Genomic DNA, 125,951 nt, shown 5'->3' with positions numbered 1-125,951 from the left:
CCCACCTACCCAACCCCCCCACCCCCACCCCACTTTCTGTGTTGGCAGCTGGCTAGCGCGAGGCTGCGGAGGGGCAGGGATCGCAGCGCGCAGGGTGCTCCGGCCGGCGGAGCGCTCCTCCGGGCTAGCGTTAATCCAGAGTCACTCTGCTTCTGTTCCGTGCATCGGATCCGGATTCGTTCCGAAGGTGGCCATCGCAGCGTCTTTACCCGGGACGTGCAAATCAGCTGGGCGTCCTACCTGTGTGCTCGGCACAAAGGGAAGTGACTCCGGATTAAAGCTGCAGGACTGTGTGGACGCTTAATTGGTAGTAGACTCCGCTGAAGCTCGGGGGGGGGGGCTTTTGATTCGGAAGCAAGCCTTCAGCTCAATGCAAAAGAATGGTGCCAATCCCCCGCCCCTACCCCCTCCAAGGGCCTTGTGTGGGAAAGGGAGTGACTCTGATTCTTGGAGTCAATTCGGATTTAGAAAATGCAGCGCGACGCCGTTCGTTCCCTCTCCGCTCGGTATTCAGTGATGGAGAGGAGTTTACTCTCGTGTGCGTCCATGTAATAAATCTCTCACCGGATCACCTTGCTTTTTGGCTTTCAAATCCAGTTTACAGGCTCATTTCGAGTCGATGTAAGCGGTGCAACGCTTTCTAAATATGTCTGCTCAGAAATTCCTCCCAATTGAATTCAGTGTGACTCCCTGCATGGAGCCCGGAATTGAACGGGTTTGGCTCGCGAAGCCCCCTCCAATTCAGCGACTCCACACCCAGACATAGTGGATCCAGATACAGTATATAGGATCGCAGCCTTTAAAACAGTTGCCTGGAGATGTTAAAACGGTTGTATAAATGCGCCCCCGTGTGATGAGAGAAAGCTCCAGCAGCCTTTTCATTGCATTTAAGCATATCCAGCGTCTGAAATGGGCTGTTTCTACACGCCAGGGATGCATAGTATGCAATGTTATGATATAATTTTGAATGCATTTATATATTTGCTTGATTTGAAGCACTTATTTGTTCCTCTTCAGCTAAAGATCTCCAAGTGGCTTACAATACAATAGGGTGATAAAATCTCTATACAGTGGTACCTTGGTTTACATATGCTTCAGGTTACAGACGCTTCAGGTTACAGACTCCACTAACCCAGAAATAGTACCTCGGGTTAAGAACTTTGCTTCAGGATGAGAACAGAAATCATGCAGCAGTGGCGCAGCAGCAGCAGGAGGCCCCATTAGCTAAAGTGGTGCTTCGGGTTAAGAACAGTTTCAGGTTAAGAACGGACATCCGGAACTAATTGAGTACTCAACCCGAGGTACCACTGTACATTCTTCTCCATCAATTGCTGCCCCCCACCCCTAAAAAACACGCCTGAAGTTAAGCGGGGGTGTAGCCTCCCCAGATGAACGCTGTAAATGGCTCTTCACCACAAGTGTCCACTCGTTAGGATGTTTGTCTTGTTTAAAATCCCAGCATCATAGAATTGTAGAGTTGGAAAAGATCCTAAGGATCATCTAGTCCAAGCATGGCTAAACTTGGCCCTCCAGCTGTTTTGGGACTACAACTCCCATCACCCCTAGCTAACAGGACCAGTGGTCAGGGATGATGGAAATTGTGGTCCCAAAACATCTGGAGGGCCAAGTTTGGCCATGCCTGATCTAGTCCAACCCCCTGCAATGTGGCTGTATTTGTCCTTTTTGAGGTTTTTTTTGCGGCAGGGCCTAAGCTATGGGTAGGCAAACTAAGGTCCGGGGGCCGGATCTGACCCAATCGCCTTCAAAATCCAGCCCGCGGACGGTCCAGGAATCAGCGTGTTTTTACATGAGTAGAATGTGTCCTTTTCTTTCAAATGCATCTCTGGGTTATTTGTGGGGCCTGCCTGGTGTTTTTACATGAGCGGAATGTGTGCTTTTATTTAAAATGCATCTCTGGGTTATTTGTGGGGCATGGGAATTCGTTCATTTCCCCCCCCCCCTTCAAAATATAATCCGGCCCTCCACAAGGTCTGAGGGACAGTGGACCGGCCCCCCGCTGTAAAAGTTTGCTGACCCCTGGGCCTAAACACTGGAACTCCCTGTCTATTTATTCATAACAGGCAGGCACCTTCCCTGCCCTCTTTCCAGCTCCTGTGGGCTTATTTAGATGAAAGAGGAGCATGCTAGTTGAAATAAGAATTTATCAATAAATATATGTACAAGATGCCTGAAAAGCTTGTGAAGGATTGTTTGTGGAAGAGTTGTTCTGGGTGTTTTAATGATTCCCAACCCCTGAGTCCAGTGCATCAGAGTCCAGACGCTGCAGATGTTTCATTCTGGAATACAGACAGGGGCATTGCTAAGTTTCCCATCCGAATAAAGGAAAAGGTAAAGGGACCCCTGACCATTAGGTCCAGTCATGACCGACTCTGGGGTTGCGGTGCTCATCTCGCTTTATTGACCGAAGGAGCCGGCGTACAGCTTCCGGGTCATGTGGCCAGCATGACTAAGCCGCTTCTGGCGAACCAGAGCAGCGCACGGAAACGCCGTTTACCTTCCCGCCGGAGCGGTACCTATTTATCTACTTGCACTTTGACGTGCTTTCGAACTGCTAGGTTGGCAGGATCCCATCCAAATAGACCCACTTAAATTAATGAGCGTGGCTAGCTTCAGTCTATTAATTTCAGCAAGTCCAATTCGTTGAAGACCACCAAAAGCACTTAAAAGATTCGGAACATGGGCCCACAGACAGAAATTTTCATGTGATTTTCATGTGCCCGGTTATACACGTAAGATGCAAATTCAGAATTAAAGTGGCGCAGAAGGCTCATTTCCCATCCAAATAACCCACAAATAAATGATTCACTGACTCCGCTGCAGATCACCCAAAGCAATTCCTCCTCTTTGGTTCTTTTATCCCACAAATTCCTGCACCATATAAATTGCTTCCCCTTTCAATTACCCCTATTAATTGCCTCCAAACAATCTCTAGATGAGGTCATTTTAAATTACGTTTTTCTTCAAAAATTAATATCCTTCCAGTAACCCAGGATCACCCCCCAATTTGTGCCTTATCCAGAAATTATTGGAATACTCAATAAAAGACTTTTGAGCAGCACTTTTGAGTAAGGAGCAGCGCAAACGTCTTCCTCTGATGTATATAGTATATATTTCAGAGAAGGGAAAGAACTGCCAATAAACAACATTTTCCCATTGTCCACCAGAGGGCATTGTTGGCTCACAATCAAGGTTCCTTGGGGAAAGCCAGTGGGTTGCCTTATTGGTTATTAAAACCAGAGAAAAGGGACCTGATCCAACAGTGTAGCTGAAATTCCATTGTAATGATTCCCTTTTCCACAACAGGAAGAAATGTACCAGTACTGAAGTGCAGCCTTTGCTAACCTGATGCCCTCCAGATGTGGTTGATGGAAGTTGTAACCCAAAAAACATCTGCAGGGCGTCATGTTGACAAAGGCAGCTGCAGTTTTGTCGTCCACTCATTTGATTTCCCCCCCGAACCAAGCAGGGATTAAGTCACAGTGTTTTTACATCTTCAAAATAATATTTTTCAGTCCTTTTCAATATATTTTCTTAAAAAGCCGGTACAGTATAAGCTTTTGCTCTAACGCAGCAACTTTTGTCAGATCACATTAATCCATACAACTCTCTATTGAGCTGTGTGTTAATATTTGCACAATCACGTTCTTGCACACCGTTTTTTAAATAATGTAATAAAAGGCTGCCATGTTGCCATTAAAGTATCTGAGTTTAGCATTCCTCTTTCTTAACGTTTGAATGATTACCTCTTTGCAGGAAACAATAAATGTTTCTAGCACACAACTGAAAGAGGGGTTTTGTAAAACCACAAATGTCAGTGGCACGCAGTTATCATGTTGCAACGCTCATTTAGTACATTCAGATTAATGGCCGTGATAAAATTAGGGAAAGATGGCAAAACTATTGAGCCATAGAGAACGGGGGGAAGTTTATCCAGTACAGTATTGCAAGAGAAGCAGTTTGTATGGAAATGTGGACTCACAGAGATTGCCCCTGTAAAAACAGAATTGATAAAACGTGCCCTTTCTCTAAAAGTTCCTTTTGTAAAAATCTTTTCTACTTGATTTTCTATATACATCCAAACTAAGTACCGTAACAGATGGACGTTTTATGTGAAATTGTATTACAGTCGTATATTTTAGCAGTGTATTATATTCATTTGTTCAAGTTGTATCCTGCCTTTTCACCAAACATTTGGGGTAGCTAACAGCAACTTTTGCAAATACAACCCAGTATAATGAAATTCAGTTAAGAACATCAACAATATGCAAAGTAAAAAAAAAACACACACACAACAAGGCATGTAAACATCCATTTTAGACATCCAGTTATTGTTACAGTGGAGAAGGGGAAAAAAGCTTTATAAGGACATTATTTTTAACCACCTACGTCAAATCTGAAAGCACAATGTACTCTTGTTTTAAAAACTGTTTGTTAAATGGGCATGGTGGACCGGAAGGTGCCAAAGAAGGATAGAACCTTGTTTATGTATGCAACCACTGCAGCTAGGATTCTTATCGCAAAGTTCTGGAAGACACCAGATTTACCCACACTGGAGGACTGGCAGACGCAGCTGATGGACTACATGGAGTTGGCAGAAATGACTGGCAGAATTCGAGATCTGAGCGAAGAAACAATGGAGGAGGACTGGAAAAAATTTAAGGATTATTTGCAAAAACATTATAAGTTGTTTGAATGTTAAGATTGCGCACGATTAAGATACGTTATGCTTCTGCAATTTATTTTATTTTAAGTAAATGATAAAGTAAGTATTGATGGAAAAGAAAAAAAATGAGACAAATTAGAAACAAAACATTATGTTTATTAAGAGTGTCAAAACTAAATTACAAATCTTTGAAATTGGTAACATAATGAATACAAAGGTATAATAAGTTGGGAAATAAGATAATAAATTGCTGAATTGGTTAGAAGGATGAACGCAATGCTGAGAGGATGTGAGGAGGTCCAAAAAGATGTCGAAAAATTTTTATAATGATTTTCTCTTTTTTCTCTGTTTTTCTTTATATATATAGAAAATGTTTCTTGTATATTGCTGTTTAAACAAATGTGTTCACCTATGGAAAGAAACGCAATAAAAAATTTTTATAAAAAACAAAACAAAAACTGTTTGTTAAAGAAATATTTTAAACCACCACCAGAGACTTATTGTAAGTTTGGAGTCTTTTTAAAAAAATGCTAAAATAAAGATTGTTTTAAAACCTAATTAATCTATTAGCCCAGTCTCCCTTGGCCGTTTTCCAGAGATGTTACAGGGAGAAGGAGGGGGGTTGCTTTCATTTTTTTGCCAAGGCATATCATTGCAGCTACAAATAAATATTGTTCACTGGTACAATCTTCTCTAACACATTCTCTAGCAAAATAATTCTCAGTTCTTACCTTCATGGATGCCTTCACGTGCCGGTCATTTTCTGCAGTATACTTCTCATCCCAGGGCTTGACTGATTTTTTACCCTTGAAACGTGGATACCTCTGACCAGGACTGGGGAATCTTTTTCATCCCGGGGGCCACATTCCCTTCAGGAAGACCTATCGAGGGCCACATCCCAGGGGTGGGCAGAGCCAAAGGAGAAAGTGAGTGGAGCAATGATTATAAATTGTACCTTTGCAAAGTAGGCCAGCTTCTACACACAAACCCCTCTCTATGGTCAAGACAGATGGATGGCAGTATCCCCTCTCTATCCCCCATCCAGACAAACAAATTACACTATCGGGATTCTACTCCAGCCAGGGGAAAAACACTCAAAAGGGAGCAAAACTGGGCCAGTGTGGGTCCAGATAGAGTTGGTTGGAGGGATAGATGTGGAACCCCGCACCTGTGGCTTCCCTTGCTGTTTTAAGCTGAAGGTAAAGGGACCCCTGACCACCAGGTCCAGTCATGGCTGACTCTGGGGTTGCAGCGCTCATCTCACTTTCTTGGCCGAGGGAGCCGGCATACAGCTTCCGGGTCATGTGGCCAGCATGACTAAGCCACTTCTGGCAAACCAGAGCAGTGCCCGGAAACACCGTTTACTTTCCCGCCGGAGCGGTACCTATTTATCTACTTGCACTGGTGTGCTTTCGAACTGCTAGGTGGGCAGGAGCAGGGACCGAACAATGGGAGCTCACCCCGGCGCAGGGATTTGACACGCCGACCTTCTGATCGGCAAGTCCTAGGCTCTTAGCGCCACCCACGTCCCCCTTGCCGTTTTAGCTGTTAACAAAAATGCAAAGGCAACACGCTGGCTAATAACTGTTAGTGAATATATCATCTGTTGTGATGTCATTCAAAATATACCAATAAGCCACCTCAAAATGATGTATATATCATACAACACATCTCACAAAATATACAAGTAACTACAAGTTGTTATATGTATCAGAGCCAATCAAAGAATCAAACAAATCAATGAATAGCGAGGAACGCCAGGCCGTCTCTCAAAGGAAGAGGTCTCACAAAAGTCTTGAAGGAAAACGTCTCTCCAAAGTCTCTCCGAAGTGAGCACTGATCCACTACCATGATCCCCACTAGTATGAATATTTCATTGATAATTATTCGCTGATGAAGACTTTACAGTGGTACCTCGGGTTAAGTACTTAATTCGTTCCGGAGGTCCGTACTTAACCTGAAACTGTTCTTAACCTGAAGCACCACTTTAGCTAATGGGGCCTCCCGCTGCTGCTGTGCCACCGAAGCACAATTTCTGTTCTCATCCTGAAGCAAAGTTCTTAACCTTAATTTTTGAATTAGCGGAGTCTGTAACTTGAAGCGTACATAACCCGAGGTACCACTGTATTCCGAAACAGTTGAACTATTCCGGATAGACTGTCCTTTTGAGACTTTGGAGAGACATCTTCCTTGTATATTTTGAGAGATGCATTGTATGATATACAGTGGTACCTTGGGTTACATACGCTTCAGGTTACATACGCTTCAGGTTACAGACTCCGCTAACCCAGAAATATTACCTTGAGTTAAGAACTTTGCTTCAGGATGAGAACAGAAATCGTGCAGTGGCGGCAGCAGGAGGCCCCATTAGCTAAAGTGGTGGTTCAGGTTAAGAACAGTTTCAGGTTAAGAACAGACCTCCAGAACGAATTAAGTTCTTAACCTGAGGTACCACTGTATACATAATTTTGGAGCGGCTTGTTCTTATATTTTGAATGACATCACAACCAAATATATATATATTCACTAACGATTATTAGCCAGCATGTTGCGTTCGCATTTTTGTAGGTTGTTACATTTTGCAACACAGGTGTTTGTGTTTGTTCATTTTTAATTGTTAAGGGACAATTCCTCTACGCTGTGATCCTGAGTAAGCACTCTCCGTGAACAGCCGAATGTTGCACCTTGTTGTAGCAAAACAGGTGTGAATCTGATCAGGTACCACTATCCCTGAGATGTGTTCGCTGCCGACACTCAAGCCCACAATCAACTTGTGAAAATAAGCTAGTCTGTCAAAAAATACAAAACTTTGCTAGAAGATCAGAGGCTGGTCCTGGTGAGCAGTGGCGTAGCGTGGGTTGTCAGCACCCGGGGCAAGGCAAGTAATTTGCGCCCCCTAACCCGTGGATTTGCGCCCCCTAACCCTAACCCCCAGATGTTGCGCCAGGTACGGCCAGCCCCCCCTGCACCCCCCACGCTACGCCACTGCTGGTGAGAAACCCTCCCAAGCTCTCGCCTTGAAGAATTAATCCTGTGCTGAAACCATCGTCTTAATCTGCCCCTCAGCTACATTGCGTTTTCCGTTTTTCTCCATCTGTGGAAGCCACAATAGAAGTGCCGGCTTTATGGGAATATCTTGCTGATGGATAAATCCCGTCCGTCCTCACCAGAGGGCAGCGAGGCAGACGGGTCCCCTCTTAACCTCATCACTTAACTAATGAGGTTGTTGAAAGAAAGCCCTTTAGCAGAAGTCAGCAGGCAGACCCAAGCAGGAGAGTGTGAGGCTAAACAATTGCTCCTTGGGGTGTACAGTAGCGGGATGAGAGGGAATTGGGGCGGTGAGAAAAAAATATATACACCTTTCCATGATCTGTGACAAAGTTGGAGAACCTGCGGGAGAGAAGAGGTTTCTTAACAGCTCAGAAGTTCCTATGCCCAGCCATCTTGTGACACCCTCAACGTTTCCTCAAGTGGTGTGGAGTTCCACAGGAGCTCTACCTCTGGATGAGACAACGTTGGAGAGATGCCCTTCAGGAGTTTTGGACCACAACTGCCATCCACCCAACTCAGTTTGCAACTTTTTAAAAAAGTCCTCATGAAAATTTGTCAGCATTTTAGTATGAATTTCTGTACTGTATGCAATATTGCTGGATGTGTCTCTTTTCTGCAAGCAATTTTTTCCCTCAGTATAATGCATTTTCCTACGCTGTTTTCACAGATACATTCAATGTGCTCTTTAATGGTGTGCGAATTTCAGCACGCAATTTTTGCGGGGGGGGGGACTGCACTGCAAAGCGACGCCATTTTGTACATTATGTTCACTGACATATACATCTGTGTGCGTACTTTGCTGGGATTTTTTGTGCACTCAGCTGGATAACTTCGTTGCAAAATCTGGAGAGGTGCAGATTTCCAAAGATGGCTGGCTCTCCTGCCGTTTCGGAAGTTGCAAATTACCGGTAGCTAGATTAATCTCTCAATGCTAACTGAACCCAGTTCCTTCCCATCCCTATGACTGCCACTGTACTCAGGACACCCCCCCCCCAAAAAAAAACAACATTTCAATCCATTTGCAAGCCTTTTCTCTGAGCCTCAAAATCCTTGGTGGGTTCCCCCCACCCCACATTTGGCTCAAGACCCTCATACAGGGACGGGAGGAAGAGAAACCTTAGCCTATTCCTCCAACCCCAAGCCTGGCAGCTGCCCCTCTCTCCTAATGGGGTATAGGGTTACCTTCCTCTCTGCCTTTTGTTACCAGAGTGGAGTCTGGGGAGGGGGAAACCAAGGCACAGCCATTTCATCTCCCCTCCTGCAGCACCCAGGAATAGGATGGGGATCCTGGGGTTGCTGGACTCCAAGTCCCATCAGCTGCAGGCAGCATAGCAAGCGATCGGGGTGATGGGAGTCATAGTCCAGCAACCTTGATGTAACAGACATGGCTAGAGAAATGTGGAGCCAGGTCGACATGTTTAGGCAAAATAAATCTCCCCGAGTTCCTAAGAACATAGGAAGCTGCCACACTAAGTCCATCTAGTTCAGTGTTGCCTACTCTAACCGGCAGTGCCTCTCTAGGGTTTCAGGCAGAGCAATATTTCCCAGCACTTCTTAGAGATGCTCTACGGCATGTGTAGGCAAACTAAGGCCCGGGGTCCGGATCCAGCCCAATCGCCTTTTCAATCTGGTCCGTGGATGGTCCGGGAATCTGCATGTTTTGACATGAGTAGAATGTGTCCTTTTATTTAAAATGCACGTCTGGGTGATTTGTGGGGCCTGCCTGATGTTTTGACATGAGTAGAATGTGTCCTTTTATTTAAAATGCACGTCTGGGTGATTTGTGGGGCCTGCCTGGTGTTTTGACATGAGTAGAATGTGTGCCCTTTTTAAAATGCATCTCTGGGTTTATTTGTGGGGCATAGAAATCCGTTCATTTCCCGCCCCTCCCCAAATCTAGTCCGGCCCCCCACAAGTTCCGAGGGACAGTGGACCGGCCCCCTGCTGAAAACGTTTGCTGACCTCTGCTCTAGGGATTGATTCAGAGAACTTCATTTGTCATGCGGCCCCCGGAAGGTTCCCAACAGGGCAATGCGGCCCTCGAACCGAAAAAAGGTTTCGTTCCAGGTAAATGTGTTTAGGATGGCAGCATTGGCGCCGCACTGAACTCCCAGAAGTAGCTTGCATTTGTGCATGGCAGTGCAAAGGGTCCCTTGCTCATTCGGAAGCCTCTGTTCTCATGCGTACACCAACCCTGTGGGGTTTTGAGAAAGCGTTGTGGGCGCCAGCAACAAAATGGCTGCCTCGGGGGCATGCGGCATTGCACAAAATGGCCTCCACGACCCTGGTATTCAATTTCCAACCCTGGTGTTTGGTGAAACGTGGACCTGTTCAAGGGGATGTGTTATCAGAGAGGCCTCGTTAGCAAACGAGGACTGAGGAGGAAGAGGCAAGCATTGTTTTTCAGAGGAAATGTACTGAGAACTTTGATGGGCGCCATAGGAGCCGCTTGCAGGGACGAGGGCAGCACATCGGCGATTCCTCCCGCATGATCATTCCCTTGCACTGATGCCAATCTCTCAAAAAAGAATAGAGACAGTCATTTGAGCTGCCTTTGATCCTTCCGCATATTTCATTCCTTTGTGTGGAGTTTCAACCGTGGGTGATGCAAAGAAATAAGAATAATAAAGCTCTGACGTTTCCAGAGCTCAGTCTATATTAAACTGAAAATGTGTTATGCGCCAGAAAGATAGGAAGGACTCGAGTGCCACATTAGTCTGGTATCTGTCTCTTGCAAAGAAACCGACTCTGAAACTTAAGAGGGCTCAGAAGATAACTGAAGAATTAGTCACGATATGTGGCTACCAGGCTCGGTAGCCATATTTCCCTCACAGAACTGCAACTCCCGGAGTTCCCTGTGGGTGTTAAAACACTCTGGGAACTGTAGCGCCATGAGGGGAATATGGGTGTGTGTGTGTCCTATCTACTCTCAGCACCCTTAAAGAACCACAGTTCCCATAAATATTTGGGTGAAGCCACTGCTGATTTAAATTGGTACTATTCTAAGACTACTTGCAGAAGCACTGTAAAATTAAGGAATGTTAAAATGATGTCTGATGGAAAATAAGGGGTATTGGTGCAAAAACTTTTAAGAATATGTAAATAGGGACTGACAATTGGAAAAATCATATGTATAATAGGCTAACATCTAGAGTAAGGATATGCTAGAGGGTAAGGACTTGCTGAATCAAATATCTGAACTGGAATACAAAAAGGGAGGTGTGAGGAGGTCAAGAAACTAGGGAATGAAGTACAAGATATGAAAATACTATTCTATTTTCTGTTTGTGGTTTTTTTTGTTTTTCTTTTTGTTCTTTTTTCTCTTCCCTTCTTTTGTTAACTGTTTTCTATTGTGTATTTTTTATGTGTTTTATTTTTGTATTTTTATATTTTTGTAGTTTTTCTTATGTTTAAATTCTGGAACTTCTTATTGTTTGTGAAACTTTAATAAACATTATTATTTAAAAAAAATAAAAATAAAAATGGTACCATTCTGCTCTGAATGTATGGCGTTTTCTGTGGCCCAAGGCACCAAAGTGAAAGAAAAGGGTTTAGGGTGGCAGGGGGAAAAAGAAGCAAACCTGCCAGCGCAAGATGCTTGAGGTAGCGAAACATGGAAGCTGTTGTGTCATGAGAAACTGACGCCAAATTATGGGAGTTCCTGGCCAGACTTAGGGGACATTTCTTGGGGTTTTTTGTCCCCCATGTTGAAGTGCAGGCAAGATGCTGGGACTCTGAAACAAGGCAAAAGGAAAGAAAAAGGGGGGGAAACACAACCCTGTGCGCTTTTATGTTGTAAACCGACCTCAGATCTATAGGTATAGGGCAGTATACAGACTGAATAAATAAGAATAAAATAAGAATAACTTATGAGGCCTCTAAGCCCAAGAGCTGACACCCAGTTACTGAATGTCCTCTTGAGGCCTCCTAGAATAAGTTGGAAATAACAATGATTTGCTCCACAAAAGGGCCATCGTTAACGTGGCACTTGAACGATAGGCCTGCCACACATCCTTAATTTCCTGGACGTATCCGGGATTTGTCCGCCGAAAATAACATCCAGGCAGAATTTTCAGAAATCGGTTAAAATGTCCAGGAAAATCCAGGTGTATGGTAGCACATATCGAAAGTGTTGGGTGTTTTGTTTTGTTTTTTGCAAATTTCCTTAAAAATACAACTCAAAAACTGTATATATTTTTTTTTTTGGCGATTTTGGAAAAGAAAAAAAAGCCCCATATCGGGGTTTGTTAGTTAGTTTGTTTGTGAATTTCCTCAAAAATACCTCAGAAACGAATTTTTATTAGCTCAACAACTTTTATTAGCTCAACAACAACTTTATTAGCTCAACAACTTTTATTAGCTCAACAATTTTTATTAGCTCAACAACTCAAAAAATACCTCAGAAACGAATTTTTATTAGCTCAACAACTTTATTAGCTCAACTGGATTTTCACTTTTGGAAATATGGCCACCCTATCTTAGCCCCAGCGGGTTCTGCCTTGTTTGCCAAATGGCTCCCACACGACACGTGAGAGAGAGACTTGACGCACAATAAGACAGCACTAGGCGCTGTGGCGGAATCGCCGCCCTCCATTTTGTGCCAGTAGTAGCGAAGAGAAAGGGCTTTGGGAGGCGGGCGTCAGGTGAAGAGGCCCGAAACCTTCGCCGATTCTGACAGGAATCTGATCCCGGCTGACGGGAGCCCGGCCATGTTTCCTCAGCTGCCCAGATGCTGAGAGACGGGAGCAGGAGGGCCGCCAAGTGCGGAAAGATGGCCGGGGCCTGACAGGAGCTGAAAGAAGCAGAAGGGCTGGCAGGACTTGACAAAGCGGCGCTTTTAATGGAAGTGAAAGGATCTGATGGTGACAACAACAGTGGGGGAAAGATGGCCAGTGAAGAAACTCAGGGGCTGGAATGGCGCGTCGTTCAACTCAAGGCCTGCGAAAGCCATATGGGGGCCTGAGGTGGTGACAAATCAAAATGGCGCCCACTGCCGCTCGCACTAATTCGTGCGGAGTTGTTGTTGAAGATAAGGCACATTCATGTTTGAGGGTCCTCTTCTGTGTAGTCTAGGCATTCATCCACACCGTTGTTTGTTGTGGACAGGGAACTTCCCGTGCTTCCATTATTTCTCTGCTGGCCATGTGGCATTCCCTTCCAAATTTTATTATTTATTATACTGAAATATACTCGGAGTCGAGGTGGATTTCATGCTCTTTATTCAGCTCACAGTGGTGAGGAGGAACGGAAGTTTCCCCACAATATCTGCTTTATATACCATATTTTTTGCTCTATAAGACTCACTTTTTCCCTCCTAAAAAGTAAGGGGAAATGTGTGTGCGTCTTATGGAGCGAATGAAGGCTGCGCAGCTATCCCAGAAGACAGAGCAGCGAGAGGGATTGCTGCTTTCACTGCGCAGCGATCCCTCTTGCTGTTCTGGCTTCTGAGATTCAGAATATTTTTTTTCTTGCTTTCTTGTTTTCCTCCTCCAAAAACTAGGTTTGTCTTGGGGTCTGGTACGTCTTATAGAGCGAAAAATACGGTACATTATTTACACAATGGGCCCCACGTGATTGGCTAATTCCGGAATTCTCCTGTAAGCCAATCAGGTTGCGGATTCACTTCCACATGGAGTTGGATTGGGTGGCTCCTGTGGACCAATCAGACTGCTGCATTCTGGATCCTATTGTTCTAGGACCAATCAGACCACTGCATTCTGAATCCTATTGTTCTAGGACCAATCAGACTGCTCATTTTGGATCCTATTCAACTCAGTACATAACATATACATTATTTATTATTTGTATACCATCCTCCATCGGTGGTTCAAAATATAAAAATGCAAGATAAAATCACACAAGGGGGGGTGGGGAATTAAGAAAAACAAGTACAAAACAAAGAAACCGTCTTCCCACAGCCTTTCCACACTTCCCTCACGCCGGATTTTCTCATGCCCTCTCATTTTCAGAGCATCTCTGGTATGGGAAAATCCGAATTGTGGGAGGAGAAGGTGTGAGGGATTTGGAGCAGAGCGTCATAAAGACGATGGAAAATTAGTGGAGGTAAAGGAAGCTTTGCCATTCACACGAAACAGCAAGACATAGATGAGCTTCCTATCAGGGTGGGCTGGGATCTACTTGGTAGAGTGATCTGAAGTCGATTGGCGAGGATTTCTGGTCCCCGGCTTTTTTAACAACAGCGATAACAAAACGACTCCCTTCTCTGCAAAACCATACTGTTGAAATGAAGATACAGGAATTGGTTTTTGTGTGGAAAGATTGTAAACTCCAGTTCAGTTCTGGTATTTGGAAATAATGCCCGGACGCAGGATTTGTTCAGTCTTAAGGGCATGTCCACAGTATTGCTATATACAGCTGAGATCCCATCACACGCCGGCAAATTCAGATCACACAATTGTAGTTGTCTAGTGCAACAAAGCTGCTTCGCTCAGATTTGCTTTTTGCAGTGAAGCAAACTGACGGTGGAATGCAAACTGTGAGATAACTCTTGCTTTGGCACAATGTCATCTAACCTCCCCGCAAACCAATCAGAGTAAATGCTCATTTAAACAACCATTTCCTTGCAATCAAATCATAATGAATGCCCAGTGTTTGGCCAGCAGGAATTGCTCTAAGGGTGTGTTTCCCCCCCCTGTTTGGACACAAATTGGCAGATCTTTTGGTGCTGCTAAAAAAACAAAGTAGATGCCGTAAGCCTGAGACTGTTATAACCTCCTGGTTATACACACGACAACAGAAAATGATACATACACAAAAACAGATCTTTAGGGAAGGGGGAACGGGAATATTAAGTCCTGAAACAAAGCTGCTTTCAAAAGCATCGTGTTTTTTCTTGCTCTAGATAGAAATGATAATTTTTTGTAAGTACGGTACTTGTTAGGGATGTGAAAATGTTGATAATAGCAGAACAGACCCCTTGCCTTGGGGGGGGGGGGTTCTTATCTCTTATTTCTCTGTTCTTAGGTTCCCAAGTTGACTAGCATCACAAAGACTGTAATAAAGACTTGTCTTGTGCATCTCACAAGAAGCTGAGAAGTTTGTTCTCGAGACCATTCAAACTGTGCTCTGCAACACAATCTAAAGTGTTGTAAATATTGTATTAAAGCTAGATCCATAGTATATGTGGCCAGCTATGCAAAATTCATTCCTATTCTTTATTCAGAACAATCTGCTTTTTAATTTCATTGTATACAGGTTGTACAATGACAATAAAGGTATTATTTCCTTATTAATTTGATGACATTTGTTTGTTTGTTCATTTAAATGAAATTATTTGTTTCCCTTTCAAGAGACACAGCTCCACTCTAGCACTTACAATCCCTTCCTCTTCTTTTTCAACACAGGAAAGAGCTAATTGCAAACCGTTATTTAATTTAAATTATATACTTCTGTCCCCTTCGAAGAATAACTGTCATTTAAAAAGGAAAAAAAAGTTTCAAGCAAATATTCAAACGGTAACTTTTATTAAAAACAATGTGGAAACAATTTTACGGGATTTGGATATTTGGTTATCCCTGCTGTTTCATTCCCTGATCAAACCTTTTAATAATGATTTTACAAGAGCTATTTAGGCAATTATTATTTGCAGGTTTCGGTGTTAACTTCATAGTGCTCCTGTCCCCTCCAGTTCTCTTAGATTGCGTCCAAACCCTACCTTTTGGTTCACTTTGATTGACAGTGGATGACATGGCATGACTAGGAGCTGAAGAGTGATGTGATTCAAGCCCAAACCTTTAACATGTTTATGTTGAACAAACTCCCATGCTGTAAACTGCTTTTAAAACACATTTTTCACGGGCTTCACCAATCCGGCTTGCAGGATCACGGTTCGGAGGACACAGGATCCGGACGTCTCCTTTAGCCCAACATAACAGGGTAGTTATTTAACTGCTGATCGTGTCCAGGTATGTGGAGATACTGGGAATGATTTTATCTGTAAAAAATAATCGGAGCAGAATTCATTGAAGACCTTTCGCCTGGTTATTTGTAGGAGTTTTGGTCTGTAATAAATTGCCAGCCACTATTTGTTTTTGTGTCTGTTCTTGATTTTATCGTCTTATCTTTTTGTAAACCGCTCTGAGGGTTTTTGTGTTTTTTGTTTGTTTTGTTTACAAATGAGTGGTGTATAAATATTATGAAATAAATTAATAATTTGTTGTAGGAAGAATAGTGACTATGAGATCATAGTGATGCAAAAATTACTATTCAAGACATTAAAGACTGAGGATGTTGTTAAAGCTGTTAAAGGAAAACCATCGGAATGTTAACAGGAGAAAAACCAGGCAAAAAATGGGAAAACATGAGGGTTGCTCATTAATTTGGGGGGAAATTATCAAGATTTTTAAAAGTTCAAAATTTATTTTGAAAGAACTAGAGTAAGCAGGGTGAATTATCAAGATTCTTTTTAAAAAAATCTAGATTTAAATAAATAAAATAAAATAAAATAAAAGTTTCTTTCATTGGACAAGGTTTAATGAAATGAATTATGGCTTACTGTCTGTGCAGTGGAATTTTGATTGCATGTAATTCACATTTTCTTACAAATAATACATTGTTTTAAGATATTAACAGGGGAATTTTTTTCCAGTGTCCATACGACATTGGTGTTATCAAGATATCAGCCTGTCATAGTATCAGTCCCCAAATTATATCTGGATATACCCTTTTTTAAAAATAAATCTTTCCAACAGTCCATTTGTGATATCACAACGACCCATTCACAGAATTAAGTCTCCATCAGAAAGCACCTTAGGAAAATGTTCTCATCCCAAATATTTGATGGAAATATTTAAAACACATTAAAAATCCACTGAGTAGCATTTAAACAAAAAACAAAAAACTCTGAATGCAATTAAATAGTTGGCTTTTCACAGAAATGCTCTAGTTCTAAAGTGCATATAAAATCAGAATGCTTTGGGGAAATAATCATAACTATTGTTTTAAAAAATGCTTTGGAAAAATAATTTATAACTACTGTTGTTTTTTGTTGTTGTTATTTACCCAACCTTCAACATAAGGGCGGACTACAACAAATTAAAATACAACATTAAAAACAGTGTAAAACAGCTGCACAGAGACCTGGTTTTGTTTAATTATGATGTAATATGGAAAATCTCACACGACCCGGGAAAACAGAGGACAGTGGGTGCATCTGAGTGTCACTATTTTTGGGAGGGATTAAAGTGCTTCCCATGAATTTAGACTTGTGCAATTAAAGTGGAGAAAATGTTCTGTTGACTCTCTGTAACAGACGCACTTTTTGTGGTCTGGAAACTGAAAGAAACGCATTGAAAAGTGGGATGAACAAATTAATAACAGAAGACGTGCAACCCCCAAAAGCAAATAGAGATTATTGCAGGATGAATGCTTGTTGTCGTATAACCACCCCGCAAACAAACTGTAACAAATGCTCCATAAAGAGCGAGTACAATTATTCCTGCATTACTGAATAATTGGCAATTACTATTGCAGATGCTCCTGTGCATTTTCAAATAATTTTAAAATAATTTGCATCTGCAGCTCTAAATGTGTTCTTCCAATGTTGTTTGATGGTCTGTTTTAGCTACACATTCTTTTATCTATTTTCATAGTTACCAACCAATTCGTGGAACGGCGGGTGGCATGATTCATGTGGCAGAAAAGGCAGACTAAAAGTGTGAAAATAAATACACGGATACGCAACATTATCGCATTTCAAAAGGCATAATTTAAAATATACAGGTTCATATTTCTTGAGAAAGCATAATCGTCGAATTTCAGGCAATTAATTATTCACTATGGTTTAAGCCCAGGACGGGGAGGGATTATTTTGCAAAATGGATTCAATCTGTCCCCTGGGAGATGGAAAGCAAATACTGTCAGACACTGTATTGTTTGGAGATATTTTTTAACTATGGGGAAATTATTATTCTCTCCCACCCCACCCGCTCTCCCCAAAGTATCTTAATAAAACACTGGAAGTGTTCTGTATCCTGGGTTTTATATCAAGCAATGCATTTAAGATTCATGCAAAGGAACTGTGCTATGTCAACACAGAAAATGGGGCAGGAATTTGCCACATCGCTGTCTGATCAATCAATAAGCAATTAACAGCAGCAAATAAGTACGCCAAACAATAATCAGTTGCTACTTCTATTGCTCTTTAAAATATAAGACACTAAGTCTGGGAAAGATGACAGTATCATGGATATTTCATAGAATCAAGTCAGGTGTCAGCAAACTTTTTCAGCAGGGGGCCGGTCCGCTGTCCCTCAGACCTTGTGGGGGGCCAGACTATATTTTTTTTCGGGGGGGGGGGGAATGAACGAATTCCTATGCCCCACAAATAACCCAGAGATGCATTTTAAATAAAAGCACACATTCTACTCATGTAATAACACACCGATTCCCGGACTGTCTGCAGGCCGGATTTAGAAGGCGATTGGGCCGGATCCGGCCCCCGGGCCTTAGTTTGCCCACCCGTGAATCAAGTGTTGTACTCCACATTAGTCCGAGCAGTTCTGTTTAAATTAATGGGCATTTACTAACTTCAGTGAGTCTACTCTGAGTATAACTTAGTTGAAGGCAGCCCATTCTCTTCCTCCCCTCCGTTTTATTATCACAACAACCCTGTGTGGTAGGTCAGGCTGAGAGAAAGTGCCTGGTCTAAGCCACCCAGTGAGCTCCATGACTTTGTGGAGAGATAAAAGATCAGGGCAAAGGCATCCTGTTCTCACCGTGGCCAAATAGCTACCCTGATGGGAAGCTTGCAAGAAGGTCCTGAGCAAAACAACTGTCACGGTCTGGTTCACGGGCGATCGAAGTCCCAGCAGGGGACGTCAGGACCGGGGGCAAGATGGCGGGGTGGGAGCAGGAACAGGCGTCCAGAAGCCAGGAAGCCAAGAGTTTGAAGGTCAGGAAGCAAGGAGACACGAAGTCAGGGGTCCAAGGATCAAGAAGCAAGGAGTCGTGAAGTCAGGGGTCCGAGGGTCAAGAAGCAAGGAGTCATGAAGGCAGGGGTCCGAGGGTCAAGAAGCAAGGAGTCACAAAGTCAGGGGTCCGAGGGTCAAGAAGCAAGGAGTTGCGAAGTCAGGGGTCCGAGGGTCAAGAAGCAAGGAGTCACGAAGTCAGGAGTCCGAGGGTCAGGAAGCAAGGAGTCACGAAGTCAGGAGTCCGAGGGTCAAGAAGCAAGGAGTCACAAAGACAAGGGTCCAAGGATCAAGAAGCAAGGAGTCGCGAAGTCAGGGGTCAGGGGTCCGAGGGTCAAGAAGCAAGGAGGCAAGAAGCCAAGGATCAGGAAGCAAGAACCCAAACACAACAAGGCAGGAAGCTTGTTGCTGTGGCAAAGAGCCGAAGGGAAATGCTGACCTTATATCCCTTCCCAGCTCTTGCCACCAGGTGCATTGAGTTACCGATCAGCCTCACCTGTGAGGCCACGCCTTGGCTCTCCAGAACAAACTTAGGAAGGCCCCAGTCCTGCAAAGTCCTATTGCTCACAGGCCCTGGCTCCTGCCTGCACACCTGACAACAACATTATCCCCAGTTCCGATTCCCAGCATCTGGCACCCAGAGACTTTGTTGACTCCGATACGGGAGGTAGGGAGCACCCATCACGGCCAGCCTTTTCATCTGTGAATTTGTCTAATCCCCTTTTAAAACCTTCCAGGGTTGGAGGCCATTACAATATCTTGTGGCGTTGAAACCCATAGCCCTGTGGCAGTGCATTCCATAGGCAGCAAATCTCAGTGTGTCTGTGTGTACACTTCTGGATTCCTTGAAGGAAAGATGGGGGAGCAGTGAATACCGTCATCATATTTATGTTAATCTGGGCAGGATAGTATATTTGCACTTCTTTGGGAGTCGAGAAATGAAATGTCATCATCACGGCTAAATCAACAGTGTGTTAGAGATGGCAGTTGACAGCAGTATGATTTTGAGATTTCAGTGATGGACTATTAAACGCTAATTTCCGCTTGGCCTCTGGACCAAATCAGTACTTTTCTTCCCGATGAACTTAACAAAGTGCACATTTCAGCAGAGTGTGTGTCAGTGGCCGACTTGGTAATCAAAGCCGGAGAACTGCAATCTTTCTTTCCGCTGCCGCCCACAAATGAATGAGGATTTGGAGAGGGTTTGGCCAGCAGCGTCACAAAGGTGGGATTGGCTAGAGAGCAAGAGGCCGGGCCACTTTGACGGGCTCAAAAAGAGAGGGAATTTGGTGGTGTCGATGGCAGTGGATGAGATGGGAGTGGCTCCTTTGCCTCCGGCGTTAAGCAAAACATCCAGTTGGTTTGCTGGCCAGGTTGACTGGGGCTGTTGGCCGGACCTGGGAAGGCCCCAGCAACGTCCACCTTCTCTGATGAGCGATGGAAGGGTTAAACACAAACAGCTGGGTCCTGAAATCTCCATTCAGCATCACTAACCTACTCCAAGATGTGGCCTCAAGCGGCGCTCCCAAGGGACCACTGTCATCACCGTTGTTGAGGGAAGACGAGAACGTCGTCGTAGCAGCAGCAGCAGCCGCCGGTGAGGAACGGCAGAGGTTGAGAAAAGAAGATCTTTCTGGCGAAAGGAGAGGAAAACACGAGAAGCCACCTTTCAGCTACAACGCCCTGATCATGATGGCCATCCGTCAGAGCCCAGAAAAGCGCCTCACTCTCAATGGCATCTACGAGTTCATCATGGGCAGCTTCCCGTACTACAAGGAGAACAAGCAAGGCTGGCAGAACTCCATCCGCCACAACCTCAGCCTCAACAAATGCTTCGTCAAGGTGCCCCGGCACTACGACGACCCTGGCAAGGGCAACTACTGGATGCTGGACCCTTCAAGCGAGGATGTCTTCATCGGAGGCGCCACCGGAAAGCTGCGCAGGAGGCCGTCAACTTCCCGGACCAAGCTGGCCTTCAGGAGAGGAGCTCGGCTGGCTTCGGCCGGAGTGACCCTGGCCGGATCTCTCTACTGGCCTCTGCCTCCTCTTTACAGTGCCTCCTCAGCCTACCTGAGCCATCCCCCTGGCACCTTCTCTTCCATTTTCTCCCACCAGGCTATTTCTCCTCCAACGGGGCACAGACAGGTGGAAGTAGATGGCTCCTACAGCAACCACCAGCAGATTGCCACAGCGATGTTGGCCTCAGCTATCCCTTGCAGCCTCTCCTCACCCGACTGCCTGGACTCCTGCTCTGTTAACTTCCTGGCCGGACCGGCAAATTACATCTTCTCTCAGAGACATCACACCCTGCCAATGAGCCCTCAGGCTGTCGTCCCATCCAAAGCCACCAGAGATCTCCTCGGAAGAGGTCCTCCAGCTTTCCCCGGGCGGCTTTCTCCTGAGCTTCCAAGCTACTTTGCTTTTCAGAATCAGGGCGTTCTTTTTCATCCAAGCCTGCCTTGACTGTATACCCTACAAGCCTCTTCTTCCCTGAAAGAAACATTATTTTTTTTAATTCCTGCCTGCTAATATTTGAACCCAGTCAGCTTCCTGTTGTGCTGCGTGCTGCATTGGTTTTCCACCCGTGGTCCGTGAAAAACTACGGAGAAATGTTGACTTTTCACCCCATGTGTTTCCTTCTGACCCTTCACTGGTGAAAGCGAGGACCTCTATCAACGTTTACCAACATGAACTAATTTCTTCGAATGCCTCTCGCTAACCTGAACTATGAGAAAATCTTTGAGGGCTAAGGCAAGTCAGCAAGCTTCCTGTGTAGATCCGAGCTCGGCTTTGCTGCCGATATTTGGCCTCAAGACTGGCACTCTGAACGCCAAGCGAGACAGAATTGCCCCAGCGGGTGCCAGTCGGTTTTGATGCCCATAAATTCTGCACATTTCCCCTTGCCTTGACTCCACTTCTACCCTCCCAATGCCTTTGATCAACGTACTGAATAATAGAACGGACTTTTGAACAGGCACAAATGAACAGCGGTAGCTGCCTGCTTCTTTGCAGAGCATGAAATAAGGCATGCCTTATCCTTCACCCAGCAAAGTTCTAACTTAGCTGGGCTGCTATGATTCAGCCATTAAGCCTCTCCTGCGATTACGACCTTTGAACTGTGTGATCCTACAGGGCACATTGGTTTAGGAGCCATTGCAATCAGCAAGACTTCTGTTGTGCTAAATATATTTAAGGCTGAAGAGCCCATGGGTCTCAGACATCTTTGTGTGGCAGGTTCGGGGGTTGCTTTTTTTATTGATAATTCATAAGCAGCGTCAACGTGCATGGCATTTTCTGAGGTGTGTGTGTGTGTGTGTGTGTGTGTGTGTGTGTGTGGACCCACCAGACCCCTATCCCCCCAAGGAGCTTTGACTCTAAATTTCATCAGTGCAGTAAGCTAATAGCAGAGGGTGGGAATGGAAGATAGAGTTTGGTTGCGCTTAGTGTCAAGCCTTCTCATCTGCAGCTGTAGCGCATGGTCTGGAAGAAAGAAGAATTCCAGGGCAAGGCAGGTATGTCGTCGTCACCTCCACCTGAGCACCTCTGCAGGCAGTGCAGGGAGCCGGCAGGTAGAATACACAACTTGCAGTGGTTCACGCAACTCACTGGAATCATCACAGGGCAAAGTGCCCCATGTTTCTGGACCTGGGAGATTACCAGTGCAATAATGCCTTTATGAATTGGGTCCAAAGGCCCTCCTAGTCTAGTGTCATGTCTTCAGCAGAAATGGCTAGCCTCAGACGCTGAAAGAAAACTCACCCTCTGTGGATTTGTCCCTATAGCATCTTGGAATCTGTGGCGCACTGCTTTTAAACATGGACATGTAATGTATAATTATCAATGGCTGGTGGACCTTCATAGACTTGTCTTCTTTGGAAATGTAACTTTGAAAACCCCCAAAAAACTAGCAAATTCACTGTCTGGCCATCACCACAGCTTGCGTCAACAAACTGCTAAAGTTAATTATGTGAAGCATTTCATTTGTGCGTAAGCTGCCAATCGGCTTAATTGGGAGAGACTAAAAATCTGCCGTTTTGACAGAGATGGAGGGTAATTGCTTGATGCTTGCTTGCTGTCTCTGAGCAGCACATCCAATCCTTAGAATTTGAGGTACTGGAGAAAATGCAGTAAGGTTGCAGTTCTAAGCGTTTGATGGAAAATCCTACTATAAATGTGCTCAGTAGAATTTGCACAAAAGAGTGTGTCAGAATGTGCAAATTCTGGATTAAATTGCTTTGTGAATCGGGCTCCAGTATCCCCCGATTTCTGCTGGACTTAATTCTAAGTAATTGATTGTGCTTTTAATTGCCGCTTGATAATTGATACCCCAGCCCTGAACACATTTACACAAGGGATCGAAACAATCAAGTCCCATTGATTTAAGGGTTGTGGTTTTAGGCTCTGTGGGTTTGGAAGTGAATTTAGAGACAATCAATTTCTATAGCGTATTTATTCCAAAGTTTTTGCAGTGATTGTAATAGTACTATTATTAATTAGTTCCTACAGTGTGTGTGTGTGTGTTTAATTATCCTTTATTCATGTGTGTTTGTGTGTTTTATGACTCTTCATTCAGAGAAAACACAAACTCTTAATGCGCGGCAAGAACTTTAGCTTGGAAACATCACACCCTGAGGGAGCCAAGAGCAATTTATATCATTCACCTATTCTGATTTTTTCTTTCATGTGCATGTCTGTTTAAGATTTGGCTGAGAACCGACAAATGGAAAAGCTCAAATGTGCAGGCTGAGGCTAATTTTTAGGGTGCTTTGCTTGCTTAGCTACATTATTTCCAAACTGTGCGCTAGTTTGAATTGGGATGGGAGGGAGAGAGAGGATGAAATCCATCAAGCATGTCTTATGTCCATAAAGCCGATAAACATGCGATATGCACAACAACTGTGTGATCAGTAGACCTGTAAGTTTGTTGAAATTAATTGCGTTTGCATGGGAGAGAGAAGCTCCGTGGAATGCACCTTAGAACGTCCGATATCGCGAACCACAAGTGAGTTTTACCTGCGTGAAACAAGCCCACAATAAAGATACATACTGATCCATTCATTTCCCAAACCCGACGGCCGTGTTTGATTGTGAACTTTTGTGTCGTTTCATTTTGGTCATTTCATTTCATTTTGGTCATTTCATTTCACAAGGATCAAGGAATCGAGATGCAGGGATCATTAGGAAAGGAACCCAAAATCAAACTGCCAATGCGAATGAATGAATGAATTTTATTATTACGGTCGCAGACCAGTTCCGGCTCACTTACAATATCAGGAAAATCATAAAACACAACAGGAATACATTGAATTGCAATTGGGTATAACAGAGACAATTCAGATGTAGCGGCAGTTAAAAATATATATTAAATCTTAGGGAACAAGCTGTGCTACCAAAATGATGGTTTTAAATGACAATTTTAGGTTGTATTTTAATGATCAAGATTTAATAAGCTGCCAATGTAATCGTGCCATTATACAAATCTGTGCTGCAACCACATTTGGAATACTATGTATTTTAAAAATTATTATTATTATTAGTATTAGTATTATTAGTATTATTATTATTAAAAGTGGACAGAGAAAAGTTTTTCTCCCTCTTTCATAATACTAGAGCTCAGGGGATTCCAATGAAGCTGATTGCTGGAAGATTTGGGACAGATAAAATGAAGCCCTTCTTCACACAGCCCATGGAACTCCCTGCCACCGGAGACAGGGATGGGTGGCTTTAAATAGATTATTAGACAGATTCGTGGAGCATAGGGCTACTGATGGCTACTAGCCACGACGGCTATATTTTGCCTTCACATTTGGAGGCAGTGATGCTTCTGAATGTCAGTTGCTGGAAACTGCGGCAGAGAGGAGAGGGATCTCACCCTCGGATCCTGTTTGCAAGTTTTCCATGGGTATCTAGTTGGCCACTGTGAAAACAGGACGCTTGGCCAGATGGGCCACTGGCCTGATTCAGGAGGGTCTTCTTATGTTCTTCAGACTGACCGGCCTCACGAAACTGCGCATTTCATTAATACATACACAAATGGCTCTATTTGGATAGCAGATGACCTCTTTATTGAGCCTTCCATATTTCTACTTACAGGTAGGTAGCCGCGTTGGTCTGCCGTAGTCGAAACAAAATAAAAAAAAAGTTCCTTCCAGTAGCACCTTAGAGACCAATAACAAACTTAGTTGGTCTCTAAGGTGCTACTGGAAGGAACTTGTTTATTGAGCATTAATCCTGATTTGCTTGCACAAGGTTTACAGAGAGGTTAGATTATATCTGGTCTTTAATAGGTTTATGTCTATATGTTGTTGTTGTTATGCCCTTCCCATCTGATTAGGTTACCCCAGCCACTCTGGGCGGCTTCCAACAGATACAAAAACATAATAAAGCATCAAACATTAAAAATTTCCCTATACAGGGCTGCCTTCAGGTGTCTTCTAAAAGGCAGACAGTTGGAGATGTTTAAACCATTATCTTTTATATGTTTCTTTTAGCTTTCTGGACTTTTATCTGTGTTGCTTTAATTTGTTTAAGCTGTCCTCGAGTCGTAGTCTGGGAAGAAGGCAGGAAATAAAATAACAACAGGAACAATTTATTGAGCATTGATTCTGATCTGTTTGTAGGGCAGTGAGCACTCATCTCACTTTGCTTGTGGTATGTTTATACATCTTCCCATTAATCAATTGTTCACCTCACACTTTCCAGGGGAGCATCCCCATCACTCTCTTAACCACGACAAGTTTGCGTGGGGTTTTTAAAAGTGGATTTGTTACACTGGAGCAACAAAGTGGATTTGTTTCCTGCTTGGCAGGGGGTTGGACTCGATGGCCCTTGTGGTCTCTTCCAGCTCTATGATTCTATGATTCTATTCTAAAGCGCTTTAACCCACTTTGATTGCACAAGCCTACATTTTTTGGTGTGTGCTTGAATCCCCTCCTCAGAAATAGTGACCATTTAGAGGAGCTTTATATATCCAACAAGTTGAAACGTAAAGGCAGCATAAAACAGAAATAAAAAATCTTTATAACCTCAAAGTATAAAATGCAGTCACCTTCACACAAACCCTGAGAAGTCGTTGCTTTTTAATGTGTTTTAATGTGTTTCTATGTATGTAGAAAGGAGGAAAACAACATGTGCACAACAAAATAAAATAAAGAACACAAATTGAATCCCAACTCTTTCAGCTGCTGACATGTAAGATTGTATGTCCGGTGTAGCAGTATATAAAATAAAGCTCTACCATACGGCACTGAACTCTAGAGGCTTCTTGCTGCCTTGTACTAGGAGTATATATAGTTTTGAATAACTTGGGTTTTATAAACAAGGACCATAGGAATAATAAATTGATACAAATAAATAGACCATGTCATTTGTATATCACAAAAATTACTAGGAGTATATTACGAATGATTTCCCCCACAAATGCAGTGATTGACCAAAATTTACTATACCAAGCTTGGATGATTAAATGGTCTAAGACAGTGGTTCTCAAGCTTTTTTCTCTTTATTTCAGAATAAAAATTTGCTTCTGCCACACTGAATTTTTGATTGATAAGAAATACATTGGAAAGCAAAAAGAAGCAACTGGCAGTGCTTGGATTTTAACCTAGAACACAGCTAATTTATAATATGAACATGGGACACCCAGAAAGTATAAAATAATACAGGGATGTCAGAACATGAATCATTCCCAAAATATAATTATAAACGAGCCTCTTACATATCTACCTTAAGTACATATGAGAGGTGTGAGATTGCTTCTGCCAGGTAATCTCATATATATTAGGTCTGTTTTCAGACAAACTCTCATCTCATCCACACAAATAAGCCTTTTTTCTTTTCTAATCTTTCATATTTGTCGGAGTTGAAAATCCCTGTTTGTGGAGAACTATAGAATAGCCAATGCTCTTCAAGAGAGAGACGTGAATACTATTTCTGCTTGCATAGATACAGATAGTGATAGAGATCATAGGGGTAGAGAGATACTACACCGAAATGTTACCGTAATTTTTTTGTTTTTGTTTTTTTTAAATAACTTTTATTAGTATTTTCCACACAACAACAACACAAAAGATATCAAAAAATAACAATACACAACACACAAAAATCAACATTCGAAAACTAAAGAAAGCAACAACAATAACAGCAACAAACAAATCCATATCTTACAAGTCAATATTATATTATAAACAACAGGAAGAAGACATTGACTTCCACCAATCTCACAGCACCTCCTTTATCTCTCATTGTGTCTTCCTGTTGTCCTGATCATCTCTATCCTAACATCTAGATATAAATCCTTATTTCATATTTATTTGATTGCCCTTGAATATTCCCACCATACTTGCCATGTTCTCCTGCCTCACCCTTTGAGAACCACTGGTCTGAGAACGGAAAATCAAGATGACAGACGATGCCAAAATAGCAAAACTAACTAGGAAGCTCAGAAATCAAGAAGACAAGAATTTTTTAAAAAGAATGGGAAAAGTTTATAATTTATATACGAGACCACTGCAAGCAGGTTAAAACAATGGCAGGATTTTAATCACGCTTGTAAAGTAACGGAAACTATGGACAATTTAGAAGGGAAAATATTTGGATAAATATTGACATGCAGTTGTAATTATTTTTACTAGGACCCAGGGAAGGGATGGGGGGAAGTCAGGAGATTCAGAGTACAGTGGTACCTCGGGTTACAGATGCTTCAGGTTACAGACACTTCAGGTTACAGACTCCACGAACCCAGAAATAGTACCTTGGGTTAAGAACTTTGCTTCAGGATGAGAACAGAAATCGCGCAGCGGGAGACCCCATTAGCTAAAGTGGTACCTCAGATTAAGAACAGTTTCAGGTTATAATAATAATAATAATAATAATTTATTATTTATACCCCGCCCATCTGGCTGGGCCTCCCCAGCCACTCTGGGCGGCTTCCATAAAAACCAAAAATACAGTAAAATGTCACACGTTAAAAACTTCCCTGAACAGGGCTGCCTTAAGATGTCTCCTGAATGTCAGGTAGTTGTTTATCGCTTTGACATCTGCTGGAAGGGCGTTCCACAGGGCGGGCGCCACTACCGAGAAGGCCCTCTGCCTGGTTCCCTGTAGCTTTGCTTCTCGCAGTGAGGGAACCGCCAGAAGGCCCTCGGCGCTGGACCTCAGCGTCCGGGCAGACTGATGGGGGTGGAGACGCTCCTTCAGGTATACTGGACCGAGGCCGTTTAGGGCTTTAAAGGTCAGCACCAACACTTTGAATTGTGCTCGGAAACGTACTGGGAGCCAATGCAGGTCTTTCAAGACCGGTGTTATATGGTCTCGGCGGCCGCTCCCAGTCACCAGTCTAGCTGCCGCATTCTGGATTAGTTGTAGTTTCCGCGTCACCTTCAAAGGTAGCCCCACGTAGAGCGCATTGCAGTAGTCCAAGCGGGAGATAACCAGAGCATGCACCACTCTGGCGAGACAGTCCGCAGGCAGATAGGGTCTCAGCCTACGTACCAGATGGAGCTGGTAAACAGCTGCCCTGGACACGGATTTGACCTGTGCCTCCATGGACAGCTGTGAGTCCAAAATGACTCCCAGGCTGCGCACCTGGTCCTTCAGGGGCACAGTTACCCCATTCAGGACCAGGGAATCCTCCACACCTGCCCGCCTCCTGTCCCCCAAAAACAGTACTTCTGTCTTGTCAGGATTCAACCTCAATCTGTTAGCCGCCATCCATCCTCCAACCGCCTCCAGACACTCACACAGGACCTTCACCGCCTTCACTGGTTCTGATTTAAAGGAGAGGTAGAGCTGGGTGTCGTCCGCATACTGATGAACACCCAGCCCAAACCTCCTGATGATCTCTCCCAGCGGCCGCATGTAGATGTTAAAAAGCATGGGGGAGAGGACAGAACCCTGAGGCACCCCACAAGTGAGGGCCCAAGGGTCTGAACACTCATCCCCCACCACCACTTTCTGAACACGGCCCAGGAGGAAGGAGCGGAACCACTGTATAACAGTGCCCCCAGCTCCCAGCCCCTCAAGACGGTCCAGAAGGATGCTATGGTCGATGGTATCAAACGCCGCTGAGAGATCCAGCAGAACTAGGAAACAGCTCTCACCTTTGTCCCTAGCCCGCCGGAGATCATCAACCAGTGCAACCAAGGCAGTTTCAGTCCCATGATGAGGCCTGAATCCCGACTGGAAGGGATCCAAATGGTCCGCTTCTTCCAGGCGTGCCTGGAGTTGTTCAGCAACCACTCGCTCAATCACCTTGCCCAGGAATGGAAGATTTGAGACTGGGCGATAGTTGGCCATCGTGGCCGCATCTAAAGATGGTTTTTTAAGAAGCGGTTTAATAACCGCCTCTTTCAGCGGGTCTGGGAAGGCTCCCTCACGGAGGGAAGCATTCACCACCCCACGAAGCCCATCGCCCAGTCCTTCCCGGCTAGCTTTTATAAGCCAGGATGGGCAAGGATCCAGGAGACAGGTGGTTGGTTTCACTCGTCCAAGCAGCCTGTCCACATCCTCGGAGGTAACAGATTGAAATTGATCCCACTCAACTTGACTAGACAGAACTCTAGCACTCTCCCGCCCCGGCCCTGCTCCCACGGTGGAGTCTACTTCTTCCCGAATCTGGGCGATTTTATCTGCAAAAAACTTTGCAAAATCATTGCAGGAGAACATGTGGCCCGTACTGGGCCCCGATGTTGCAGGTGGTTCCGCTAAATTGTGAACCACCTGAAAAAGTCTCCTGCTGCTGTTTTCTGCAGATGCAATAGAGGCGGTGAAGAAATTCTTCTTCGCCGTCGCTATCGCCACTTGGTAGGCTCGACGTTGAGCTCTAACCTGTGTCCGGTCAGATTCGGAATGAGTTATCCGCCACCGGCGCTCTAGCCGTCTCAACGATTGTTTCATTGCCCTCAGATCCGTGGAAAACCACGGGGCTGTCCGGGCTCCATGCAATCGGAGAGGGCGCTTCGGAGCCAAACAGTCAATAGCCCTGGTTAACTCCACATTCCAGCGGGCCACCAGGGAATCGGCTGAAAGGCCATCAACATGGGATAAAGCATCCCCTACCACTCTCTGGAAACCATTTGGATCCATTAAGTGGCGGGGGCGGACCATCCGAATTGGTCCCACCTCCCTGCAGAGGGGATGGGTCGCAGAGAAGTCCAGTTGCACCAGGAAGTGATCTGACCATGGCACTTCTTTCATTTCGCTTTTACTTAGTGTCAGATCACCAACATCCATAGAGGTAAACACCAGGTCCAAGGCATGTCCACGGCTATGGGTTGGGCCAGACTTATTCAGGGACAGCCCCATGGAGGCCATGCTTTCCACGAAGTCCCGAGCGGCCCCTTGTAAGGTCGTGTCGGCATGGATGTTAAAATCCCCTAGGACGACCAGGCTAGGTGTCTCCAGGAGAACATCCGCCACGACCTGAAGCAGCTCGGGCAGGGAATCCTTGGTGCAGCGGGGAGGTCGGTACACCAAAAGGAATCCTGTACTGCCCCTATTGCCCAACTTCCAGAACATGCACTCAGAAAACTGGGTCTTCCCAATAGGACGCCTGGTGCAAACTAATGACTTCCTAAAAATCACTGCAACCCCCCCTCCCCGCCCACGTGACCTGGGTTGCTGTGCGTAAGAGAAACCTGGTGGACAAGCAGCGGCAAGGACAGGCCCATCTGCTTCATCCAACCAAGTCTCTGTTACACATGCCAGGTCGAATCCTCCATCCATGATCAAGTCATGGATGGCAGTGGTCTTACGAATCATTGACCTGGCATTGCACAGCAGCACCTTCAGGTCACGTGGGTATCCCTTGCTGATTCTAGTATCCATCCGGACAGGACCAGACCCGGAGGCAGGGATAGTCCTCAGACAACGACTAAACCTGCCTCCTCTGTAATGACATGGTCTGGTCTTAGCGTAACTCCTCCTCCTACCCGTGATCACTGAGATCGGTTGTCCCAGTGCATCCCCCCCTGTGGAACATGCCCCAGCCATTTTGTGGGCTGGGGCCCACTCCCCGGCAGCCCTGAACCCTCCCCCTAAAAACAAAATAACACCTTAAACAAACAAACAAAACCAATAAAACAATACAAACAAAAAAATGTAAAAATTACAAAAACATCAAAATAAAAAAAATAATAATTCCCCAAGCCCAACCAAACATCCATCCCACCCCCACCCCCCACATACAAAAAACCCAAAGAAAATTTTTTAAAAACATTTTAAAAACACTCTGTGCCTCTCCGGCAGTAACAACTGTCCTAGTGAGGCCTGTCAGGCCCCGCCCCGGGCCAGGTGGTAAGTGGCAGGGAGGAGCAGGGCCCTCAGGCACTCACTCAGGGGACTCCTCCTGGGCAGCAGGCAGCACGCAGCACACAGTCCTTGTGAGGTTTCAGGCCCCGCCCCAAGCCAGATGGCAAGTGGCAAAAGCAGGGCCCTCAAGCACTCACTCAGGGGAGTCCTCCTGGGCAGCAGGCAGCAAGCAGCACGCAGTCCTTATGAGTCTTCAGGCCCCGCCCCAAGCCAGATGGTAAGTGGCAAAGGCAGGGCCCACAGGCACTCACTCAGGGAGTCTTCCTGGGCAGCAGGCAGCAAGCAGCACGCAGTCCTTGTGAGGCCCCAGGCCCCGCCCCAAGCCAGATGGTAGGTGGCAAGAGCAGGGCCCTCAAGCACTCACTCAGGGAGTCTTCCTGGGCAGCACGCAGACCTCCAAACGAATTAAGACCTCCAAACGAATTAAGTTCTTAACCTCAGGTACCCCTGTAATAGCAGTATTTGGTTTTGAATTGATGTTTGTTGTGTGTTTATATATATTTTTAATCAAATAAAATATTTTTTTTAAAAAAGAGAACCACTGAGGGCACCCACAGCCATTATTGATATAATTTTACATAAAGTATTTTAGATGAATGCCCATTTCTTTATCCAGCTAGACCATGGGTAGTGTGAGGGTTTGATTAGCTGCTTGTGCGTGAAAACGTGCTCCCTCAGAGTTTGTGCGCCCCCACAAACCTCCGTGTGTGACGGAGCTCCTCAGACATGTCTGCTCTAGTCACTAGTAGAGTCCGACAGTGGCTGTCTGCGGAAGCGTTTCCAGCAAAGAAGTTCCTTAACGGAAACGCGTCTCCTGGACTCACGGCGTGACAGTTTCCTGCGAGGTATGGGTCTCCCTATGGGAGACTCCGATACCTCCCCACTGTTCTCGCTGGAAGCCTCCCTGAGCCCTCCCTCCTGCTCGCATTCCCTCAGAGACCCACTCCTCCCCCTGCTGGTCCCTGCTTCAGCAGTTGAGTCTCTTTCATCCTGCCTGAGTCCCTCCACCACCTGATGCTCTGATGGCAGTTCCCTGACATCCACCTCCCCTCCAGGGCCCCCCTCACCCCCTCCCAATTCCTCCCCCCTGGGAGGTGAAGGGCTAAAACCCCGAAACGAATCTTCCTCATCTTCTGACGTCTCGAACAATTCTCTCCATCGATCGTCGTCCTGGCTAGCTGAATCCTCCTCCTCTTCAGAATCTGGGAACCCCTCCAACTCCTCTTCCTCGTCGGTGGTGGCAAAGTATTCCCTTCGGAACCTCGCTACAGGCTGAGGTTTACGTGGGAACCTCTGATGAAAAGTCTCTATTAAAACCTCGTCATTGACATCCTCTGCCCTAACCCAGGTGTTTTCCGACTCCGGTTCCCCTTCCCACATTACCAAATACTCTACTTGATCTCCCTTCCACCTGGAATCGAGGATCTCCGCTACATGGTAGCTGTGTTCCTTCTCCTCCATTGCTGGTCCCCTAGTGACCCTCCCCTCACTGTCTCCTCTATACGGTGACAGCAACGACCTGTGAAAAACTGGGTGCAGCTTCATGTGGTTCGGTAACCGGAGCCTGAAAGCCACTGGATTGACCTGCTGTATGACTTCAAACGGACCCAGCCTTTTGGGTCTTAATTTCTTACAACCTCCTTTGAATGGCAACCCTTGGGTTGACAGCCACACCTGGTCCCCCACCCTGATGCTTTCACCTTCCCTTCTGTTTTTGTCTGCTTGCCTCTTATATTCCTCCTTAGCCCTGTTTAAGTTGAGTTGGAGCTGGCGATGGATTGCTTCCATTTCTTCCACGAACTGTTCTGCAGCTGGAACGCTCCAGTTCTCCCCCTCCCCCCCAGGGAAGGCTCTGGGATGGCACCCGTGATTAGCCAAAAAGGGGCTCATCCCCGTGGACACGTTCTCTGCATTGTTGTAGGCAAATTCTGCCAACGCCAGCTTCTCCACCCAATCATTCTCTCTGTCATTAACATAACACCTCAAATATTGTTGGAGAACCCCATTTGCTCTTTCCGCCTGCCCGTTGGTTTCAGGATGACGGGCCGTCGAGAAATTAACCTCTACATGCAGTAAGCTCATGAGCTTCCTCCAGAACCTGGAAGTAAATTGTTTCCCTCGGTCTGAAACCACCCTCAAGGGGGCGCCATGCAACCTAAACACATTCTCTACAAACAATTTGGCGGTTTCTTCTGCTGTAACCGCATGTGAGCAGGCTATGAAGTGGGCCATTTTAGTTAACAGGTCTACTACAACCATGATGGCTGTTTTCCCTCTAGACCTTGGCAGATCAGTCATGAAATCTATTGCCACTGCTTCCCACGGTCTCTCAGGTGTGGGCAGTGGTTCTAATAAACCAGCCGGCGCCTGCCTCTCCCCCTTGGCTCTTTGGCATTGTTCACACCCTCTCACATACTCCCGCACATCTTCCCTGACCTTGGGCCACCAAAATTCCCTGGTAACCAGCCACATGGTTTTGTGTTGCCCAAAGTGCCCTGCTGTGGGGCTATCGTGCAGCTGCTTGAGTACTTTCTCCCTCAATTCCCCTTCAGGTATATATAACGCTCCCTTATAATACAATGCCCCATTTCTCTCCTCAAAACCACCGGGTTTGTCTTCCTCCCCTCTGAGATCCCTGAGTTTCCCCTGGGCGTATGCATCCTGCACCGTACCCTCTACCAATTCCCTTTGCCCCACCAAAGTCCCCCCACACACCCAGCGGTCCTCTGGAATGATATGGGTTTCTTCGGGTGCTCCCTCCCCCTCCAAATATTCAGGTTTGCGTGAGAGAGCGTCCGCCCTAACATTCTCTGGGCCTGGCACATAACAAATCTCAAAGTTAAATTTGGAGAACTCTTGGGCCCATCTCAACTGCCTTTGGTTGAGCACTCGCGCCGTTCTCCAGTACTCTAGATTTTTATGGTCCGTGCACACTTGCACTTTATGTTGTGCACCAACTAGCAGATGCCTCCATCTCCGGAACGCCTCATGAATAGCAAGCAGTTCTCGGTCGTACACCGTGTAGTTCCTCTCGGATTTGTTCAGCTTCCGCGAGAAGAAGGCACACGGACGCCACTCCGACTCCTCCTTCCCCGGCTGCAGAAGAAGCACCGCCCCTATGGCTCTGTCAGATGCGTCTGTTTCAACCCTTAGCTTCTTTCGTAAATCCACATGCAGAAGTTGTTCTTCAGAGGCGAAGGCCCTTTTCAGTTCCTCAAACGCTCGCTCCGCCTCCGCCGTCCATACAAACTTCTTCTTACTGCTGAGACAGTCAGTGATGGGCGCCGTCAGATGGGCGAAGTTGCGGATGAACTTACGATAAAAGTTTCCAAACCCTAGGAACCTCTGCACATCCTTCTTGGTTTTGGGTGTTTTCCATTCCAGCACTGCCTGTACCTTGCCGGGATCCATGGCCAATCCCTTGTCTGACAGGCGGTACCCCAGGAATTCCACCTCCTTGGTATGGAACCGACACTTCTCCAGTTTGACCCACAGCCTGTTGGCTTGCAGTCTGCTCAACACTTCTCTGACGTCTCTCACATGTTGCTCCTCATTCTCAGAATACACCAACACATCATCTAGAAAGGCAACGCAATTCTTGTAGAGCAAAGGGCCCAGCACGTGGTTCATAAAAGATTGAAAACACGCGGAGCCTGCTTGTAATCCAAATGGCATAACGAGGTATTCAAACGCCCCCAAAGGGGTAAACATGGTGGTTTTCCATTCATCCCCTTTCCTTATGCGTATCAGGTTGTACGCCCCCCTTAGATCCAGCTTTGTGAAAATCTTTCCCTTCCTCACCATGGTCAAAATATCATCAATTCTGGGCATAGGGAACGCCACCGGTTCAGTCACTGCATTCAGCCGCCTAAAATCACATACAAGTCTCGGCTTGTCCGCATTTTTTTTGTCCACAAAGAACACTGGGCTCCCCCCTGCTGCTTTGGACTCTCTGATGAAGCCTCTCTTCAGGTTCTTGTCAATGAACCCTCGCAACTCCTGCATTTCCCTGTCTGACATGGCATACAACTTGCCCACGGGAAGCTGTGCTCCAGGGAGTAAATTGATCTGACAATCAAAGGGTCTATGAGGTGGTAGTTGGTCAGCTTCCTTCTCGCTGAACACGTCGCTGAGATCTGCATACTGTGGTGGTACCTTCACCTTCCCCATTACTTCAGTCCCTGCTAGGGTGGCTTGGGCCCCTACTGAACCCTTCTCCCCTTTGCAGTGTTCTAGGCAATGTGCTGAACCAAAGGACACCACTCTTTGATGCCAGCCAACCAGCGGATCATGTAGAGCTAGCCAGCTCATTCCCAAAATAATGGGAGCGCCTCCCAGGGTGGCCACATTAAACGCTATCAGTTCTGTGTGCCTTGCCACCCTCATTATCATTGGGACAGTCTGCAAGCGGACTCCTCCTCCCAACAACTCCCTGCCATCAATCGTGGTCACCTGCAGGGGGTTGCTTAAAGGGATGGTCTGTATCTGGTGTTCAGCAGCAAACTCCTTGCTCATAAAATTGCAGGAGCTGCCTGAGTCCAATAGCGCCTTTATTTTTAGGGGGTGCCCATTCTGCAGCTCTAGCGACACTTCAATCACTAGAGCAGGTCGAGGAGCTTCTGGCACGGGCACTTTCACTGCTCTTTGGCCTGGCTGCAGTGCCCCAATTGTGGCAACCAGGCGTTGGCTTTTACCTGCTCCGCTCCCCCTTCTTCTCCCCCCTCAACAGCTCCCACCATCCCTTGCCATTCCTTCCTCTGGGGGCAGACTCTGGCAAAGTGGCCTGGCTGTTGGCAGAGATAGCATTTCCGGGGGCCCTTTCCCTCCTTCTTAACTCCCTCGCTGGTTTTTGAAAATGCGCGCGCGCGCGCTGTTCCGATTTCCATCGGCTCTGCCGGCGGGAAAGCTGGCTCAGGAATGTCTGGAATGCGGAACTCCTTCCAACGTTCCCCTCTCCCTTCCCGCCTCTCCAAGGCTCTTGCCTCCTGCCGCGCTCCTATGGTCAGCGCAGATTTGGTCAGCTGATCCATAGACTCCGCCCTGGGGCTCCGTGCCAGCTCGTCTTTCACCCCCGAAGAAAGACCTTCTTCAAATAGCATTTGAACGGGTGCCGCCGATAAATCCCAACTCAGTCTGTGAATCAGCATGGTAAACTCAGTCCAATATTCACGGACAGATCGACTCCCCTGCTTACAAGCCATTAGCTGTCTGCGCACCACCCCTTCCTCAATATCGCTGGAAAACATGATATCCATTGCACGAAAGAACTTCATTGTGTCCTTTAGTATGTCATTGTGCGTTGCCATTAGGGGTCGAACCCAGTCTCTAGCCCCTTTCTCAAGATGCCCAATTACAAAAGCAACTCGCGATTCCTCATCAGGGAACTCATCGAACTGCACATTAAGGGCATATTGCATCTCTGTCCTAAAAGCATGGTAGTCCTTGGGGTCCCCCCCAAATTTCTGCACCAATCCTGGTACCTTTCTGGGGAATTGAGTGGCTCTCCCCTTCTTGTCTGCATCCTGAGCCCTTCTCTCCTCCAGCCTCGCCGTCTGCAGGGCCAGTTGAACCTCCAACGCTCGGTATCTATCTTCCAAGCTTGGACCAGCTCCAGCCCCTGCTCCTCCGGTTCCGGTTGGTTCGCTCATGATGCCTTCTCTTGCACAGGCAGCGTACAAAGACTGTCGGACTGCTGTGAGGGTTTGATTAGCTGCTTGTGCGTGAAAACGTGCTCCCTCAGAGTTTGTGCGCCCCCACAAACCTCCGTGTGTGACGGAGCTCCTCAGACATGTCTGCTCTAGTCACTAGTAGAGTCCGACAGTGGCTGTCTGCGGAAGCGTTTCCAGCAAAGAAGTTCCTTAACGGAAACGCGTCTCCTGGACTCACGGCGTGACAGTTTCCTGCGAGGTATGGGTCTCCCTATGGGAGACTCCGATACCTCCCCACTGTTCTCGCTGGAAGCCTCCCTGAGCCCTCCCTCCTGCTCGCATTCCCTCAGAGACCCACTCCTCCCCCTGCTGGTCCCTGCTTCAGCAGTTGAGTCTCTTTCATCCTGCCTGAGTCCCTCCACCACCTGATGCTCTGATGGCAGTTCCCTGACAGGTAGGCAAACTAAGGCCCGGGGGCCGGATCCAGCCCAATCACCTTCTCAATCCGGCCCGTGTACGGTCCAGGAATCAGCAGGTTTTACGTGAGCAGAATGTGTGCTTTTATTTAAAATGCATTTCTGGGTTATTTGTGGGGCATAGGAATTCGTTCCTATTTTTTTTCTTCAAAATATAATCTGGGCTCCCACAAGGTCTGAGGGACAGTGGACCGACCCCCCGCTGAAAAAGTTTGCTGACCCCTGAGCTAGACCATAGTCCCAGGCCTCCTTAGATTGCCACCAAAGCAGGGAGTGCCCCCCCACCCTCCATTCCTGTTGCGGCACCACGCCAGAGGGACGCAAGCAAAACAGGCGCCTGCCCTTCGAGGGAGCTGTCTGAACACGCAGACATGCGAGATGGGGACGCAGCTGACGGTAACCAGAAGCTTCTGTGGATTAAACACCAATTCTCTCTCTCTCTCTCTCTCTCTCTCTCTCTCTCTCTCTTTCTGCCTGCTTGCCCGCCTGGCACCTGTTGATTTTTATGATCCTCAACTCATCCACAAAGCACCAGTCACTTCCGTGCCCCTCGGGCGCAAGGACTAACCATTCATAAAAAGGGAGGCCAAGGCAGTTACAAAACAAGTCTAAGCAGATTTCACTGGGGAAGAGCTACAGCTCAGTGGTTTGCATGCAGGAGGTTGCAGGTTCGATCCCAGCATTTCCACGTAGGGTTGGGGGGTTTATAATGAATTGAAAAAAATGTTGAAATATACATTTATTAAGAAACCAGAGGCCTTTCTTCTTGGGATAATAGGTTTGGAATTGCCCCCCCCCAAAAAAAAGATGTTAGATTGTTTTTGTATTGTACAACTGCAGCTAGAATTTTGTTAGCTAAGAATTGGAAATCACAAGAAGTCCCGACAGTGGAGGAATAGCAGATGAAGATGATGGACTTTTCGGAGCTAGCTGACCTGACTGGAAGAGTCCGCGACCAGAAGGAGGAGGAGTACCAAGAGGAATGGAAGAAATTTAAAGACTATTTAGTTAAATATGCTAAGATAGCTTACAGTGGTGCCCCGCAAGACGAATGCCTCGCAAGATGAAAAACTCGCTAGACGAAAGGGTTTTGCGGTTTTTGAGCTGCTTCGCAAGACGAATTTCCCTATGGGCTTGCTTCGCAAGACGAAAACGTCTTGCAAGTTTGTTTCCTTTTTCTTAACACCGTTAATACAGTTGCGACTTGACTTCGAGGAGCAACTCATAGAACGCGGTGTGGTAGCCTTTTTTGAGGTTTTTGGTAATTTTTGAAGCTTTTCCAAAACTTTCCCGACACCGTGCTTCGCAAGACGAAAAATTCGCTAGACGAAAAAACTCGCAGAACAAATTAATTTCATCTTGCGAGGCACCACTGTAATTGGAAAAACTTGCAAATTTCAGATAGGCTTGGGATTTAATTATGTAATTTTAGAGAAGAATATGTTTAGAGTCCAAATGAAAACAAAGTAAGAGGTTAAGTGATTAAGTTAATTTTATGAGAAAATAGGTTTTGGAAAACTGTTACAATGATATACACTGAAATTCAGCCAGGGGGATTATGAGGAAGTCACTTAACAATGTTACTAAGATTGGATCAAGTACAGCTAAGATGTATGTTTGTTTGTCTGTTTAAAATTTTTGGAAAACCAATAAAAAAAATTTGAACAAAGAAAGTAGGGTTGGGGGAGACTCCCTGTTGAAACTCTGAAAAGCTGCTGCCAGTTTGTGTGGAGAATAGAAAACCTCCAAGCGTTTCCTTATTTTTCAGGGACAGGACAGCCCCAGATTTACAGAGGCCATTCCGATTTCTGATTTGATCCCAGAATGTCCCGCTTTCCCTTGGGACGTCCCAATTTTCATCAGATAAATGTTGGAGGGTAAAGTTATGCAACCTCCGAGCCACAGAGATAAGTTAAATATACAACATTTAGAAGACATCTGAAGGCAGCCTCATATAGGGAAGTTTTTAAATGTTCAGTGTTTTATTATGTTTTTATATGTGTTGGAAGCCGCCCAGAGTGGCTGGGGCATCCCAGTCAGATGGGAGGACATTATTATTATTATTATTATTATTATTATTATTATTATTATTATTCTGCTTATTTAACTTATATGCAGAATTCATCATGCAAAAGGCTGGGCTGGATGAATCCCAACCCAGAAGTAAGATTGCTGGAAGAAATATCAACAACCTCAGATATGCAGATGACACAACCTTGATGGCAGAAAGTGAGGAGGAATTAAAGAACCTTTTAATGAGGGTGAAAGAGGAGAGTGCAAAATATGGTCTGAAGCTCAACATCAAAAAAACTAAGATCATGGCCACTGGGCCCATCACCTCCTGGCAAATAGAAGGGGAAGAAATGGAGGCAGTGAGAGATTTGACTTTCTTGGGCTCCCCTGAACATTTTTTTTTAGGGAAAAAAAGCACTGCATACATCACAAGCAGGACACAAACACCACAGCCCTTATTCACAAGATACTGTTATCTGAATTATATATAGCCCTTTTTTGTGCGATGGTACTCACTGGTGACGCTGTGGGTCAAAGCACAGAGCCTCTTGAGCTTGCCAATCAGAAGGTCAGCGGTTCGAATTCCCGCGACGGGGTGAGCTCCTGTTGCTCAGTCCCTGCTCCTGCCAACCTAGCAGTTCAAAAGCACGTCAAAGTACAAGTAGATAAATAGGTACCACTCTGGGAGGAAGGTAAACGGCGTTTCCGTGCGCTGCTCTGGTTTGCCAGAAGCGGCTTGGTCATGCTGGCCACAGGACCCAGAAGCTGTACGCCGGCTCCCTCGGCCAGTAAAGCGAGATGAGCGCCGCAACCCCAGAGTCGGTCACGACTGGACCTAATGGTCAGGGGTCCCTTTACCTTACTCACTGGTGGAGAATACTGTAACCTTTTTTCCTGCCTGTGAAAGCCTTTTTATGCTGGCACCTGCTTTGACCTGTGGCATCTGAATATAGACTGCATTTTTAATCAAGGCATATATTGGCTTATATCTTGATCAGGTAAATGGGCTTAGACTTTCAAAAGTTTCATGCCAGGCACAAGACCAGCTGTTTTTAGAGAACCTTGACAGTGTTTTCCTCCTAGACAATGAGACGCCATCCAGATATATTAGTTGTCAAACATTTGTTTAGAAACCTTCAAATGAAGGAGATCTTTCAATGTTTATGTGAACCCAAGGTCTCTGACATCTGTTCAAGATAAAATTTTAAAATTATTAACCATCTGTTTTGGAGGGCAAGGAGGGCAAGAGGTGAGCTGGTAATTAAGATTCCTTGTTGAGACACATGTAAGATATATTACTACTTATTTGTCATTTATAGATGTAACAATATATAGCTCTTTGTCTGCCATATAAGGACAGGAGGATGGATATGGGTGTATCTTAAAATTGGTTATAGCAATCAGCCAATAGGAAATTCAAGCAGGCTGATTGAACAGAGGCAGCCACAGGAGCAGCAAAGGGGGGTGGATTAAGGAAATATAAGGGCTGGCCATAATGGCAGGAGGCAGGCCAGAGCTTGGTAACCATATACCACTGTGCCTCTCATTTATTTGTCTGACAAATAAATTATTATTTAATTTCTCTGTTGCTGCGTTGAATATTTCATTCCAGCTAAGCGTTAACCACAAGCAGGGTGTTACATTTTATGGTGCCTGCGACTCGGATAAGTGGTCTGCTGGAACGCAGCGCCTTCGCCTCACTGGACGGGGTACAAGAGAGAGGACAACTGTGCCTACCCAGCGCGCACTGGAAAAATTTTTTCCAGGGGAACGCAGCAGTCTCGTCTGTCTGATACCCTGCCCACTGACGGCGACGGACCGGGGGGGACCAGAGAAATAAACAGGGAACCAGCTAAGGGTAAGTGCACTAAGGGGTTTTGGCCCTCCAATTAATTGGGAGGAAGAGAAGTCCTGATCAAACTTCTGCGTCTCAGTAAAGGGGAACTGAGTACGCTAGGTGGCTGGGTATATCAGATGGTGATCTGGTGGGGGGAAAGGGAAGAATGGGAGGTAGTGTGTGGTGAAGTATCTGGCGCATTGCATGTGTGAGAAAGTACAATGTGTAGCTGACCTAAGTGTGGAGTGAGTACTACTTCGTTTACCAGTAAGGTGTGTGTGTGAGTGACTGAGTGGATACTTCACAGGGCCATACAATGGGAGTTGGGGGTTCAAAGGGGGAAGTACACCTTTTGAATGTATGTTAAATAATTTTAAGAAAGCCTTCTCAGGGGCATATGGAGTCAAACTGACGCCAGAGCGCCTGAGAACGTTATGTGAATTAGAGTGGCCGAATCAAAATATTGAATGGCCATCTCAAGGAACCTTTGATATAAATTTAGTAAGCAAACTTTCGTCTAACATCGCCAAAGAGACTGGAGGGTGCCCAGAACAATTTTCATATATAGATTCCTGGCTGAGCACATTAAATAAAAATCCTCCATGGATAAGGGAATGCAAAGTCCAACGATGCAAATTATTGGCTGTAAAAGCCAAAGTTAGGAAAGGAATCTTGCCAAATAAATCCAAACACTCCACCAGTTGTAACCCCAAGGCAAGAAAGTGGAATGAATAATGGGGGTGGAGTCACAGAACTTGATTCCTTGATAGATTATGATAAATATCTTCAGGAGGCATTGGAGTTCTATAATGAAGCCCAAGCAGAAGTGGTTATTCCACCTGTGAGTCCCAGTAGAACTCCATCTACAGTCTCCTTTAGTGGAACAACTAATTGCCCACCCCAAACCCCTGTACATCCAAGTTCTAGAGAATTATTACAGAAGTTACAGGGAGACCTTGATCGGTCAGCAAGCAATACAGCCACCTCAGGCTATGATGGACTTGGTGACTTCAATAATAAATACTCACAGTCCTACTTGGACAGATTGCCGCCAGCTCCTGAATACTCTGTTCACCACTGAGGAAAGGAGAGACATAATTGAAAAGGCACAGATATATTTGCGTGAGCAGGCCAGAGTGGGAAATATTTATAATATTGACCGTCATCTCCAGGACAACTTTCCCTTGGAAGATCCTAATTGGGATCCAAACAATGCAATTCACCTGGCCAGGCTTACCACCTACCGCCAGACGCTTGTGCAAGGTATCTGCAGGGCATGCCAGAAGCCCACTAATATGTTTAAAGTCTCAGGAGGGTAGACGTGTTACCCATAACACTGTTTTGTGTTCGGTGCACACCCACAAAAGACTTAAGTTGTCACCTTTTGAGCTCCTGTATGGGAGGCCGCCCTCCTTTGTTCAGGATATTCCAACTGACCTCAAACAAATAAGAGACCATGTGACACAGGGACAAGTGCAATCTCTCTCCCGTGTTTTTGTCTCTCTCTCGTGTTTGTTTGTTTGTTTGTTTTTATCTTAACAGGTGGGCCCTCGAGCGCACGCCGTGCAGCATTGCCGTGCCGATTCATCAGCTTCAGGCTGGCATAGCATATGGGTGAAAGAGTGGAAACGTGATCCACTTGCACCTAAGTGGCGTGGACCTTACACCGTCTTGCTCTCTACTCCAACAGCGGTGAAGGTAGCTGAGGTGACCCCCCTGGATTCATCACTCCCGTTTGAAGAAGTCCGAAGGCAGTTGGACATGCAAAGGTGACCCCTCTAATCCTCTTAAACTGACTCTCTCCAAAAACCCCTGTATCTAGCCCTACCGGGAACGGGCTAGGTCTCGGGCAGCATTAGACGACCGGCCTGCTGCAGCCACAAACCTGGAAGCTGGCTGACCTGCGCACGCCTGAAGCTTGAGGAGCGTCTGAACCAGAGACTGTGAGCGGGAAGATTCTCTTATACAATTGATTGACTGCCCCCTTGTGGAACAATTATCAGGGATATTACACATTGGGGATCCTTGGGATATATGTTTTGGTCTTGGTGGTTCCCCATTTCTGTCACTGGGGGAATTATATTGGGACTAATAGTTTTCTGCTAACACAATAAGGTAATTTTTTGTGGAAGGAATGCATATGCTAGACATCAACATGATTTTATTATTAATCCTGATCCCTTGGGAAGGGGAGGGTCCTTGAATCTGACCAAATTTGCTAAATATGGATTCCGCTATGACCACAATATGTGGGTAGGTTTAGCTGAGATGGTAGCCAATGTGCAAATAGGACCAATTGCCTTGTTTGCTCTCTTGGGCCAGATGATTCAGAGGGAGGTGTGCCCTTATTACCGATACCAATAAATGCCATTGGTATGGTAAGCGAAATGCTACACCAAACAGAAGTACAGAATTTCCCCGGATGGAACTCAACTAAACATTACGAGTTATACCTGTACAAGGGGAATTCTGTGTACATAAATCATCAGATGCAGCTGATTCTACCATGATAGGCTCTTCTCATTGTCACTATACTTGGGATTATATTAAGAATAGTCATACCTGGGCAAACGGTACTACCTATCGAACTCGGAATACCTTGCCCTGTGCAACCCCTTTTATTCATGCATGGAAAGTGGTATGGAACATAACTGTGACAGAGAAAGGCAATCTAACATACTGCACTGTGAACTCTATACCCCTTGTGATATTTCGCCTTCTGTACTCCACGTACCAAAAACCTCAGACCCGATGGTTGTGGTGGATATGTGGAGAATGGGCATACAAGAAACTCCCTTCCAAATGGAGTGGGACTTGTTTCCTGGGATGGGTATTACCACCAATTTGGATTTTGCCCACTAGTTCAGCTAAGCGAACACGAAGAAACGCTGATATTTCTCATATAGCAGGAGGAAGTACCCAAAGTTGGAGCGATACTGATGATTGGCCACCAGAGCGCATTATAGCCTATTATGATCCTGCCTCCTGGAATCCTGGTGAGCTCATACAAGGGGCACGGGATCCTATTTATAATCTAAACAGAATAATTTGATTGCAAGCAGTAGTGGAACTTGTAACCAATGTAACGGCCCAGAGTTTGAGACTTATTGCACAACAGTTGGATGAAAGTAGAGCCGTCATTTTGCAGCTGAAAATGGGAATGGATTATGTACTTGCCAAGCAGAGAGGCCTATGTGGAGTCTTGAACTTGACAGGGAATGCCTGTTGCTTTAACATTTCAGATAATGGTGAGGCAATCCGTGTGTTGGCCACATGTCTTGCTTGTTTTTCTTGACAGTAGTAGTGATGGTTTTATGTATGATGCCATGTATCATTTCATGTTTTAGAAGTACAATTAGCAAGATGATTTCGAATGAAACTCTACCTCATGTCATGGCCCTATACAGAGCTTTAACTCAGAATATGATGCAGATCAAGCTATCAAGGACGCTTGGTCCTTGAGCTTGAAAGGGGGGAATGTGGCATCTGAATATAGACTGCATTTTTAATCAAGGCATATATTGGCTTATATCTTGATCAGGTAAATGGGCTTAGACTTTCAAAAGTTTCATGCCAGGCACAAGACCAGCTGTTTTTAGAGAACCTTGACAGTGTTTTCCTCCTAGACAATGAGACGCCATCCAGATATATTAGTTGTCAAACATTTGTTTAGAAACCTTCAAATGAAGGAGATCTTTCAATGTTTATGTGAACCCAAGGTCTCTGACATCTGTTCAAGATAAAATTTTAAAATTATTAACCATCTGTTTTGGAGGGCAAGGAGGGCAAGAGGTGAGCTGGTAATTAAGATTCCTTGTTGAGACACATGTAAGATATATTACTACTTATTTGTCATTTATAGATGTAACAATATATAGCTCTTTGTCTGCCATATAAGGACAGGAGGATGGATATGGGTGTATCTTAAAATTGGTTATAGCAATCAGCCAATAGGAAATTCAAGCAGGCTGATTGAACAGAGGCAGCCACAGGAGCAGCAAAGGGGGGTGGATTAAGGAAATATAAGGGCTGGCCATAATGGCAGGAGGCAGGCCAGAGCTTGGTAACCATATACCACTGTGCCTCTCATTTATTTGTCTGACAAATAAATTATTATTTAATTTCTCTGTTGCTGCGTTGAATATTTCATTCCAGCTAAGCGTTAACCACAAGCAGGGTGTTACAGACCGACATAAGCATATATATATATTTGCCATTATGTGCTTGGACAAAGCTTGCTTGCTCCTTCATTAACAGCCAATTCATTGAAAAAGCCAGCGTTGTGCAGAGTTTACTGCGCTGAGCTGAGCACATTAAAATCGCTATCCAATTATGTGTGCCCTTGGGACCAGCCACTCTCTTTTGGGCCTGACCTACCTTCTCAGGGTAATAAAGCAGCGGGAAAAGCTACATATGCCAACCTGAGGGTTTTTTTGGTGGTTTTTTTAAAGGGGAAAGTGGAACATAAATATAAAAGATAATAGTGGTTGTCATCTGTCTTGAATTTCCCGGACATTGACGGAATACTGCAGTCGGAAGCAGTGTCCGGGAAAAAACTGGTGTATGGCAACCCACGTGGGAAGACTAGATTTTGGCGAATTTCCTTAAAAGTGGCTCAAAAACTTCTTTTTTGAGAGAGATTTTGGGAAGAACTAAAGCAAGCTCAACAACTTTGCTCCAAAACGCTCAACAACCTTTGTGTCCGGATTTTCACTTTTTGAAATATGGCAAGCACCTTTTCCCTTCATTTTTGCTGCGGTTTGACTGATTTAGGAACGCCCTTCCTCCATTATAAATGGATTATTATTATTATTATTATGTATTATTATTATGTATTATTATTATGTATTATTATTATTATTATGTATTATTATTATTATTATTATTATTATTATTATGTATTATTATTATTATTATTATTATGTATTATTATTATTATTATTATTATTATTATTATTATGTATTATTATTATTATTATGTATTATTATTATTATTATTATGTATTATTATTATTATTATTATTATTATTATTATTATTATTATGTATTATTATTATGTATTATTATTATTATTATGTATTATTATTATGTATTATTATTATTATGCATTCCCCCCCCCTAACAAAAAAAGTACAGTGTCTGGAGGGCAGATTTTACTCGAAAAGAAGGTCCAACGGGAGCTTCTTTCCCAGGAAATGCATTGGAACCCAAGCGAGTAAACAGCTCACAGGCAGGGCAAAGCCGTTTCGCGGGGTGTTTTGCCTCTTCTCGCGCGCCGTAGCCGCCAAGCCATAGAGACGTTAGGCCTGGAAGGGCCGGCCGGGCAGGCTTGGAAATGCCCCGGAAGCGGAAGCCCGGGAAGGCGCTCACGTTTGCAAAGCCGCGACGGAGCAGTTCGCCGCGCGAGTCGACGGCTAGGAAGACGAGGAGGGCCCAGCCATGTGAGGACGGGCCGGGGAAGGGGGTGGAAGAGAAGGGGGCCGGGTTTTTTTGGGGGGTGGGGGTGGGGAGGTCCCCTTTCTTGTGGGTCAGGATTTTTTGTGGGGGGTAATAATCACTATACCGTAAATATTCGAATAGGCGCCCCTGTTTAAGAGCGTTATAATTACTGCCGTATTTATTTATGTCCCACCTTCTTCCCTTACAGGGACTCAAGAAGGCTTAGAAAAAAGAGACAAAATTTAAAAAAATCCTTCCAGTAGCACCTTAGAGACCAACTAATTTTGTTATTGGTGTGAGCTTTCGTGTGCATGCACACTTCTTCAGATATTAGCTGGTCTCTAAGGTGCTACTGGAATGAATTTTTAAATTTTATTTCGACTACGGCAGACCAGCATGGCTACCTACCTGTAAAGAAGAAGTGTGCATGCACACGAAAGCTCATACCAAGAACTAACTTAGTTGGTCTTTAAGGTGCTACTGGAAGGAATTTTTTTATTTTGACTGTAAAAAAAAGAGAGAGGGGGAGGGAGCAGCTAAAAACATGGGGTAGTGGTGGAAACCGGTCATTAACAAAGCATTCATGGAATTAAATGGCTCCCGCTGCCTTATTGGAAAGGCTACCCCCAGCTCTCCCCGCTTCGCCCCCTGACACCATCCTCTTCTCTGCCGCCCCTTTTCTCGTTCACCTTGGTCGTTTGCAAGTGGGAAGGGGGAGTCACGGCCTTCATGCGCTGCCTTTGGGCTTCCCTTACTAGCAGCTGGTTGGCCACCTTAAGAACAGAATGCTGGGACTCGCTGCCCCCCCTTCCCCGCTTTGGTCTGATCCAGCTACTGGCCTCTTCCTCATGCCCAGGGTCTTCCCTCTTGGCTTATTTGGCTGCTTCCAAGATGCTTCCCAGTGGCTAGTGGAATAGTTTTGCTGATTCAGATGGGAGGGGTCCTGCATTAGCATGTTTCCAACCACCTTGCCTTTACAGTGGTACCTTGGGTTACATACGTTTCAGGTTACAGACTCCACTAACCGAGAAATATTACCTCGGGTTAAGAACTTTGCTTCAGGATGAGAACAGAAATCGTGCTCCGGCGGCACGGTAGCAGCAGGAGGCTCCGTTAACCAAAGTGTTGCTTCAGGTTAAGAACAGTTTCAGGTTAAGAACGGACCTCTGGAACAAATTAAGTACTTAACCCGAGGTACCACTGTACTTTGGTAAAGGGCACTATGTAGCAAAGTAATTGGGTGCATATTTTAAAGGAGCCACCTTAGAGTTTGTGGCTCTTAACTTGTTTCAAAACTGTTTTTTAATTTTGTGTTTTGATCACTGTAATCTGCCCTGGCACCTTAGGGTGAAGGGTGGGTAAACAACAACAGTTAGGATAATTTTATTGCCTGCTAGTTATGAGCAGCGGAGATTTTGCTTCCACACTAGTCCCATTGCTCCCCTGCACAGGAGACTTTTAGTGGGTTGTGTCTACTGCCTTAAAATGTTTAAGTGGATGAATAATGATTCTTGGTGGCTAGGATATGACGCGGCAGCTAAAAAAGCCAATGCAATTCTGGGCTGCGTCAATAGGAGTATAGCATCTAGATCAAGGGAAGTAATAGTGCCACTGTATTCTGCTCTGGTCAGACCTCACCTGGAGTACTGTGTCCAGTTCTGGGCACCACAATTCAAGAAGGACACTGACAAACTGGAACGTGTCCAGAGGAGGGCAACCAAAATGGTCAAAGGCCTGGAAACGATGCCTTATGAGGAACGGCTAAGGGAGCTGGGCATGTTTAGCCTGGAGAAGAGGAGGTTAAGGGGTGATATGATAGCCATGTTCAAATATATAAAAGGATGTCACATAGAGGAGGGAGAAAGGTTGTTTTCTGCTGCTCCAGAGAAGCGGACACGGAGCAATGGATCCAAACTCCAAGAAAGAAGATTCCACCTAAACATTAGGAAGAACTTCCTGACAGTAAGAGCTGTTTGACAGTGGAATTTGCTGCCAAGGAGTGTGGTGGAGTCTCCTACTTTGGAGGTCTTTAAGCAGAGGCTTGACAACCATATGTCAGGAGTGCTCTGATGGTGTTTCCTGCTTGGCAGGGGGTTGGACTCGATGGCCCTTGTGGTCTCTTCCAACTCTATGATTCTATGATCTTTCTCTTTTTTTCCCTTCCACCTCCCCTGCACCACAGTGCTTCTTCCATGCTTGCGGTGAAAGGATGCGTCGATACTAGTCGTATAACCACTAGAACATATTTTATATTGCCAAGTCACATTTAGTCGGTGCTGGTTGTCATTCACCAGATGCCTGCATAGTTATCCTATGGGACTTGACAAGCGCCGTCTCTTTTCTTCCTCCTCAGGAGCCTCTTAAACAAGCCCAAGAGTGAGATGACCCCAGAGGAGCTCCAGAAGAGGGAGGAGGAAGAGTTCAACACGGGGCCCCTTTCTGTTCTCACCCAGTCCGTCAAAAACAATACTCAGGTGCTAATCAACTGTCGAAACAACAAGAAACTGCTTGGCCGGGTCAAAGCCTTTGACAGGTAGGATGCTCTGTCGCTTGCTCGGAAGTAAATAAAGCCAGATCAAGTTCAGACTTTCAAAATAAGTGGCAGATTTCCAGTTTTCCTTTTGGTAGTTCCATCTCCTTCAGAAGTTCAGGGAGAGGAGTGTTGGCCCAGGAGAGGGGATTCTCTTGCAGCCCCAGTTGTGGAATGCTCTCCCCACAACGATGTGTCTGGTTTCTTCATTACAGCGCTTTCAGCAAATGCTGAATATCCATCTCTTTACCCTGGTCTTTGTCAACTGACATGTGTGTTGATAGTGCCCATCCTATTCCTGCGGCGGTGATCCGTTTATAAATTTAACAACAGTATAATTTGTTCACTGGGAATTGAACAATTCCCCTTTGAGGTTCTTCTGGACTCTCTAGTCTAGAGAATGGGGGTGTTCCTTGGTCACAGAGAGAGGGATGTTTTGTTCCCTCCCCATTTGTTGGTAGCAGGAAAGAGAGAGCCTTGCATCCAGGTAACAGCTTCCTCTCCCCACCAGGCACTGCAACATGGTGTTGGAAAACGTGAAGGAGATGTGGACAGAGGTGCCCAAGAGTGGGAAAGGCAAGAAGAAATCGAAACCTGTCAACAAGGACCGCTACATCTCCAAGATGTTCCTGCGTGGAGATTCAGTCATTGTGGTGCTGAGGAACCCCCTAATCGCTGGCAAATAATAGGCTGTCAGCAGGCTGTAGGTACTTGAGAGCCTAGTGGTCTAATCAAGAAACCAACAAGAGGCATTTAAAAGTATTTTTGAGCAATGAATATACAGTACCCCGATGAAGGAAGGTGCAAGACTTCTTGCTATTCATAGAGGTAATAATGCAAATTCCAATCCCCAGACACCTGGTTATGTTCATATATGTTGCCTGATGACCTTTTCTTTTGTAATAAACATTTTGTTAAAATCCTCTTTCTGCTTTTTTGTTTGGCGCAGGCTCTTCTACCTGGTGAAGTTTTTGATGGCAATGAAGGGGATGGGAATCTTGTGGCTGGTGGGAGCTGAGCTGTGGGTTACTGTATTTTTCGCTCTATAAGACGCACTTTTCCCCCTCCAAAAATGAAGGGGTATGTGTGTGCATCCTATGGAGCGAATGCAGGCTTTCACTGAAGCCTGGAGAGCGAGATGGGTCGGTGCGCACCGACTCCTCTCGCTCTCCAGGCTTCGGGAAGCCTGGAGAGCCGGGCTCCGAAGGCTTGCGGATAGCAGCCTGCAGCCCGAAGCCTGGGGAGTGCAGCGCTGCACACCCCGGGCTTCAGGCAGCTATCTGCAAACCTTCAGAGCGCTCCCCCAGCCCGCAAGCTCCGGGAACGGTGGCAAGGCTGCACGCAACCTTGCCGCCGCTCCCGGACCTGTTCTGGGGTCAGGGGAAGGTCAGGCTTCCCCAGCCCCGCGGCTAAAAACGAAGCCAAAACAGCGAGCGGGATCCATCCCGCTCGCTGTCTTGGCTTCTGCCAAAGCTGTGCGCAGCCTCTCCCGGCTGGAGAGGTTGTGCGTGGCTAAAGGGGAAGCCAAGACAGCCAGCGGGATGGATCCCGCTGGCTGTCTTGGCTTCTTTGCTCTTAGGGGCTGGGGGGGGGGAATATTTTTTTTCCTTTATTCCCCCCCCCAAAAAAAACCTAGGTGTGCCCTATAGAGCGAAAAATACAGTACATGCTTGGAGCCTGAAGTCCTCTGTGCTGAGAGCATTAGGTAGGAAAAGAAGCCACTCCCCAAACTGAAAGCTTTTGACTTCTCCCACTGATATAGGTCTCTCTGTATCCCCACACCTTATCAGCATTCCCTACAGTTGACCAGCAAGCACAGCAAAACATCTTTATTTGGTATGAGAACAGAAGTTGTGTTCTGGGCCCTGGTGGCTTCACTGACTTGGACAGAGCTGCCTGCAAGTCCTAGAGTTTGGAAGAAGCCTGCCGTTGAGGCATGTAGGTTTTAGCTAAAAGGTAGAGAAAGGTTCTTCACTTCTGTTTTCCCCATTCCTTAAAAATATCCCCAGACTTTTAAAAACTTAAGATGTATTGTTCAGAATGAAACCTAGAGACGGAATAATACAATATGCCTGTTCAGTCGTCCCTTGATACTCAGATGTTTGGGCTCCTGAACGCCGCAAACCCAGAAGTGAGTGTTCCGGTTTGCAAATGTTCTTTAGAACCTGAACGTCTGACGGGGCTTCCACAGATTCTGATTGGCTGCAGAAGCTTCCTGCAGCCAATCGGAAGCCACCCTTTGGTTTCCGAACGTTTTGGAAGTCGAGCGGACTTCCGGAACGGATTCCGTTCGACTTCCAAGGTACAACTGTACTTGAAACAAAATTTGCACCAGTTTGCAGTCTTGGGAATTTTCAAATTCATATCCCAAAACATTGCATAAATGTATTGATCAGCAGCAGCGGATGGAGGGATTATTGAGTTGTCTTTGTTCTTATTTTTATGGTGTATTTTGTGTTTTTAATATTGTAATTTTATGTTGTGAACCGCCCTGATATCTACAGGTATAGGGCAGTGTACAAATTTAATTAACAACAGCAACAACTGCAGGGGAGGGATGTTTCTGCATCAATTTGCCAGCATCGGAATTTCAGCATATATTCTTTAAAAATTTGATAGCATCCTTGGTGAGTGTTGTAAAAACCACACAAACGAAGTGACCATTGCAATTTATTTTTATCACAGTTTATTTATATACTGCTGTTTGGGCTCCCAAAGCTTTGAACAGAGTATTAAAACAAAATACACAACGGAGCGCAAGAAAGTGCCATAAATCAGTCATCAAGCCAAACAATATAAGAGCAGGACCGCAATGAAGAAAAGCCTTCCTAAGCTAGAAGATTAAAAGCTGTTCTCCCCAACTACTCATCCCACACACCTGGGGGCTGGAAACTTGGAACAGACAATGAAATATTCTGTTTGTAAAAAAAAATACAAAATTGAGTTAGAAAAATGTTTCCCCAAGTTCAATTTAGTAGCACAGGAAGCTGCCTAATATAGACCATTAGTCGATCTACTTCAGTGCTGGCAGAAGCTCTCCGGGGTTTTTAGACTGGATACAGTCTCCTACTTGGGAGATGCCAGGGACTGAGCAAAGGACTTTCTCCATTCAGATCAGATGCTCCAGCACTGAGCTGCAGCCATTTCCTTTTGCCTCTTAAGTTGAACACTGTAACTCTTCATAAAACATGACACTTTGGGGCTGTTCTTCCTGTAACCCCCTGCTTACTGAGGCTAACGGGATTTGCAGTCTGAACCATCTGGGAGGCCGCCAGGTTGAGGAAAGCTAGGATTGTTCCTAAACCCCAAAGCTGTCTCCCCATATTATTTCAGCCTGCTTGTTGTGCTGTGCCTGGTATCTGTTCCTCTCTATTGTGTGTGCATCTCTTCCTCTCCCTATGTCAGCATGAGCTCATTCCTTAGGCCCAGCTGGCTTCCTCCCAGCCCCCAGGTGAAACCCTAACCCTCTCCAGCCTCTGAAAGTGACATTGTCTTGCTTTGATACAGGGCAAACCTTTTACCGCCTAGTGCGTCCTACGAGCGGTGTCTTACGGGGCTGCAGCGTTGCTTAAAAACAAATTTACTTAAAGTATCGGTTACCCCCTAGGGGCAGGCAATCAGTCGACGGGGCACAGCAGCACAAACCTGCTGCTACACTGGGGAATTTTATACAGGGACAGATGGGCGAATCGTCAGAAGGTGCCTGGCAGGAAAAAGGAAAAAAAAACAGGCTATTTGGGGTGCCCCGTACTTTATTTCAGCATGGTAGATACGGAGGAAGGGATTTGAGAAAAGATTTCAGGTTCATAGGCACTGCATTGAACGAGGAGTGCAGAGGCCCATCAGATTAAGAAAGACTTGGGATATTGCTCAGGTCTTAAAAACTAACCACTGCTCCCTGAAGATGAAACACAAAATGTGCACCTCGGAATTTTGAAGGTCAGTGGGGGAACTGTTAACAAGCTGGAAGTGTTAATTAATTACATGTCTGAATCTGGTGAATTTTGGAATTCACAGGTGAGCGCTGATGGTTCCAGGTTTTTTCTTACATGTCTGAATAATGGATGTGCTTTCTGGGTGTAACAGTCCAGTAAATGCTAACTGCTGAATTTTGAAACTTTCCAAAGCTCATCCATTAAGTCAGCCCCACTACTCCATTCTAACGCCCCAACTCAGATTCTGCACCCGAAGCCATGAAGGGCGGGTGGTGGTGGTGGTTTGTGACGAGAGCATGATTTGAGCTGCTTGTAATAATAATATAATAATTTATTATTTATACCCCGCCCATCTGGCTGGGCCTCCCCAGCCACTCTGGGCGGCTTCCATAGAAACCAAAAATACAGTAAAATATCACACGTTGAAAACTTCCCTGGACAGGGCTGCCTTAAGATGTCTTCTGGATGTCAGGTAGTTGTTTATCGCTTTGACATCTTTGTCACGCTTTGACCACTTATCACTCAAGAGCCTTCTGCATAGGGGAAAAAGGTGGTACTTGTACAGGAGGAAATGGTAGCTGGAGTCTGGGAGCAACAACTGGCTCCTCCACAATCAGGACATTTCTATTGAAAGACTCGAGGTGGGATAAATAGAGTCACCAACTTGTTTCCTATCCAGCCGCTGATGAAACTCTGGCTGTGCCTACTTACTTTCAGCAGTGCCCCTCAGGTGTTCAGAGTGGTCTTTGGCAATCACTCATAGCCGAGTAAGATTGTCTTCCAAAAACACGGCTTTAACAGTGAGTCCGTAAGTGACTGGAGGCCAATTCTGGATCCACACATGCTTCCACCGTGGGGACACAGGTTTCCGGGCAGGAGTTGATCACGGCGAGAGTTTGTCAAACGTGCCTTCCTCTTAGCACGTTTCTCCCTTTCATCCTGAACTCAAATGTCTTCAAAGTCCATGACACCTTTGGTAAAGGCTGTTCTCCTATGGAGCACTCGCAGGCCAGTGTTTCCCAGTTGTCGGTGTTTACACTACATTTTTTTATATTTGCCTTGAGAGAACCTCTTTTGCTGACCACCAGGATTACGCTTTCCATTTTTAAGTTCGGAATAGTTTCGCTTTGGAAGACGATCATCAGGCATCCGCACAACATGACCAGTCCAACGAGGTTGATGTTGAAGAATCATTGCTTCGACATTGCTGATCTTTGCTTCTTCCAGTACACTGGCATTAGTTCGCCTGTCTCCCTAAGTGTAAAATTTTTTGGAGACACCATTGATGGAATCTTTCGAGGAGTTGGAGATGGCGTTTACAAGTGGCCCGTGTTTCACAAGCATACAGTATGCATCATGGAACAAGTGCACTCTGGGCTTGTAAGCAGGTTGTGGGTGGGGACGGCCAAAGGGGAAACCACCCTGACTGCAGTTTCAAAGTGGCCCTCCAGGAAATATATCTGATATGGAGATGGTATAAGTTACTTCTGCACATCTATGGAAATTGGTGATTAGCAGACTTCCTGCAAATGATCTTGGGCGTAAGGCAATGGATACCTTTCTCAACAGCATGTTGACTCCTGCTTTGCAAGGTGTGAATTGGCCCATAGTGAATAAGCCTTCCGGAAGTGTTTCAGAGTCCCCTGTTAAAGCAAGAGGCTCTGGCCAATATCTCTTTTCTCTTCCCCCGACATCCCACCCCCTCCCCCAGCCAGCCCGGCCATCCATCCATCCAGGCAGGCAAGGAGATCCAGCTCAATATTGCAGCTCGGGTTTAGCGCAGGACGAGGCTCCAATTTCGACAAGTCAGAGGTTTCTGCAGAGGCGACAACTGATGTTCAGGAAACGGGGAGACAGTGGAGTCCTGATGATTAATTCAGGACAAAAGGGAGAGGAGGCTGATAAGGGGAAGCTTGAGAACTGCCAGGTCCTGGCTGGACCCATCGCTACCTCTCGCCAGCTTGAAGTCCAAAGCACTGGAGAAGACCATAAGAAGAGGGTCAGGCCAGTGGCCTCATCCTGTTCTCAGGTGGCCAAGCAGATGCCTCTGGGGACCCTGAGCACAAGACGAGCCTCTCAGCTTGTAGTCCCCGGAGACTAGTACTGAGAAGCATCACTGTCTCTGAAAATGCAGGCGCAGCACAGCCATTGCGACTGTTGTTTAGTCGTTTAGTCATGTCCGACTCTTTGTGACCCCCTGGACCAGAGCACGCCAGGCACTCCTGTCTTCCACTGCCTCCCGCAGTTTGGTCAAACTCATGCTGGTAGCTTCGAGAACACTGTCTAACCATCTTGTCCTCTGTCATCCCCTTCTCCTTGTGCCCTCCATCTTTCCCAACATCAGGGTCTTTTCCAGGGAGTCGTCTCTTCTCATCAGGTGGCCAAAGTATTGGAGCCTCAGCTTCAGGATCTGTCCTTCCAGTGAGCACTCAGGGCTGATTTCCTTAGTAGCCACCAATAGACCTCTCTTCCTCCATGAATTTATTGAATCCTCTTTTAAAGCCGTCCTAGTTGGCGGCCGTCGCTGCCTCTCGCAGGGGCAAATTCCATAATTTAACTCTGTGCAGCATGAGGGAGAACTTCCTTTTATTTGTCCTGAGTCTTCCAACCTTCAGTTTGGATGTCCCTGAGTTCTAGAATTATGAGAGAGAGAGAAACCTCTGCCTGCTTTCGCCGTGCCATGCGTAGTTTTTATACACTTAAGCAGAGGTTGTATACCTGAAGGAGCATCTCCACCCCCATCATTCTGCCCGGACACTGAGGTCCAGCGCTGAAGGCCTTCTGGCGGTTTCCTCGCTGCGAGAAGTGAGGTAACAGGGAAACAGGCAGAGGGCCTTCTCAGTAGTGGCGCCTGCCCTGTGGAACGCCCTCCCAGCAGATGTCAAGGCAATAAACACCTATTTTACTTTTAAAAGACAATGCTGTATTGCTTTAATATTTGGTTGGAAGCTGCCCAGAGTGGCTGGGGAAACCCAGCCAGATGGGCAGGGTATAAATAAATTATTATTATTATTATTATTATTATTATTATTATTATTATTATTATTATTATTATTATTATTTATACCCCACCCATCTGACCGGGTTTTCCCAGCCACTCTAGCCGGCTTCCAACAAAATATTAAAATACAATAATCTATTAAACATTAAAAGCTTCCCTAAACAAAGCTGCCTTCAGGTGTCTTCTAAAAGCCAGAGAGTTGTTTATTTCCTTGACATCTGATGGGAGGGCCTTCCACAGGGCGGGTGCCACTACCAAGAAGGCCCTCTGCCTGGTTCCCTGTAACTTCGCTTCTCGCAATGAGGGAACCGCCAGAAGGCCCTTGGCACTGGATCTCAGTGTCCGGGCTGAACGATGGGAGTGGAGACGCTCCTTCAGGTATACTGGACCGAGGCCGTTTAGGGCTTTAAAGGTCAACACCAACACTTTGAATTGTGCTCGGAAACGTACTGGGAGCCAGTGTAGTTCTTTCAGGACTGGTATTATACGGTCTCTTGTAGTTTCCGGATCACCTTCAAAGGTAGCCTCAAGTAGAGCGCATTGCAGTAGTCCAAACAGGAGATAACTAGAGCATGCACCACTTTGGCAAGACTGAATTTGGGACTGGAAAAATTAGAAACCAAGAGAATCTGAAATTGACAGGTTTGCACAGCCCCATTCTGGACAGCATTTCAACAGCATACACAGGGAAATGTTTTGATTCCTCACTCCATCTGAGTCTAGCTGGTTCTTTGCTTTCTCTCTTCAGGAAATAAAAGTGGCGATGGGCAGCATAGGATGGGGCACGGGGACTTCAATGTGTGCGAAGTCTTGGAGCACCCTCTTGTGGAGAACGTAGATACCAAATCTCATGCAGCAACCGGTTTATAAAACTAATGAAAGGTGGGAAAGGAGCAGGTGCCATTCCCCACCTCCCCATAATCCTAGCCGCCCCCCCCCCCAGCACAAAATCAATGGACTTGTCCAGTTAAAACGATGTCAGATGGAAGACCTTCCCACAGCACACAATTCATATTCTATGTACCAATAGCAAAACGTGTATATTCTGATGTAGCTGAAACAGCCCAACCTGTCCTCGAGGGGGAGAGGAACTTTGGAGAAACTTCCAAGCTTTGCATAAGTCTTTTGGGGAAGGGAAACCCTATGGTGGGGGAGGTTTAGAAACCCCAAAACACCCCACTGGCGTCCTAGCATGCCCAGGGGACATGGGATGCAACTGATTGTTGGGTAAGGGACATAATGGAACTAAGTGGAACGGAGTGTCCAGGAAAGGGTATGACTGGCCTGGCTGGAACCCTGACCTGGAGAGCTCTTAGGGATGGGAGGGGAATTGGAGTCACTTCACATTTAAAAGCAAGCTTGTACTTTCTGAAATGTGGACCGAAACCTAGCTGTCCTTTGAAATTTGCAGTTCTCTGAATTTTGCAATGCAAAAAGTCACGCAGCACAAAAATGCCCCTACCATAGTGTGCATATTAAGGCCCAGGTGAGCATCAAGGTTGTTCCAAAATGCGTTATATTGAGGGAAATCGCCTTGCAAAAATGTGTCTGTGAGGGAAAGGCGCATATGAAACGTGTACATGCAAGGGAAATTTTTCACCAAAATGCTGGTGAATTTTCGTGAGGACTTCTTAATGGAAAACACTAGCTGTTGTGGAAATGTAGAGAGCAGAATTTAAGGTGGGAAAGATTGGAAACGGAGTGAAATTCGACATCTTCGCCCATCTGTTACATTAGGAAGTTGTTACATCAGGAAGTTGTAGCAGAGGCTGGTCCATTAGGGTGAACGGAGGCACTGCCCCACCATTCTCAGCCACCCTCAGCCAACCCCCTACTTGCCTGCCTCCCTGTGTACAACCTGCTGTTGGCTCTAGCGCCACCTGCTGTCGGCCTCCTGCCTTGCAGCCCTGCCAGCCTCAAGCTGAGAATCTGCCTTCACTTCCCCGGCAAAGACAGATTCCGAAGAGGCACCTCCGAGACGTTGGAAGGCGTTATCCTGGAGGTGGAGAAGGCATCCGTGGCAGGGGAGGAGCAGATGCCCGAAAAGGCGCTCTCGAAGGCTTTCCGGAAGGATCTCATGCGGAAGACGTAGATGACCGGGTTGATGGCGGAGTTGGCATGGGAGAGGATGATGGAGGCCAGGATGAGCTGGTTCGGGATGGGGCAGGTGGGACAGAGCAGCATGACTGTGTTGAGAATGTGGACCGGGAGCCAGCAGACGGTGAAGAAAAAGAGGATGATGAACAGCGATGTGGCTGTCTGCAGCTCTTTGCGGACAATCATCCGCCGCCTCTCCTGGGCGCTGACGTCCACCTCCCCCTCGGCCACCTTGCGGATTTGCTGCTTGACCTCTAGGAAGATGCGCCCGTACAGGACCATCATGACCAGCAGAGGAGCCAGCATGCAGGCCATGAAGTTGAAGTAGACCATGTAGGTGTTTGTGATGATGTCGTTGAAGAGGCACTCCCCGCTGGCCGGCAAGGGCTTGTGCCAGCCCATCATGGGCAGTAGGCCGATCAGAAGAGCCAGCACCCAGGACGCCAAGATCACCAGGAGGGCGTTGAGGGGGCTCATCCAGGATTTGTACTGGAAAGGCTTGAGGATGGAGATATACCTCTCGACGGCGATGGCCAGCAGCCCGAAGACGGAGGCTTGCGTCAACACCAGCAGCATGCACAACATCAGGAGGCAGAGCTGCGACCGGTAGCGGGGCAAACCCAGGTCGGTAAATTGGGCAAAAGGGATGACCACCGCCCCAACCAAGACGTCTGCCACGGCCAGCGAGACGAGGAAGTAGTTTGTGACGACAGCCCGCAGCTTCCGGCTCTGTAGGACGACGGCGCAGATGAAGACGTTGCCCACGATGGAGAACAGCGCGATCAGGCTCTCGCTCAGCAAGTAGGGGACGTCCAGGGCCGGAGGCGACGTGGCGTTCACGGCTTGGAGGGGTTGCTGCTGCATGGAGGGCGGATGGTCATAGGCAGCCATTATGGAGCAGCAGCCATGTTGATGCTGTTAGGGAAAAGCTCTCCAGACTCCGGGGGTTGCTGGGCCCTTGTGAGTCCCGAGGAAGCCCAGGAGTCTGTGAAATGGGGCAGGGAAGGGGGGAAGAGTTCAGTCAATTGATAAATAGGTATTGCATACCCTCCAACATTTTACTGAGGAAAATAGGGACATCCTATCCAATAATAAAAAGGGACACAGGTGGCGCTGTGGGTTAAACCACAGAGCCTAGGGCTTGCCGATCAGAAGGTCGGCGGTTCGAATTCCTGCGACGGGGTGAGCTCCTGTTGCTCGGTCCCTGCTCCTGCCAACCTAGCAGTTTGAAAGCACGTCAAAGTGCAAGTAGATAAATAGGTACCGCTCCGACAGGAAGGTAAATGGCATTTCCGTGCGCTGCTCTGGTTCGCTAGAAGCTTAGTCATGCTGGCCACATGACCCGGAAGCTGTACACCGGCTCCCTCGGCCAGTAAAGCGAGATGAGCGCCACAACCCCAGAGTCATCCACGACTGGATCTAATGGTCAGGAGTCCCTTTACATTTACCTATCCAATAATAATAATAATAATAATAATAATAATAATAATAATAATAATAATAATAATAATACAGTGGTACTTCGGGGTAAGAACTTAATTCGTTCTGGAGGTCCATTCTTAACTTGAAACTGTTCTTAACCTGAGGTGCTACTTTAGCTAATGGGGCCTCCCACTGCCGCCGCCCCGCCAGAGCACGATTTCTGCTCTCATCCTGAGGCAAAGTTCTTAACCCGAAGTACTATTTCTGGGTTAGCGGAGTCTGTAACCTGAAGCATCTGTAACGTGAAGTGTCTGTAACCCGAGGTACCACTTTACAGTGTATGCATTTCTGTAGACAGAGCTGCACTTTGTACTTTTTTCTCTGCAAGGTAGAACTGCTATCAAACCACCACAGGTCTAGGATTGGTGTTGTGCATGGGTAGTCAAAATAAGGCCCGGGGGCCGGATCCGGCCCAACCGCCTTCTAAATCCGGCCCACGGACAGTCTGGGAATCAGCGTGTTTTTACATGATTAGAATATGAGTAGAAAACATTTGGCTTCTGAGATGCTCGAAAACCGAGGTTCACATGTAATTAATAATAATAATAATAATAATAATAATAATAATAATAATAATACACTGCCCTTCTGACTGGGTTGCCCCAGCCGCTCTGGGCATCTTCCAACATATATAAAAAGACAATCAAACATTAACATTTTAAAAACTCCCCTATACAGGGCATGTTCAGATGTCTGGTAAAGGTTGCATAGTTACTTATCTCCTTGGCTTGGGGATCGCATAACTCCATACCCTCCAACATTTCTCTGATGAAAATAGGGACATCCTAAGGAAAAGTGGGACATTTTGGAATCAAATCAGAAACCGGGACGGCTTCTGTAAATACGGCACTGTCCTTGGAAAACAGGGACACTTGGAGGGTCTGCTATTGCTGCATCTGCTACATATTTTGAAAGCTGTTCATGTTTCCTATGCATTTGAACACCCCTTAAGAGACCATAATCAAGTTTTGCAGGTTGGTTCTTGAGATCGAGAAGGAGGTTTGTCCTCTATGTTTTGGTGCCACTGTTAATCGATGTGGTGCTGGGCTGAACCTTTCAGAACCGCACTGATTTTTCACAATGCACTGATTTTTTTGGTTTATCAGCATTCCTGAGCAATGCCAGGTACTATATATTAGGGGCACCTCTCAAGATATTGTAACCAAGTTTTGCATGATGGTTCCTGAGGTCGAATAGCAGGTTTCTGTCTCTGCCTGGATACTGTCGGACACCATATCAAATCACGATGGCAGCCGGAACCTTTCAAAACTGCACCGATTTCTTTGTTTCTTTCTTTCTTAGAACTCCCGAGCGACAGCAGGAATGAGGCATGTTATCATTTACTTATTATATATTACTATCTGCCCTTCGTCAGAAGGTCTCAGGCTGGGTTACATTAATATAAAACACAACCTTTAAAACAGTTTACTTGCACTGACTGACCAAAACTTCTCTGATAAACCAGGACTCTGTTTTGCACCGAAGGCCCCTTAAAACTAGAGTCTTTGCGGCTGATTCTTCCGCTTCCACTCAGAAATTGCTTACAAATATATGACAGCGTTCCCAGATTGAATCCTTTTTCTGTACCTGTGGTTTTCCAGAATCTCCTCATTCAGGGAATGGCATCCTTTCCACATGGACTCATCTGCTGGGCGAGGTGTGAGAGAGACAGAGAATCTGCTCAGTGAAGAGGATTTAGGGGGAATGTTCTAAGCTGCACCCTCAATTCACGCCAGGCACTGATCATGGCATCATTGCTCCCCCAAAAATGCACCTCAAATGCTCTAGCTAGCAGAAAATTGCTAGTGGCCGACAAACATTATCACTGCCATTATTTATCTTCTCATTAAGGAAGCTGATACGTTTCCAGGAAACCCAAGGGGGTCCTGTCTGAAGAACACAGAAACTTGGAAAGATGTTTGGACTATTGGTCTATCTAGTTTGGTATGGTCTAAAAGCTATGGTTTTCCCAGTAGTGATGTATGGAAGTGAGAGTTGGACCATAAAGAAGGCTGATCGCCGAAGAATTGATGCTTTTGAATTATGGTGCTGGAGGAGACTCTTGAGAGTCCCATGGACTGCAAGAAGATCAAACCGATCTATTCTGAAGGAAATCAGTCCTGAGTGCTCACTGGAAGGACAGATCCTGAAGCCGAGGCTCCAATATTTTGGCCACCTCATGAGAAGCGAAGACTCCCTGGAAAAGACCCTGATGTTGGGAAAGATGGAGGGCACAAGGAGAAGGGGACGACAGAGGACGAGATGGTTGGATAGTGTTCTCGAAGCTACCAGCATGAGTTTGACCAAACTGTGGGAGGCAGTGGAAGACAGAAGTGCCTGGCATTCTATGGTCCATGGGGTCACGAAGAGTCGGACACGACTAAACGACTAAACAGCAACAACAATAGCACATTGAAAGTAGCAACCATGGATCTCACAGCTCTTTCCCAAGCATTGGCTGTGAAACCCTGTCCCACCAAAACTGCCTCGTGACCAGAGCCACATTCACATCATAAGTTTAGAGTGCTACGATACCACTTTAAATGGTCATGGCTTCCCCCAAGGAATTATGGGATGTGTAGTTTATTAAGGGTGCTGAGAGTTGTCAGGTGGCAATAGTTCCCAGAGTGGTTTAACAGGCAATTCTTCTTCCCATGGGGCTCTGGGAGTTGTAGCTCTGTGAGAGGAAGAGATACCTCTTAAGAGAGATGGGCGATATCTGGTTTTCAACATCGCAGTAAATTCTGATATATCACAATGTCCGAAAGAAGGATGGAGCTATGCAGAGGCACTGGCTGGCTTCATGTTTTTCCCCGCTTGGTGATTTTTGCACAGCGTCAACACAAACACACACCACGATTCACAGCATACTGCCAGGTCAAAAACTAGGAAACCAATATCATGGTATGAAGCATAGCTGTCAACCGTCCCTTATTTGGCGGGAAACTCCCTTATCCCAGCGCCATGTCCCGCTGCTATCCCTTATTGTTGATGTCCCTTAAATTTCCCGGGTTTCAAAGGAAGCAGCTCCTCTCCCTCCCTCCCTGACAGCCAGGGATGAGGGAGGCTCCAACTATGTTGCTTGGCTGCGTTGCTCACCCAATAAGGAGTCTAAGAACGACTGGGGGGTGGAGCTTGCATGCCTTGTGCTGATCAAATTGGCTGCATTGCCTGGGGACTTGCCTTTGCTCAGCGCTTCCCAGCGGAGAGGTGACGGTGGTTTTCCTTGAGGCTTTGTTTGGCTGCTGGCTGGGCTTTCTGCCTTTGGCTCGGAGGGGCTCAGAAGTTGAACATACCTGTGCCCGGAAAATCCCTTATTTTGGCTGCTGATCCCTTATTTTTGAGGCTGCTGGTCCCTTATTTTCAAATCTGTAAATTGACAGCTATGGTATGAACTCGAAACCGGTTTTGGATGATATATTGATACAGTGGTACCTCTGGAGCGCTGGTCGGATCCTAAGGTGTGTGTATCCAGAGGTGTCGTTTCTGCGCATGAGTGCGGTGCAATTTAGCGCTTCTGCGCATGCGGCAAAACCCGGAAAAATACTTCTGGGTTTGCTGTGCACATATCCCGAAGGATACGTAACCGGAGGTGAACATAAGTAGAGGTACCACTGTATATCGCCCAGCCCTACCTCCTAACAAGTCTCAACATCCTTAATGAACAAAAGCTCCTAGGATTCTTTGGGGGAAACTCGTGCATGTTTACAGCGCTGTGGTCTAAAGCACTGAGCCTCTTGGGCTTGCCGATCAGAAGGTCGGCGGTTCGAATCCCTGCAACGGGGTGAGCTCCCGTTGCTCGGTCCCTGCTCCTGCCGACCTAGCAGTTCAAAAGGACGCCAAAAAGTGCAAGTAGATAAATAGGTACCGCTCTGGTGGGAAGGTAAACAGTGTTTCCATGCACTGCTCTGGTTTCGCCAGAAGCAGCTTAGTCATGCTGGCCACATGACCTGGAAAAACTGCAGACAAACGCCGGCTCCTTCGGCCTGTAAAGCAAAATGAGCACCACAACCCCAGAGTCGTCTGCGACTGGACTTAACTGTCAGGGGTCCCTTTAGCTTTTTAGTGCTTTAAATAGGTGGCATGAAAGTGTCTCAGCTCAGCCCGTTTGTTCTTCTGCCTCTGTTTTGTCTATGCTGACTAGCCAGCAACACACAACTTATTTGTCAAGGGTCACATGGCTTCCTCCCAGGTTTCAGGACTGTTCTTTCATATACTTCCTCCAAATAGGATTGTAGAGTTGGAAGGGACCCTGAGTGTCATCGGAGCTCGAACCTGCAACCCTGGCGTTATCAGGATCAGGATCTAACCAACTGTCTCCAGCTTCAATCTGACGCAAATATTTTTGCCAACCACTCTTAAGACCTAAGAGGAGGACACGCACACAACCCCAAACCCAAACTAAATATTAGTTATGTATTTCACAAAAAAATCCGGGGCACAGATTTTCCCTCGAAAAGGAGGTAGTTGGATGTTCTGGGTTTTCCCCAGCATTTGGGTGGAAGGGAATTTTGTGGGGAGTAAAATAAGTCGCATTTCCAAAGCCTGCTTCAAGGCACAACCACCAGTCCTCGCATTCCCCCGCCCTCAGTGTGTTGCCAGGTGTTTGGGGCAAAGGCCCATGGCACAAGTTGGCACAATAGTTCCATATGCTAATTTGTATGTCAGGCTGCCTGTTGGAAATGAAAGGGGTGGCCGGCCGATCTCTCGCCTGCAATGCCCTTTGCGATGCACGCAGCTGCTTTTCCCGCAGAGTAAAAATAATATTTTTTAAAGGGCACCCCCCCCAAGACCACCCTTTAACCCTTGCATCTCCCCCCACCGTTTACCCGGCCACACTTTTAATTAACAGCTTCCCCTCACTGTTTGCTAACTCCTCCGCACCGACGATGATCTCTGGGTCCAGCACCAACAAGTACAAATCGGGCAACATTATTTTTAGTTTCCCAAGCGTTAAAGAGGCCAAGCTAGGAGTGATAAAGGGGGGATTTAGATCTCCGGGCAGTTGAGATAGCAAAGCCTAGTTCAGGTCTTAATACGGGGTCAGCAAACTTTTTCAGCAGGGGGCCGGTCCACTGTCCCTCAGACCTTGTTGGGGGTCGGACTATATTTTTTTTGGGGGGGAAATGAACAAATTCCTATGCCCCACAAATATCCCAGGGATGCATTTTACATAAAAGCACATATTCTACTCATGTAAAAACACCAGGCAGGCCCCACAAATAACCCAGAGATGCATTTTAAATAAAAAGGCATATTCTACTCATGTAAAAACACACTGATTTCCGGACCGTCCGCAGGCCGGATTTAGAAGGCGATTGGTCCGGATCCGGCCCCCAGGTCTTAGTTTGCCTACCCATGTCTTAAAAGTTTTCTTTCTTTCATTGATGAAGCAAAAGGGATCTCTGACTCACCCACAGATCTCTGTCCCTGGACCGGCTGCTATTGAAAAGATCAAGATTGGGGTGGGGTGGGAAAAGCAAGCTCACAGGCCACCCCCAAAGCGTTTCCACAACCTGTGCTGCCTGTTCCGTCTGCGTCTCTGTCCTTTTTTTTGTGGCGCCCGTGTTGTGATGATTACAAAAGTCAGATCTGATAAGTAGCGGTTGGCATACAAAAGCACCTGTATTTTCCACGGAAAGGGATGGGCAGGCGCCCGGGCAGCCTGGCTCCGTGGCAGAACATCTGCTTTGCATGCAGAAGGTTCCGGGTTCAATCCCCGGGTTCTCCAGGGATCCGGCGGATCTGTCAGTCCCGGGTTCCCGCTGTTGCTTGTTTCCCCCCAACTCTTCCATGCAGTTCTTTGTGATTCTGCAAATCCGGAGGGGAGTCCCTAAGGCGGTGGGATGGCGCCTCGTATCATCACCATCATTTTTAATTTGTATACCGTCTTTCTATCTTACAATACTCAAGGTGGTTTACAAGCCGAAGGAACAAAAAATGTACATCTTATAACAATCTAACGCAATACACAAATGTGATAATAAAACCTAACTTTAAAATAGGCAACCTGCATCAAAAAAGTAACATTCAACAATCATTAAAGGTAAAGGGACCCCTGACCATTAGGTCCAGTCGTGGCCGACTCTGGGGTTGCGGCGCTCATCTCGCTTTATTGGCCAAGGGAGCCGGCGTACAGCTTCCGGGTCATGTGGCCAGCATGACTAAGCCGCTTCTGGCGAACCGGAAGCAGCGGAGCAGCGCACGGAAACGCCATTTACCTTCCCGCCGGAGCGGTACCTATTTATCTACTTGCACTGGCGTGCTTTCGAAATGCTAGGTTGGCAGGAGCAGGGACCGAGCAACGGGAGCTCACCCCATCGCGGGGATTTGAACCGCTGACCTTCTGATCGGCAAGTCCTAGGCTCTGTGGTTTAACCCACAGCGCCACCCGAATCCCTCAACAATCATTAGACTAGTAGAAAATAATAATAAAGGTAAAGGTACCCCTGCCCGTACGGGCCAGTCTTGACAGACTCTAGTGTTGTGCACCCATCTCACTTAAGAGGCCGGGGACCAGCGCTGTCCGGAGACACTTCCGGGTCACGTGGCCAGCGTGACAAGCTGCATCTGGCGAGCCAGCGCAGCACACGGAAACGCCGTTTACCTTCCCGCTGGTAAGCGGTCCCTATTTATCTACTTGCACCCGGGGGTGCTTTCGAACTGCTAGGTTGGCAGGCGCTGGGACCGAGCGACGGGAGCACACCCCGCCGCGGGGATTCGAACCGCCGACCTTTCGATTGGCAAGTCCTAGGCACTGAGGCTTTTACCCACAGCGCCACCCGCGTCCCAAAATAATAATATCAACATATAAAAGTTAAACAGAAATCCACTCAACAGTTACAATAAATAATATCTAAACTATAAAGCAACGGCAAGCCACAGTACATAAAACAATACAATACACATTGAGAAGAAGAGACTAGAGGGTGGAGCAAGGCAGGTGGAAAGAGGCCTTGCCTGATGGAGTCTCTCCCCTCACAGTTCTTCCTCCTTCCGGTAACTACGGCAGCCAAGCTCGGGCCAAACGTCTTGCTCTGCTTCCCTTTGAACCAGCAAGGCTGAGCAGGGGGATCCTGTCGTCTGGGCAGCCCAGAACCTCCATTAACACTGCCCAGGCTTGCACCCCAGCAGTGATGCTCATACAGTGGTTTGACTTCAGCGCCACTGGCAGCTAGACTGATGACTGGGAGCAACCGCTGAGACCACATAACACCTGTCTTGAAAGACTCCTAGTAAGTTTCCGGGCACAATTCAAAGTGTTGGCGCTGACCTTAAAAGCCCTCAACGGCCTCAAAGGCCCAGTATACCTGAAGGAGCATCTCCACCCCCATCGTTCTGCTCGGACACTGAGGTCCAGCTCCGAGGGCCTTCTGGCGGTTCCCTCACTGTGAGAAGCCAGGTTACAGGGAACCAGGCAGAGGGCCTTCTTGGTGGTGGCACCTGCCCTGTGGAACACCCTCCCACCAGATGTCAAGGAAATAAACAACTATCTGATTTTTAGAAGACATCTGAAGGCAGCCCTGTTTAGGGAAGCTTTTAATGTTTAATAGATTGTTGTATTTTAATATTTTGTTGGAAGCCGCCAAGAGATAATTTCGTCAGGCATCACAGTGGGCACCGCAGAAGAGGAGAATCGCCAGCTTTTTCTTCTTCCGGGGCTCTCTTGCCTTAAGCAGCGGCTGTGCACAATGAGTGAACAGATCAACCTTTTCTCCTTGCAGGGAGATCTAATGAAAGGTAAATCATCACCTGCCAAAAAAAGAGAGAAAAAGTCTCGTTTGCTGGCTCTACCTAGGTTTTAGCAGCACAGGAGCCCTGCAAGATATAAAGAGTTGGCCACACCTAGCACGGCGCCTGTGCCGAATTAGGAACAACACGTCAGTTTATTCTCTGCATCTGGGTCAGCAAACAAGTCTCCTCTAATTTGCTTTATTTTTAAAGTTATTTACTTTTACGTCAAACGAGCCTATAAATCTCTTATCTGGGACCATGTCTGATGTAGAAGAAGGGGGGGGGGGCACCCAAACCATTGAGAGAGGCCTTTTATCAAATGGACGGCTCATTAAACTCGTTACGCTTCTAAAAGTGATGAAGAGAGCCGAGAACAGCTGTGGATACAGTCTGGACAAATAAATACACATTAATAGGAGGTGGGAGCCCGGCCTGATTTCATGTCCGCAAAAGAGGAAGATCGGTGGGTTTCTGTGAGGAAACGTAGAGGATTGGATTTGTTTCTCTCTCTCGGTTGTGTAATCTATGTTCTGGGAAAACTGTGTTTTGTATTGCCTTGGTGATAAACATAAATATTGATTGAATGAAACCTTGGCAGAGAGGCATAATCTCTCACCATAGTGCCTTTTATTCCTGGACTTGCTATAATAATGATTTTTATAATAATTTTAATAAAAAATTCCTTCCAGTAGCACCTTAAAGACCAACTAAGTTAGTTCTTGGTATGAGCTTTCGTGTGCATGCACACTTCTTCAGATACACTTCAGATACATTCAGTGTGTATCTGAAGAAGTGTGCATGCACACGAAAGCTCATACCAAGAACTAACTTAGTTGGTCTTTAAGGTGCTACTGGAAGGAATTTTTTATTTTGACTATGGCAGACCAACATGGCTACCTATCTGTAACTATAATAATTTTATTATTCCTACTCTGCCCATCTGGGCTATCATCACAATCATCATAAATTTACTGCATTTATATCCAACTTTTACTGCAAGGAGCTCAAGGTGGCTGGCGGGCATGGTTCTCCGCCTCCTCATTTCATGCCCACAACAGCCCTGTGAGGTAGTTTTGATGTAGGCCCAAGGCCATCCAATGAGCTGCATGGCCAAGCGGGGATTCGAACCCTGCTCTCCCAGGTCCTAGTCCGACCCTCTAACCACTGTGCCACACAGCCTTATAAATTTCCACCTCACCGTTTAGCTCAAAGAATTCTCAAGATGGCAGAGATGTAGACAGATAGATGTTTATTTTTTTATTGAATTTATATACCGCCCTATACCTGGAGGTCTCAGGGCAGCTCATAGAAAAAAAACAAAATATAAAGCCACAAAATATAGAATCAAATATAAAAAAACAACCCAATAGGAAGGCTTTTGTTGTTATGGACTGCTGTGTGTGCCTGCCTGTTCAATTTTAAGCTGTGTTTGTCTATTATTTTCTATTAGTCTGAATCTTCTTTCTCTCCAAGGTGGAATGCAAACCGATCAGTTAGATAATGTGGGTTCTTTACTAAGCCTTCATTCTGATTTGCTTGCAGGAAGGCTAGACGATGCTGTGTCAAAGCATCATCCCACACTTTCTAGTGCATTTCCAGGGGCCGCATTCTGTCCTGGGCAATGTTTCAGGGGCCGCATCCTGGTGGTGGGCGGAGCCAGCATCAAACACAAGCGGAAGAGCAATTCAATGTTAAACATCGCCTTTGTACATGGGTAGGCAAACTAAGGCCCGGGGGCCGAATCCGGACCAATCGCCTTCTAAATCCAGCCCGTGGATGATCTGGGAATCATCGTGTTTTTACATGAGTGGAATGTGTGCTTTTATTTAAAATGCATCTCTGGGTTATTTGTGGGGCATAGGAATTCGTTCATTATTTTTTTTCAAAATATAGTCCGGCCCCCCACAAGGTCTGAGGTACAGTGGACCGGCCCCCTGCCGAAAAAGTTTGCTGATCCCTGCCTTTGTTCCTGCAGATATTCACCCCCCCACCCCCCTTGATCTCTACCCTCTATGCAGGCCCAAAACCAAAGTTTTAGGACACATTTCAGCCAGGCAGAAGCAGGGGAGACAAAGACTGTGGGAGATAAGAGTCCGGAGGGCCAGCATGCAAGGCATGGAGGGCCGCATCCGGGCTGTGGGCCTGAGGATCCCCAATCCTCTTAAAACACAAATAAACATTGTAAAATATAGGGATAAATGGATCTGAAATGAAAAGGGGGGGGGCAGAGAAGTCTTCGCTGGCCTGGTGCCCTCTGGATGTTTTGGACTACAACTCCCATCAGCCCCAGCGATGGGAATGCTGGGGGCTGATGGGAGTTGTAGTCCAAAACATCCAGAGGCCACCAGGTTGGCAGAAGCCAAAGGAAGGCTTTCACAGGACAGATGCCACCTTGCCAAATGCATAAATAGTTGACTCTCCCCTGGAATATAGGGAAAATGGCTATATTTCCCCCTTCGAATGCCCACATTTAAAGAGTCCCGCTTATCTTGCCTCTGGCACTCACTGAAAACTTAAAATTGTAAGGTTACTTACTAAATAAATAGGAATATGTTAACAGCAACAACCTCTAAAGGGGCCTGTTTCTTTGATGATGAAAAACTGGTGGATGCCACACGGCTGCATTTGCGCAAATCATTTTCCCTGAAGGCCAGAGGGCCTGGGATGTAATGTCGGCTTTAGGAACATTTTATCCCCGCTGCCTCGGCCCAGATTAACGGTGTAGCTAAACACTCTCCAGATAAGGTGGGCCTCACATCTGCTAGCTTTCCCAGAGAAGCGTGTGCTAGAAAGAAAAATAATTAAATGGGTGTGTCCTGCTTCGATGTAATTCAGATTAACCTTTCCTGTTAGTAGCTGTTTTAAGGAGAATGCATCGGGGCTTTTCCCCACATCCCTCCAAGCAAACAGCCCCAATTTCCACAGCCCGTCAATCTCACTTCTCTAGGGGCAACTGATGGTGGGAGAGGGCAACTGAGACTCCTCAGGCAGGGCAGATTTGGCCCTGGGGATTCCAGGCTGCTGGTCCTCACTGAATTAATAATACAGTGGTGCCCCGCAAGACGAATGCCTCGCAAGACGGAAAACTCGCTAGACGAAAGAGTTTTCCATTTTGGAGGTGCTTCGCAAAACGAATTTCCTATGGGCTTGCTTCGCAAGACGACAATGTCTTGCGAGTTCCTGCTGGGTTTTTTCCCTTTTCCTCCCCTTTTTCTAAGCCGCTAAGCCGCTTATCAGCTGATCCGATCAGCAGATAAGCAGCTAAAAGCCGCTAATAGCGCTAATCCGCTAATCCGTCAATGGGCTTGCTTCGCAAGACGAAAAAACAAGACGAAAAAACCGCTAGACGAAGAGAATCACAGAACGGATTCTTTTCGTCTTGCAAGGCACCACTGTAATAAATAATAATAAATAATAAAACTTTATTTATATCCCATCCTTCCCAGCCGAAGCCAGGCTCAGAGCGGCTAACAACAGTCAAATAACACAACATTCTAAAATCAGTTACAGATAGGTAGCCGTGTTGGTCTGCCATAGTCAAAATAAAAAAATTCCTTCCAGTAGCACCTTAAAGACCAACTAAGTTAGTTCTTGGTATGAGCTTTCGTGTGCATGTGCAGGTATCTGAAGAAGTGTGCATGCACACGAAAGCTCATACCAAGAACTAACTTAGTTGGTCTTTAAGGTGCTACTGGAAGGAATTTTTTTATTTATTCTAAAATCATTTCATTATAAAATCATTTATAATAAAATTACTATCATGGTCCCACAGTATGAAATATCAGGAACCCTATGACCAGCAGGTGAGGCCTTCTTGGTGCTCCTGCCTCCAGTGGGGGGCTGATCGGTTGGTGTGTTGAGCTGTGATGGGGCCTTCTCAGTGGTGGTTCCCCATTTGTTGAATTTCCTCTGTGGCGAAGTGCGCCTGCCATTTTCATTGACGATTTTCATGGGGAATTTGGGAACATCCCTGTTCACTCAAGCATTGGGTGGCTTGAAGATAATGTTCCTGGGAACCCTGAAACCAGTGGTTGAGAAAACGTGATGATTTTTATCTGAGTTTCCCGTGTTGCAGGGGGTTGGACTAGATGACCCTTGGGGGCACTTCCAGCTCTACAACGCTATGATTTTATGATTAGTAGTATATATTTATTTAAACCCCGCCTTTCTCCTTGACAGCATCTCAAACCAACTAACAGATAAAAATAGGAACAGCTAAAGTATGTTGGGGTTAATTGTTACAAAAACGATTAAACATTAAAAGAATTAAAACTAACTCTTCATCTAATATATTAAAACCCTACAAACCAGCACAACACCAGCCCTTTCATTAAAAGCAGTCAGTTCCCCAAAGCCTGCTGGAATAAGAAAGTATTTACCTGCTGGCAGAAGGACAGCAAGGAGGGAGCCAGTCTAACTTCTTGAGGCAGAGAGTTCCAAAGTCTTGGAGCAGCCACCAAGAAGGCCCTGTCCCATCTCCCCACCAAGTGTGCCTGTCAGGGTGGCGGGACTGAGAGAAGGGCCTCCCCTAAAGATCTTGTACGAGGGGATGCCATTTTTGTTATTGATAGGTTATTGATAGGTTTGCTGCTTGGACTGCTTTGGGAGGAGGGTAGCTTGTAAATTCTATTGTTGTTAACTACAGAGATTTTTTAAATACTGGATAGAATCTGTATATCTGCACTTTCCAGAAACAGGCTGAATATTTTTTTTCGAGCTGGGAAATGGATCTTTACCGCAAACATCCAATTGTTAGGCTTTTAGCCCTGTTTTAAACATATGTGTTGTTGTTTTTTGCACTTTAAACGGGTTTTTAATTATCCTATATTGTATGTGAACCCCCTTGAGACGGTGGTTTGGCAGGTGATTAATAAAACGATAATCGTCACACCCACTAGGATTTGTATTTTCTTTCTTTCTTTCTTTCTTTCTTTCTTTCTTTCTTTCTTTCTTGGGATTTGTGTGTGGAGACAAGCATATGAGGCAACATGTGAAGCTTTCCCCTGGCGATAAAAAGGGAGCAACAGGCTTCGGCTGTCGCGCCACAAGGCACAGCAACAAGACCGGCGTACTTTCAAAAAATAAAGAAATAAAGAAGTTGCCAGCCTGGCTTGTTCTCACTTGCTCCAGCGAGTGAGGGCAAAGGGAAGCGCTTCCGTTGCCTTCACCGGAGGCAACTGGGCATGCGTCAAAGGTCGGCGCATGCTCTGTGGCGCTCACTGAAGGCGGGGGGGATTTTTGAAGAGAAGCTTCCCACCCTCTCTTCCCTCCCCGATTTGTAAAGCTTCCCCACGCGCTCCGCCTCCTCCCGTCGAGCTCGCCAATCAGAAGGTCCGCCTTGCTTTTCCGCAGGCCCCGCCCCTTCCCTCTCGGGAAAAGCCGCCGCTGGCATTTGGGTCTCGCGCGCGTGCGCGCTCTCTCCTGCCCTGCGCTGAATTTCGCGGGCTGAGGCGAGCGCGCGCTTTCCCCTCCCCCTCCCAGCCCCGCCTTCCCTTTGCTTCGTTGTGAGCGAAGGTATCCCTGAGGGGACAGATTGGAGAGGGGGCTTTTTTGGTGGGATGGGGGTGGGTGGAATATTCTGCCCGCTCTTCACCTCACTTTACGCCTTTGATTAATACCACCATCACTGGGGAGATTTAGATTCTCCTCAGTAACTTCTCTTCTCCCTCAAACTCCCACCTTAACTTCGCAATTCAATATAACCCGCTTTTTTTTAGTTCCTCACCCCACCCCTCACATTACATTTTTGAAACACGGCCCCCAAATCACACACCCCATAATTTCCCCCGCTCTGTGTCTCAGGATGGGTCTTGCTAATCCCATATATTTTAATTTTTCTTCAAAGGTCAAATGTGGATATCAAATACTGAAATGTCATCAGTGCGCATGCAACCTCAATTTCATGGAAGAGGCCCCCACCTCAATTAATCCCCAGATCCCCTCTCTCCATTCGACCCAAAATCTTGAGGATTTCCTTGCCGTGTTAAAAACTAACAGGGACATCTCTGCCCCACATGGCACCCAATGGAAGTTGCTGCTACAGATGATATACTGAAGCCCTTCTAGACCTCTAGTCATCTTTATCCATCTTTGCCTCGATCCATCTTTCACCCAAACGTGCTTTTGGGGACTCACTTCTCGTTTTGCCATGCATTTATATGGTGGCAGTGCTGCTGTCGTGAGCCATCTTAAATCAGGTCTTGATTCAATAAATAACAACAACAACAACAACAGACCCATCAGTGTTAGACCATTGCTACCTCTGGCAGATCCCTTCCCATTGCCACCCCATAGATGATGCCAACACAAACACTCTCAGAATTTACCTGTCCCCAAATTTCAGTTAAGTGACCCTTGATATCCCATTGTGAGCCAGGGAGCCTCTCATCATTTCCCTCAATTAAAAGTCTCCTCCCTAAACAGGGCTGCCTTCAGATGTCTTCTAAAAACCTGCAGTTCGTGAAAGTTCCTCTCTTATTTTCATTTTTCAATTTTCATTTTTCTGTATTTCCCTTTTATGATTTAGTTCCCCCCAGAATATATTACATTGTCAATTTTTCTTCCCCAGAACCTAAAATGGAAGCAAGGCAATAGCTGATAGGAGAGTTTTGATGTAGTCTTCTCTCACTAGGATCTTTGCAAGGAATACATTTTAGGTCAAGCTTGCCCAACTTATGACCAGTTTTGGGCCAGTTTTGGCACACCACCTATACTGTATATTGTAACCAGCCAAATGTTTGACAACGGTCCTCTTATCATGGCCCCCAGGCCCCTAACACATTGCTTCTCAAACATTTTGAAGTGGACCCCATCTGTAAACGTATTCAGACTTTCAGGACATGCTTGTAAAAGCTAATCCTTTCCTCCTCAACAACAGTAAATGGCAATACTGTTGCATCAGTAATTAACACTGAGCAAATTTATATTTTGCCTTTCATTAACGTTAGAATATAAAGGCTGTTTTGATAGGAGTTAAGCATTGTGCTTTGGAAGGGAGGGAGCAAGCTTGACTCTTAAAATGGCTGCCTGACAGTGATGTTATGTTTTGGTCCAGTAAAAGAAATGGAAAAACACTTTTTGCCACCCACAGTTCGAGGTTCTTGGGCTTTTATCAGTTTTCTGGCTCACTAGTAGGGCAAGCCTGTTTTATATTGAGCAAGTGCTCTGTACAGTATTGGTTCGCCCTGCTGGAAAAGCGGCATTCTGGCTCCAGCGAATATACAGCAAATAATTTGCTTCCCAGTTCCGTTTTTCCATTCCTTGTACCCCAACCCTTTCCCCTTTCCCTGTAGATTACCGTATTTTTCGCCCTATAAGACGCACTTTTTCCCCTCCAAAAATGAAGGGGAAATGTGGGTGCGTCTTATGGGGCGAATGCAGGCTTTCGCTGAAGCCTGGAGAGCGAGAGCGGTAGGTGCGCACCGACCCCTCTCGCTCTCCAGGCTTCGCGGACCTCTCCTCAAGCAGCGGGAACGTTCCCACTGCTTGGGGAGAGTTGCCGGCATCCCGAAGCCTGCAAGCGCTGATCCCAGCACGTGCAGGCTTCGCGGATCTCTCCCCAAGCAGCGGGAACGTTCCCACTGCTTGGGGAGAGTTGCAGGCATCCCGAAGCCTGCAAGCGCTGATCCCAGCACGTGCAGGCTTCGCGGATCTCTCCCCAAGCAGCGGGAACGTTCCCACTGCTTGGGGAGAGTTGCAGGCATCCCGAAGCCTGCAAGCGCTGATCCCAGCACGTGCAGGCTTCGCGGATCTCTCCCCAAGCAGCGGGAACGTTCCCACTGCTTGGGGAGAGTTGCAGGCATCCCGAAGCCTGCGCGCGCTGATCCCAGCACGCGCAGGCTTCGCGGATCTCTCCTCAAGCAGCGGGAACCACCGCTGGGCTCCCACGGCTTGCAGAGAGCTGCCTGTTTGGGGGCTGGGGTCGGGGGACGCTCGGGCTGCCCCAGCCCCGCGCCTGGGGGGGGGAAAATATTTTTTTCCCTTTATTTCCCCCCCAAAAAACTAGGTGCGTCTTATGGGCCGGAGCGTCTTATGGGGCGCAAAATACGGTAATTCCCACCACTCACTCTCTTCGCCTCCTTTTTTCTGCATCAGGAATTAACAGTATTTCTCTCTCACACCCCTCACCTTTCTCTGTTACAGATGTGGGACCAGATTGGATGTGTTTGCTCTGAGGAGTTGCAGCCAAACGGCAAGAATTCCCAACAGAATTCTGGTGACAGGTAAGGGGCGGGAGGAAGAAAACAGCTTGAAGCCCTACATCAGGGATGGGAGACCTGTGGCGCTCAGGAGGAACTTGGGCTGTCAACTCCCATCAGCCCCAGTCAGCATAGCCAATGGTCAGGAACAATGGGCATTGTAGTGCAACATCTGGAGGGCTGTGAGAGTCAAATTAAAGTGCTACCTATCAATCTACAGTGGTACCTCGGGTTAAGAACTTAATTCATTCCGGAGGTCTGTTCTTAACCTGAAACTGTTCTTAACCCGAAGCACCACTTTAGCCAATGGGGCCTCCCGCTGCCGCCGTGCCGCTGGAGCATGATTTCTGTTCTCATCCTGAAGCAAAGTTCTTAACTGAAGGTACTATTTCTGAGTTAGCGGAGTCTGTAACCTGAAGCGTATGTAACCTGAAGTGTATGTAACCCGAGGTACCACAGTATTTCTTGCAGTTACATCCCACTCTTAATTCCATTTTGGAGCCCAAAGTGGCATTCACATGCAGGGGCAGGCTTTAGACTTTAGAATTTCAACAATGCTTTGTGCGAGCCCAAAAGTTGGCAGCCCACCCACACCTCTCACCAGTGGCATGTGGTCAGGGGGACTAGGCTAGTCCCCTAAATGTTCCCTGTAAATTAGAGTATTAAAGCCCGGTGCCTCCTTCCCAAAGTCCAGGAAGCTTCTGCCTGGCTTAGGGAGGGAGGCACAGTGCTCCAACAGGTTCCAAGAGCCAAGGAGGCAGCTGCCTGGTGCCTCATTCCCAGAGCCCAGGAAGTTTATGCACTGAGCAGACCCACACCTGCTTGGCTTCAACAAAAGGGTGTTCTCGACACACTTCACTGGGAGTAAGTCCAACTGAATATGGGGGGTGGGGAGGTATTCTATGGAAACATATACAGTGGTACCTTAGGTTACAGACGCTTCAGGTTACAGACTCCGCTAACCCAGAAATAGTACCTCGGGTTAAGAACTTTGCTTCAGGATGAGAACAGAAATCATGCAGCGGTGGCGCAGCAGGAGGCCCCATTAGCTAAAGTGGTGCTTCAGGTTAAGAACAGTTTCAGGTTAAGAATGGACCCCCGGAACGAATTAAGTACTTAACCCGAGGTACCACTGTATCTGAAAGTTGCTTTGCTCCACAGCACTATATGCAGAACTGCCTCTACATGAATAAAGAGATTTTGTTTTATTTGTTATCGTTTTATTCTTATCTATTAAAAGATAGCAAGCACCAGCATTTTAAAATAATAATAAAAATTACCAACTGACTTTGAAGAAAGTGTCTGACTCCTTCCTTTAATTCTCAACAGAAGAAAATGCAATAACTATACCAACACACTTAAAGAACTGGCTCAGATGTTGCCCATCCCTATGCGGACTAACTGCAAGAGGCTGACAAAGGTACTGTACTGCAGAATTTACTGTGTGCATTCAAAGAAGCTTTCTGATTTGCACAGTTGAAAATTGGCCCTGGCTCTTCAGAGAGTTTAATATGTGTCGCACATGGGTCCTTGTGGTGTTGCTGCTCCCAAATTTTACACTGGTAGGAATTGCAAACATTCCTCTTTTTATTTCCTCTCATTTGCTTTGGATTGTCTGACTTGAAACAGAAAGAAATTCTCCTCCGGGTCCTCCACTACATTGAACATTTGCAGGCGAGCGTTGATACGGCCAGATCGGTTCTCCAGGTCCGTTGCGGAGAACAGAAAGGTAATACAGCACCAAAGGGAGGCAGAGAAGGCAGCAAAACTTAGCAAGTTATGTTGCAGGTGTTGTGGATTAAGAACAAAGAAAGGTATGCGGCCACAAAAGGGTTAATTAATCAGACACGGATATCTGTCTGGGAAGGGTGGGAGAGCAATGTGAGAATGGCTGCCCAAAAGGAGCTAAGGAGTGAATTGAGGCAGCCTATAATGCAAGATTGCAAATAGTCTCTCTCCTGAACTCCTGTGGTAAGAACTGCCTCCTAGTGACCAAGCAGGAAATCTTGACAGAAGTTTGCTCTTTTCTTCTGGGTTACAAATGAGCATGTGTGAGTTTATGCCTTCAGCAGAGTGTGGATTTTTCTGGTTCTAGAATTACACAGTCCATTTTTTTATATTAAAGCACCTACATAACCTAGGAACTGTACGTAAATCAAAAAATAAAGAAAACAAGCCTTGCCTTCAGACTTGCAACCTATGCAGTGGTTGAGGACCAAAGAAAGGGGACTGTAATATAGAGATAGGAAGTCAGTTTAGGAAATGATGTGATGAAAAGATGAGTTTTTGTTGGGTATTTAATGAGGAGCCAGGAAGTAAAAGAGTCCAATGTAAGGGCAAAAGGGGGACACTTGAGGGATGGAAAGTGTGATTTTGGCTTTTTGGACAAAGAGTACCGGTGGAAAGATTAGAATAACGAGGGTGGAATGGGGGGAAAGGTAGAGAAATAAGTGGAAGCAAGGGAGTGAAGGCATGTTGGGGTCAGCTAATGTAGAGGATAGAAAAGTCTGAAAGACCTTTATGGACAATTATCTCATTTATGAAAACAGGAGGGTCTGAGCAGATGGCGGCACCTGCCCTGAAGAGAGGACAAAGAGAAGCCACACCACGAGCAAAGAAAACCAAAGCTCTGGGCGTCTGCAAGAAACCTAGGAAGAGGAGACGCACTCGCAAATCAGGTTGCAGAAAGGATCCTGCAAGTGCCGCGTTCTACAACCTCTTACGTTATGTGTTTCAATCTGTTAGGCCTTTCTTTTCTCCTACCTTCACAGGACAGGCTCCCCACCAACCCATGAGGCTGATGGCAGGGGCCAGAGTGGAGCTCGGATAGGCTGCGGATTGGGTGCCATGTGCCTTTTGCTTTTGGAGTGGGGGTAATGTGGAGAAGGAGTACCTGCACTGCACGGCTAAGAGGGGGGAAGCAGGTTTCTTGGTCTATGTGTCCAATCTCAGAGAAGGGCAGCATGTATTGGAGGGAGGGGGCTCTTGAACCAATGAAGTTTGAGGCTACAGATGGACCTGCAAGGCTTCTGAGGTTCCCTTATGTTTCTGCTCCACGTGGGCATAAGAGTCTCACATTTACTTAGCAAATGCGCCTGATGCCACAGGGCAGGTGACTGCGATAGCTGAGACTCTGCTCAATAACGCTTGTGTCACTTGTTTCTGCAGAGCGGCGAGGGGTGAGCAAAAAAGCGTGCAAGTGCCTTGCTTTGGAGACTGCGAAGGGCCCTTCCCAAGCTGACATGCGCAGAGAGGAGAGCATGTCTGCCGTGGAAGAGGTGTCTGCGCTCCTTTCGTCCTCCCAGAAGCAATCCCCTTTCTTTCCCAGCTTCCAAGTTCCAGTGTCAGAATATTACCGGCCTGCAAGCGCTCCCTTTCTGGACATCACCAAAGGTGGAGTCCCGTTCCGTGCTGCAGGGGTGGTTTCCTCGTTGCTTTTTGGACGGTTTTTGTGTAAAGATTTTAACAAAGAGCAAGGGCACAGTGGTAACCAAAGTGAGGCTGCTGCTGTTGTTGTTGTTTAGTCGTTCAGTCGTGTCCGACTTTTCGTGACCCCATGGACCAGCACACGCCAGGCACTCCTGTCTTCCACAGCCTCCCACTGTGTCCAGTATATTAAAGATTAACCTATGGGGGGGGCAGAATCTGCAGTCCAGTTTATATCAGTTGTTTCTAAAGGAAATTCAGGTTTGGACTTTTATCAGACCTTGAAATGGAGCCCTTAACCTTGGGGAGAGGCCACCAGGAGCTGTTCTCTGCGTGCTGTTCCTAGTCGTACTTGGCTGTAATAAAACTCTCTTTCTGTAGCTCACAGAGGATGGAGTGAATGGGTTCTGCAAAGTTTCTAACAACTCTCCCCTTCCCCTCCCATTGTCACTGTTACTGGCAGACTGGAACTTGGGTCGCAGCCAAGAGGAAAGCAAGGATGGAGATGTGTTTTCTGTGTGTGCAGCACAAGTAGCGTACGAAGAGCTGCGTCAGTATTCTGAAGGACCTGGACATTCACCAATGGGGTAGGAGCAGAGAGTGGATAATTGGCAGCTTGTAAAGTTGAGTTCCCACGAGGGAGTAGCTTAAAGCAGACCTCTGGTCTGGAACTCATTTTTGACAAAGACCTTATGTTTCGAACTGGGCAGGGGCTGGAGAGCCAAAAGTATAGGCTTCATTGGATTTCTGTATCACCCTTCATCTGAGGATCAAAAGGCAATATAAAAGCACAAAAATGCGTAACATAGAAACAAACAAACAACAATACCTGCCACAGTTTGTTTAATTAGCCAAAGGCCTGGGAGGAGAAGAGGAATGTTTTTGCCTGGCACTTTGCCTCTGAAATCTCCAACTATCCACCTAAACTGCTCACTCCCATTTGGCTGTGCCTGGCCTCTTTCACAAGTGTAGAGCTGGGCGACTTCTGGTTTTCAAAATTGCAATATGTCATCAGCTAAACATTGTGATGTACCAATAATATCACTATGTCTGAAATAAGGATGGAACTATGCAGAGGCAAAAAGTAGGGCTGGGCGATACCTGGTTTTCAACATCATGATATATCACTAGCTAAACATTGCAATGGGACTTGGGTGGCGCTGTGGGTTAAACCACAGAGCCGATCAGAAGGTCAGTGGTTCGAATCCCCGCGACAGGGTGAGCTCCTGTTGCTGGGTCCCAGCTCCTGCCAACCTAGCAGTTCGAAAGCACGTCAAAGTGCAAGTAGATAAATAGGTACCGCTCCAGTGGGAAGGTAAACGGCGTTTCCGTGCGCTGCTCTGGTTCGCCAGAAGCGGCTTAGTCATGCTGGCCACATGACCCGGAAGCTGAACGCCGGCTCCCTCGGCCAGTAAAGCGAGATGAGGGCCGCAACCCCAGAGTAGTCTGCGGCTGGACCTAACGGTCAGGGGTCCCTTTACCTTTACCTTTAAACATTGCAATATATTGACATATCACCATGTCTGAAGTATGGAGCTATGCAGAAGCATCAGTTGGCTTCATGGTTTGTCACACATGTGTGATTTTTGCATAACACACACACACACACGAACACACAATTCGCAATACATTGCCAGGTCAATAATTATGAAACTGATATCACAATAATTGGACTTCAAACCAGTTTTGGATGATATATCAATATATTGCCCAGCCCTACGCAAGAATCAGCAGGCGAGGTGCATAGAGGGTGACAGGGGTGTTATTTTATTTTCATTTAATTCTTTAATTCATATCCCACCTCCAGTGAGCTCAAAGTGGTGTTCATGGTTCTCCCCCTACTCATTTAATTCTCACAACAAGTGAGGTAGATTGGACTGAGAGGCAAGGCCTGGCCCACGGTCACCCAGGGAGCTTCATGGCCAAGTGGGGATTTGAACTCTGGTCTCCTAGGCACTAGTCAGACACTCTAACCACTATGCCGCACTGGCTCTCACCAAGGGTAAAAGATCCCTTTGCCTCCTTGTGCAAGTCCAATTGCCTACATTACATAATATAATGGTAGAGGAGGCATTTAGGATTTGTTTGGAGGGAATGTGGGACACGTAGGAAACCCAAGGGCGGGGCTTCAGATTGAGCCCCTGCAGTGGCGTAGCGTGGGGGGTGCAGGGGGGGCCGGCCGCACTGGGCGCAACATCTGGGGGTTAGGGTTAGGGGGCGCAAATCCATGGGTTAGGGGGCGCAAATTACTTGCCTTGCCCCGGGTGCTGACAACCCATGCTACGCCACTGAGCCCCTGTGCCACCAGTTGCTTGTCCCTAATATAAACCAGCAGCAGGGAACTTGTGCAGCACTGAAAGGTGCGCTCCGTGTGTTACTAGGACAAAAATGGAAAACAGATAAGGTACCAACGAAAGAAGAAGGGCATCTCAAATCGTTAGAATATGCAGAGTTAGCAGGCATGACCACTAGAATAAGAAAATAAAATGATAAAAGATGTAAGGAGGACTGGGTATTATTTATTGATTATATGAAAGTTTATTATAACCAGACATTTAGCCTAGCACAGGGGTCAGCAAACTTTTTCAGCAGGGGGCTGGTCCACTGTCCCTCAGACTTTGTGGGGAGCTGGACTATATTTGGGGGGGGCGGGGGGGGGGGAAATGAACGAATTCCTATGCTCCACAAATAATCCAGAGGTGCATTTTAAATAAAAGAGCACATTCTACTCATGTAAAAACATGCTGATTCCCGGACCGTCTGCGGGCCAGATTTAGAAGGCTATTGGGCCGGATCCGGCCCCCGGGCCTTAGTTTGCCTACCCATGGCCTAGCAGGATGGTAATATTTTCAGCAGCATAAGTTAGAACTAGAGCTTAACAGGAGGAGCAGAGAAAGATTGGGGAAACTAAGAAAACTCAAGAGGAAGTGGAAGATAAAAGGAACCATGGAAGGAGAGGAAGGGAAGTTCATCAATGACTGGTGTAATATAATATGTAGTATGTAATTTTCTTTTTCCTATTTTCTATTACTTTGGGGGGTGTTGCTTTGTTTCTTGTGTTGAAATTTATCAGAAATGCAAATTAAAAAAAGAAAGAAAGAAAGAAAGAAAGAAAGAAAGGGGTGTTCAAAATATTCTGTAGGCCCAACTCAGGACCTTGTATCTCTTGAGTCCCCTCTCCACACCGCCACATCTCCAATAAGCTCTTCTTTTTTACTGCTGGCATCCTAAAATTTTGATATAGCACCTCTTGACTGCCTTGGCCACCCTCTCTATTCTTTCAGGCAAGAGCTTGTGCATTATTATTCCTCTTGTGAGGAAGAAGAGGAAGAAGCATCCAGAGACAGCCCTTGGCTCTCCACCCAGTCCCCAGTGAACAGTTCCCATGGTAAGCTGCAAGCAAAGCTGTGGAAAGGCCCAGGAAAAGGCACTGCTGGAGGGCAGGGTGCTGGGACTTTGATGCAGGGAAGCTGCAGGGCTGCAAAATGCCGCGTGCTCCTGAGCTTAGAACCAGCCCCACTAAATTCAATGGGATTTACTTCCCCAGTGAGCGTGTTTAGGATTTCAACTGAAATGCCATTGAGAGGCAGGCATCAGGTGCTTTGCACAGTGGTTGCCGTCTGCCAATATTCAACAGTCTTCCAGAAACGGGACACAAAATCTCACTCTCTTTTCTTAGCAGGAAGCATGCAGCTATGTTCCCCTCGGATTGAGGCCCAAAGCAACACTTGCTCGGATTTGGGGCTGAGCCCTTCACTTTTCACCTCTCCTGCTCGGCTGCTTCCTAGGCATATCCTCCACGGCAGCCAGGATGAGCTTTCCCCAGGTAAAGTTGCAGGAAGGAGTGGCCCAGTTGTGCCTCTTGCTCCAAGTGTCTCCTCATCCTGTCCCTGCAAGGAGGGCTTAGTAGGCACACCACCTTCCCTGTGAAATCAGTTTTATACACAGTATTTTTCAAAAGCAGAAATGCAAGAAAATGCTTCATGTTATTTACAAAAAAATAAATAAATGAGGCAGGGGAGAATCCAAAGTCTGTGCTAATGAAAACCTATTTAAACAAACAGAATATATTATTTAAGTACTTTGCTCATATATTTTGCATGACATTGTTTCTTGAGCAATGGAGAACCCTTAATCCTATCCCACCCCCCACCCCCCGCTCTCTGGAAGTCTTAATCATTCCTCTCCCCCTTTTCTAGTTTCCAATATATATACAGTATTTTTAAAAGTACTACTTACCATTTTTTAAGCTTATCTCTGCAGCTATAAGGGCTGAACATTTTACTGGGGGGAAATTGGGATTTTCAGGCCACTAAGGCAGCCATCCACTATCAACTTATTTTAGAAGAGAGTGGACAGTTGTATCCTCCGATGAAACCTATGTGTAACACAAAGCATCTTTCTCTTCTCCATTAAATATATACATGGATAGAAGGCAAATCCCTGACTGCAAATTACAACCATAGCGTACAAAATAAACTATTCCATCTGGTTCCTCCAAATAAATATCTCTGTGTGCTTTAGGATTGGCCCAATGCATCTGATTGGCCCAATCTCATCCTCTGCCTCTTATACTCTGGAGGGGCAACAGAGAAATCTGTTTTTGTGTAATTAAATGACATGTGAGGTTTGCCACATTCTCCCCTAGATGTGTTGCTTCACAAACAAGCCATTATGTTGATTGGTGAGAGATGGTTCTGTCTTCTCCTGAAACAATTGTGCTGAGCTACAAGGTTGTTTAAGGGATGCGGGTGGCACTGTGGGTTAAACCACAGAGCCTAGGATTTGCCAATCAGAAGGTTGGCGGTTCAAATCCCCGCAACGGGGTGAGCTCCTGTTGCTCGGTCCCTGCTCCTGCCAACCTAGCAGTTTGTCAAAGTGCAAGTAGATAAATAGGTACCGCTCAGGCGGTAAGGTAAATGCCGGCTCCCTCGGCCAATAAAGCGAGATGAGCGCCGCAACCCCAGAGTCGGTCAGTCACGACTGGACCTAATGGTCAGGGGTCCCTTTACCTGACAAGGTTGTTTTGCATTGGCGGTTAATGAAATGCAGAGCTGCACCTCCACAGAATTATATGGGCATAGTGTATGTAATTCTACTACTGAGCATGTCTCAGAATGCAGCTCATCCGTGTCTTGGATACTTCACAGTCCTCTACAGTAGATTTCATTGCTTCAACAGTCACAATATTACCCTTTGGGGTGGGATTTACATTTGGGCAAATTGTGACATGCTGAGAGACAGGCAGAGGGAAACCTGAGAGCAAATAAAAAAACTGGAACTTGATTGGTTCCGCACCCGCTTTGAGTTTGGGATGAAGTTCATCTGAGATGAGGAAACGTGGATAACCTTCTTTGAAAGTGCTTGCTTGAGATTTAGTGGAACCTTGTTTGTTATCCTGCAGTGTTATTTGAAGATGTGTATCTGTCCCCTCAGTCTAGCAGTTTTTCTCAGGCCCTTTCAGGAACCCTCTTGAGAAAGGTAAGTGCATTGCCCCTCAGCTTTATGTATATTCATCCATTTCCTCCATTTTTCATACCAAGTTGAGGCTGTACCAAGTTGAGCCATCAATACACCTTGTGAGAGTAAGTTCCAAAATTTAACTACGCACTGTGCAAAGAAATACCGTATTTTTTGCTCTATAAGACTCACTTTTTCCCTCCTAAAAAGTAAGGGGAAATGTGTGTGCGTCTTATGGAGCGAATGCAGGCTGCGCAGCTATCCCAGAAGCCAGAACAGCAAGAGGGATTGCTGCTTTCACTGCACAGCGATCCCTCTTGCTGTTCTGGCTTCTGAGATTCAGATTTTTTTTTATTGTTTTCCTCCTCCAAAAACTAGGTGCGTCTTGTGGTCTGGTGCGTCTTATAGAGCGAAAAATACGGCACTTCCTTTGGTCTGTTTAGAATCTTGCAACATGCAGCTTCACTGGATGTTCCCAGTTCTAGCGTTATGAGAGAGGGAGAAAAACTTTTCTCTCTCATCCTGTGGTCGTTATGGCTTCTTTTCAGGGTGCAGTTCCTGGAAAAGGTGATGATGGGGCCTCTTGTGACATCCCCTGGAGATGGGCACTTAGGTGCCTGTCCAAAAACAGTGGCCCAGTTAAGTAGTCATTCCCTTTGTTTTCACCTGTCATGGGTGGCTCATTCGCTTATGTCCATGGAGGGGTGGCTTTGGCTGTCTTCCTTATAGCTGAATCCCAGGGTCTCTTCCTCCCAACTTCCTTGGGCATGGGCAATAGATCAGCAGCCTGCCTCTGCATGATTTGCTGTGAAAGCTCTCTGCAGATACAGTGGTACCTCGGGTTACATGCGCTTCAGGTTACATACGCTTCAGATTACAGACTCCGCTAACCCAGAAATAGTACCTCGGGTTAAGAACTTTGCTTCAGGATGAGAACAGAAATCGCACGGCGGCAGCAGGAGGCCCCATTAGCTAAAGTGGTGCTTCAGGTTAAGAACAGTTTCAGGTTAAGAACGGGCCTCCGGAACGAATTAAGTACTTAACCCGAGGTACCACTGTACTTGCAAACTGGCCTGCCTAGAAATGACATATGTGTAGTAATCTAAATATTTGTTTTATTTCTGTCCAAATACACCCATCTCTCTGATTTATGTGGTTTATGATACAGTCTCTGTAGTTGTCCAATGTGTTTGCACCCCATGAGCAGTTACATTGCTCTGGGCCAAACTATCCAGTTTAATTTCAAGGAATTAAAGGCTGGTAGAATCTAGGCTAGGATCATATTCCATCTCTGTTTTCAAAGAAAAACTGCTTTAATTATAATCTTTCTTTCTGTGCACCACCTCTCCTTTTAAGATTCTGTCTGCAAAGGTCCCCACCTCTAATTTCTTCCTTCTTTTGCAGTCGGCATTCACGCTGGATCACTGCTACCTTTCCTACAATGAAACAGGTAAAAGTAATTCCAGCCCCGTGTCACAAATGAATGGGAGAACATCTTTATGGAACAAACAGTATCTTCAAGAGGTGAGAAGAAGGTTGTAGAGATGGAGATGTTAACTTTGTGTGTAGGGGAACCTCCTCTTCTATTACTGGAAGCGTGATTGACTGGTTCATGAATTCTCCTATACATTTGGGGGTCATATAGTTAATCCACACACACACCCCACCTGCAAGGCATCAACTTCTATTTATTCATCCCAAATAAGGAACTTGGTTGTTCTCTGTTGTTTCGACCTTGTATTCTTCTTTCAATTTGAGGCTCCACTAAAAGGTCATTTGGGTCAGTGAAGTCTTAATAACACGCACTCCTCTTTCCTCCAGGCACACAAAAAGCTTTATCAAAGTTCAAGGGCACATTCCAACCAGGCAAAAACAGTCAAGGAGGGTACAGAGCAGGGCTTGAGAGGGGCATGGTTGTGGGCGAGTTGTAACCTAGGGAAAGTCCCAAGTTCCATAGAGAGAAACCTTGAGTGGCACATTTGGTCCCCAGACTTAAGGTTCCCACCTCCCGTTACAGAAATTTACACTGGGGATTGTTACAAACACCACATATTAGCCCTGTATAATTCTGCACTTCTGTACCATTTCATACTGTTTACAGGAAACTGAAGTCAGTTGTCAAATACAGTTCATTGTGTTTTTAGGGTTTTCTGAAAACTGTGACATAATTGGGTAGGGGGACTCTATTTTTGTTTGATGTCAGATTAGCAAAGTGATTTATTTTTTTTACAAGAACAGTGGGGTTTAATTCATTCAGTAAGACGATTTTTCTTACCCAGAAAAAAGGCTCAAGAATTGTAAGACTCTGTCTTTATTTATACTCGTACCTCGGCTCCCGAACACCTTGGGAGTCGAACGTTTTGACTCCTGAACGATCGAAAACCAGAAGTGAGTGTTCCGGTTTTCGAATGTTCTTTTGGAAAATGAATGTCCGACGGAGCTTCTGATTGGCTGCAGGGGCTTCCTGTAGCCAATCAGAAGCTGCGCTTTGGAAGTCAAACGTTTTGGAAGTCAAACAAGCTTCCAGAATGGATTCTGTTCGACGTCCGAGGTACGACTGTATTTAACAAAATTTACACATCGTTAGATTGTAGTAAAACCTCTCAGCGGTGTGCAGATCATTTGGACCAGATGGCGCAATTCCACACGCCTCTTCCCTCTCTGAGTAGCCTGACTCCCCTTCCACCTTCTCCTGTCAGGAAACAGCTACCGCCAGGCCTGAATTCCCAGCGTCTTCCAGTGATGAGAACAGCGACAGCACCTGGACACCACCATCCAAGAGGGTGAGGCCATCTCAGGTCAGCTGCCAGAAGAAGATGAAGAAGGTGGTCAGGAGGCAAAGGCGCCGGCCAGCAGCCTGTGAGAAACGTAGCGGCTCATCTCCTCTGCAGCTGAAAAAGAAGTGCGTGAACGGCTTCATCATGTTCTGCCGCCTGAACCGCAAGCACTACATCCGGTGAGAACTGGAGGGCAACAAACTCTTACAGAGAGACTGAAATCTAGGCCGGTCTGGACAGAACCAGGTCATGAATCCCTGTAGGGAGATCCACCATATCCAGTTAGGATTGCAGCTGGCTTTTCAGTTTAAGATCATCAAAGACACCCCTTGCCATCACCTTTACAGTGGTACCTCGGGTTACATACGCTTCAGGTTACATACGCTTCAGGTTACAGACTCTGCTAACCCAGAAATAGTACCTCGGGTTAAGAACTTTGCTTCAGGATGAGAACAGAAATCGTGCTCTGGCAGTGTGGCGGCCGCAGGAGGCCCCATTAGCTAAAGTAGTGCTTCAAGTTAAGAACAGTTTCAGGTTAAGAACGGACCTCCGGAACGAATTAAGTACTTAACCCGAGATACCACTGTACTTCCACAGATAATGTAGTATCCAGGAGGAAGCCCAGAATGCAAACTTGGTCTATTAGGGGAAGTGCAGTCCCATCCAGTTTCACATGATATCCATCTTGAACTGGTAGCTTTCTCCACCTCCACTTCCACCCCCCCGGCTTGTCTGGATTACGTTTAAGCTGGTTCACCCTCATTCATCTCAAAACTGCCTCCTGCCTTCTGCAGCCAATTGAAAGCCATAGAAGTCCCATCAGACATTCGGCTTCCAAAAGAATGTTCGAAAACCGGTACACTCACTTCTGGTTTTCAATCGTTCAGGAGCCGAAACGTTTGACTGCCTCACCCCGTGTGCTAGATTTGATGATTATTTTTTTCTCTGTTCCAAAAATCTCATTAATTTCTATTACATTCAGGTCGTAATAATAAATCCTTATTATCCAACAACTGCAATATTAATGACTTCTATTCGTGTTGACTCATTAAATGATTTATAAAACTACAAGTGAGGAGCTCAAACTACCGGTATATCCTTCTTCTTCCTGTGGGTGGCAATTATTCTGTCTGTGGTGTTTCTTCCAGACCTTGTAAGATGTTATGTCTTTCTTTCCCCTGGTTGTTGCTGTCATCTGTCATGCCTTGGGAGGAGCTGATATCCCATTGTTGTTCCAGTTTTAGTTTTTTTGCCTGCCCCATTCTGAACACCCAGTGCAGATTCTGTCCTTCCAGACAGAGCAGAATAATATTTAATCAAGTGGCTCTGTGGGTTAAACCACAGAGCCTAGGACTTGCCGATCAGAAGGTCAGCGGTTCGAATCCCCGCGATGGGATGAGCGCCCGTTGCTCGGTCCCTGCTCCTGCCAACCTAGCAGTTCGAAAGCATGTCAAAGTGCAAGTAGATAAATAGATACCGCTCCGGCGGGAAGGTAAACAGCGTTTCCGTGCGCTGTTCTGGTTCGCCAGAAGCGGCTTAGTCATGCTGGCCACATGACCCAGAAGCTGTACACCGGCTCCCTTGGCCAATAAAGCGAGATGAGCGCCACAACCCCAGAGTCGGTCACGGCTGGACCTAATGGTCAGGGGTCCCTTTACCTTTACCTTTTAATGTCAATTTTCCCAGCCTAACCCTGAGCAAATAGGTAGACTGTTCAAAGCTTCCAAAGAGTGTTCTGTGCAGTGGGAGGGATTCCCATAATTGGGTTGGGGCGACTACCGGGCACACTTTTTCCTACCCCGATCACCCTTGCATCTGTCAACTGCACAACTCTCCGTTGCAATTACAAATCTGTCCCTTAGTCAAGAATTTGAGACTTGTATTAAAGTCCCAACTTCTAGGACTCAGCACCTGCATAGGCTGTGCTTGTGTGTTTCTCAGCCACCCTGAATACATTTATTTTTAAATCCCCCCTATATGAAAGTTGAGATGCCAACGATTTTATCAAGACCTGTAACCAGGGAGAAGAAAATTGCAACATCACAAGCTGTCTCTGGGAACGGGCCTAGATTGGGTTGCACTTCTTCTGTTGCCTGCTAGCTGATTTAATGATAAAATTCTAGGTGCTTCAAGGGAAGAATATCTTCTGCACAAGCTCCTTGCAGCCATGGGCTGGCAAGGTGTGTGTTTGGGCGGGGGTGGGGAGGGAGCGGTTTAGGTTTCATTCAGGTGTGTGTGCATGCTAGTTTTTAAACACTGGTCTCTATGGAGAGCAAAAGGCTAGCCTAGCAGGGGGTTGCCAAGGCAACCTGCTTCTCTAAACCTCAAGGGAACATGGGGACATTGGCAAAGATTCACGTGCGCCCGCCTCTTGTGAATCTGGATGACCAAACCATCTTTTCTCTTGGCAGCGCTTGCCCAGGCATGGCCTCCACAGTTGCTACGAGAGAGCTGGCCCAGCTGTGGCGTATGATGACGAAGCAAGAGCGGAAGCCATATTGGTATGTCTGGCGCTGATCAAAACACACGCTGGCATGAGGCTGTTCCTTGGGTAGTCATCCAGCAGGCCAGTTTCTAGGTCAGCCCTGTGGTTCAAAGACACAGATGTGATAGAGCTCCTGTTCTGCAGGCCAGATGTCCAGGATAAATCTCCAGCACCTGCAGTTTAAAAAGGACCCGTTGTTGTTGTTGTTTCCTTACCAGCCTGTCACCATGAGGTCCCAGGGCAGATTACAAAGATTTGGAAATACAGTAATAAAAAATAGTTAAAACAGATTGCAGTCAAGAGAATAGGCTGGGTCCTAAAATGTCTATCTCAGGCATCAAATGCCAGGGTGAGCAGGCAAGTCTTTAGAAAGTTCTCCTAGTGGTGCAGTGATAAAACTGGAAGTACATTTGCAGAAGTTAAGCAGGTTCTGGTATGGTTTCAAATTGGATGGGGGACTGTATGTTGAGATTCCTGCATATTGAGGGGAGGCGGGTTTGGACTGAATGACCCTCCGGCTCCCTTCCAACTCTACGAGGTGAATCCCTGTGGAGAGGGAATCCTCCAGTTTAAGGGGCTGCCACAGAGAATTCTCCCTGAGGATGGGAAAGACCCTGGAGAGCTGCTGCTAGTCAGAGTAGACAGTACTGGGCTAGATAGACAAATTGTAAGGGTTGGTCTAAGGTAGCTTCCTATGTATATCTCAGGGTGTTGGATCCTTTTGGTAGGAAGCTGAGCTTTTCTATTGCCTTTCTATCTCCCTGTGAACTTAACCATGAAAAGAAAGGGATTCCAATTCCAAGTGCTTCTGTCATTTGGTAACCTGAGCGCCTACAACAGTTATATGAGCTGTTATCATGTTATGATCCACTGTGCAGCATCCTCTCCATCACGCAGGGAGGTTAACGAGTGTTTGTTTATATTTGATTTTTCTAAAAGCAGGCATTCATTAATCGACAAGGGGGGTCATGTTATGATTATCACTGCCTGTCGCTTCATGGCAAGCCGCATAAGTGAAGTTCCCTTGCGTTCCAATTCACATCGCCTTGTTTTTGTCACATCGTAATGGCAGCCATCACATGGTGGCTTCGTTATGTGCCGCGTTCACTGCAATCTGGCGATTACAGATGAATTGTCGGCCGGAAATAACCACTTGAGTGATAAGCTTATCATTTTATGTTCCATCTCTTCCAGCATGAAAGCTCGGCGGTTCAGCCGCCTGAATAATCGCATCGTGAGGGACGACTTCTCCAGTGGGGAGGAGGAACCAGAGCCTCCCAAACCTTTCCACATGCTGCTCGCTGAAAAATCCCTCCATGGCTCCCAGACCTTTGGTGACCTCTCTTTACTCAAGCTTATCCCCTGACTCTTTGCACTGTAACGGTAATGGCGTATCCATTCATGGGAAAGATGGCCCTTTATCAATGGTTACAGACTTTTCCAGCTGATGGGTTTGCAATGAAGTGTGTGCTCCCTCCCCCTTTTCAGCAACTTGCCAGACAACAGGGGCTCCATGGACCCCATTGGCTGGGACAGTAATGTAGGGGGTGTAGAAAAAAAGGGAGGAGACAGGAGTCCCTTTGTTGCAGCACATAAACACGCCCCTATTTTCTGCTCCTTTCTGCTGCTTGCACCCCACATCAGCTGCTGTGCCTCTGGCTTTCCAGAAGGTGGTTCCTGAGAAGGAAAAGCACAGGTGGACTTTTCCCAGTAACCACATGCATTTTATGTTACAATCCACCAGAGACCCACAGTGGCTTCCACTGTGTTTAAGGCTACCAAAGCTGGCCTCTGGTGGTCTGCAACATAATGTTAGCAACATTGGCAAGGGGAAGGGAAATCCCTGGGCCTGGGTGCTAGGACCATGCTGGGCCAACTGAAGTTTTGGCAGTTTACATGGGACTTAACCTTTGTTTTAGGACAGGGGTGGGGAACCGGTGGCCCTCCTCCTGTTGTTGGGTCCTGTAACCCCCATTAGTCCTAGCCAAATGTCTAAATGGTCAGGAATAATGGAAGTTACACTCCAGCAAAATCTGGAGGGCCACAAGTTCCCTGCCCCTAGCCAAGGAGCACTACTCCATTTGAAATGAATGTGTTTGATTTTGAAAAAAGGATCCGCGTAGCTTTTTAAAAAAAGTTTTTTTAACCCTGACTAGCACCATGTCTAGCACAATGGAAAGTTGGGTGCCTGTTTTTCAAAACCCCAGGTCCATATTTATTGCCAAAGATTTTAACTCGTCATCCCCTTAACCAGAGCTTAGCTCAGAGAGTAAGTTTTATCCTGCCCAGTCAGTTTAGTTCCTAGTACCTTAGATCCATAGGAAAATTTTGCTGCAGCATGAAATGCAATTTCTGAAGTCCGCATGGACTCGTTTGCTCCACAGCAGATTTGATGCTTTGTTACATAGTGAGTTGCTTCATGTGCTCCTTTGCTGTTTACCTGGAGCAAATGAATGAGTTCGAAGTTTGCTCTGGGTAGCATTGTGTCCCTACTGACACAATGGGCCTGTACAGCAGAAATCTTGAGGAAGGAACAATTCTATATCTTTGGTCTGTGGTTGAAAGGGAGTCAGAAAGACAAACTTGAAATTGAGCTAACAAGGGTGGGTTCTTCACATTGAGAAAGTAGGGCGTCATGAAGATTGTACTTATGAAGTGAGTCTCTATACAACATTTGTAGTTGGTTTACATCCTGCTTGGGGGAAACTTTCTCAGTCACCCAGCCTTTTACCCACCTCTTAAATTGTCCCTCCCCCTGTTCACAATCAGTTTGTGTTTGAAATTCTGTTGCAGGCTTGAATGGGCTTTTACCACAGTTGTATTTATGTATTTATATATTTATTGGCAGGTTTTGTCCTCATCTCTATTTATATTTAAAAATAAAAGCTAGCTTTAAAATAAGATAACCATTTTGGTGCCTCTGTGCCTCTCCTCCCTGTGGTCCTTTCAGAACTGGTCCCAGAATATTTCTTGTTCGGGCCCAGGAATTAATTGTGCCAGTCAATTTTCCATGCAGCAGCAACTGGTGTGCATGGAGCAGCCACCTGTGTTTTTCAAACAGTTGCTTTTGGGCAATTGAAAACATGCTGTAGGCTCATGTCACAACCTGCTTGCCTCTAGCCAAGTCTTTGCTTTACATTTAGGGACACTTCATATAGTTGCTTCTTACTTACAATGGTATCTCTGTAATCTTCAAGTAGGTTAGGTGGTATTATTATTCCCATCTGAGACAATAGCGGTTTGCCAAGTGACTTCATGGCAGCAGTGATATTTGTTCTGGGGACTTCATGATTTTCATGTCATTCTTATAGAGTCATGACTATTCAGAAATAAATCCCCATTGAGTTAAATGGACCTTAGTCCCAAGTAAGTGTGTATAGAATTGCAGCATTTTTAACTACCCTCCAAAAATCCACAGTAGAGCATTGCTGTGCATGTAACCAAACCACCATTGGGCACAAAGCACTCAGGCTAGCAGGATGGTGTCCTTGTAAAGTTGAGCCTCTGCCCCACTATGGGTTGCTGGTAGAGCCTTTGGAGAGGGAAGGAAGTGATATCTGCCACGAGGTTTGTGCAGGAAGGCAAGTCGGCAGTGGATTCTTGTTTTGAGTGACAGACAGTCCCTAGAAAAGCCTTTGTAGAATCATAAAGTTGGAAGGGACCTTAAGGGTCATCTAGCCCAAGCCCCTGCAATGCCGGAATATGCAGCTGCCCCATATGGGGATTGAACCTGCAAGCTTGGCGTAATCAGCACCATGCTCTAACCAGCTGAGCTAGCCAGCTTTGTGTCAGTATGCAAGAGGACGCCACCCTTTTCGGTTTTTAATTTATTAGAAAATTGGCAATACAGAGTAACATGGCTCAGTGGGGTAGAAAAAGAGGGTCTAGCAGAAGCAAGCAACCCACAGCAGGCCTTGATCCCATCCCAGCCTCTCCAAGAAGCCCATTCAAGAATTGTCTCCCAACTCCAGAGATTGATTCTTGCTGAACCTTCTTACAAAAGAGCTTCTGTCTCTTAACATTCCTCTCCCAGAATGGCTGTAAGTATAATGTAGGCTCAGTAGGCCATTATTTCCCATACGGATGCCCACAAAACTATCAAGTGCTTCATTACAGTCCTCTGTCAAAGTCATTAAGCTTGTTGGAACCTCTGCAAGGCGCTTTAATTGCTCTTGCTGTCTCCAGAGGGTAAGTGTTTGCATGTGCTCAGCTGTCTAGGCTAAAGCCCTAATTAACCTTCTTAATTGGATGCTCCTGCGCTTCCCAGTTTAAGCTGCTGCATGCACTTGTACTCTGCTTCGTACCGATTTTGTTGCTTTGCTAACTGCTTCACCTTTGCTTGGTTCCATGGGGACAGAGCTCCCCTTGCTTTGCCATCAGGCGCATTTCATGCCACTCTTTTATAAGGTAGGAAGGCTGGGCCCTCATGATCAACTAGTGTATGGGGGGAGCAAGATTTGGGAGTTTTTCCAGGGGGTGCGGGATCAGGGAATGTGTTGAGAGCAGAAATCCCATCTGCTCAAAATCCCCCCTTCCCGCAGAAGTGGTTTCTGATTTTAGCAGAAGTATGTTCTTTTCTATAACAACACAAAGTTTTGCTGCTTTTTTTTTTTTAACAATGCAGAAAGTGGAGATCTGGTGGGATTCGGGAATGGTTTGTTTGTCAAAATCTGAATTTTGAATTGTGGGGGCAATAGCATGGCCTTGCAGTGCCCATAGGCCTCTTCCTCTTATGACTGCCCCCTATAGGTCAGGAGGAGATGCTTTGTAACCAATGGCGTAAGTTCCTGTGCTGGCTGGGCAGGAGAGTGCTTAGAAGTACGGAAGGAGAACAAAGGAACAGTCCATTGGGGATGAAGTGGGTGCTCCACTGTTCAGTTTCAGGAGTCCAGATCTACAAGGGTAGAAGTGAGGGGCCCCAGAAGACTATTGTGGAGTGGCTGGTGCTGCAGAAAATCTACCCTCTGGACGTTGTGAATGGAGTCTCCCGCTGGAGCCAAAAGTGGCAAACCAGAGTAGAGCAGTGAGGGGCTGGATGCATGAGCTGCAGGGCTGTCAATGGGAGAGCTCTCATCATCGGAGCTGGAGAGTAGGTGTCTTTCTCGTGGATTGCCCCTTCCTTCCTTCAGTGCACCACCGTCGCTGTTCTCCCTGCAAGAAGTAGAAGAGGAAGAGGAGAATATTGTCTCTGGGGGCCAGATTGCTAAGGAATCAGTCCTGCTGGGTGCATACTAAGATAATAGGCATTGGGGAAGCAGGGATTAGATGGTAACTTTCAGTCTTTACAGGTATGGCTTTGTATTTCTGATTGTCCACCCCAACTTTCCTGCTGTTTTCTTTATGCCAAATAAGAGGAGATCTGTGCTTTTGGCTGTAGGGCTAATAAAAGCTTTGGAGATGCCATTTTGATCAGGGAAACAGTGCAGGAATGGGCTAGCCCATCTCTCCAGTACTGCTGCTCCAGTAAAATTCAAATGCGCCACCTACACAGTGCCTTTTAGGTAAAAATGCTTTTTGTATGCCCTCACTACCCCCCTCTCTTTCCACTCTTTCCTTCCAGTTAATGATGCATTTAAAATTACTTGAAGAATGGAATCACTTCTGGTGAAACCCACCTTAGCCTGAGCTGTGGTCATGCCCCAGTTACAGGTTGCATCTCACCAGTGTTCTGTAGTTAAAAACCAGAACATTTTGAACAAGCACATTCCCTTTCTGGAGGCTCATGATCTAAGAACACGGGGCATATCAAAAGAGAAGAGAAAAGAGAGAGCTTGAAGAAAGAAGCAGCCAGTTGCAAAAAAATTGCACTGGAACAAGCATGGCTACCACCGTGGTCCAAGAAAGTGTTTGCAGAAAAATTTAGGAGGAATATGGAGTTGATAGAGAACACAGTTTGTGAAGGCAGGGTGATTGGTGCCCACTTGGAGTGGAGGATGGGAGGCCAAGAGTAGGTGGAGTCAGAGCGAACAACAGGCAGATACCAATGGATCCTAGTTTTGTCGCTATTCTCCTGCCCTCTGAGTTGTACAAGAACAGCACTTGAGGTTCATTCAGACTTCCTTTTGTGCTGTGCTTTCTAGGCACTGGTCTGCACTTAAAATGCTGCATCTGAGTGTCTTTGGAGGGGGGGGCGCTTGTCGCAAAACCCACTCTTTACTGCTGAATAAGAGCAAACAATAATCCACAGAAAACCCAAATAACTGTTTGTTCCGATTCAGCAGTAAAGATCGGGTTTACATGGGGCAAAACAAAAAACCCGACACAGTGCTTTAAAGTGTGGGCCTGTGTCTTGGAAGGGCAGGGCAAAAGGTAATTATGGGTGAGCCTTCTGACTAAGGAGGAAGAAGCTGACAGCTGGTATCACCCCTGGCTGGCAGGTGGGGGCTGGCTTAGGTCAGACTGAGGTTGGTGGGGCAGTGCCCCCATTTGCTGTGCTGGACCAGCCTCCACTGATGCAAGGAGGTTGTTCTAGACAGAGAGAAGGACATGGCAGAGTTGGATTTGGAAAAAGGAGACCCGAAGGACTGATAGCAGATGGTTGTGTGTCAAACGAAGACTGAGAGGGAGGGAGGCCAAGGCAGGCTGGCAGCACAATTGCCCGGCGTATGTTCTGTGCCTTAAATGTAAGGGCAAAGGAACTCAAAAATGGACAGCGAGCAGAGATCAAGGGCAGAGAGGAAACTTTTGGGAAAGTGAGAAAGGGAGGCGGAGGCTAAAGTAAGCAAGATATTTCTCAATGGTTTCTGTTCCAGCCTTTCTCGTAATCCCAAGGGTTCTGGTTCCCCCTGTCCCTTTTTCTGTGACTTCTAGTATCAGGGCTTCCTCCCTCCCTTCATCCCCTTCTGTGTTGGTAGGCAGCAGGCGGCTCTGCACCTTCTTTTCGTTGAGCCCACAAAGCCCAAAAAACCCACAAAGCCTCACCTCTCCTTGGTCTCGGCCGCACGGTCCCTCTGGCGCCGGTTCTTGAACCAGTTGCTGACCTGGGTGGTGGTCAGCCCTGTGGCTTCTGCCAGCTCCCTCTTCTCACGAGGGGATGGGTAGGGGTTGTGGATGTACCATTCCCGTAACACACTCCGAGATTTCTCCTGTATGAGAGCAGAGGGTGTTAGTTTTGCTTTGTCCTTTTCATTTAAGTCAAAGGTAGGCAACCTTTTCCCCCCTCAAGGGGTATATATCCGCAATTTGTTTCACCTGTTGCAGCACTCCCAAGTTGACATTTTCAGTGAGCCCATGAGCTTTCCCCCCTCAATTGCCATGGCCTTCTATGAATCTTTTCCTCCCCTCTATGTTTATTTGTTTAGATTATTATTAATCTGAATGTGCATTGTTGTACAGTTGTAGCTACTAAAGGTGCTATGGTATAACATGAACGGCAGGGGGCAATAACATCATTCTCTCTTCATAGCTGTGCTCTTGACAGTGAACAGTTCTTTTTTTCGTAATCTTAGATGTCATTTTGGGAAGTTTTATGGGTTGGTTGGATTTTTAAACCTCTAGGCAGTGATACCTTGGGCAAGGGCAGAATTTGTGTTCATTTAAAAACCAGGGAGAAATATATTTGAAGGATGAGGGGGCACAACAAGCACCAAGCTTCCCTGTGAAAGTTAACTTCCTAGAGTTGCCACCTTCTTTCTTCCCACCTTTCCTGGCAGGGCTGCTGTGCCTTTAACAGGTTTCTGAGGGGCAGAATTTCAGCTGGCCAATTTCCCCTTAGCACACAGATGGGGAAAGCTGCATAAGTTGAACTCCTTCCTCTCACACAACTGTTAAAGCCGCAGGAGACCTGTCCAGGGGCAGGAAAATGACGGCATCCCTAAAGTTTGCCTTCCTTTTCTTTCTCTCCCTACCCCAAACCTGTTTCCCCTTTTCGCTCCCTCCCTTATCACCATAACTCAAAGTCCACAAATGCTGTTTTTAATGCCAGTGAATACTGTTCTATTATGATGGCAGGTTAGGTAGCTCTCAGCAATATGTTGGCACTGTACTCAGTGTAGAAGTGACACTCCTCCCCAGGTGATGGGGTGGGATCCAAAGACAGGGCTTGAGAAGTCAAAAGCAAGGCGGGGGGGGGGGGGGAGGGGAGACAGCAATGGGGGAGAATGGCACAGGAGCACTGTACCAGGTGGTAGGAAAGCAAAGAGAAAGTGAAACCTTGGTGCCCCAAGAAAAGCACGGAGGAAGAAGTATTTTTTATTTATGATGTACATATTGCTTTTCCAATCTTAAAGCTCCTTACATTAAAGAAATATATTTAAAATAATTTACAATAATGAATAGCAATGAATTTCCACTCCACCTCATCCCCCCCCTCAAAAATAAATCCACAGCTTTACCCACTAAAGCTGTATCCCTTGGCCAATCGTATTCATCTTAGCAGCAAAAAGGCCACACCAAATAAACGGCTTTTGCGTGACTGTCACCCAAAGGCCCTCACAGCTGCTGCATCTTGCTTGGGAGTTCATTCCAGAACTTTGCGGGGACGAGAGATGCTATTGGCACGAAAGACAAGAGTGGGAGGCTGCTGTGTAGCTTTATCATGTAACATGGCCAATACAGAGAAAGACCGAGCCCTGCCCCAAGGAGCGTACAATTGAAGCTTTGCATACGCTCCAGCGTTCCTCAGAAAATAGGGACAGCACAATGCAGACAGCAGGGAGAAGAGGGAGGCAGCAGGATGAATAGGACAGGACAGGGTTACATGTGGGACCTTCTCACCTGGGAATGAGGACTAAGGGGAATGGCTGCAGCAGAGGGTTATAGCATTTGCTTTGCATGCATAAGATCCCAGTTCAATTCCCAGCATCTCCAGGCAGGGCTGGGACAGCCCCTGGAGAGCTGCTGCCAGTCAGTGTAGATGATGCTGAGCTACATGGACCAATGTTCTGACTTGGTATAAGGTTAATTCCTACAAAAAGGAGGTGAGAGCAGCCACGAAATTAAAAGACGCCTGCTCCTTGGGAGAAAAGCAATGACAAACCACGACAGCATCTTAAAAAGTAGAGACATCACCTTGCCAGCAAAGGTCCGTATAGTTAAAGCTATGGTTTTCCCAGTAGTGATGTATGGAAGTGAAAGTTGGACCATAAAGAAGGCTGATCGCCGAAGAATTGATGCTTTTGAATTATGGTGCTGGAGGAGACTCTTGAGAGTCCCATGGACTGCAAGAAGATAAGACCTATCCATTCTTAGGGAAATCAGCCCTGAGTGCTCACTGGAAGGACAGATCCTGAAGCTGAGGCTCCAAGACTTTGGCCACCTCATGAGAAGAGAACCTGGAAAAGACCCTGATGTTGGGAAAGAAGGAGGGCACAAGGAGAAGGGGAAGACAGAGGACGAGATGGTTGGACATTGTTCTCGAAGCTACCAGCATGAGTTTGACCAAACTGTGGGAGGCAGTGAAAGACAGGAGTGCCTGGCATGCTCTGGTCCAGGGGGTCATGAAGAGTCGGACACGACTAAACGACTGAACAACAACAACACAAGAAGGAGGAGGATTTGAGGAGGGATTGGAAAGGGAGGAAGAGGAGAATCATAGAGTTGGAAAGGACCCTGAGGATCATATAGTTCAACCTCCTGCAATGCAGGAATATGCAGCTGTCCCATATGGGGATTGAACCTGCAACCTTGGTGTTATCAGCATGATGCTCTAACCAACTGAGCAAACCACCTAAGTGGACTTGAATGGGGTTCCAGGGCAAGGAGGCTGCATCAGAGTGGGGGAAAGAGGCAAAGAGGTGAGGGAGCACTTGGGGTCATGCTGAGTGGAGATGCAGGTAGGGGAAAAGAGCATGCGGTGTAATGACCTGCCCAATGCACAATCCCATCCCCAGTGGGGCTGTTCTGAGCTGACTGAAGTGGACAAGTACGATAGTAATGAGAAGAAAGTTGCCGTAGACTTAGGCAGTGCTTTTCTTCTAGAAAAAAAGGTGCTGGTACTGTGTACCCTTGAGTACCCCCAGGACAAAAGCAGATGGCGCTTGCAATAATCCAAAGCAGGGGGAGTTCAGCTGAACGGCTACTTTGCCAAGCCAAGCCCTGAAAGTTTTCAAGGAACGATGTGCAGGTCTTGTGCCTGCTGAAAAATGGAGTGTTTGGTGGCAGTTGTTTTTTTGTTTCCTGCATCTCCCTGACTGCCTTTTCAGTGAGATGCCTACCACGGAAGAGGTCTCTTCAGGGAGCCTTCCTTACCTTGAAACAATAACTGGTTTCCTCTCCGTCCCAGATGGTCCGAGGCAGGGGGAACTTGCGCCGCACCCTGTACTTGCCCACGGCTCCCAGCGGCCTCCCGCGCAGCTTCTCTGCCTCGATGTAATGAGCCTTGAGCCACAGTTGCTGCAGCTTGGGGTGGTTGTGCAGAGAGAACTGGTAGCTCTCCAGGATCTTATAGAGCTCCCGGAAGTTTCCCCGGTGAAAGGCCACCACTGCTTTGGCCTTCAGGACGCTCTCGTTCTTGTGCAGGTGGTCGCAGGCCGGCAGTGACCAAAGGAAGCGCCCCAGGCGCTCAATGTTTCCCCCTTGCTGCAGGACCTCACACACGCAGGCCACTTGCTCCTGGGTGAAACCAAAATTCATGGCGGAGAAGGGAGGGCTCCGCGGCTTAGCAGGCTTCACAAACCCAATACACCTCCAACAAGGAGTCCCGCATGTGCTGTCCTTTTGCAAAGCTCTGTGCGGCAGGGAACAGGAAGTGATCCTGCCTCTTTCGAAGAGGGAACCAGATACGTCCCATTAAAGCTGGGGAGGGCAAGCCGAGCGGGAGGCAAGTCTGCCGCCCTCCGAGTTTCTCTCTGGGATGGCCATGTCAGCTTTCCCCTCTTGCCTTCTATGAGCCGTCGGGGCTCCCCTCTCCCTGCCTGCCTTCTGGCTCTAGAGACAGTCGCCCAGGGTAGATGTCTTGGGGGGTATCGGTTACAGGCTCAGCCCACGCAGGCTGCAGCTGTGGCTAGCCATTGGCCAACTCCGCAAGGAGAGCGAGAGAAAGGGAGACTTTACCACCACCGTCACCCTTGGATGGAAAGCCTTTCTGCAGAGGGGTTGGCGGGATCTGGTAATGTGAGATGCCCCCTACAGAGGGGGGCATGAGGGGGCAAGCCAGAGAGGAAAGTCCCTGCTTTCTGCCCCTGTCCGCCTCTCCCTTTGTTTCCCCATGTCTGCTCCAGCCGGCCTGCTTGCCCAAACCTTTTAGGATCGCACCTTGTGCAAGGCTTCCTTGGAATGTGGGCTGTTGCTCCCATCCTGTTAAGCGAGTAAAAGGGACAAAAGAGCTAAGCAAGACCTGAAGTCAACTGCAACTGCTGGTTGGCAGCTTCTGAGACTTTGCTCTAAAATCATCTGCACACTTCCAAGCTTATTTTATTATAAGTGAAAGGCTACTTATCCTCAATGCAGCAGTTTTTGAACTAAGATTAATCCCTCTTATTTCTCCAGATGTTAAGCTAGCTTCTTTTTTTTAATATCCCTGCTTGTGAAACAAATTTGTTTTCAACTTCTTTCCACGGGTTGCAGTGAGTCTGCAGGAGAAAATTCTTTGTCTCTCCCTTTGTTCTTGGCTCTGCCAGGTGACAGATCGGGCCCCCAAGCCAGAGCTCCTGCCGTCAGTGTTTCCTTTCCTTGCCCCCTTGCTCTTCCCATGTGGAGATCATGTTTCGCACCAAGCTGGCAGCCCTTTGCAAGACAAATAACCTGTTGCAAGACAAATAACAAGAGGCCTTGTGTCCCTGCTGGGTGAAAGCGTCATCCCGTATAACTAGGGAGGGCTGCAGAGAAAGAGAGAGACGTTCTGCTGCTGGAAGCTCCCTGGAACTAGATGGGCCATTAGCCTGATCCAGCCGCTCATGCAGCACAAAGTTAAACTTTGGAACTCGCTTCCACAAGAAGCAGTGAGGACAGTCAACCTGGATGTTTATAAAAGACAAATGAATGGATGAGAGGGCTATCGATGGCTACTGGCTACAGTTGGACGCAGCAGTGCTTCTGGTTGCCAGTTCCTGGAAACCATAGAAGGGGAGAGGGCTCTTGTCTTTCAGTCCTGCCTGCATGCTTTCCCCATCATGGCATCTGGTGAGAGCAGGGTGGGTTTTTTATTTTATTTATACAGCCAGCTTTAGATCTACCATCCTCCCTAGAGCCGTTTTACCATGGAGGCAGGATCAAGCTCCTTCTGGGGCAGACATCCCCAGTTGGCGAGTGGTCTGCACAGCCCAGGGGGTCCGCAAAACCCACCCAGGGGGTCCGTGGTGCCACTCACATAACAAAAACTACCACAGAGGGATCAAAAATCTCAAAAGGAGGCGGGCCCGTGGCTTGGCGGGCTTGGGGGCTGCAGTACTTTGCTAATTGGGAACCACTGCTCTAGGGGTCTTGCAAAGGGTTAACCTTGCCTGAGAGCGGGTCTCCTTTTCCCAACCTCTCCTCCCCCCTTCCCACCTAATTCAGGAGGCAAGAAAAGCCCCCTAAATACTCCCACCCCAGACAGTCTTGCTTACACAGCCATCTGAGTAACACTATCCAACCTGGATCACCTTACTACTTCTTCCCAGCAATAAGGGGAGGTGGGGGGAAGCTTTGTTTTGGAGCTGAGAAAGCAGCTAGAGCACAAAACCTGCTCTCTGCAGAAAGCTAGTCAGAGAAGCCAGTGGCTCCGTTCCCACAGCCTCTTTTTTTTGCCCCCAAAGAACCCATCAGCCTCTTGTCTCTCACCACTGGGCACCAACTTGGATGGCTTTGAAAGAGGATTGGGCAAATTCATGGTGGGTACGCAGGTGGCGCTGTGGTGTAAACCACTGAGCCTTGGGCTTGTCGATCGGAAGGTCGGCGGTTTGAATCCCTGTGACGGGGTGAGCTCCCATTGTTCAGTCCCAGTTCCTGCCAACCTAGCAGTTTGAAAGCACGTCAAAGTGCAAGTAGATAAATAGGTACCACTCCAGCGGGAAGGTAAACGGTGTTTCCGTGTGCTGCTCTGGTTCGCCAGAAGCGGCTTAGTCATGCTGGCCACATGACCCGGAAGCTGTACGCCGGCTCCCTCGGCCAGTAAAGCGAGATGAGCGCCGCAACCCCAGAGTCGTTCGCGACTGGGCTTAACTGTCAGGGGTCCTTTACCTTTACCTTTTTAAGGCTACCAGCCATGATGGTTGTGTAATGTTCTGCCTCCACAGTGACATCTGGTTAGCTGCTGGCCTGGGCGGCCCATTGGCTTGGTCCAGTATTCTTATCTTCTTAGGTTCAGGTCCTGCTTGTGGGAATCTGTTTGGCCGCTATGAGAACAGGGTGGAGGCATCCACAGGGCTCATCTTTCTTTCTTTTTATAAATGTTTATTGGATTTTCACAAATTATAAAAACACACACAATACACAATACAAACATACACACACAAAAACAAACATGTATAATTTCGAATCCTTTTTTTCTTAAAACTTACTTCACTGACTTTCCCGTACCTCCCCTTTCTGCATCCCAATTCCCAAATTTGTTTCAGCAAATCCTCCCCCTTAATTTTATCTAATTTTTCCTTATTCTTTTCTTTTACTTAATCTTTTACAGCTGTAATCCCCTATTTTCTATAACCGCAACATTTTAGCACTCATTAATTTTACAATATTTCTTAAGATAAATTTTAAATTTCATCCAATCTTCTTCCGCCGTCTCTTTCCCCTGGTCTCGGATTCTGCCAGTCATTTCAGCCAGTCCCATGTAGTCTATCACCTTCGTCTGCCATTCTTCCAGAGTGGGTAGGTCTTGTGTCTTCCAATACTTTGCGATGAGTATTCTTGCTGCTGTTGTAGCATACATAAAAAAAGTTCTGCCTTTATTTGACACCAATTGTCTGACAATGCCCAAGAGAAAGGCTTCTGGTTTCTTAGGGAAAGTACATTTAAGTACCTTTTTCATTTCATTATATATCATTTCCACAGGGCTCATCTTTCATCCACAGGGCTCATTTTATGCTCCGGAGTCTTTCTGTTGCTCCAGGCGGCCACCTAAACATTTGTCCCAAATAACCTGTTTCCTCCTGCTCATGTACTGTAAGAACATACACATTCATGGAGGCCTTTGCCCACCTGGTGCTCTCCAGATACTTACCAAGGATAGTTCAGTTGGTTAGAGCGTGGTGCTGATAATACCAAGGCTGTAGGTTTGATCCCCGATGGGACAGTTGCAATTCAGGGAGTTGGACTAGATAATCCTCAGGATCTCTTCCAACTCTACAATTCCATGAAAGGCTGGCTGGTTGGGACTGATGCGAGTTGAGGTCCCAAACATCTGAAGAGTACCAGGTTGCCAAATGCTATGTAAGGGAGTGGAATGGCATTTCCGCATTGCAACCAGGAAAATAGCTTTTGCCACAGATTTGGCCACGGTGACAGAGTGTTTGGATTACTGCGACACACTCTATGCTCCCAGACCTTGGAACTCCCTTCCTAGAGAGGTTAGACTGGCTCCCTCCTCGTTGTCCTTCTGCCGGCAGGTGAAGACTTTCTCATTCCAACAGAATTTTGGGAACTGGCTGCTTTTAAAGAAGGCTGACGCCGTGCTGGTAATTATTGGTATGGTTTTTATAGATTAGATAATTTAATTCTATCGATGTTTGATTGTTTTTAAATTATTGTCGTCGTCGACATTCCCCCAAATGTTTTTAAAGGTAAAGGGACCCCTGACCATTAGGTCCAGTCATGACCGACTCTGGGGTTGCGGCGCTCATCTCGCTTTATTCGCCGAGGGAGCCAGCGTACAGCTTCCGGGTCATGTGGCCAGCATGACTAAGCCGCTTCCGGCGAACCAGAGCAGCGCATGGAAACGCAGTTTGTCTTCCCGCCAGAGCGGTACTTATTTATCTACATGCACTTTGATGTGTTTTTGAACTGCTAGGTTGGCAGGAGCAGGGACCGAGCAACGGGAGCTCACCCCACCGCGGGGATTCGAACCGCCGACCTTCTGATCGGCAAGTCCTAGGCTCTGTGGTTTAACCCACAGCACCACCCGCTGTGCTTATTTTTACCTGTAAGCTGCCTCAAGTCCCTGTCAAAGCAAACCAAGCTCTTAAGCTCTTGCAAGTGTGGAACTTAAGCTTTGGTGAAGCAGGAGCAGTAGCGGACAGATCATATAATGGATAGCCACCTCTGTGTGGAGCATATATAGGGGCTGCTCTGGCTATTAGTCGCAGTGTTGTCTTTAAGCTCAGTTGTTGGTTCTGCCATAAAAGTCCCATTGCAGGTGATGAGGGGGACTTTTCTTCAGCCAGAGGGCCACATCCATCCCTCTAGGCATAGACTCATAGAATTGTAGAGTTGGAAGGGACCCTGAGGGTCATCTAGTCTGACCCCCTGCAATGCAGGAATCTCCACTAAAGCATCCATGACCGATGGCCCTCCAACCTCCGCCTGAAAACCTCCAGGGAAGGAGAGTCCACTGCCTCCCGAGGGAGTCGAACTGCTGTTACTGTCAGAAAGCTCTTTCTGATGTTTAGTCGGAATCCCCTTTCTTGTAACTTGCAGCCATTGGTTTGGGTCCTACTCTCCATAGCAAGAGAAAACACACTTGCTCCCTCTTCCATGTGAAAGCCCTTGAGGTATTTGAAGATGGCTATCCCATCTCCTCTCAGTCTCCTCTTTTCTAGGCTAAACATACCAAACTCCCTCAACCGTTCCTCATAAGGCCTGGCTTCCAGACCCTTGATCATCTTGGGTCACCCTCCTTTGTACACTGGCCTTTGAGAGCCAGTGTGGTGTAGTGGTTAAGAGTGGTAGACTCGTAATCTGGTGAACCGTGTTCGCGTCTCCGCTCCTCCACCTGCAGCTGCTGGGTGACCAGTCACACTTCTTTGAAGTCTCTCAGCCCCACTCACCTCACAGAGTGTTTGTTGTGAGGGAGGAAGGGAAAGGAGAATGTTAGCCGCTTTGAGACTCCCTAGGGTAGTGATAAAGTGGGATATCAAATCCAAACTCTTCTTCTACATGTTCCAGCTTGTCAATATCCGTGCCTAGAACCGAACATAGATCAGGTGTTGCCTGACCAAGGCATAATAGAGTGGTCCTATTAACCTCCTGAAAACCACTTATCTGTGGTGGGTGGGGCACGAAATGGAAGTGACAACAGTGAGAATGTAAATGTTATCTTTGTATAGCTGGCTAGCTGACCCTTCTCTATCCTCCTCCTGGGCAAGCCAAGAGACATTAGGAGTGTTCAAGGACACATTCCAGCTCAGGTGGAAACATTCAAGGAGGATGCAAAGCAGAGCCAGCGAGTGGTGTGGCTGGGGAAGAGTTCTGAGGGCCAGATAAAAGACGCATGGAGAGCCACATATTGCCCCTGAACCTAATGCTCCTCACTGCTACCACCCTATGGTTATAGCTAAGCAGCCTGTTCTTACCTATGGCAGTGTCATGGAATAGGTATTTCTTATCTACGCAGCTTTATGGATAGCTCAGTTAGTGGAGCATGAGACTCTTAATTTCAGGGCTGTGGGTTCAAGTCCACGTTGGGCAAGAAATTTCTGCGCTGCTGGGGGCTGAACTAGATGATCCTCACCGCCAGTGTGGTGTAGTGGTTAGGAGCGGTAGACTCGTAATCTGGGGAACCGGGTTTGCATCTCCGCTCCTCCACCTGCAGCTGCTGGGTGACCTTGGGCCAGTCACACTTCTCTGAAGTCTCTCAGCCCCACTCACCTCACAGTTTGTTTGTTGTGGGGGAGGAAGGGAAAGAATGTTAGCCGCTTTGAGACTCCTTAGGGTAGTGATAAAGCGGGATATCAAATCCAAACACCTTCTTCTTCCTCCGCAAATGAATCCAGATTTCATTGCACGGGCAGAGAAAGCTGAAAGCAACATTGCGGGTGCAGTCTAATAACCATTTACCTGAGAGCCAGTGGGGCTTAACTTTTGAGTGGACTTTTGAGTGGCACTTCCCCACAGCTGACTAAGTCCCCTCCTCTCCAGGATTCCCCCCCCCCAAGCAAGCAGAGACTGCATCTACAAGTCACCAATCTCTCCACCCTTTTCAGAGCCAGTGTGGTGTAGTGGTTAAGAGCGGTAGTCTCATAATCTGGGGAACCGGGTTCGCGTCTCCGCTCCTCCACATGCAGCTGCTGGGTGACCTTGGGCCAGTCACACTTCTCTGAAGTCTCTCAGCCCCACTCACCTCACAGAGTGTTTGTTGTGGGGGAGGAAGGGAAAGGAGAATGTTAGCCGCTTTGAGACTCCTTCGGGGACTGATAAAGCAGGATATCAAATCCAAACTCCTCCTCTTCTTCTTAATGGTCCCATCCAACTCTACAATTCTATGGAATAAAAATAAAATCCAGAGGCAGGTTGGATTCAGAATCCTTAATTTCCTGTCCCACATCAGTCCCGGCACTCAGGGGTGGGGAACCTGCAGCTCTCATTTTGGCTGAGCTCCCTTTAGCTGCGGCCAGCACAGACAGCTGCCAGGGGTGACGGGAGTTGTACTCCAATGATATATGGACAGCAGCAGTTTCCCCATGCTTATTATAGAAAACAAGGCACAAGCCTGAAAATGCTCCTTAAATACTGGAACAGTCCTTGAAGTGGAAATGTTTTGAGACCCCTGCGGAACCCCCCCCCCCCCGCCACCTCTCGCAATTGACTTATGATGGGAATTCCCAACAGAGCTCAATGAAGGATGAGTACACGCACAGAGAGAGCTTTAAGATAAAATATATTTATATATATATAAAATATATATAAAAGACACACGTACACGTAAAAAAGGATATAAAAATATCTTGCAGAAATGATTGTTTCTCACAAACTGGAAAATAGGTGTGTAGCTGTAGTACCTGTTTGGGAAGTGTTGGGTTAGGAGACATTCAGATGGACAATCGAAACCCTCTGCTCAGATCCCATCGCAGCAGTGGGGGGGGGGGGGAGGAACAGCGAGCCCATCCTTTTGCAGTAGGGAGGGGTATGATCCATGAGGTGCATCCCCTCCCCATTTCTTTGCAGCAAAACATGTTGATTGACACAGTCCTGGCCGCCCCAGCAGACAGCTGTTTTCAAATAGTGTACCATCCACACTCAGCAGAAAGCTTTGTGGGTACTGAGTGGTCCTGAAGCAGGATCCAGTTAGCATGGCCCCATTAAAAAAAGAGAGAGAGAAAGAAAACAAAAGCCAGAAATTTCTGCCCCAGAATTTCTGTCCTGTATAACTCCCTGCAGGGACGCGGGTGGCGCTGTGGGTAAAACCTCAGCGCCTAGGACTTGCCGATCGTGTGGTCGGCAGTTCGAATCCCTGCGGCGGGGTGAGCTCCCGTCGTTCGGTCCCAGCTCCTGCCCACCTAGCAGTTCGAAAGCACCCCTAAGTGCAAGTAGATAAATAGGGACCGCTTTATAGCGGGAAGGTAAACAGCGTTCCGTGTGCTGCTCTGGTGCTGGCTCGCCAGAGCAGCTTCGTCACGCTGGCCATGTGACATGGAAGTGTCTCCAGACAGCGCTGGCTCCCGGCCTCTTAAGCGAGATGAGCACGCAACCCCAGAGTCAGTCACGACTGGCCCGTACAGGCAGGGGTACCTTTACCTTTACCTTTATAACTCCCTGCACTGTTATCTAATGCTAAAAAGCCAGGGAGCTGCCTTAGGCCAATTCTGACCAAGAACAGCCTTCCAGGTATTACTGGACTACAACTGCCCATCATCCCTGACCACTGGCTGTACTGGCAGGGGCTGATGGGAGTTGTAGTCCAAAGGCATTTGTTTGCAAAGGCTGGTCTCCACTGACTGGCTCTCCAGGGCTTCAGAAAGAGGTTTCCCCTAGCCTTGCCTGGGAACTGGATGTGGGGCTATTTGCAATGCATTCTGCTACAGACCCCACCCTGACATAGAACAAGGTATCTGGAAGGAACCCATTTGTGTCCTGTCCTTCCCACCTCACTCCAAAGCAGATCTATGGATGGAGGCCTTTTCACTTATGGAAGATTCCTCAGTCCCCGCACAAGGGTCTTGGATCCTGTACTTTGCTCACTGTCTTAAAGTTTGCCACCAGCAACCTGGGTGCAGCGTGAGAAAAGGTTTTGGAAAACGTCAGCGAAAAGAAAAAAATAATTCTTCTCCCCTCAATATGACAAGGAAACTGTTAAATATATAGGAAGGAGAGATGCCACCAGCTTATAAAAAAATAAGGGGAAAGAACTGATTTTTAAATGCCTTTTCTTCTAAAAAATACATTATTAAATATATTTATATATAATTTCTTCTCTGTCTAAAAATAAAAAAGGCAGACCACTTGCTGATTTTAGCATTTAGAGGAAACAGCCCCAGGGAAAGTTTGGGAGGAAACTCGAGTTTTCAAAGCAAAAAGTATTTTAAGGGGGTAATGCTCGGTCTGGCCCGACTGCATGACATTTCTATCTTTCAAGATGGATTGACCCCCAACCTTGAGCGTCCCAGATTAATGTGTGGCTTCTGCTCCCAATCCCCCAACACAGGGGATTTCAAGGTGCAGCTAAAGCTATTTTTTACAGTGGCTTAAGTAAGAGACTGTATATCCACACCTGACACCTGCTCCCATGTGCCTTTCATGGCAGGACCAACTGCTGCAGGATCCAATCCCACAATTAACAAATGTGCTTCTTACGCTGTTCCCGCCCAGAGCAGCGGAGATCAGCCCAGGGTTAAAACGCCGGAAAGCTATTCCATAGATCAGTGTTTCCCAACCTTTTTTGGGCAAAGGCACACTTGTTTGATGAAAAAAATCTCGAGGCACACCACCATTACAGCCCCGTGATGTCAGCGCGCAGCGTCATGCCGGGAGGGACGCACGAAAGTGTAAGTTTCAAATTTTTTCCCTCCCCCTTGCCGGGGAACCTCCAAGCTTTGGGGGTGGGGGGGGAGGAGGCAGCAAAGCGAGGCAGGAAGGAGAGCGCGGCTTGGCTGGGTGAGCTTTGGCAGGGAATGAGAGCCGCGAGGCGGGCGCTGCGGACGGAGGCGCTGCCCGCCGAGCTCGCAGGCAGCCAGGCAGCCAGATGGCGAGAGCCCCGCGCTGGGCGGCCTCTCCTTGCCGCCGCCGCCTCTCGCCGCCCGACTCGCCCGCCTCCCTCCAGGCAACATCTCGCGGCACACCAGGCAACATCTCGCGGCACACTAGTGTGCCGCGGAACAGTGGTTGGGAAACACTGCCATAGATAAAAGATGGGTCCAGGAGAGACATTCTAGCCAGGCTTCTCTCTGCCCTGGAGGACTGGAACAATGTCTGCATTGTTTTCTACCGCCAAAGCGTTTGACTTTGGAACAGGACAGTTCACCTCTCTAGGACAGCACTGAAAGACTAAAAGCCAGCGAGAAGCCAAGCTCAAATGACAATAGCCTCGCCACCCCAACCCTACCCTGGGAAAGAGTAGATGCCTAACTGGAACAGGAGACAAGCACTGGGACCTTGGGTGTCCTTCCTGCCCCTCCGAAATGGGACTTGGGCTCAGACTAGCAGCTGGACCCGTTCCCTAGCACCATAGATGAGGGGAGAGGAAGGCTCTACTTGTGGTGTAAGTCAGCTGACCTGTTTTGGACTACAACTCCCATCAGCCCCCTCTCAGGGATGCCAGGTGGACAAAGGGCAGTCTATATCAGGCACCCCCAAACTCGACCCTCCAGCTGTTTTGGGACTACAACTCCCATCATCCCTAGCTAACAGGACCAGTGGTCAGCGACGATGGGAATTGTAGTCCCAAAACAGCTGGAGGGCCAAGTTTGGGGATACCTGGTCTATATGATGTGCTCCCTGCCCCAGTATCAACGAAAATCTCTAGCTTTCCAAGCAACTTGGTAGATGTCAGGTAGGTTTCTTCAAAAAGGCAGAAAGGCCAGGAAGGTAGAAAACGCCCTCAACTCTGTGCCTGAGTTTTAGGAGGGCTGGGGAGGGAGGAAAGAAACATGGTGAATGGGCAACACCTCCAAGGGGAAGATAGTGCTTGCTGTTTGACTGGCAGCCACAAGGTGGCACTGGAGCAGCTGAACAGGCAGTTGTACACACCGGATAAAGGGGTCAGCGGTGTCCCAGTGCTGTGTTTTTTCCTTCTGTAGTGTTTGCAAAAAAAAAAAAAAGATGTGCAGCAGCAGCACAGACTGCAGGGGCTCACCCAGGTTTCCCTTTTCAAGGCACTTGTAGCATCCTGTCTGGACCAGGTGGGAACCAAGGATAGCAGGTTTAAAATATCGTTCGGCGGGCAGGCGAGGACTCTACGACACTCCTCACGGGTGCTTACAAGTCCAGAGGCTCCTCCACCGGCACAGACTGCAGCTGGGTTAGCACCTTCTCGTCCGAGTCCAGAGCCTCGGGGCCCATCGGGTCTCCCCCAGAAGCGTCCAGCAAGAGGCCCTCTCCCTCTGGGAGACGCAGAAGGCCGCCCTGCACCTCCATAGAGTTCTTGTCCATCTCAAACAGCCCCTCGGCACCGGTCCCTTGGAGGTCCATGCCCACCGGGCTGGGCCAAACCACCTGCTGTTGAGACATGGCCAGGCCGTCTGGCTGGGAGAAGTTTGAAAGGAGGCCGGCTTGGCCGGAGTCCGTGCCGAAAGCCAAGTCGGCTGGCCCGGTGCTGTCGGGCACCGAGAGCGGGGAGACTCCAGGAGGGAGCACGGAAGCACCCCCCGAGAGCAACACGCTGCCGCCTTCGCCGCTCCCCAGAGTAGCCGGCGCCATCACGGTCGCCACTTCCTGCTTGATGGGCAGGGCCAGAGTCGGGGCGGCCTGGGCTGAGAGGATGGGCGTCATCAGCATGCCGGCCGGGAAGGTGGCCGTCAGGATCAGCTTCCCCTGCTGCAAAGCCATTCCGGTGACAATGGTGCTGCTCCCCGTTGCCGGGTTGGTCAGGAGGATGTTGCCTAAGTTGGAGAGGAAACGGGGAAATCTTAATAATAATAATTTATTATTTATACCCCGCCCATCTGGCTGAGTTTCCCCAGCCACTCTGGGCGGCTTCCAATCAAGTGTTAAAAACAATACAGCATTAAATATTAAAAACTTCCCTAAACAGGGCTGCCTTCAAATGTCTTTTAAAAAGAAGATAGCTGCTTATTTCCTTCACATCTGAAGGGAGGGCGTTCCACAGGGCGGGTGCCACCACCGAGAAGTCCCTCTGTCTGGTTCCCTGTAACCTCACTTCTCGCAGTGAGGGAACCGCCAGAAGGACCTCAGTGCTGGATCTCAGTGTCCGGGCTGAACGATGGGGGTGGAGACGCTCCTTAAGCAAAGGAAGGGACACAGAGCCCCCATTTCCTCTCCCCCCCGCCCACCCAAATCAGCAAACATCTCCAAGGCGGTCCCTACTCTCCAAGAGAGCCAATGAGGTGGAGTGGCTGGACTAGGGCCTGACAGAGACCAGGGTTCAAATCCCAACGCTGATATGAAGCTCATTGGGTGACCCTGGGCCAGTCACCGTCTCTTAGCCTACCCTACCCCAGAGGGTTGTTGTGAGGATAAAACAAGGAAAACCATGTGCACCACCTTGATCTCCTTGGAGGAAAAGTGGGATAGAAACAAATACATAATAATTAACTAGACAAAAATATTGCTTCGCAACGTTGGAGAAATTGTGGGAATGAAGGAACATTTATACACATGTGGTGGAAATGCCCATTGATTAAAAACTTCTGGCTAAAAATATTTCAGGAAATGGAACAAATTACATCTCAATCGATCAATTTAGATCCCCAAATAGCATTGCTTTCTATATTTGCAGATGAAGCACAAAATCTTAGAGACAGAGACTTAATTGTGCATCTTATAACTGCAGCACGTCTTGCTGTTGCTAGACACTGGAGGACATTAAATGTGAACCTATATGAAGTTTGGTATGCTTATGTCTGGGAATTAATTTTGATGGAAAAGTTATCAGAAAGGGTACATGAAAGAAAACAACATGAGAAACTACATAACTTTTACATAACATAGTCCTCCTTTATTACCTATGCATCAAAGAAAGAACATGCATTTAAACCACGTACATGCATTTAAACCACATGCATTTAAACCACATTTAAGCCTACGTACTTCTCTTCCTCCCTCTTGAAACCTCCCTGGCCACCCTCTGCCCAAAGCACATACCTGGCGCGGTGCCCGGGATCTGCAGCGTGGTCATGCCCACGTTGGCGTTGATGAGGTGCACGTTGCTCTGGCCAAGGCTTCCTCCCGCCGACACTGCCACCTGCGGCGCCCCTGCCATGGCCCCCACTTTGATGGGGGTGCCGCCAGTGGTCAGGATTTGGATGGGGCTGCCCATGCCCTGCTGCAGGGTGACCACCTGGGAGGTTGGCACAACTTGGGGCAGAGAGATAATCTGGGAGCCCTGGGCCACTTGGGGGAGCGAGACGAGCTGGGGGGCAGATGCCCCCTGCGGGACGGCGTAGATCTGCGTCGGGGACACAGGCACCATTTGGGACGGGGAGAGCACCTGGGTCCCAGAGACAGGCTGGGAGAGCGGCACCACCTGTGAAGGGGGCGAGACTTGGGCGATGGGGACCAGGGATGGGGCAGGGACGTGGAGAACAGCGGCCTGGGGTGGTGAGGGGCCTGGCATGGAAAGCAGCGGCGTGGCTGTGGTAGTCTGGGAAGACTGGGCCATCTGCCCACCGACCATGGCTGCGGTCACCTGGGGAGCTGGCAGGGCTTGGGCACCAGGGGCCAACTTGGCTAGAGGAACCATCTGAGGACTAGATGTGGCTGATGGCTGAGGTGCTGGGGGCAGCTGCTGCGCAGCCGCGGGGGCTTCTTCGTTTGATGGGACCACTTGCGGCATGGCAACAGCCGCCAGCAGGGGCCCCTTGTGGTTGGAGAGGAGCGTGGCAGCGTCGCGGACAGGCAACAGGGGTGGGGCGGACCCCTGCCCCTCTTCCAGCTTGACCTCGACGCCAAACGCCAGGGCCTCTGCCGCTTCCGACTTCACTTCCCCCTGAAGCGCGGCAGCCGGGCTGAGAATGACGGTGGCCGGGGCAAGGGGCTCCTGGAGAGGCTTGTTGGCCTCCTGGCTGCTGGGTGGGCCTGGGGGCTTGCCGCCCAGCAGGGGGCTGGATCCGTTGAGGAGGATGGGCGGGCTGGGCGCTGCCACGGGGCTGAGGGTGATGGTCTGGTTGTCGCCAAGAGCCAAGCCGTTCAGGATGACGCCTCCGCTGGGAGTCTGGATGACGGAGCCGCCGTTCAGCAGCATGGTCGGGGAGCTAGCGGTGATAAAGTTGCCGTTGAGGAGGATGGAAGAGGCGCTGGAGCAAGCGGCTGGCAGGAACAGGCTGTTGGGGGTAGGCATCCCTTCGGGGGTTGCAGAAATCCCCATGGACGTTTCGGTTTCTTCGGTGCCGTGGCTGGACTCGTCCTCCGTACTGGGGTTCCCGTCAGACTCGCTGTAAAGGAGAAGAGGTTGAGGATGTAGTAGTAGTAGTAATAATAATAATACAGTGGTGCCCCGCAAGACGAATGCCTCGCAAGACGGAAAACTCGCTAGACGAAAGAGTTTTCCGTTTTGGAGGTGCTTCGCAAAACGAATTTCCTATGGGCTTGCTTCGCAAGACGACAATGTCTTGTGAGCTCCTGTTGGTTCCCCCCCCCCTTTTTCTAAGCCGCTAAGCCGCTTATCAGCTGATCCGATCAGCAGATAAGCTGCTAAAAGCCGCTAATAGCGCTAATCCGCTAATCCTTCAATGGGCTTGCTTCGCAAGACGAAAAAACCGCTAGACGAAGAGAATCACAGAACGGATTCTTTTCGTCTTGCGAGGCACCACTGTAATAATAATAATAATAATAAATTTTATTTATACCCCGCCCTGCCCAGCCAGAGCTGGGCTCAGGGCGGTTAACACCAGTAAAATGACAGTAAAAACATAATGGGGGGGGGGGAACCAATTTTAAATACAGGTTAAAATGCAATTTTAAATGCAGCCTCATTTTAAAAGTCAAAACCATAAGGGGAGGGAAACATAAGGGTCAGACTGAGTCCAAACCAAAGGCCAGGCGGAACAGCTCCGTTTTGCAGGCCTTGCGGAAAGATGTCAAGTCCCGCAGGGCCCTAGTCTCTTGTGACAGAGCGTTCCACCAAGTCGGGGCCAGTACTGAAAAGGCCCTGGCCCTAGTTGAGACCAATCTAAGCACCTTACGACTTAGGACCTCCAAAATGTTTTCATTTGTGGACCTTAAGGTCCTCCGTGGGGCACACCAGGAGAGGCGGTCCCGTAGGTACGTAGGCCCTGGCCGTGGCTGCCACAGTGAACTGTCTCTGAATAACAGCTGTTGGGAATCTCAGGGATGGGGGGGAGAAGTGCTCTTGCGTTCAAATTCTGCGCATGGTCACCTGATCAGCCACCGTTACAACAGGATGATGGACTAGATAGGCCACTGAGTTTCTCCTCTATGAACTGGTCTAATCCACAACAACAACAACAACTGTTTATTACTTATGCCCTGCCCATCTGACAAGGCTGCCCCAGCCACTCTGTTCAAACAGAATATAAAAAAAAACACAACAAAACACCAGACAATAAAAACTTTCTCTTTTACAGAGCTGCCTTCAGATGTCTTCTAAAAGTTGTATGGTTCTTTATCTCCTTGACATCTGATGGTATGGCGTTCCACAGGGCGGGCGCCACCACCGAGAAGGCCCTCTGCCTGATTCCCTGTAATTTCACTTCTCTCAGTGAGGGAACCACCAGAAGGGCCTCGGCGCTGGACCTCAGGGTCCAGGCTGAATGATGGGGGTGGAGATGCTCCTTCAGGTATACACGGTCAAAGCCATTTAGGGCTTTAAAGGCCAGCACCAACACTTTGAATTGTACTCCGAAACCTACAGGGAGCAGCCATCATTATAGCCTGTGGCAGGGAATCCCGCAAGTTATTTATGCATTGCATGAAATACTTCCTTGTATCTGCCCTGAATCTCTGAAAACCTCCAGTGGTGCAGATTCCCTGCACAAAAATGCTGGTATTGTCTGGGGCAGTGTTCAAAATTAGTCAGGTGCTGGGTGCATTTTGCACCTGGCTATTGGTCGCTATTGGGATGCGGGGGGTGCTGTGGGTTAAACCACAGAGCCTAGGGCTTGCCGATCAGAAGGTTGGCGGTTTGAATCCCCGCGACGGGATGAGCTCCTGTTGCTCGGTCCCTGCTCCTGCCAACCTAGCAGTTCGAAAGCACGTCAAAGTGCAAGCAGATAAACAGGTACCGCTCTGGCGGGAAGGTAAACGGCATTTCCGTGTGCTGCTCTGGTTCGCCAGAAGCGGCTTAGTCATGCTGGCCACATGACCCGGAAGCTATACGCAGGCTCCCTTGGCCAATAATGCGAGATGAGTGCCGCAACCCCAGAGTCGGTCACGACTGGACCTAATGGTCAGGGATCCCTTTACCTTACTGGTTGCTAGTGACCAAGTGAAGATACCTGGGCACCAGGATGGCACCTGGCGCCTCCGCCATGTGGAGGTGCATGCCTAAGGATCATTGGATCTGGACTGTTTTCGCACACTAGCAACACAACCTGTATAATTCTATCAGTTATATTTTTATCTACACAATCAGAATGAATTTCAGGAACCAAAATGCGTTCTCTGTGCAGCTTGAACAGGAGGAGAGAACAACCTTCTAGTTAATTGTCGTCACCTGTCTTAACATACCCTACCCCATGGCCCTGCTCATGGTTGTGCAGAATATTCCTGCGTTTTGAATGGTCCGTGTCATCATTAAGAAAAAGAGGTTGGAATAGGCCAATATATATGTGGACTATTTCTGGATCAAGTGACTTTTCTTGTTTAAGTTTTCCAAGTTCTCAACCTAGCTCAAGGCGGTCATCTGAACTAGCAAAATGCAGTCACATGTTGAACATACAACATACAACATAAAAACAAGATTATGAGGAAAATGCTGTATTGTTTTTAACACTGATTGGGAGCCGCCCAGAGTGGCTGGGGAAACTCAGCCAGATGGGCGGGGTATAAATAATAAATTATTATTATTATTATTATTATTATTATTATTATTATTATTATTATTATTATCATCATCATCATCATCATCTCTTGGACTTCCCTCCTCCCCTTTGTGGGTCCTATTGTTAATCATTTCCTCCATCTTTTTAGAATAATCCAAATCTTTTCTCTCTCCATTGTATCCAAAATTCCCTATTTAACTATAAGTGCTATTCCAATCCTACTAATGATTTTAACTGTTTACAGTGGTCTTTAAGATAAGTTATAAATTTCCCCCATTCCTTATTAAAATTTTGGTCTTCCTGATTTCGGATTCTTCCGGTCATTTTAGCCATTTCGGCATAATCCATCAACTTGACCTTGCCATTCTTCTCTAGCAAAATGTTTAACTGAGAATCAATCACAGCCAGTCCATCATTTGAAAAAGAAAACTTTGGAGACGCTTTGCCCCAAAATGGCAGCTAGGCGTTCCGTTTTGAAAACTGGTTTAAAGAGCAATTTGGTGCCTAGCTTATATATCTGAGTTTCTAACCCTGGCCAGGGGGGGAAGCCTCTTTGAATTATTTTCTTTGAATGGATCGTGGGAGCCCCCAACTGCAGCGTAACAAGCCCAAACCCCTGATTTACTGTGGGGAAGGGTTGTAGCTCAATGCTTAGAGCACCCGCCTTGCAAGCAGAAGGTTGCAGGTTCAAATCCAGTTAAAAAGACCAGGTAGCAGGGAATGGGAAAGTCCCTGGAGAGCCGGTGGTATTCAGTGTACAGTATATGTTTCAGAGGTAGAAAGGACTGAGAAATAGATCTTTAGTTGGAGAGTGAAGGCAGGAGTCTGGGCTCCTTGGGCAAGGTAATTTCCACCCTCAGCCCAAGGAAATTCAAAGCCAAGGGATTCACATTTCACAACAAAGGGGATGAGCTTGGCGCCTTCCACGTTGCTGCAAAGTGCAGCTAACTGGAGGCAAAGTTTTTCTCCCAGGAGAGAAAGAGGGGGGGGGGGAGAGGAGAGAGAGCGCCAGCTGCAGGAACATCTGGAGTAGCCAGCTTGGCTGTTCCCCACCCCCTGAACAGTCTGCAATAGAAGAATGAACTAGAACTTTCTCAAACTCAAGTGGTTTCTCCCTTTTGTTTGCAGAGGGGAAGGCAAAGGCAGACACACACAAAATCCTCCGTGCCCACGAACAGCTAGAAGAGAAAAGCCCTCTTCACTCTCCTGGGTGCACCCTGCTCTGGAAGCACCCAAAATGTGGTGGTGGGGGGGGGGAGAGAAACCAGGGAGGGGAAAAGCTCTGTCTGCAGGGTTCAGGTCTCCCACCTCCTCATTCCTTCCTTACAGCCCCATCCAACACATATTTATTTGAAAGTAAGGCAGTGGTGTTACCCAGAGGTTCCCAAAACGGGGAGGGGGATTACCCAGGGGGCAGTAAAAGGCCAGGGGGTGGCAGGGGGGCACTGGAGGTGTAAATGGCTATCAGACTTTGAAAAGCTGGTATCAGCAAATCTTGTTGAATTAAGTAAACTAAGCAATTTGAACTGGACGTTTAATGACTGTTTGGAATTTTATTGCATTATTATCTTCCATTTTCTGGGTCATGCGAATCGCTATTCTGAATAATGCTTTTTACAGGGAATTATTTTTCTTTCTTTATTTATTTATACCCCGTCCACCTAGCTGGGTTTCACCTAAAAATACATTAAAATATCAGTCATTAAAAACTTCCCTAGGGCTTGCCAATCAGAAGGTTGGCGGTTCAAAGCCCTGCGACGGGGTGAGCTCCCGTTGCTCAGTTCCTGCTCCTGCCAACCTAGCAGTTCGAAAGGACATCAAAGTGCAAGTAGATAAATAGGTACCACTCCGGCGGGAAGGTAAACGGCGTTTCCGTGCGCTGCTCTGGTTCGCCAGAAGCGGCTTAGTCATGCTGGCCACATGACCCGGAAGCTGTACGCCGGCTCCCTCGGTCAATAAAGCGAGATGAGCGCCGCAACCCGAGTCGGCCACGACTGGACCTAACGGTCAGGGGTCCCTTTACCTTTTAGGGGGCACCAGGCAGGATTAAGCCTTCCGTAGCCCACTTTGTGGATTGTGCAAATACAAGGCTGTTCCTGTGTCTGAGGCAGCCTGTCTCAGCACTCTCACACAGAAGACAAGAGTTGAAATTTAGGGTAGCTTGTGGGTTTTGCAAAGCCTTGGCCACACCTTGCTCTTCTTGGTTTGGCTAGAACTGGAGAAGATGTAACTGATGTTACCCCTCTTTCTTAGCACCCGGAGTTTAGTAATTCCTTACAATATGCCACATTTATTTCCCAGCCTCTGTAAAAATGGTTGTTCCTTTTGCTGGAAGTTACTTTCGACAACCTTTTTTCCAGGCAGTGGGAACGGAGTTTGCAATGCGTGCGGCAGAAATCGGGTGTCTTCCAATCTGCCAATGGTCAGGCATGATGGGTATTGTAGTTTCTGGAAGGCCCTATGACAATACCCATCATGCTTGCTGAGACGAATTGAAGCCAGAATCCCAAAGCATATGGAAGGCACCAGCCTGGCTACCCCTGCCCTAGAAGGACAGGAACTTTGTAAAGGGTCCATTAGAGACCTATAAAACTTCGAGAGGGGTCTCCCAGCAGGCTCATTCTCTCTTCCTGGGAGTGCTTACTATAAACTGAGAAGCACATGTGATTCAGGAATTTCTCCATCACCCTAGACTTTTTCTGAAACTTGGGAGGACCTTGAACTAAGAATAGGTGGCATCAATGTCTCCCAAAAGCCCATCCAGAGGAAACAGGTATTCTATGGTGGGTTGGAGTCAAGTGTCTAGATGATGCTGGGTTTTCCGTGAAGACCCCAAAGTCCCCTTCAGAACTTCAAGATCCCTTTAAGGAGAGTTGGGGGTCTGCCCCCTAATTATCAGTACGAGGTCTTTAAGAATATTAGAAAAGCCCAGCTGGTTCTGACCCACATCCAGGCCCAATCCTAAACCCATTTCTTCAAGAGTAAGCTCCAACTTTAATGGGACTTACTTGGGGTCTGCTGCAGTCCTAGTTGGGCTGCATCCTGCTTCCCAACAGTGCAGAGAGAATAATTGGGTGCACTCTTCCCACCTTGGATCAAATCTATGCTTTCAGGTGTTATAAGAAAGCTGCAGAGATAGTGCAGGATAGTATGCACCCCGGAAATGATCTCTTTCAGCTTCTGCCTTCTGGAAGAAGGTAAAGGTAAAGGGACCCCTGACCAGTCGTGACCGACTCTGGGGTTGCGGCACTCATCTCGTTTTACTGGCCGAGGGAGCTGGCGTACAGCTTCCAGGTCATGTGGCCAGCATGACTAAGCCGCTTCTGGCGAACCAGAGCAGCGCACGGAAATGCCGTTTACCTTCCCACCAGAGCGGTAGCTATTTATCAACTTGCACTGGCGTGCTTTCGAACTGCTAGGTTGGCAGGAGCAGGGACCGAGCAACGGGAGCTCATCCCGTCGCGGGGATTCGAACCGCCAACCTTCTGATCGGCAAGTCCTAGGCTCTGTGGTTTAACCCACAGCACCGGGTTATAAAGACTAGGACTAGCCGCCTGAGAAAGTTTCTATCCAAATGCGATTTTGGTTTTAAACACAGTGTAAGGTAGTCTCTATGGGAGTATATTGTATTTAATTATGGGGTATCAGAGTTTTTAGGGGGTCAACCAGGCTGGGATAGCAAGGATAGCAGGCTTGTTGGTTTTTGCATGTCTGATGTTGATTTTTTCAATTTCGTTGTTCTGTATGGGACAACGACAATAAAGATTACCGTATTGTATTGTATCTGGCAAGGCTAAGAATCAGGCCAGGGAGGCAGCAGTCACCCCGCTCCCTCCCCGCAACCGGTAGGCTGCTCTTGTCCATGCAGGTTCCACTTCTCTTTCCTGCGCAGCAGTGCGCGCGCGATTGCGCCCCGAGAGAGTGTGGCGCTGCGCTCTGCCCATGCCCCGGGGCCGCTCACCTCTTGCTGGGCGTGCCGGCGCCTCCTCCCCCGGCTCCTCCTCCTCCGCTGCGGTCGCGCTGCCGTCGGTTCTTGAACCAGTTGCTGACCTGCGTGAGCGACAGGCCGGTGTCCTGGGCCAGGCGCCGCTTCTGCTCGGGGCTCGGGTAGCGGCTGCGCCCGTACGAGTCGCGCAGGGCTGCCCGCGAGCGCCGCTTGAAGCAGTACACCGTCTCCTCGCCGTCCCAGATGGTGCTTGGCAGCGGGAACTTCTTGCGCAGCCGGTACTTGTCGACGGCGCCCAGAGCCCGGCCCCGGGCAGCTTCGGCCTCCCGGTAGCGGGCGCGCAGGTACAGGTCCTGCAGGAACGGGTGGTGCGGCGCGCCGAAGGGCCGGCTCTGCACCAGGCGGTAGAGCTCGGCGAAGTCGCCGCGCTGGAAGGCCAGCAGCGCGCGCGCCTTGGCCAGGCTCTCGCCCGCCTGCGCCTCCAGGCACGGCGCCTCGGCGTCGGGAGGCAGCGAGCCCAGGAAGCGGCCCAGCCGGCCGGGGTCGCCCGCCTGCAGCAGCGCCTCGCACACGCACGAGACCTGCTCCGCCGAGAAGCGCGGCGAGCGCGGAGGATCGGGCGCGGCGGAGGCGAGCCCCGCGCTTGGAGAGGACGCAGCAGCCGTCGCCAAACCCGATCCTGCTCCGCCGCCGTCCTCTGGCTCTGGGCCGGGAGGAGCCTGCGGCGACGGGGCGGGCGCCGAAGTTGGCAGAAGTTGGCGCGCCTCCTCGGCAGCGCCTTCGTCCTCCTCCTCCTGCCTCTGCTCTCCTCCGGCGGCGGGGGGCTCGGCGGGGCCCGCGGGGAAGGAGGCCATGTTCGCGGCGCGCGGGATCGCGGCCCCCCTCGCCCGCCTCCGGCCCGCTCCCCTCCCCCTGCGCGCTGCCCTAGCCGTGCGGGTCTCCTCCCCCTGCGCCGCCGTCCCCTTTCCACATCCTAGGAGCCGCGGTCCGCCTCCCGCCCCCGGGCCGCGGCGCGGCTCCCAGCCCGGGCTGGCCTCCGGCTCCTGGGACGCGCGCCCACCCCCCGCGGCCCCCCAAACTTCGGAGCAACTCTCCAGACGCTTCTCCCCCGCCTCGGTCTCCCTCCTTTCCACTTCTCTTCCCCCCTTCCTTCCCTCTTTCTTTCTTTCTCTCTCTCCCACCCGCCTTTCCCTCTATTAACTTTCCTTTCCCCTCCCTCCCTTCGTCCTTCCTACTTTTACTCCTGGACTCCTCCTCCCTTTGCGCAGCCACAAATCAATCTCTCTCTTTTTTTTCCTCTTTCTCTTCTTTGCTCAGACGCAAAAAAGCGCCGCTTTTTGGAAATCCGGACTGCTGTCCCCGCTGAAACGATACTTTAAAAAAGGAAGAAGCCACTGGCTCTTATTTCTGTTTAAAGCAGTAGATCCCGAACTCTTTTGGCCCACGGCCCCCTTGGTTCCACAAGCACACCCCCCAGTGTCCCCTATGCTTACTCTATAGAAAGCATTACAGGGGTTAACGCGGCTCGCTAAGGAAGATATTAATAGAATTCTGCATTTGGGGGGGGGGAACCCTAACGGTCATCTAGTCTAACACCACACAGTTCAGGAATTTCAACTATACAGTGGTACCTCGGGTTAAGAACTTAATTCGTTCCAGAGGTCCGTTCTTAACCTGAAACTGTGCTTAACCTGAAGCACCACTTTAGCTAATGGGGCCTCCCACTTCTGCACGATTTCTGTTCTCATCCTGAAGCAAAGTTCTTAACCCGAGGTACTATTTTTGGGTTAGTGGAGTCTATAACCTGAAGCGTCTGTAACCTGAAGCGTCTGTAACCTGAAGCGTCTGTAACCCGAGGTACCACTGTAAAGCATCAGGGACAGTTGCAACACAATACAGTGGTGCCTCGCAAGACGAAATTAATCCGTTCCGCAAGTCTCTTCGTCTTGCGGTTTTTTCATCTTGCGAAGCACGGCTATTAGCGGCTTTAAGAAAAAGGAAACAAACTCGCAAGAACTCGCAAGACATTTCGTCTTGCGAAGCAAGCCCATAGGGAAATTCGTCTTGCGGAACGACTCAAAAAACGGAAAACTCTTTCGTCTTGCGCGTTTTTCGTCTTGCAAGGCATCCGTCTTGCGAGGTACCACTGTAAAATTCAAAACAGCGATTAGTCGCACATTCATTCAAAATCCATGTAAAACTACAGTGGTACCTCAGGTTACAGACGCTTCAGGTTACAGACGCTTCAGGTTACAGACTCAGCGAACCCAGAAATAGTGCTTCAGGTTAAGAACTTTGTTTCAGGATGAGAATAGAAATCGTGCTCCGGCGGCAGCAGCAGGAGGCCCCATTAGCTAAAGTGGTGCTTCAGGTTAAGAACAGTTTCAGGTTAAGTACGGACCTCCGGAACGAATTAAGTACTTAACCTGAGGTACCACTGTACTCAGTTTAATTCAGGGGTTGGCAAACCACGGTCCGGGGGCCAGATGCGGCCCCCCCAGGCTCATAGATCCGGCCCACAGACCCTGCCGCCTGCTCGGTCATTCCCTGCATGCTGTGGACGCCTCGCTGTGCGGGGACTGACTTCCACGATGCTGGCATGGCTTCTGGGCGGGCGGCGACGCTGGCGCGGAGTCAGATTGGCTGCAGGAAGCTCCAGTGGGGCTTCAGCCAGAGCTTGGTGGGCCTGCTGGCCCCGCGCCTGATGCCCGACGAAGCGCTGCTGCTGGTGGCGCGCTCGGTGGCATGGCTGTCAATGTTTCCCTTTTTAAAAGGGAAATTCCCTTATTCTGAATAGGATTCCTCGCAAGAAAAGGAAAAAGTTGACAGCTATGCGCGGCTGCGCTGCAGCAGCTGGAGTGCCAGGTGCGCACCGCTTACGCGGTGCTCTGCCTGCACTGCCTACCCGCTGACCTTGGCACCTGATGACGGGCCACAGTGCATGGTGCACGTTGCCTGGGAGCTCTGCAGGGATGGGCCGATGGAGTGGCTGCTGCCTGTCAACAACGCCGGTGAGTGGGCGGCGCCAAGACGCGCTCCTGAGCGCGTGCAGAGTACATTCCTGCTCCAGGTCCGGAGGCAGCTGCAGGACTGGCTTGCAGGGTACAGTGATATCTCGGGTTACAGACGCTTCAGGTTACAGACTCCGCTAACCCAGAAATAGTACCTCGGGTTAAGAACTTTGCTTCAGGATGAGAACAGAAATCGTGCGGCGGCGGTGCAGCGGCACCGTGAGGCCCCATTAGCTAAAGTGGTACCTCAGGTTAAGAACAGTTTCAGGTTAAGAACCGACCTCCAGAACGATTAACTTCTTAACCTGATGGTACCACTGTATTTATATATTTTTCTAAATATAGTCCGGCCCCCCACAAGGTCTGAGGGACAGTGGACCTGCCCCCTGATGAAAAAGTTTGCTGACCCCTTGTTTAATTCAGCAAAACTAATGGACTTGAGCTTGGGCTGCCCGGAACCTCCATGCACGCTGCCCAGACTAGAGTCCTGGGGACGTCACTTTGGTGGAGGCCAGCAACCAAGAAGATACAGTGGTGCCCCGCAAGACGAATGCCTCGCAAGACGAAAAACCCGCTAGACGAAAGGGTTTTCCATTTTTCGATGCGCTTCGCAAGACGAATTTCCCTATGGGCTTGCTTCGCAAGACGAAAACGTCTTGCGAGTCTTGCGATTTTTTTCGCTCCCCCCCCCTTTTTCTAAGCCGCTAATAGCCTTTTAGCCGCTAAGCCTTTAATAGCCGCTAAACCGCTAATAGCGCTAAGCCGCTAAGAGGGTGGCTTCGCAAGACGAAAAAACCGCTAGACGAAGAGACTCATGGAACGGATTATTTTCGTCTTGCGAGGCACCACTATACCAGCTTTTCAAAGTCTGAAAGTCATTTCCATTTTCAGCAGTCCCCTGACGCATGCTCACCTGAGGTTTGGAATTGCCCAAGAAAGATGTTAAATTATTTTTGTATGCCACTACGGCAGCTCGAAACTTACTAGCTAAGAATTGGTAAACATAAGAAATACCAACAGTGGAAGATTGGCAGATGAAGATGATGGCCTTTTCGGACTAGCTGACCTGACTGGAAGAATCCGCGACCAGAAAGAACAGGAATATCAAAAAGGCTGGAAGAAATTCAAGGACTATTTGAATAAATATTGCAATATAAAAAATTAGAAACTACTTGAAAGGACCAAATAGGCCTAGGATTAAATTAAGATTTAATAAAATAAATGGGATTTAGAACAGTAAGAAAAGTGAATAAATTAGATTATAATTGGAAATATTTTTGTCTAATAATGATATTGGAAAGCTGTTACATCCAGATACAAGGAAACTCAGAAGGGAGAGACTAGAGGAAGGTCAACTAATATGTACATAAGTTTGGATATTTAAAGAATTAAGTTTGTTTTATTGTTTATTGTTTTCTTCTTTGATGTTTCTTTTTTCCGTTTGTTATTCTGTTATGTGATATTTGTTATAATTGTGGAAAACCATATATATACACTCTTACACGGGAAGACACCCGAAGACACCAAAACCTACATTCCTGTACCCGTGAAAATCTACGAAAGCATATATATATATATATATATATACACATACATACATATATATATGGTATGCTCACTTGAGTGGTCCTCCCCACTTTTGGAACCACTGGGAAAGAGATTGCTTGTTTCCAAGTGGATAGCTCAATTGGTGAGAGAGTGGTGCTGGTCATGCCAAGGTTGCAGGTTCAATCCCCGTATGGGGCAGCTGCCTATTCCTGCGTGGCAGGGGGTTGAGCTAGATAACCCTCAGGGTCCCTTCCGACTCTACGATTCTGTGAATCTGGCAGAGGGAATCCCGCTGCCGCCGTTTATAGACCCTCTTGTGTTGCTGCCTCCTTGTGATGATGTGAATGAAAAAAGAAGGGCGGTTGGAAATGGCATACACAAGACACCTCCTCTGCTACTTCGCACTGTTAAACTATGGAACTCTCTGCCACTGGAGGCAGCGATGACCACCCACTTGGATAGGGCTCTGAGAGAGGGTTGGACAAGGTTGTGGAAGATAAAGCTAGCAGTGGTTACTAGCCAGGATGCCTAAGCTCTGCCTCCATGCTCAGAGGCAGCAATGAATCCCAGTTAGTTGCTGGAAACCCCAGGAGAGCAGATTAACTCTTGAACTCGGGTCCTGTTTGCAAGTTTCCCACAGACATCTGGTTGGTCCCTGTGAGGACATGATGCTGGACTAGGTGGGACGCAGGCATGGTGCACCAAGCGATTGTTTGGTTCTCATCATTTGGATGGATGGCGGATAATGGATTGAGGTTGAATCCTGACAAGACAGAAGTACTCTTTTTGGGGGACAGGGGGCGGGTGGGTGTGGAGGACTCCCTGATCCTGAATGAAGAAGAAGAAGAAGAAGAGTTTGGATTTGATATCCCGCCTTCCACTCCCTTTAAGGAGTCCCAAAGCGGCTAACATTCTCCTTTCCCTTCCTGCCCCACAACAAACACTCTGTGAGGTGAGTGGGGCTGAGAGACTTCCAAGAAGTGTGACTGGCCCAAGGTCACCCAGCAGCTGCATGTGGAGGAGCGGAGAC

The 125,951-nt window shown here is 47.4% G+C and overlaps 4 protein-coding genes, 1 long non-coding RNA gene and 2 pseudogenes across 11 annotated transcripts; 3 read left to right on the top strand and 4 right to left on the bottom strand.

Annotated features, from left to right (window-relative positions):
• Window positions 1-19,269: 19,269 nt before the first annotated feature.
• LOC308591518 (forkhead box protein G1 pseudogene) lies at window positions 19,270-21,126 on the top strand (annotated as a pseudogene). Its single transcript has one exon. The product of its transcript is annotated as a forkhead box protein G1 pseudogene (transcript).
• Window positions 21,127-46,247: 25,121 nt separating this feature from the next.
• On the top strand, window positions 46,248-49,840 carry SNRPD2 (small nuclear ribonucleoprotein D2 polypeptide). Its single transcript, XM_081202106.1, has 3 exons — window positions 46,248-46,387; window positions 48,739-48,918; window positions 49,427-49,840. Coding segments are annotated over exons 1-3 (357 nt in total). The 5' UTR covers window positions 46,248-46,385; the 3' UTR covers window positions 49,602-49,840.
• A 7,473-nt stretch (window positions 49,841-57,313) lies between these two features.
• Window positions 57,314-65,127, bottom strand: LOC308590478 (adenosine receptor A1 pseudogene; annotated as a pseudogene). Its single transcript, XR_014013545.1, has 2 exons — window positions 64,845-65,127; window positions 57,314-58,933 (listed from the first exon to the last, which is right to left on the bottom strand). The product of XR_014013545.1 is annotated as an adenosine receptor A1 pseudogene (transcript).
• Window positions 65,128-72,588: 7,461 nt separating this feature from the next.
• MEIOSIN (meiosis initiator) lies at window positions 72,589-92,411 on the top strand. 5 transcript variants are annotated; one of them, XM_081200409.1, is made up of 14 exons: window positions 72,589-72,614; window positions 75,307-75,386; window positions 76,692-76,782; window positions 76,992-77,091; window positions 77,912-78,040; window positions 78,531-78,755; window positions 79,252-79,375; window positions 82,073-82,176; window positions 82,468-82,614; window positions 84,193-84,269; window positions 85,653-85,772; window positions 86,948-87,204; window positions 89,437-89,526; window positions 90,705-92,411. In XM_081200409.1, the coding sequence occupies exons 2-14, from the start codon at window positions 75,307-75,309 to the stop codon at window positions 90,874-90,876; spliced, it is 1,716 nt and encodes a 571-aa protein (XP_081056535.1). In that variant the 5' UTR covers window positions 72,589-72,614; the 3' UTR covers window positions 90,877-92,411. The 5 variants fall into 5 exon arrangements, with proteins under 5 accessions (XP_081056535.1, XP_081056533.1, XP_081056532.1 ...); XM_081200407.1 differs by having other exon boundaries at window positions 72,589-72,678; XM_081200406.1 differs by lacking the exon at window positions 72,589-72,614 and adding an exon at window positions 72,693-72,728 and having other exon boundaries at window positions 82,471-82,614.
• Window positions 92,412-93,374: 963 nt separating this feature from the next.
• LOC308590514 (homeobox protein six1b-like) lies at window positions 93,375-102,364 on the bottom strand. The gene is made up of 3 exons (XM_081200633.1): window positions 99,699-102,364; window positions 96,432-96,595; window positions 93,375-94,661 (listed from the first exon to the last, which is right to left on the bottom strand). Exons 1-3 carry the CDS (start codon window positions 100,080-100,082, stop codon window positions 94,391-94,393), a joined length of 819 nt encoding a protein of 272 aa, XP_081056759.1. The 5' UTR covers window positions 100,083-102,364; the 3' UTR covers window positions 93,375-94,390.
• A 4,804-nt stretch (window positions 102,365-107,168) lies between these two features.
• On the bottom strand, window positions 107,169-109,157 carry LOC308591797. Its single transcript, XR_014010270.1, has 2 exons — window positions 108,054-109,157; window positions 107,169-107,658 (listed from the first exon to the last, which is right to left on the bottom strand). It is a non-coding gene; the product is annotated as an uncharacterized lncRNA (long non-coding RNA).
• Window positions 109,158-109,629: 472 nt separating this feature from the next.
• SIX5 (SIX homeobox 5) lies at window positions 109,630-121,231 on the bottom strand. The gene is made up of 3 exons (XM_081200217.1): window positions 120,378-121,231; window positions 112,560-113,848; window positions 109,630-111,337 (listed from the first exon to the last, which is right to left on the bottom strand). The coding sequence occupies exons 1-3, from the start codon at window positions 121,214-121,216 to the stop codon at window positions 110,715-110,717; spliced, it is 2,751 nt and encodes a 916-aa protein (XP_081056343.1). The 5' UTR covers window positions 121,217-121,231; the 3' UTR covers window positions 109,630-110,714.
• Between the last annotated feature and the right edge of the window lie 4,720 nt (window positions 121,232-125,951).

Source organism: Podarcis bocagei (genome assembly GCF_964188305.1).
Source record: "Podarcis bocagei genome assembly, chromosome: 7".
NCBI lineage: Eukaryota > Metazoa > Chordata > Lepidosauria > Squamata > Lacertidae > Podarcis > Podarcis bocagei.
Note: the sequence above shows the minus strand (reverse complement) of the source record. Positions and strands in the feature narration are given on the sequence as shown.

Coding starts and splice junctions, on each gene's coding strand:
- MEIOSIN (XM_081200405.1), top strand. Junction 76,783..76,991: donor ACTGCAAGAGGCTGACAAAG/GTACTGTACTGC, acceptor GACTTGAAACAG/AAAGAAATTCTCCTCCGGGT. Junction 79,376..82,072: donor CCTGGACATTCACCAATGGG/GTAGGAGCAGAG, acceptor CTATTCTTTCAG/GCAAGAGCTTGTGCATTATT.
- LOC308590514 (XM_081200633.1), bottom strand. CDS start 100,082: ATGAATTTTGGTTTCACCCAGGAGCAAGTGGCCTGCGTGTGTGAGGTC. Junction 96,596..99,698: donor AAACCAGTTATTGTTTCAAG/GTAAGGAAGGCT, acceptor GCTCTCATACAG/GAGAAATCTCGGAGTGTGTT. Junction 94,662..96,431: donor GCGGCCGAGACCAAGGAGAG/GTGAGGCTTTGT, acceptor TACTTCTTGCAG/GGAGAACAGCGACGGTGGTG.
- SNRPD2 (XM_081202106.1), top strand. Junction 48,919..49,426: donor CGGGTCAAAGCCTTTGACAG/GTAGGATGCTCT, acceptor TCTCCCCACCAG/GCACTGCAACATGGTGTTGG.
- SIX5 (XM_081200217.1), bottom strand. CDS start 121,216: ATGGCCTCCTTCCCCGCGGGCCCCGCCGAGCCCCCCGCCGCCGGAGGA. Junction 113,849..120,377: donor GCCGGCACGCCCAGCAAGAG/GTGAGCGGCCCC, acceptor TCTCCTTTACAG/CGAGTCTGACGGGAACCCCA. Junction 111,338..112,559: donor GATCCCGGGCACCGCGCCAG/GTATGTGCTTTG, acceptor TCTCCAACTTAG/GCAACATCCTCCTGACCAAC.